This window comes from Littorina saxatilis, linkage group LG17 (assembly GCF_037325665.1).
Source record: "Littorina saxatilis isolate snail1 linkage group LG17, US_GU_Lsax_2.0, whole genome shotgun sequence".
Lineage (NCBI taxonomy): Eukaryota > Metazoa > Mollusca > Gastropoda > Littorinimorpha > Littorinidae > Littorina > Littorina saxatilis.
In genome coordinates, this window is record NC_090261.1 from 8,663,383 (window position 1) to 8,790,718 (window position 127,336).

The following is a 127,336-nucleotide window of genomic DNA, read 5'->3' on the forward strand; positions in this document are numbered from 1 at the left end:
TAAGTAGAGAAACCACATTCCCCAAAGGAATATTTTGACAAGACTTACCATAATCAGATTTACGTATTCAAAGTTATGTACGACAAACAAACCAGCCACGGGCTTGTAAAAGCATAAAGGGTGGGTTACAGACTTAAAGGATTGATTCTGCACGGACTCGACTTCGAGCTACGGCGTTTGTCTTGTGTTTGTCCACCATCATGTCCTGTTTTTCTTCCATCCGGGTCCCTGAAAGACAAGATGGCGGCCCATTGTGAGACCGTACGGGTGTGTATACGCCGATTTGTTTGTGAAAGCGATGTGCGACGGTCGTTCGCTGGTAGCTGTTTGTTGTCTGCCGTAGTGATGTTTTGACAAGGGAAGCTGCTCGCTGAATCAGTTGTTATGGGCTTTTTGATGCAGACAGGCCACATCAATTTTGGTTGTAACTATATAATATTTTCGTTTCATCGTCGTTCAGGTATAGTCATTTTGCTCAAGCAGGTGCTCTGTGCTGTTGGTTGTGTTGACAGTACACACACTCCTGTTTTTAATCAAGCATGTCAATGTTTGGTTTTGAACCCTTTCTGGTGTTAAAACAAGGTGACTTATAACAAGATGAGTTCTTATTTGGTAATTCTCTAATCTGATGTTCACGGGGGAAAAAGAAGAATGGTGGGAGAAAGACACGAAACAAAAGCCACGAAACAAGAAGAGAACAAATTCAAGATTTGGCCAGAATACCTCTTATGTCTATAGGCTTTGTATGGTCAGGTCCGTATATTGGCAAAATACAACAACAAAAACAGAAAAAAAATCAAACAAACATGTACATGTATTTACAAACCGAAAGCATGCAGTCTTTAACAGAAAGACGCCAGGACTTTCTTTATTCAACCCAGAAGTATATTAACAGACACTCGTCTGTATTTCTGTTTGTTTCTGGTTTGTTAATTTGTTTATTCCTTACGGTAAAGGAAAAGGGGAAAACGAAACTTGGCATAAAACATCACATCAGCCGCAGGCTCGATGTCGTGTAACTAAAGTTAGTTCAAAAGCGGCACATGTCCTATGAGGAAACTTAACACAAATCATGCGTGCGTCATCACAATGCAGTAGCCCTAGCGTTTGCCATCGGCGGCTGCAAAAAGCTGCAAGTGTTACAAAACACCTATTCTATCACTACCCCTGTCGCAGGATGTTGTAAAACACGAGATCACCTCCCAACAACACCCACCGTCGCTCATCAAGCAAAAGCCTTACACACAAAAAAATCACCCCTCTCAAGGGGGCAATTTGAACAGGTTCCCAGTTAACGTCCAGCCACAACCGTTTAGCTGCCCAACCGAACCGTTGACATCCGTGTCTAGGTTAGTGGTCACAGGGGACTGTAATTTGGCGATAGAGGCATCGGGACCCTCCCTGTCGCATCAAGGCAGAAATGAGGCAGCTACGCCCAGTCAAAGACCGGTCTGATGGGCCGACACTTTTACGACCGGTAATGTTGTAGTTTTGGAATACATTAGTAGCACTGTGGATACGCGTGGTGCCACTGCGTACGCATCCTATTAAACGAAAAGAGATTTGCTGTGTTTCGGGATGACGTGCCACTCGCGATGGTTCTGAACGGATAGAGTGGTGATGTTTGAGAATGGGACAGACAGGTGGTGATGTTCAAATTACACATTTTAAGAAAGCTTGGTTTGCTTTCTTTCCAAATGCTATTTTGTACGTTCTATTGTGTACGATCTATTGTGTACGATCTATTTTGTACGATCTATTTTGTACGATCTATTTTGTACGATCTATTGTGTACGATCTATTGTGTACGATCTATTGTGTACGATCTATTGTGTACGATCTATTTTGTACGTTCTATTGTGTACGATCTATTGTGTACGATCTATTTTGTACGATCTATTGAATTCAAGGTTTGATTTCGGAGATTTACCTGCGCGTCACCATCAGATGGCAAGGTTGTAAAACATAATGCAATGAATACAGTAATCCTGTACCATTTCTGGAAAGGGAAAAAGTCTGATTGCCCTGGGACGACCATCCAGATTGCCAGGACCCTATTGTAAGTTTACACAAGATAATTCAATCAATGGTCAATTAACAAACCAACCAAGAAACCAATCAATCAATCAATCAATCAATCAATCAATCTTTCAAAATGTTTGTTTTAAAACAATCAAAATTAAGTGTAGGGGCAAAGATGCAGGCAAACCCATTCGAAGAAGTACGTTAAACAAAAGGAGTTATTTGCAAGATTATAATCACTTTTAGTAACTGAAACTGCTCTCGCAGATATTTGCAACTTTTCGGTGTGTTTTTTCCTCTCAAAATGCTATCGCTTTGAAAACAAAACATCACACTTGCCAAGACAAGTGTGCTCTCCTGCTGTATCGAATTATACTCGGGCCGCATTGGAGGCTATTAGGCCGGTAATCCTAGCCCTCTCTCTCCCGACGCCCGCCTAACGACGCCCACCGACACACGCTAAAGCACTGTCAAACATTCCGAGCGGCACGTGCGATTTACGTCGTCACCGCCGTGCGGAAATAACGTCGCCGGCCACCCAGCAGCGGAGCGCCTACAACCAGTCTACCGCGCTTCGATCTCCTACGTCCGGATCGGGAGTCCGGTTAAAACGCAGTGGACACAGAGGCCGAACAATGCGTGTCAGGGCAGGAGAGTAAATCTCAGGTCGCCATTCCCTTTCACTGGTTCTCGCCGGGCTTCGTTAAGCGTGGAGCAGTAATCAATGAGTCTCATTACTCACCTTTTGTCCCCGGCTTTCAAAACCTGGAGTGGACCTTGTGGAAAGCCTCTTGTCTTGAACAAACAGATTGTGTTGGACGCGAGAGTAAATCAAAGCTTGAGTATCCTCATATCCACTTTCGCCACGCTATTTTCTATTCTTGTTCTCTCACCTTTATGACGACAGACAGTTTTCCTTGTTATGATATTAATTCGGTTCGAAATGTCATTGTCATAACTTAGATCCTCAATAAAATATGGACCGGCACGGTTGGCCTAGTGGTAAGGCGTCCGCCCCGTGATCGGGAGGTCGTGGGTTCGAACCCCGGCCGGGTCATACCTAAGACTTTAAAATTGGCAATCTAGTGGCTGCTCCGCCTGGCGTCTGGCATTATGGGGTTAGTGCTAGGACTGGTTGGTCCGGTGTCAGAATAATGTGACTGGGTGAGACATGAAGCCTGTGCTGCGACTTCTGTCTTGTGTGTGGAGCACGTTATATGTCAAAGCAGCACCGCCCTGATATGGCCCTTCGTGGTCGGCTGGGCGTTAAGCAAACAAACAAACAAACAATAAAATATGGATCGATGAGATGAAATTACAGAAAAATTAATCTTCAGTCACGAAATAGAGATCCAATTACAGATTTTCTTCTGCTACAAATAATAAATCGAAATACAGAATATGTTCTGCTATAAACTAGAGATCAAATTACAAAAAATCTTCCACTATAAACTCGACCATAAACGCCATAATGCCAGGCGCCAGGCGGAGCAGCCACTAGATTGCCAATTTTAAAGTCTTAGGTATGACCCGGCCGGGGTTCGAACCCACGACCTCCCGATCACGCGGCGGACGCCTTACCACTAGGCCAACGGTCTATGTGCGTATGAGTGTGTGTTTTGTGTGTATGAGATTTGTGAGAGTCAATGTGTGTGTGTGTGTGTGTGTGTGTGTGTGTGTGTGTGTGTGTGTGTGTGTTCGGGATAAATGCGTGCTTCCACTTGAACACACACTGACAACCAACAGTCTGGGTGCTACCTGTGTACAATGAAAATTATTTGCTGAATTAATTTCGCTGATTGACGTTGGTATTAGTCACGAAATTTTAGCAGCAACCAATTACCGCTCTTCGTGGAAAACTGCCAGGCCGTTGAATGTTGGTATACGTCCAAGCGGAAGGTTGCTCTCGTTCAAGGTAACACCTGCTGCAGACTTGCCCACTACACGATGGCCTCGGGAGCCAGATCTGGGCGGAGGCGACCACGGTGCAAGGGAAGCTCTATGGCAGTCTGGACGACCTACAGCGCACGGCAACATTTGCGCGGAGAACCGGCGTTTCCATCTGAGTGATCGACAAGAAGAAGAAGAAGAAGATCGTGATTTACAGGGGGGTCCACACGAGAAGGAAAACACCATAACTTATTGTCACCTGTGATATCTATTTTGGATTTAATCAGTTCAAAGACTCTCAGCTCCAATACGGACAAATGACTGACTATTTTCAAACCAGTGTTTATTTCTATATTTAAAAGTGTGTTTAGAGTTTGCGTGCAGGGAACATGCTTGTTGTTTTCACCTCGGGACATGTGTGAAAATATAACTGTATTAAACTGCTTACTTTCCTGATAATTTGTCATACTGCAACACTCCATGCAAGAATGTTTCATGCGGTGGGTGTTTTCAGATATGCTTTGCGACACACTTAAAAAAAAACTTTTTAGATATTCCTAATGATCCATGGTGTAAGATTCCATTCCAGCATGTCTCTTATTTTGCGGATTGCCTTTTAAACATTAATTGTATCGTTTAAACTCAATCATGTTTTTGTTTTAAGGATCTCCCTACGTTTAGAAAAAGAGCAAAGTAAACTCTAACAACAATAGATGACATAGATCTCGAGTCTCCATTTGTCTTGATCCTGACTGACTGACTGACTGACTGAGGGACGGACTGACGGACGGACTGACGGACGGGCTGACTGACTGAATATCCGAGTTAACGTCCCCTTAGAACCAATTGGCCTGTCTTCGCGGGACAACACACAGGGCAGACACACACGCAGACAATGAATACGTCCTTGATCATGCAGTGTGTACCATCCTATGAAACAGCACGAACACGGGCGGTCTGATTTGCAGACAAAACAGGAACAGAAAGCCCGAACAGAAAAACAGTTCTGGACGGGCAAGCAGAGAGGTCCACTTCCACGCCCCTTCAGTTCGGTTCCGGTGCTGGAGCGGGGAGTTGCGCTCTGAGATTGATGAAACAATTATCCGGCCCGCGCTTAATTACAACAAAGGGCATGTTGGGCTAAGAGAGCCCCCGGTCTGCTATGAGGCAAATATAGCCCGCTCGATAACCCACCTATACGTGACCTCGACTTTCAACCTTAGTACGTGTATTTTAGGACTGAGTTTTGCAGAACAGTTACTAAGTTAGAAAACAGGTTGAAGGCCGTAATATGCACATACCGTCAAAGGAACAAACTAATCGGAAACTGAGTCAGGAGATTTTTTCTGTACATTTTGCACAGTACATTAAACTGTACATTTTTGCGGGTCCAGTCTTTGCTTCAAGGAGGCAGGATGGCCACACCCAAAAATGCAAATGACCCGCCTTTAAGTGTGCATTACAAAAATGTTGTGTTGTTTTATCTTCCAATTGGCAAACGCTATACGCACTCCAAGTGATTCAGTGATTCACATAGTATAAAACCGTTTCTAGGTCGATACACACTCCAAGTTTGTTCCAAACTTCGACAATAAACTGCCATGAAGCATCAGTTTCGTGTCTGTGTTTGTTCCCAGCGTACTCTAATATCTTGAATCGAAAGTGAAGCGTACCATCACAAAATGGCGTCGAATGACGCTACGAGTGTTTATGCGGTTCAGTGTCAAAAAATGTATTCTACGTTACAGCAAAGGCCACCTTGGCAAATATTCTATATAGAAATTGTGGCATCCCAGTAGCTCCTACAGGCTGGTCCGTAAAGTCAACCTTCATCATGTTTGGTTGTTTTAGAGCAGACACACCACACTTTTCCATCCATTGTTTTTATTGTATGGACAATAAATTATCTTATGTCGTGAACTTTAAGCCCATCCATCACAAAAATTGAGCCGCTCGCGGTTTACGTTTTGGTGGAACCAGTCTGTGTTCTTGTCACAACCGGGCAGGACGCTACATTTGTTAGCATCTCCTCACCGGATCTTGAGGCCTGCGTTATCACTTTACACCGGAAGCGTAGAAATTGCTCCTGGAGCCATACCGTGCAGCCAGAGTTGACGGACGTGACGTCACAAAGCGCCAGGTATGCTGGGACACAGTCGGTCAGTGCATAATAGTTGTGTCGTTGTTATCTTGTTACCTCAGACTTAAACTAACATATGACACACGAACTAGTGAAAGTATTGTTATTTCTTTTCATAATTGGAGACATCAGAAAATATCTCTGATAGCTTTATGTCTCAGCAAGAATTGTGTAAATTTATTTCTTTGGCTCAAATCTAAATGTACTTCACATAGACGGAGACGGAGAGAAGACATGAAAAAGGAAGAAAGAGGGGAGCGGGAGAGGGAGAGAGACACGACAGGGAGGGGGTGGAGGGGAGGATGGTGCAGGAAGTGGGAGAAAGAAACTCAGAGTGATAAAGATTTGCGATCATTTGGAGTGAGTAAAGGGTAGACAAAATCGGCCCGACACAGGACCAAGGACAGCGTGTAGGCCTACCATTAATTGCCTCTGCCTACCCCCCCCCCCCCCCCCCCCCCATGCATACACAGTGCACCATATATTATAAGATGTTTGATGGGTTGTTGACAGACCAGCTTTTTTGTCGGTTCGGCCTTGGTCAATAAATATGAAACAAAAGACGATATGCCCCCCGAGGACCGACAAAAAAGCTGGTCTGTCAACATACAACCAAACATCGTTTTTGTCATAATTTTGGTAGTGAGAAAATAAGTGCACAATCAACCCAGGGAGCCATGCTTTGAAACACGGGTTCCGTGCTGATAACCACACGAGTCCCGGTGTAACAGGCCATTTTGACACATAGTCAGTTTTGACCGGGAGGTCATTCTGGGCTAGTAAATTTTGACCCCCCCCCCCCCCCCCCCAGTCAGTTTTGACCCCCCTTCAAACTTCAAAAATAAGTACGTTAGGACCTTTTAAAACGAAATATATGTATATGTGCACAAAATTTGTTGGAAAAATGATCTTAAAAAAAAACATTAAAATTTTTTTTTCTAAAAAAATGTTAAAATGCTTGACGCTTCTTTTGAAACTTCCAGAATAAGTACACTAGGACCCTTTAAAACGAAATGTACGCATAAATGAATGCATCTATGCATCTCCACAAGTTTGAGGGGGGGGGGTCATTCTGGCCTAGCCCAGAATGACCTCCCGGTCAAAATCAGCTAGCCCAGAATGACCCCCCCGGTCAAAACTGACTAGGCCAGTCAGTTTTGACCCCCCCTTCAAACTTCAAGAATGAGTACTTTAAGACCTTTTATAACGAATTAAATGTAAATGTGGACAATATTTGTTGGAAAATGATATTGAAAAAAAAATCAAACAAAAACTTCAACTTTATTTAAAAAAAAAAAAAAAAAGTTTTGACGTTTCCCTTCCAACTTCAAGAATAAATACATTAGGACTTCACATGACCAAATGTATGCATATTTGTATGCATCTATGTATCTCAACAGGTTTGGGGGGATGTGTCATTCTGGGCTAGCCCAGAATGACCTCCCGGTCAAAATCAGCTAGCCCAGAATGACCCCCCGGTCAAAACTGACTAGGCCAGTCAGTTTTGACCCCCCCCTTTAAACTTCAAGAATAAGTACTGTAAGACCTTTTAAAACGAATTAAATGTAAATGTGGACAATATTTGTTGCAAAATGATATTGAAAAAAAAATCGAAAAAGATACTAACTTTAGTTTCTAAAAAAAATTAAAATGTTTCGACGCTTTCCTTCAAACTTCAAGAATAAGTACATTAGGACTTCAGACGACGAAATGTATGCATATATGTATGCATCTATATGTATCTCAACAGGTTTGGGGGGGATGTGTCATTCTGGGCTAGTCAGTTTTGACCGGGGGTCATTCTGGGCTAGCTGATTTTGACACATCCCCCAAACCTTAGATATACGTAGTTATTTACATATATGCATAAATATTGTTTCTAAAGGTCTTAATGTACTCATTCTTAAAGTTTGAAGGGGGGTCAAAATTGACTAGGGGGGTCAAAACTGACTATCCCAGAATGACCTCCCGGTCAAAATAGGCTGTGTCAAAATAGGCTGCTACACCGGTTTGATAATCACTGGCAATCAAAGCTGGCGTGTGAAAGCAACTTTCTCTTTTTGAGTTCATTAAATGTTGGGATGAATATGTCAGGTTTGAGGATGCACAGTTCTGTAGGTACATCTCGGTATTTCACCCCCTCGGCTTATTGTTGTAAATATTAAGCTGAGTGATCGAATGTGCAAGCTACGTTTGGTCAAAGGTCACAGAAGATTCGCGTCGTGCAGCGAAGGAAAGAATCGCGATCTTGTTTCCGACTCAGTACCTCTTTGTTTTTCATTAGACCTGTCATTCTGCTTGCTCGGCTTTGTTAGATGTTTGCATATCTTGTTGCTATTTTCTTTGCTTTTATTATTGTTTTTTTATTTGTGCTTCGTTTATCGATACAACGTCTTGTGCACGGGTCAAAATGTGTGTGTCAGGGGTCGTTTTACTTGAACTTGACGTTCGTGTTTCTCCGAACGTCTGTGTATCGAAACACAGATACACGCACTCCATGACTCTGTAAGAAGACAAAACATATCGCTAGGTTTCATTTGTTTTTGATGAATGTATGACCTTTCATGAAGTAGTTTTGTTTTTTGTTTACTTTTGCCAGTTCGTTTTTGGAACTTTGCAAAGCAGTGTCGTGTCGTCTGTTTAGGTCTGGGGAAACACCAATGAAAAGAGCCGAAGAATCCCCAAGCGTTTCTATTGGGTTTGCTTTTGATTATCCATGTATAACCTGCTTCCTGCAACTATGGTAACCGGGGATTTATTGCCTGGGGAACGTGAGATTTATTTCCCAGGTGCTTTTGAATGAAAACTCGTGAAAATGATGACAAATCTCTCTCTCTGTCTCTCTCTCTCTCTCTCTCTCTCTCTCTCTCTCTCTCTCTCTCTCTCTCTCTCTCTCTCTGTCTCTCTCTCTCACTCTCTCTCTTTCTCTATCTCTCTCACTTTCCCCTCTCTCTCTGTCTCTCTCTCTCTGTCTCTCTCTCTCTCTGTCTCTCTCTCTGTCTCTCTCTCACTCTCTCTCTGTCTCTCTCTGTCTGTCTCTCTCTCTCTCTGTCTCTCTCTCTCTGTCTCTCTCTCTCTGTCTCTCTCTCTCTGTCTCTCTCTCTCTGTCTCTCTCTCTCACTCTCTGTCTCTCTCTCTGTCTCTCTCTCTCTGTCTCTCTCTATCTCTCTCTCTGTCTCTCTCTGTCTCTCTCTCTCTGTCTCTCTCTGTCTCTCTGTCTCTCTCTCTCGCCTCATTACATTTTATGATCAGCCTGACCTTTTTGTTTGCATATTATGACCCCGCTGGTCAAAGCGTGTCATCTTCCCGACACAGTCAATCATTTATATAGCATACACACAACCATAAACCTTTCAAGCAAATGTCTTTTTTTCGTCAAATAAATTCAATGAGCGTTGCTTCTTCAATACTTCTTGGCCGTTAACCATACCTTCCCCGGTAGTGCCTTCCCATATCGTAGACACTGCGTTTAACTGTTGTACTATTCTGTTGAAAAGGTCCGAGCGGTGCTAAAACTCGCTGTTGCTCGTTCATCACAGAATACTACGGGTATCCTTCCTAGAGAAAAGAAAAATATGAATACTGTGACTCTTGTCCAACCATACAAAAGGCATTAAGCGAACCGTTCCGACTAATATGCATATGATAACGTCAGTGGGAGAATGAACAGTGGAAACATGCCTTTTGTATGGCGCGCCCAGTCAGCCATAAACTTCCTCATGCTCTGACGCGATCTGTATGGCCGATTATTCGGGTCTACACGCTGGCAAATCAACCATATATTGCAGGAACGCCTACTTTTACAATGAAATCCTTTGCCAGAGACGGCAGCGAGGCCCTAATTTCCATCACTCAAAAGGGTAACGGTTGGCATTACTTTTTCTTCATTTAAAAAAAAAAACTTTAAAAAAACGTTGTATCTGTCTGTCTGCAAGATTATAGTGCAAGTCTGCCGTTTTGCCTGAACCAAACTGCATTACCAAACAAAATTAAAAAAAAGAAAGAGAAAGATGGCTGGATATATGTATGGTGGTGGTGGTGATTGGATGGGGTTGGGGGTTGGGTAGTTGTGATGGTTTGACAGACGGATTCATGCCGTGTGACAAGCTTATTTTTTTATGCCTTTTTTTCTTTCACGAGAACTATCACGCAGGTGCGCATCCCCCTCCTGCCCCCCCCCCTCCCCCACCATCACCTCCCACCCCCTCATGTGCGTGTTTTTTTTTTAAAGGTGAACAATTTACAGTATTTGCATAACGTCACGCTCAGCCGCGAGGACATCATTGCAAATGGAAGTCAGGCCCTGATTAGGCAAATGAATAACAATGCGCAGTTTACTCCTTCGCTCCAGCGAGAATGAACAGCCCTTGATTAATATTTATTATCTCCTAATCTAACACTCGCGCTTTAAAGCGTGAAGTATCTGGCGATTTCGATTGCGAAACATTGCGTGTAACACACTGTGAGAGGGAGGGAGGGAAGGAGAGAGAGAGAGATAGAGAGGGAGAGAGAGAGAGAGAGAGAGAGAAAGAGAGAGAGAGAGAGAGAAGAGAGAGAGAGGGGGGAGAGAGAGAGAGCGAGAGAGAGAAAAAGAGAGAGAGAGAAAAAAAAAGAGAGAGACATAAACAGAGAGAGAGAGAGAGAGAGACAGACAGACAGGCAAGACAGACAAGACAGAGTCAGAGTCAGAGAGACAAAGACAAAGACAGAGACAGACAGACAGCAGGCAGACAGACAGACAGACAGACAGACAGGCAGACAGGCAGACAGACAGACAGACAAGACACCGGCACAGAAAGACAGAGACAGACAGACACATATAGACACACAGGCAAACATAGAGACAAACAGTGAGAGATAGAGAGAGAAAGAGACAGATTCAGACAGAGCAATAAGAAACACTGACTCGGATCAGAAAGACTATCTATGGATCACCATGTGCGGGAGAGGACAAAAACCGTGCACAATAACACACAATAGATTGGCTTTTAAAACGCGATACTTCCACTGACAAATCCGGGGAGAAAACAGAAGAGTAGGGGCCATGCCCATGTTGACACGGGTGGTTTGTTTAATGCGTGCAGGCTTTTTGGAGCTAATGCGCTGCTAACTGTCAATGGCTCACTAATTGAAGGCTTTTTATTGCGCCCTTTGCGCGCTCGAACCATTCTCTGTCAATAGGCCTAAGACCCGCCACCGACTGCTGGTCTGCAGAGCCAGGGGAGAGACAGGCAGCGCTGTGGCGGAGATGGTGAGACTTTTGCTGCTGTCTTCATCAGTGTCATCTTGGTTCTTTATGCACGTGATTTTTGATAAAGAAAATTTCTGTTTGTATCTACGGTCAGACAATTGTGTTGTGTCATGTCGTGTCGTGTCGTGTCGTGTCGTGTCGTATCGTATCGTGTCGTGTCGTGTCGTGTCGTGTATCGTATCGTATCGTATCGTATCGTATCGTATCGTATCGTATTGTATTGAATCGCATCAGCGCAGCCAAACGTATCGCATCGCATCATACCGTGTCGTCTTGTATCGCATTGTATCGTATCGCATCGCATCGCATCGTATCGTATCGTATCGTATCGTATCGTATCGTATCGTATCGTATCGTATCGTATCGTATCGCACCGTAGCGAAGCGTACCACACCCTATCGTGTCGTCTTGTTATTGTATCGTGTCGTATTGTATTGATTTGTATTGTCTTGACTTGTATTGTATTGTATTGTGTTTCATCGTATCGTATCTTATTGTATCGTATCGTATCGTATCATATCGTGTCGTATCGTATCGTATCGTACCGTATCGTACCGTACCGTACCGTATCGTATCGTATCGTATCGTATCGTATCGTATCGTATCGTATCGTATCGTACCGTACCGTATCGTATCGTATCGTATCGTACCGTATTGTATTGTAATTGCCTCTTAAAATACATGACTTAATAACCAGAATCGCAGTCTTGATCATTTTGCTGTGTACCAGCCACTCCGTCACGCTCTCATCACCGTACAAAACTAATGACTCCACTACATCACCGTCATCATCAGCGAAGTGCATCGGCAAAGTCGGACAATTAGCTCGGAAAACATCAGCACGGACTAAACGAGATGAAGATAAATGAACACTGGCAGCGACCTCTGACCGCGCAGCGACGCTTTATGATGCTCGCCTCGTGCAACACAAAAGATACAGAGACAAGTGTATTGGGCGTGATTTGACAAGAGTGTTTTGCAACAGAAACGCTAGGAAGCGACGTGCTTTGGGCATGATTTCACCAAAGGACCAAAGTGTTTTGTGACACAAAACTACAAAGTGCAGTGTATTGAGTATGATTTGACCAAAGTATTTTACAACACAGAAGCTAGGAAGCGACGTGCATCGGGCATGATTTGACCAAAGTATTTTACAATACAAAAGCTAGGAAGGGACGAGCATTGGGCATGGTCTGACCAGAGTGTTTTACAACACAAAAGCTTTACACAGCGGCTTGCATTGAACATAATTTGATCAGGGAGTTGTTGGTCTGTGGACAATCAACGTACAGGAACTGGACAGAGTGCTATTAGTCGCTGAACAGAAACACACACACACACACACACACACACACACACACACACACTCACTCACACACACACACACACACACACACACACACACACACACTCACTCACACACTCACACACACACACACTCACACACACACACACAACACACACACACACACACTCACTCACTCACACACTCACACACACACAGTACACACACACACGCACGCACACACACACACACACACACACACACACACACACACACACACACACACACACACACACACACACACACACACAAATCCCGTGTTTTTTCAGATTTTTCACGTCTAGATTCCAAAATTTATTTGGTGAAAATTCATATATTTTCGCAACTTTTCAATACAAGAGGGTTTTTGTTGTGGCGGCGGTTTTTCTTGTTGTTGTTGGTGGTTTTTGTTGTTGTTGTGTGTGTGGTTAATTATTGTTGTTGTGTTTTTGTTGCGACTAGACCATTCAGTCTATTCTTCTTGACGTACAATACTTTTTGCATTAACATACTTCACATTTTTGACGCATCATCACTCATTTTTTGAATTGTCTTGGAAGAAAAATAGGAGTGAACTTTGGTCGACTCTTCTCGACTGTTTTCACAAGTTGTAGGAAAGAGAAGCATCGGGGCACTTCGATTGAACACAAAAAAAACCACAATTCAATGACACACCCAACTTTTTAATCAAACCCCACGAAATTAAAACAACAGCGAATAAGGAGGGCGGTGGCCCGGGTGCTCAGAGGGTGAGAAAAAAGAACAAGAGAAGCGGCTCGTCGTTTGTCAAGGTTAAAAAACACAAACCCGCAGCTTTTTGCCTCATTTCTCCACCAGGGGCCAGTTTATGAAAGCCACTCCAACGCCTAAGAGCTGCCGCATTGATGAATTTATTGGAATGGAGAGCACTGTATGCAAATGCTGGCTCGCCCAAATGGAATTCATTTCCTAGAGTTTCGGGTCAAAACGATTCACCAATTAGCGGGCGCGGCCAGATAACGAGCGGGAGCGCACGATTGTGGCGGTAAGCTGTCCGGAGATGCCCGAGCCACGACGGCGGATCGTCGGAAAACGCGAGACCAATGGTAATGCGCCAATTACTGCCTGCAGCCAATAACGCCGTGTGTTCATGGGATGTGCGGAGAAAGAAAGAGGGACGAGGAATACGAGGAGGCTTTTTATTACCATCGAAATTGTGTTTCTATCTGATGGTTTTTATCTTTTTTTTTTGCAGTGGTGCACTCGTGGTGGATCTGTGGCCTTTAGCGGTTTTTTGGGGTTGGATTTTCTGATTGAAATAAAATACTGCATCTCTGTTGATATTGTGCCCTTAAAGCTAAAATTAAAAAATAAAATACATGTATACATTCTCTGATCGTATGAACCAGTGAATCAAACTAAAAGTTTAAAGAGACGCACGAAAGGACACGCAGGGATGTATCTAGATAATGCTCATCGGCCTCGGAGTCAAAGCAGGAAATTCATCAACGACGTATTTTGTACCAAACTAAAAGAAATAGCTTGTGTCCATGGTGGGATGAACATAATAGGTGTGTGTGTATCTGTGTGTGTGCGTGTGTGTATGCAGGAGGGAGGGGGGGGGGGGTTAGTTGGGTGAGGGGATTGGATGTGAATCAAGGTAGGATAGTGGTACTAGCTATTTCGCCGATCATAATCTTCCCCTGAAATCAAGAACATGTTTGACATTCAGGGGACGACAAACAATTTATATTTTATTTCATTTCAATTTATATGTTATCACAATGTTACATTTCTTCTATGATTTTTTTTAATTTGTACCCTCATAAGCCCTGATTCATCTGCGAGGGTTCATCAAGACTATTCTAAACTTGAAGAGCAAGCATTATTAGATTTGACACAGTTGGAAGCAGTCCGAAGTACGACATTTCTTGCTCCTGTCATGGAACAGCAAATGATGAGCAAAAAGGTGGTGGACAAAATACGATGTGACAGAGTTTCGTATTCCATACTAAGTCCCATTAAAACGAAAGGCACACAAATATTAGTTATTGTGTCAGTTAAAAGAAGAGAAAAGAATAAGCATACGCGCTAAACACATTTCAAACGATAGAAATGGTCTGACTTTTCACACCTCACATACAAAAAGTGGCAAAGTGACCATCAATAGAACAAACAGAACTCATCGCAGAAGGAAACAACGAACTGCGAGTCAGCCATCGATTCCTAGTGCCGTCAGTTCCCTAAGTCATCAGCTACTAATGGAGCAGTTCAGATGGCGTATTTTCTTTCAGTTGACGCCTTTCACTCTCGCCTGAAAATCAAAAACCAAGCACATCTAATGTTATTTGCTTGTAAATTCAAAGCCGACGACTTGAATACGAGCCTGGGGATAAAAGACAGCAAATACTTTCAAGGCGAATCGAAATTTCTGCCAGCACAAAAGATCACTTCGGGAGATAATAATTGGATTTGGACCAAAGCCGCGCGCTGCGCGTTCCAAAGCCAGGAAATCTCTTTAGTGTAAAGTTGGCATGAAAGTCGGAATCAATTGCCGTGAATACGTCTGGCAAATAAAATGCCTATTGTTCTTCACTGACATATGATTTGATTAAGCTCGGAGAGAGCCAGGCGTGAAATTTCTGCTGCTTTGATTCCTGGAGGGAGGGCTTAAAGGGGAAGTCTTTTGTCCATAAGAAGGTAAATTGCTATCTCACGTCGGCGTGTCTTTTGAAGTGCACACTCCACCAGTTCATATCTTTAGAGAGCGGAGAAACAGCATGAAACTTGTCAGCTCAGGCGTCCACCCTTCTTCCGCGAATTGTTTCAAGCTGAGAGAAAGAAGGGATTTGCCAGAAGCAGTCAGTTCAAAGGAGAGAGTGGACATAAGGTAAGCGTATAATCCACTCTTTGGGAGTAAGTCAGTGACAGAGAATGGAACGCCAATTGATTTTTCAGAAGTATCAATCTCAAAGAGGAGAGGGAAGACATAAAATCTGCTCTTTGGTAGTAAGTGTAACAGATTAGAATGCCAATTGTGAAACAGTATTTACTAAACACAATGATAAAATCTATCAAATGTTTAGCCACTTAGTGGGAAAAGTTTGACTTCCTGTTTTCCAAGTTTCATTTTTAAATCTTCGGAGAAAACAAAACAAAAATATAAAAATGTCTCAAACCTTTGCAAACTGCTATCTTTGACGACCGACGGGACATCGAAAATATTTCATTATCTTTTTGTTACACTTTTCAAAACCAGAAACAAGAAAGTTGCAAAAAAATTGATAAGGGACTAGGAATCAAATCTCCTTTCCAATTCAGATAAGAAACAAGGCTCCAAAAGAGTAATAAGACGAAGATTATTTCCTCTTCGGGGAGATGACACAATTATACCATTACACTTTGACATAAATGGAATAGCCCTGCCTGCTAACCTCAGCTGTCGCAAATAACAAACCTAAAACTAGTGCTAAGATCATAAGAAAACCCTATTCAACTCTCCTATCATTTTCAAAAATTCGAATTATTGTTTATTTGTGTAGAACTAGTGTAGGATTTGCACCATATCCTTAATATCATTGTTAGTTTTAAACGGCGTGTAAAGATAGATTGTTGAGATGAAACTAAACTGAGGACAATCATTCCTCCCTTCTTTACCCCCCGCCCCCATCCCACCCCTCTCCTCCCTCCTCCCCATTCCATGATCTTCACAGACTGATGAGACTGAGACTATATTCCCTCCCCTGTCATCCTCACCCGCGCACATAACAGTGGACCCAGCCATCCCCGACCCACCCACGGGTTGTGCTTCCGTTGAAAGTGGCCTTGCAATCGCCTCAAGATTACACGTCCCATTTCACCACCACGGAATCACCCGCAAGGAGGAAGTGGCAGCATTACCCAGGGCTGGAAGAAGCAGCACATTACAGGAGGACGAGGAGACAGTGGCAAGAAAAAGTCGAAAGGAGATATGAGACGGGGAATGGGACAGGAAGAGGAGACAGGCAGAGCGACAGACACACACAGGCGGGCAGGCAGGCAGACAGACAGACAGACAGAGACGGAGATTAGCATACCATGATCTAAAGTGTGGGGATGCCGGGGGGGGGGGGGGGAATGCTGAAGGAAGATTGAACACTGGGGGGGGGGGGGGGGTGGCGGGGCACACTAACGAGAACGGTACCAAGAACTTCTGCACAAGCATGAAAGGCTTGTGTTTTTTTTTCAACCTTTATGTCAGATCTTGAAACGGGTAAAATTCTAGTGAGAAACTGAAAGAATTAGGGTAAGTAACGGACAGGACAACAGATCGATGGGCCCTGTTGTGAGCACACACGGTCAAACATATTCTGAACAGTATCTTGATACAAAATCTTCTCAAATTGAATCTGTTTTAGCACGAGTTTGGCCAGAGCATTAACGTCCTTTCTCCAACCCATTCTTCCATCCATCTCAGCCACAGCACACCACCAGCAAGGGGCATGCAGAACTGCCGTTCCAGCCAATCAAAAGACAGTCCTTAATCTCGCGAGACTGTGCCAGCGAGGCAAGAACGACCAGTTTATTAGACAATGGCTGAAACTTCTCGCTTCCGTTGCCTCACTAAACCAAGCCATTGCTCCTGGGCGGGGATGAAAGGACGGCAAAATTAATATGACATGGTGCGCTGGTTTGTCGTTCTTGGCTTCTGTCTCGTGTGTCCGGAAGTCGTTCAAACGCACTTGCCGAACCTGTTTCACAACGCCAGAGCCCATCAGTTCGCGCCTTATGTCCCCTAATCAATCTGATATTGCTCCTCCGGTTTGATCTTTTGTGCAAGGGGGAAAAGAACCAAGCGCGCAAGACGGAGTCGATGGCTTTTGTCCCTCGTCGTGTCTCGCTCCAGCGTTGCGTACGTGCTGGTCGTTTCACAGAGTGGTGAGTTCTGGCCTTAGCTCCAGGACTGGCTCGTTTAACGGTCCTCTTGAGCTTGCCGTTACGTCAACAACCGACAGGGATGCTGAGTGATCTGAAACAACACCGATCTGTGTCTCTGTCTTTATTTCTCTGTCTTCTTCATTTTTTGTGAGGTTTTGAGCCACTTCATTTACTCTATGTGATTTGTGGGGATTTAGCTCGCTTTTCGGTCTGCCTGGGAGTGTGTGTAATGGTATTGTGTATATGAATTTCAGTTAGTGTCTGTCTGTCCGTCAGTCTGTTTGTCTGGCTGGCTGGCTGTGATTGTCTCTCTCTCTCTCTCTCTCTCTCTCTCTCTCTCTCTCTCTCCCCTCTTTCTAGCCAATCAGGCAAACCCCCGCGAGAAAACCTTTAAAAAATGTCAAAAGAAAAACAGCTTTTGGACCCCCAACGGCAGCAGAAGTAGCAGCAGCAGAAAAAAAATAGCACACAATAAAAAGAAAGAAAAAGAAAAAGAGAGAAAGAAGAAATCAGCGAATTCATTTTTCACATTACGCGAGCCATCACTCGCGACGTCGCGCAAATGCGTTTTCGTTTAGAACCCCCGAGAGCTCCCCTCGGTGGGTGAGTGCCGTGAGCTTTGCGGGGCTCGTAAACTCTCCTCTCTGCTCTCAGCTCTAATCGGCCGCAAAGAGGGGATGGCTGGAGGTCGGGGAAGGCGGGGAAGGCAGGAGTCAGCAAGGCCTGAAGGGGGAAGTTGAGGGGGAATTTGAGGGGGAAGATTGTCCAAGAACCCAGCGAAACCTTCGCGGTCTGGCTTTGAGCGCGCGTGCGTGTTCGACCCGGCGACATATTGGCCCTGATGTTTCTGTAATGGAAACCTACTTTAGTGAACTCGAAGGACTCGAGTCGAGAAGAGGGGGCGAGGAGTGCTATAATAAAATAAGAACAGGAAAAGGGGAAGAAGAAGAAAAACTAGGAAGGAGAGAAAAGAGCGATTGGGTTACGTTCTAGCAAGCGAAAAGATCAATTTTTATTTGCTGCACACAGAGACAAAACTTTGGAAAAGACGAAAAGAAATCAAAACGGAGAGGGGGTCGGAAATGGCGACAGTGGGCTTCGGAAAATGACGAAATTGGGCTTCGGAAAGAAAACAATTCGGATGAGGTGGCTGCTGACATCAAAAATTAATGGTAGTCTTTCAGAAACTCGACCAGAAGAATTTGTATTTCCCTGGTTAAATTGAATCTATCTCCAGAAGCGAACACAACAACCGATGCCTGGATTCAAAGAGACCCGGATGAATAATTGTACACTTAGGCTGATGCAACCAAACAAAAAAGAGAAGAAAAAAAAGCTAGCATTAAAAAAAACAGCAGAACGGCAGAACGACATTCGATGACATTCCGAGGTTGTTGGGGAGTTTAGCAAAAAATCAATCGTCGACAACTGGAATTCAGGAGTCACTTAAAATTATTCTTGCTTAAAGTTTAACCCACATCCACCACATTCCACCTTCATGGTGGCCTAGCCTGCAAACTGCTACCCAATGCAGCTTAAAATCAGCACGAAACCATCACAACTGTCACCCAAAGACGACAATGACGACGACAAGACGGCGATGAAAAGAAGGGTCCTCTGGACACCAATGCCTTCGGTCACGGGTGAAATGCTCACAGGGCTACCCCTTGCCGGACACACCCGGGGTAGAAAGAAAAAGATCGTTCTGCCTAAAGAAGTGTGAAGACTTCTGAGAGGCACCCCTGCTGTGCAGAGCTTTCTAACTGTCGTGGTGGCTTAACCTTGAAGAGACGCTTCAATTGCACGGAGCAATTTTCTTCCAGAAAGCGGTGCCCACGTGCCAAAATAAAGAAGACAATAGCGAGGGAGGGGCCGGGGGAGGGAGAGAAGGATAAGGGGCAATAAAAACAGGGGGTAAATGAGAACTGTAGATCTTCGTGCCTTCTAAAACGGAAGGGAATTTTAAGTGAACCTTCGGTCGAAAATGCAAGCAGAAATTAAACCTGAACGAGCACAGCCTGAAATTTATGACAGACTCGAACAAAAGCTGATTTGTTCAGCATACCATGAGGAAAAATACCGTTGGGTATTACTTCGTAGTTTAAAGTGTTTATCATTCCACACAATAGTGAACATGTCATCGATCGGTAGAAAAGCCTTTGGCAATAGTACCATAAACGGGGTGCAGTCAAGTTTCTCGAATTGTATTACTGACGCAGGCAATTTCAAGTGAGAGTTTTCTTTCAAAGACGCCCCATAAGCACAATCGTTCGACTTCACTCACTTCAAGCGTAAGAGCTTCAAATTAGTCAAGAGAATCAACACAATAAAATCAAAGACGACATGTCTGGTCCAAGAACATTGTAACCGACAAAAGCATTCAAAAGAGCAACAGTTCAGCCCCAAACCTCTTTGGACGGAGCTTCAATATCAAGACTCCAGACAGACAAATCAATGAAGCGTTATTAAAAGGAATACGATCATTAAAGGGGATACCATTCAAAGGCATTCAATATCGTTTCAACTCTACGTGAACGAGAAGGGATAACAGGTGCACGAAGAGATTCGACACACAGGATCAATGAAGGAACTTTCCCTCAAAGAACAAACGCCAAAGTCCAAACTGAAAAGAAGCAAAGAGAGAAAAAAGACCACAAGAAGGAGAAGGAGAAGAACGTCAGCTCAAGACAGAACGAATTCACGGATCGCACGTGTTGTAGCCACAGTCGCTGTTCACCATGGAAAACGACAACCATTTCTCAGCCGCGCATCACCAAAACCGATTTTCCGCGCCCCCACCTCCCAAAAGACCTCAGCACTTATCAATAATACCCTTGGATAGATTAACGCCTTGCCTTCAATGCGTTTCACACAACCACCAGGGAGTTCTTGTCTGTGACTTCTCTTTCGCTTTCTCTAAAGCCCCTTTCACAAGTCACCAGCCGCGTTTTTGCTGCTAGGGTGGCGGAGGTTTTTCACGGCGATTTTCACGCCTGGATGCGCGGGGACACAGTTTGTGCGGAGCGTGAACGGTGTTATGGTGATGAATCTATACCTCCGCGACTGCCGGTTACAAACCTGCTCACAATTCCAGTTCCTTGCCGATTGATACAATTCTCGCTACAGATCTAGTGTCAGGATATCGAATGCAAAAACTTACAATGGATTTTTTTCTTTAGATCGAAACTTATTGAAAGTTTTCCATGTGTATGATTTTGTTCAGAAAAAATTGCGAATTTGGCAGGACACACACTTTTTTTATTACATGTTTTAAAGACACATTTATAAATCACATTTTATTCTAAAAATGATTACAGCTCTCTCTCTCTCTCTCTCTCTCTCTCTCTCTCTCTCTCTCTCTCTCTCTCTCTCTCTCTCTCTCTCTCTCTCTCTCTCTCTCCCTCCCCCCTCTTTCTCTCTCTCTTAACAAATCTATAATAATAAGCGGGTGAATTAACTGCATTCTGAGTTAATTCATAATTGAATTTGAAGCCATGTTCTTTCTTTCTGCGGATAAAACATCAGCGACGATGCATCCTACTTTGTAACAAGCCTGCTTTCTGGAAATCAATATGTTCAATGAAGAAGAAAAAAATACAACAGAAACAAAAAAGATATAAAGTGAGCTAACAGTAGTCTAAAATGTTATCGATTTTACGACGCCGCAGAGGTTAAAATAAAATCTGGGTTTTTTTCTCCACCAAAATCATCCTATACTTATTGTGTGAAAATTATGCAAGCAGTTTAGTGGACACAGAATGTTTCAGTCGTTCAGATTCTATTAAAGGAAAACTATCTGAGTGAACACGCAATTAAGGTATAAACTGAAAATAAAAATACTTTCAGCTTAAATGTCCTTCCGCATCAGTGTAAACTGCACAAATGACACGCAATAAGTAAACGATTTTAAATGACCGATCTGAGCTGTCATAAAACCCCTAACCCACAATTGCACGCGTCACCGTAGCATCTGCAAGCACCGCCTGCGCTCTTGCGGCTATAATAGGACGAGTTGACAGATGAAGCAATAGGAATCAAATCGCACGCGCCCACAATAATAATTAGGCCCTCGACACGTCAGAGCACGTTGTCCATCTTTACCCTCGTGCAGCGCTCGAGCTCCGTGGTGATGCGGCACAGTCAGATAATGGGAATTAGCCGATAAAAGGAGGATGGGACTTTATTCCACAGTTTATCCTCAGTCCCCGCCTTTGACCGAAACCCCTGGTCTTTCCCCATGGCATACAGACCGGACCGCATTGTCCTCAATCTGCTATTGATTCTTTTTTTTTTCCTAATCCGGGAAGAGGTTCTGTGTTTATGAGTGGTCTTTCTGTGGCCAGTGGTCGTTGAAGGTCCAAATAACGGTTGCAAACGACCATTGCCCGGCTCTTCCGACTTCCTGCCGTCGAGAGGTCTCTTTCAGAGGGTGGGATCATTTGGGAGGCCGCCCTTTTGACAGCTTGAAAACATACGACGTAAGAGAGGAGGTCGCGTTTGTATGAAACCTCAACAACCTCAAATGAGAAACGGGGCGGAGGCTGGGGGTTGAAGGTTTGGGGTGAATGGGGAGGAGTCAAGGGATGGGGGGTCTCTGAAAGGTGGACAAGCTGACCATAAACTGCGGTCAACAGATATTGTCCATAAACCAGGTGATTTACGTGATGGGTGTCTGAAACAAATTGTCGCATCGTTTTGCCTGGTTGCTCCTTTTGTTAAGTTTACCTTCTATGGGAGTTTTTGGTGGCTATATATCTTTTTCTGTTCTGAAGGCGAACACAAATGGATGTTTTGATTCGATAGTCAATTCCAGGAACATAATTAATTCGATGGCATCTTACAGTATTGAAACCAGAATCTGTGTCTCGTTTTTTAGTCAAAAGCCGGTACGTGATGGACATAGTTGTCTTCTTAATTAAATGTTTGAGTTACATATCTCAAAACCTCTCAGATGAAGTGTGGCGCGCTACACTGCTGTGTTAGGCCAAAAAAAAAATTGTCTGTTTCTGGTAACATGGCTAAAAAAATAGGGTCGGTAGGTCGGGATTTTTTTTTTTTTTTTTTTTTTTTTACCCCAAATGTAGACCAATAAAACTAACTTTAAAAATCGCGCAAAGAGACTGGATTCACTATACATAGAGACAAGACACTCAACACATTTACAAATCGTCAGCGGACTTTCGTTTTCACACGTTTTTGTTGTTCATTTTCTCACCCTGTCCTTTACCACCAAAAAAAACAAAAAACATTTTTGAGTTTGGAAAAAAAAAGTTTAGGGTCGGCGCCGAAATTTAGGGTCGGTCGGGTGACCAGAAACAGACAATTTTTTTTTGTTGGCCTTATGGAAAAACTATAGTAGATCGCTATCACACTTCGTGGAAAATAAAATAAAATAGTGTTTAGTTGAACCGTCTTCTAAAATTGTATTTCGGAGAAAATATATAGATTTTTGTTTAAGTACAAGAGATCGAAAGAATTAAAAGGTCGGAAATTGAGTGATTTTTGCCTGATATTTTAATTCAGTTTTCTTTTGGAAATGTCTAACTTTGTCTTTATGTCTAATGGTCTTTCTATCTCAAATAGTCCATTTTGACATCATGAACTTTATTCTGGATTTTTCCTGTTTTCTCTGTCTCTCTTTCTCTGTCTCTCTCTCTTTATCTCCATCTCTCTCTAATACGATATCTCTCTCTCTCTCTTTATCTCTATCTCTCTCTAATACGATTTCTCTTCTCTCTCTCTCTCTCCCTCTGTCTCTGTCTCTCTGTCTCTCTCTCTCTTTCTCTCTCTCTTTCCCTCACTCCTCTCTCTCTCTCCCCCCCCCCTGACTCTATTCCTGTCTGTGTCTGTAGCTTTTGAAGATCAATTACAACAGAGTTTCCCTTCGCGGCGCTGCGTGTTGAACCATACAATGTCACCCACTCGTTAATCTCCAAATAATGACGCAACATTTAAATACGGGTCTCCTGGTGTAACTTGACCTTTGACATGCCTCTCCTCCGTGTCGTAACCGCACGAGGAGACGGTCTTTATAAACAAGCTATTTTGATTAACATAATTTGGACAAGTTTTCCGGGGTGTGGAGCGTGTAAGAGAGATCAGTCAAACCGCAAAAAGCGCACTTGTATGCAACCAGTTCCATTCTTTTTACAAATGCTCCCATTTCAGTATTCCGTGTGTCTTGTATGATATTCAAAAGGATTTAAAGGGGAGGCAGTGTTGGACGAAGGAAGGGGGGTGGGGGTGGGGGTGGTGTTTGGAGGAGAAAAGCTAGACGGCCGATGTAGCGCGGTTCACTTAATTTTGTCTTCTCTTCACTTCTTTTCTCGAAATCGTCGACCTTCGATTTTCTGGCACGGTGGGCGCTTTTCGCCTGGTTTGCCAGGTGGCTGCAACTCAAAGACCTTGGGAACAACAATAGGAGGGGGATGACGAAGTTGCTGGAAAACCACAAAACATGGCCGCTGCAATGGCGTTTCTGGGTGTAAAATGCTAACGATAGGATTTTCCCTTCGTGGTCTGAAAAGAGTTGGGCAGTGTAGGTTCACGCTTCATTTGCTCCCTGGCTTCGTTGTGGGTTAGGATCTCAAGTGCCTCGGGGGGTATTTTTTCTGGGTTGCTTTTGCTTTTATTTGTTGCTGAACCTCGCATGAGCAATGAGTGAAACAGATTGTGTGCTGCTCACATTAATAAACACAACTCTCCCATTCTTATCCCCTCCTCTTCCCCCTTTCTCCATCCGTGGTGTGTTGAATGCCTGGCGCATTGGTACAGTGCCGATCAGTTCAGAGTCCATAGAATGGAAACATTGAATGCTTCTGGACTCAGACCTCAGACATTAGTTTTAAAGCAAAATTCGTTGAAGTCAAACTGAAAAATGATTGCACACTGTTCTGCAGATAAAACTCACACTTCATCTTTGAGATCCCAGTGTTAGCGAAACGAATATAGTGACATGTAAGCTTTCGATTTAGGAAAAGCGAGAAGGGGCGATGAAAAAAATGTACCTTCAAATGCATCATCTTAATTTTAGAAGGGAGGACAAGACACTTACATTGACATGTTGGGTAAGCCTACTTGCTGAAGTGGGGGAGGGGGGATGGGGTAGTTAAATGAGGGTGGTCTCAGCGGGATTTATTTTAATTCTTTTTATCTTGATCACTTCAATGTACAGCCTCTTCCTGGGAAAAAGTCATGGAGTGCTTTTGTTACGCCCCTTTTCTCCCCCTTCCACTGCCATTCGTCATTTTTCGCTCCATTCTTCAGGGTGGGAGACAGAGCCTGACAGACATTCTACCCCGCAATATGGATAATATATTATTGATGTTGAGGAATAATGTGAAATAATGTGCGACAATGTTTGCTATCGCCTCTGAAACCCCATGACAGATGGGCTTGAGACGGATTCTCGTCTTTTCGCTCGATTTTTCGTTTGTTGTATTATATTTTTTCCCTTTCATCTCGATTCTGATGATCGTGGGAATGTTGTCGGAAACTGGTAATACTGGAGATTAATTAGTAATTAGAATAGTAAGGTCAAATCACAAGCTAAACGGAATGTATTTGTACCAGACTGTGTCAACCAAGAAATTACAAAAACTGTCAAAACTGCACAAAATAAACAAAAAGAGCAAAAAAAGTTTGTTTTAAACAACCAACAAAAATCAGTTGAAGATTGTTTCTAATAAAAATGAAAATAATCGCTATATACACAATATTCTATTGGTGAAAGATACTGTCTGATTACACATAAATTTGTTTTCGTCTAGAGTTTAATTAAAAAGCCGCATTAGCAATTTTTGGGTGCTTAAAAAATCCACCCTCGGAATAGTCTGCCACAAAAAATGTGCAGCGACACAAAAAATGACGAAAATTCAGCGTTAGCTTACGCTCCGACAAATTCACGAGCACTTCAGCCTCGTTTTAACACTTTCTGCACGTGCACGACGCTAATTAACCCTTCCGAGACCACACTACAGCCCTCAGCCTCTGTAACATTTAAATCATCCAAAATTAATCACCGAGACTCGTCAATTGACGTCACGGAACGATCTGAAAGAGACTTCATTGTCGTCATACGCTTGAGGTCATGCGTGTGATGTCGGCTCCTCCTCCCCTCGCCAGGGAGCATACGAATAGTGCGATATTTTTTCATATCATACGGCTGGTCAGCAATTTTATGCATCGCGTCATTACCATAGGGGTCAGGGGGCAAATGTTTACTGTGAGAAGTGTTGTGGAGTTAAAAGGCACGGCGGGGTGGCAGGGGAGGCTGGTCTTACAAAAAGAACAGAAGACCAACATACCCTCTGAGCGGAACAAATTTTTAGTGCGATGTTTTTGCCAATGGGGTTAACAGAGCGAATGTGCGATTTGTGAACGACAGAACGTTAACAGGAATAGAAAATAGAAATATAATTCGAAACAGGTGACACAAACTTCAACGAACACGATCAGGTGGGCATAAGATGCTGACTTACAAGAGAGAATAGCGGTTGCTGTGTTTAGTTTGACTAGGGCCTATGTGCAGTATTTACTAGATTTAACAACGGATATCATATGTGCATACGGTGATAAACCGATCGAATCGTTGCGCTTTGTGAGTTACTTTTTCAAATCTAAACTCAATGCATATTTTTCCTTGATGTGCGTTTTTCTTTTATTACATTTATGAAGTCAAAGCGTTTGCAATTTTATTCAAAGTTCTTTAACAAAGGATTAAGTATCATTCATCCGAACTAAGCGATATGTAAACCATCAGCGAATGCCTACTGAACATTTTTCCTTTAAACTCTTTAACTAATCCTGCTTACTTATGGGTCAAATTTGACATAAGACTCTCTAAATATTCAAATGTGTAACTCAATTCTCCCTCGCGCGATAGCCATTTTGTTTGCTCTGACGACAAGGGAGAGAATCAAGATGGAGCCCCTGGCAGTTCCGGCATCGGTAGGACATAGTGTTGATGCGTTCTGTCAACATTGGACGAAGCAGGATACCGTGGATTAAGTGTGCGTTCAAACTTTTCACTGAAATTGTCCAAGACTAAAGTGAACTACGATTGGCTGTCGGAGTCTGCACGAACAATTTTGGTCAGCGAGTTTGAATAAGTTGTTGTAGTTGTTTTTGTTGTTGTAGAGACGTCATTCTGCCTATGTTGCTTCGAGTGAAATTTAAAGAAGCAGCAATACTTAACGTGCTTGCACACACAAAATATCTCTTTGTGATTATTCGTATTTTAGTATTTGATTAAACTTTTTTTTTTTAAGGCCAACAGTGGAACTGACGATTTATGAATGGTATTTACTTAAAGGCTTACTAACTCGCTCCCGTGTTTACGATGTGTAGTTTGCCCACAATCGATGTCAAATGCATCATAAGGCCATATAATGACGATATGTCGCAATGCGCGGACCATATACATGCATTACAGCTTGTTCTAGCCTCTGAAAAAGTGAGGATGTCAACAAAGACGCGGAGTTATTTCCCTTGCGTCAACGTTTCCTCTGTTGGCAAATCTATAAATAGGACGATCTAGATCAAAATAAAAATTCAAATATCTCAACATTTAAGGGGTCCTAGACCACAATATCTTGCAGGGAACTTAATTTAGCATGTCTCCAGCTGTTGGTAAAGCAATTAGCGTGTATAGTCATCGAGTACATATGGCTTTAATATTGTATTTTGTTGGTCTTTGCCTCCAATTCAACCTAAGAAGATGATTTTACGTACTTGTATGGGATAATACTTTTTTTAATAAGCAGCCGCTGGACGGAAGGGTTTGTCTGATAGTTACACATAGATCAAAGTGAATTTTGCATACTTACAGATTATGTAAATCAACACACACACACATATTTTTGTAAGCAGCCCTGAAATTTAAGTTGAAGAAGAAAACGTTCACTAACATTTAAAATGAAGTCAATCAGAGACAGACAACAAATACAGAAAAGTGTTGTTATTTTTAGATAAGACACCCCCCCACCCCCACCCCACCCCAGTTTCATACATTTGTGGACACTTTGGTCAGCCATACACAATAGATTTGACTGGTGTTTAAATGGAAGCCAGGGTAGCGGAACACGGTGCAGACAGAAGTGACAGTTCCAGGGCGCCAGAGAGCAGGGCTCATCCATTCAGCGATCCATCTTAATCAACGGTTTATCGGCCGTTGATCGGACCTCACGATCTTTTACACGCTTGTCGCTTAGCGTCACACGGCAGGGCGATGACTAAACTAGGACTGTGGGTTTAAAGGAGAGTAGGTACACAACGATCTGATTTGATCAGTATTTTGTTTGTCTTAGCTCAGATTACAGTACTGAATTTGGGCTTCATTTTTTCTTTTAAATCCCATTGAAAATGCAGCGCAATAGCCACACACAAAAAATGATTACAAAATGTTAGTTTGTCCAATTAGTTAACTTTTGATCAAGATTTAAAAAAAATAAAAAAAATTCTTTACAGTCAGTTGGGAAATATGTAGGAGGTTACACAGTCTGTTGCTTACTTTTACATGAAGTCCTCGCAGTCTGCTTCTTTCTCCCACATGATTTGTTTTCTTCTGCATGGCACAGATTCTTAAACAAATGTTAGCATATCTAATGACCGTCCTTGCATGTATATGTTTTAACAGTAGGTCTATATACTAACACAGTTAAAAGGGAAAATCGTATGCGGGTTTTCTCCCTCGCATCGAATTCACAAACACATTGCATTGCAACACGATAGCGCTTGAACGGCGAGCGTTAGATTTATGACCCTGTTTCACGAGATCGACACAAAATACTATAGGACGAGCGTTAAAACCGTTTCATTGATGTTTGCTCGCTGCAAAAGAGGAGCCATAAAATGGAGGGGTCATCATTGTTTTGTGGGCGTGCGGAGGTAAAGTGGGTTACATTTCCTGTGCTAATGACATCGATAGCGGATCCCTCGTGGTGAGGCGATGATAAATTCTCTACATTGAAGGGCAAAGACTGAAACCTTTGGAGATATTCTTTTCAAGGCTGGTCGATTTTAAAGGAAAAAATGCGACAAAATAAATAATCCTTTTTGGCCTTTGTCCTTGTGGTGACATCTACCCCATTGTTCTGAAGTGGATAAAACACACACACACACACACACACACACACACACACACACACACACACACACACACTCAAACACACACCGGTACACATGTACACACCGGTACACACACACGTACACACCGGTACACACACACACACACACACACACACACACACACACACACACACACACACACACACACACACACTCACGTTCACTTGAGTCAGGTGAGATTTTATAACAACAGCTTTAGTAGAAGAAAGAAACGTACTCATGTTTGGAGCTATACATGGATTGAAAGGGAAAATCTGTTAATTGGCAGGCTTTGAAATCAAAAAGAAGCCTTTTTTTGCATTTTCATGATCAAAACAGAAGGAAGCAACTGCGCATGAAACATTGCAACGAATATACATGTGTCAGCGATCGCGCTAGATGTCTTAAACCTAAAACAAATGAAGAATACACCCCAGAAAAACCACTTGGTCACAACTTGTTAGCCCTAAAGTGCAATGATTTGGCAGCAGCAATATTTCGACACGGTCATGATCTGGGCGCTTTTGTAAGACATATTTTCACAAAGCCTAAAAACAATGTCTAAGAAAGAAACACTTATCTCAGTGTTAACGCGTTTTTCGAATTGTTTCAAGACATTTTCAAAAATCCCATATCTTCGCACACCTCTGACATATTGCTCAGAAGCTTCAAGTACTAAGCACTTGTTGTGGATCTTCAGGATAAGAATTCAAACCCTCAATGTGAAGAGGACTCAGAATAGGCAACACTCATGTCAGTACTGTTGAGAACCATACACTTTTATCTGGCCATAGATAGAAGAACCGGAACGCTCGATCTCAAGGCAAACCCGCATAGTGTAGTACCGTGGTGTTACACATTTGAAGTGTAGTCCGCTTTTGTCGCACGAGGAGAGGAAGATCTAAAGAGGAATCTGTAAGGTAAAAAGCAGTGATTGTTAACTTTTGTCTCGCAATGAAAAGAGAAGTTGAACTCTTACTCTGTGGTTGACGCACTGGACTTTTCTTCTTTTCGTTATTATTTTAAGTATCGAGTAAAAGTCATATTCCTATGAAAGAACGCAGGATATAAAGCTAGGATTCCATTCTTACGGCTGCGGTGCGGCTCCGGCTCCGGCGACGGCAACGGCATCCGGCTCTGGCGAGAAAAACGCATCGTCGTGAACCGTATATAACGGCGACGTCGTCCGGATATGTTCTCTTCCCGCCAATGCCGCCATGGCTCCACATTGGTCTCGTCTCATGCAAACTGTCATTTATAATGAAGAACAATTTATGTTAATATTATTAGCGTACCGCCAAATGAAAAAACGCCAAAAGAGACGACATCGCTGGTGGGTGCATGCCATTTTGGAGAAAAGACGGCAGTATGGAACCCATCACCATCTTGTTCAAGAACTGCAACTCGATGGCGAAAGGTTTCAGCAGTATTTTCGTCTCTTTGTGCTCGGAAAGGCTCTGAGAAAAACGCGGGAAAAGAGACACGCCCACAAAATACCAGACGGCGTCCGGCGACGGCAGTCCAGAAAGCCACATGGAGCTTTCTTGAAAAAACGCACGCACGCCGGGCCGTCGCCGTCGCCGTACCGCACCCGTGTGAATGGGGTCATCCCTTCTTTCATCAATGTTTTTCAAATTGCCGTCGCCGCTGCCGTCGCCGGAGCCGCACCGCAGCCGTAAGAATGGAATCCTAGCTTAGGACCGTCGATCTCCTAAGAATCTCCACGGGTAATCTTAGCAGAGAAAGTTTTCAGAGCGAGAAACTTTTTTTTCGGCAACAGTCGGAATCCCCGACCTCAAAGAAACCCTATAAGATTTCTAGCGGAAGCGTCAATAGACCTGCTTTTGCAGGGCCGGACCAAATGAGTTGTAAGGGGGATGTTCCTAATTTTTTTGGGGGGGGCAAATCAGCGAAGTGGCGAAGCCACAAGCGCGCGCCTGCAAAGCAGGCGCGCGAACTAGGGGGGTCCGGGGGCATGCTCTCCCGGAAAATTTTTGAAAAACGGTTAAAATCTGTGCAATCTGGTGCATTCTGGGCCTTGTTTTGAGGGTTAAGAGCAGCATTGTGGGGGGGGGGGGTACCTTTTTCTCATCGGATTTCACATTGAATAAAATTTGTTAGAGACACAAAATTTATTTAAAAAAATAAAAAAAACTATAAAAAAAACACTCAAAGCAAGGTACATGCTTTTTCCAGGGGTAGGGTTCCGGAACCCCTGGAACCCCCCCCTGGGTCCGGCCCTGTTTTGTCTGGTCGCGAGAAGGTGAACTTTTCCGGTCAGTGCTTCTGACCCTTATATCTACGATTGTAGGAAGTGTGTGGACAATTGGGAACCCTCGATGTGAAGATGGTCCTGTAGTGGAAACCTAAGTGTTGATAAGTGTTACCAGCGGTTCCCTTTTGCTGTGTTTAGAGGGAAAAGGGATATAACACTCCACTTCAAGCATGGAGCCGGAGACTTTAAGGTCGTAGAAACTACTGGACGCATGGTACGCACAACTGAACCTCAATTAGTCTGGGGGAAGGGTCGAAACCCTCACCGACTCTCAAGGTGAAGGTGTATAGGTAAAACCTGTGCCCCGTAAAGTGTCAAGTGCACCTGCCTTTGTCTGGCTCTTAGCGGCGTGATGCCAAGTCTCTCCACCAAGGTCTGCGAGGTCTCTGGTAATTCTTTAATCGTCGTGTTATAAACTTGGTCCGCCGGCAACCTCTCCAATCTAAATGGCTCCAACAAGTTTGCTCCTACGTGTAGGTAAATATGGGGCCTGGCTTTAACGAGGCCCTTCCTTTCAGACAGAGTGATGTCCCTTTCGGAGTCGCTTCAATGGCGGCAAACAGGAAGCACAATGGCGGTCGGCTTGGGTAAACAAGATGGCGGCCCGCAGATTGCCCGAGCCCGGCGCTGATAGAATATTAATGTCGCGCGAGGTTAAATGACAACAACGCTCGTGTCAAGAACGAGAGATGCCCTGCTCCGCGCTCATGAAAAAGGGCTGTCCCAGCCACCAAAGAGCGATTTATCTGTAATGATCAAATGATTTCCCCTCCGTTCCCACCCCAACCAGTTCCGCGACCGACTGAGGACCCTAGTTCAGTTCCCCAAACTCCCCCTTTTTACACACTGGGCTAGATCGCTGAATGGAGACCGCGTCTGTGTCGCCGAAAGCTTTTGTGCAGGCAGATGGTAGAAAAACAAGCAGTCGACTTAGCTCCCTTTCCTCCCAAGAACTGAGCTGGTTGCTTCCCTTTCGTCCCCTTTTCCAGGACGATTCATGGACAAGGTCCGGCCTTTTCCGCGACAAGCTCTCGCCGCTAATACTTGCTCCTCGTGGCATATCAAATGGAATCTTTATGCAAATGAGCCCGAGATCGGATGCTCCCCGGTCGTCGTTAAACAATCGGCGAGCCTCGGCTTAATCTTGTTGGTCTTTGCGAGGTCCGGTCCTGGCAGACTTGATCTTCTGGGCAGGGAGAAGAATGGGCGAGCCGCCGGCCCAGGACTCTCAATAAATACTGCTTTATTGGGACTCAATTTGTCATTTATTTAGAGGTGGGTCGGTCTTGGGGAGGGAGAGATTGACGCTTGATATTTGTGCTGGAAGGAAGGAAGGCAAGGGAAGACACGCCACAATGCAGTCTGAGGACAAAAGACCACTGCCGAGACTCGGTGTCTTCAACACGGGGTAAAAGATGGTTCGGGTTGGCGGTGTTTGATTTTGACTTTTTAATTTTGCCAGGATCTCAGAAAAGTGGTCTAGGAGAGACGTCATCTTGTTGAAGGGATTTGTCGATTCTTAATCCATTCACTGCTTGACGGAATCAATAGCTATGACTTACAATTGATCTTGACATCTTGCCATCGGATTTGTAATGAAACACAAAATGTCCACAAACCCAAAAAATCCCACAAAAGCACGACAAAAAACTTGAGAAAAAAAACGTTTGAAGTTATTCTTATGACTCAAAAAGTATGAAAAAAAGCTACGTATGCACCAAAAACTTCTCCTTTTTTTGACAAAATGGGAAGAGAAAAGCATCTCATGTGGCTGGAGAACTAGCTAAATCAAGCGCAGCACGAACAAAAATGTCTGATTTGATTTTTATGATGTATTGAGGGTGAAGCGTGGAATTTCTCGGCACAAGAATTTCGCATCGGCTAATATCATTGCCAAGAAAACCCTTCTTCCAGGGGGGTAAATTTGTGGCGTAATTAATTGGTAAATTGTAATCTCTCTCTCTCTCTCTCTCTCTCTCTCTCTCTCTCTCTCTCTCTCTCTCTCTCTCTCTCTCTCTCTCTCTCTCTCTTGATTACAAATAATGTATGCTGGTGTAGTACACTTGTGTTGTTGTTGTACCTATTCAAATTGTTGATTTTTGGGCTGGAAATGTTTCTATGTTAGAAAGAGAGAGAGGGAGAGAGAGAGAGAGAGAGAGAGAGAGAGAGAGAGAGAGAGAGAGAGAGAGAGAGAGAGAGAGAGAGAGAGAGAGAGAGAGTTTGTGCCGTGGAACGGTAGAGCATGATTGAAAGCCAATAATGTATGTTAGCACTGTAAACTTGTTTGTCGTTGCATCTATCCATATTGTTAATTCATGCGCTGAATATGTCTTTAAGAGAAAGAGAGGGAGAGAGAGTGAGAGAGAGTGAGAGCGTGCGTGCGTTTGTGTGAGTATGTTGGAGAGAAAGAGATAAAACCGGTTGATTGTCCATAAATACAAACACACGGCATGTGAATGCTGTTTTTATATGTTATACTCTTACTTTCTGCCTATGTCTTAATCCCAAGCGCAAGACAAATTCTTCTATGTGGAAATTGAAGCCAATAAAATTTGAGTTGAGTTGAGTTGAGTTGTATTACTGACCCTCCCCCCGCGCCTCCCCACACCCCGTTGAAATGAACCTTGTGTGTTTAATCAATAAAATGTCTTACGTCTTACGTCTCTCTCTCTCTCTCTCTCTCTCTCTCTCTCTCTCTCTCTCTCTCTCTCTCTCTCTCTCTCTCTCTCTCTCTTTCTCTCTCTCTCTCTCATACACAGTCTGTTTCTGGACGGGGGTATTCGTGCGCGCATGCGTGTGTTTTTGCACGCTATTTCGCACAATAAAGGTTCTTTTCAATTGTTTGGCTTTTTTTCGCGAAGTTTTAGTTCTTCGCTGAATCGTGGACTTCAATGTAGAGCCCTTTTACTCTCAAAAGATAGGAGACAAACACAGATCACTTCTCACCAGCACATAAGAGCTGACATAGGCGTCGTTTTTCCAGCTACAACAACAGATCAAGCCTTCTCCTTCACGTCAACAGGGAGACACTCCTGGTCAAGCGGTGTGTGAAGATTTGGCGTCAAGATCAGACCAGACATTGTCAGGACAGCGCCAAGACTCGGGTCCTCAAAGCGTGTTTACACACCCTCACGCTGCTCCTCTGCGCTTGTTCTCTCTACTTCTATATCCTCCTGGTCTCAAGGGAGGTTTTTTTTTCTACTACCTGTGTGTCTGTGTCCCTCTTCTTTTCGATCCTCACACCAACCCCCACCCTTCGCTCTAATCTAAACACCCCCTCTCCCTTCCCCATCCCTCCAAAGCTTACTGCCTTCCCTTTTTTGCCCTTAGCTGACTTCAAAATAACAAAAAACTTTCTACTTGACAAATATTTATATGGTTATAACACGAAGCAACTTATACAGCAAGAAATTAGAGATGTACTGACAAAGCTAGCGGTTTATCTAATACTTTTAGGCAATTCACTAAGCCAGAAAAAGAATCGGAGTTTAGACAGAATGACAGACAAAACTCTTTTTTTCAAATTGAAACTAGATTTTTTTACAGGGTCAGAATTAAAAAACAAAGGATTACTGTACAAAGACTACACAAGACAAGGGTCAGAATTGTTTGGCTCTGTGTTCTTTTAAAAATGTTATGTACAGCTCTTTTGAGTGACAGAAACGCAATGTAAGTTTCTATAGGCATATACTACCATATAATATATTTATTTCCTATATGAGAAAAGACATACAGCCTTCGAAAACGACTTTCAAAAAACATTCGAAAAGAACTGTGCTTTCACAGGACCAAAGGACCAACATTTAGGGGTCTGTCTACTGAAAATGTATTGACAATTGTTTTAATTTGCTAAGAGGTCCATGTACGCCCACTCAGTCTCATCCAATGAAATCCCCCTATTCTGCACGTGCAGCTCGCGCCGTGTGCGGCACAGGAAACGCAAGGCAGCACATCTATCATCAGCTTTTCTGGTGGAATATGACCACTGTGGCGGGAAGAAGCCCAAAAGCTATAGTTTACCATCAGCTTTTCTTGTGGAATATGGGCACAGACAGTCTCCCAACGTGACACCCTCACCTCCACACAATCTAAACCACTGTCACGAGTTGTCTCCCGTGGCTTATGACTGGCCTCCCCTTGCTGGTTCTGGCCCCGCCCCCTGGCTCTTCGTTGAAGCTCGGCTTTGAACGTGCCATCGATTACTCCCGAGGGGGCCGCCTTAGTAACGAGTGGGTAAGGCGAAGCAACTCTAAAGTCTCCAAACGGCGAGGATTGTGCCCCCTGCCTGCGGTCTCGCTTCCGCCCCTTGTCAATATGGCCGTTTCTTTATCGTTGCTTGTTTTCGCCAGGCTTTTCTCCCCCTGTTTTTATCAATTATGAATGGTGTGAAAGTGTCCGATGTCTGGATTATATGTTGGGTGTGAGGAGGGCAAAACATCGCCCTTGCGACCTACCACTGACACGTCAAGATGAGTGTAATCAGAACACAAGGCCGAAGCGGCGTGAGGGGTAAGCGAGTCTTGTCCCTGCGTGAGGTCTTTGAAACTCTTTAAAACTCTCTGAAACTCTCCAGACTTGAAGAAGGTGAAAACTCTTCCTCGACACTAATGGACGACTCAGGCCTCTTCAGAATCACATTATTCTTGCCTTTCATCGAGCCATTTGGGAAAGGGTTTGGCGGATCTGCCACCAAAATGTCCCCTGCCGGTAAATATGAAACGTTTGAAAACCCGAATGATAGCGCAGTAATGCACGGGTCAGATTATCAGCATTAGGCTGATGAATCAAGGACTGTGACACGCACTTCAACTAATGTTGAACTTCAAGGCTTATTGTAAAGTTGCACATCAGGAGGCCATGAAGGAAATGTTTTATTCAACTTGAAACTCATGTGAAATGATTCATGACAACTATTTGAAGAAGTTTACACATCTGACGCCAACAAATCAGACTCCAGATCTGTTTTGACTAACAGCATGACGTAGACTGATTGATGATACTCATAATAACAACAGAGTTGTTTGCTACAAAAAAAATTAAAAACGCAGAAGGAAGAGTTTTTGACTGCGCAAATGTGTGTATCGACTCAGGAGAACCCCCTTTTGCTCTTGCAAAACAACAACAACAACAACAACAACAACAACTGAACAAATTAAATTAAAACAGAGCTCTTTTTATATAAAAGTTCGTGAAAGGTTGACGTCAAGGATTTTCAGTTTCCAAATATTTGTATCGTTTAAAAATTCTCCATTCAATTCGGTTAAGTTTAATGAAGTCAGAATTAACCGTATCCATATATTCACCGATGTTTTAATGCCTAATATATATGAACTTCAGTGGAAAAAACACCTATAAAACAAAACTTTGACAATTCGCGAGTGGATAGGTCCAGCAGTAGTACTGCGGGGGAAACTGAATCCCGTTACGACTGTGTCCAAATAATCCCCTGCGCCCAACCTCTCCGATTGAGGAACGGTTTCAGTGGAATCCCAAAACAATACAAATCCAGGAAATTACAAAAGCGGGGGACTAGATAACAAGTGTTGAATACTCGGCCTCAAGGCCCATCCTTGTCACAACTGAGAGGGTCAGAAAAACTCGAGAGATAAACGGTTCAAATTCCAGGTGCGAAGAGTCACACCTGAGCCGAACTATCAAACCTCTGATACAAGGGTGAGGCGGATATGGAGATTTGGCGGATCTGAAATCGACGATAAGTTAATGGCCATTGCGGTCATGAGGGTATTTGGGGTAGGTGAGAATTGACGACGGGGGGAAGACGGAAGAAGAAGAAGGTGGGAGTAGGGGGGGGGGGGGGTAGTTTGGACAGTATATGTGTGTCTGGAAGAAATTAAATGTTTGAGTTGGTGCACCTGCAAATTATCCGAGACAAAAATTCTGTCATATGTTTGAAGATTCTGTACTCTTAGCACCAACCTTTATTCCGAAAGTGAAAATTAAAACAGAAAGAAAATGACATTATATCGTTAACACTAACAGGTTTTTGCTGCTGTGTTTTTTATTCAATCAAAGTTCACATTTAATCAACGTGAAAATATTCTACAAAGAGGATCGATCGTCGGCATTGCAAACGATGATAATGTTTACAAATGGTCGCTAATCCTGCAATATGCAGAGAAGAAAGAAACGATACAGCTGGTTTATATCTCCAAACACGCAGCATGTTCTTCAAGGAGGTTACTCTTTCCCTCAAAGGGACCTACTGTGCCAATGACCAATAATTCTGTGACTAAGTGTCAAATACGTTATCGCAATGCAGGCATTACTGACAACTGTTCCTATCAATCTGATAAACCAGGTAAGAAACGACAGGTAAAATACGCCGTCTGGATATGTGTATCCGGACAGCCTTTGTCAACAAAAGGTATGTATGAGAAGCTGTGGAAAGTTTTAAACCTTCAAAGCCAACACTTTGATGCCTACATTCAAAATGTTACGCAGGAAGGTGCCTGGGTCTGGACTTTATTGTATCTACAACAACACAACCTGCAGGGCAGTTTGATTAACTAAAGTTCTGACAATCAAAGAGCTTCAAAATCTGTAAACGTCTGGAAAATTGAAGAGACACATGCTTGCGTGCAGATTCTTCTAGCATCATCCAATGGAATTCAAAATAGAAGAGAGGCGGAGAAACAATCAGCAGCTGCTTTTGCTGTGGTATTACCAGTGTTTTTACAATAACTTTTTTTTTAAATGAGACGGAATTGAATTAACCCAAACAGGTGCGGATTAATACTGCTACTCGAGCGATGTGTTTCTTTTTTTTTTATTTTTTTTTATATATATATTCTCACCGGCCATCACCTATTCTCAGTTCCATCCCTTTCAATCCCTAGTTGACGGTTAATGTCAGTTTTCCAGATGAGCTGCTAGCTGTTACTTATCGATAAACTCCCAGCAGTTTAACAGTTCTCTACCACTAACAGCTTTACACACGGCCAAGAACTCCGGTGGGCAAAAGCACAATTAGATGCTAGGTAAATAGTTGATCACATACACGTAAAAGGTAACTGCTTGTATAAATGTGAAAATCTTGGATGGCAAGTGCTTCAGTGTGTTCTTAAAGTGCTGGAACAATCCTTGACCATGTTCCCACAATAGCTAACACGCTTCTTGACCAACAAAACAAGTGGTCAAGCACGCACACTAGCATTGTCGAATAGCTAAGCCCGACTATGTCTTCCTGTCAAACATTAAAACGACAAACATCTTAACTGATTACTTTCTCTCTCGATTAGATGCCTGGGCAATTTTTTTGTTTTTTGGTTGTTTTGTTTTTTTTTGTATTTGCCAAGCACATCATCGTGGGGCTTTTAATCCATAACATGCATCCGTCTACAATGTATTTTCATTCATCCTTCAACATGTATAATAAATATGTAAATGGCAAGTATACAAGACATACAACATTAGGACCTAACCGACAGACGGACATGTAACATACCGACAATACTGATAAAAAGAGAGAGAGAGAGAAAGAGAGAGAGAGAGAGAGAGAGAGAGAGAGAGAGAGAGAGAGAGAGAGAGAGAGAGAGGGGGTAACAGGGTGACAGACAGGTAAGAGGATAAGTGAAGCAGACAGACATAAGACATACACACACACTCTTGCCTAAAATCTTATAAAAACCTACAATTTTAAACTGTACAAAAAGTTAAGCTGAAATGGACACTTCGCCTGGGCAATTTTGTTCGCAACCAAGAAAGCAGTCGGGTATGCAGAATGATGACCAAAGCAAAACCTTTTTTTTTCAAAGGCGGACGTCACAAATGAGTTATCTGCATGTTAGGTGCGCAATACAATACAACTTCAAGACAGTTAAATGGCAGAACATACATGAGATATCGCATGTTAAATGCACATCGCGAAGACAGTTAAATGGCTAGCCAGCCATATCTGCCAGATGAGCACAATACAATACAACGCAAAGATTGTTAGAGAGTTGAATGCTTGGCTACGTTTGAGGCATGTATCCTGCTTGTCAGATTCGCCAAGTACAATGCGAAAAGTGTTGAATGGTTGGCCACATTTGGGGTATCTGTCTGTCTCCCCCTGCCCTACCTGTGTCGCTAATCTACTGCCGTGTTGACCCTCAAGATAACACTGTGAGGACGACACACTGACAGAGATTGGGGCATTGGTGACAGCGCGAACGAAGCCCTTTTTTCCTCCTTACCACTTGTTCTACGGCTCAAGATGTCAAGTCAGAGAACGTGCAAATACAATAGGACAATTTATGCTGAAAAGAAAAACGCAACAAAAAAATAATCTCAGGGCGTTGCGTACGTACACATTATTGAAAATAAGTGCGTTATTTGAGATTACAGAGTATTATTCTGCCACATGACAAGACGGAGTTAGTGTAATACTTGAAAATTTTAAAAAACAAGAATGGTAGGTAATTGGAACGTTTATTACTGACAAAAAATACGTTACATTTACTAGAACGTCGACCCACAGGTCTTTGAAGTAGACAGACAAACACTTATGAAACAGATAATGAACTTATCTCAACATCGTGTGGCTCGCTTGCAAAATGCCGGCAAGCTATTACTTTAAAGGTCCTTGTCTACATTTTTATACCGAAATCGCGCCCATTTGACCATTAAAATGCAGAGTCTATTATCTACAATTATCAACAATACACCCCCTTTCGATCAGGAAAGACGAAGCCAGTGTAGCCGTTTGAAAATTCATTGTATTATTCCAGCGTAGTAGGATATCCTTATTTGGAAAATGCCAAGCGCAAAACTCCTCTCAAATCCCGTGCATTTCATGCGTTTAAAAAAAAGCGTGGACAGCGCTCCAGTGTCAAACTGCTGCTGCACTTGTTTGGGCGTGGCTATAAGCATAGTGACATGAATTTGATTGGTCAGTATTTTTAGGCAAAGCACATGTTCTCAGCAAACAAAATATTGGAAGCGTGAGTCATGCTACCCAAAAATAAAATCTTTTTTTTACATTTTTTTTTTCTATAACTTTTTTCCCCATTGTTCATTCATCATCTGACATAACTTTTTAGCGAAATCTAACCATAAGATTATTGGAAAAAAAGCAAAAATGTAGACGACCACCTTTAACTTATTTTGGTGGAATTTTATCTATTGTAAAATGTGAAATGAAACGTACGATTCCACCAAACAGATACTTTGTGAGTTATTCTTCACTCCATTAAAAAAAACCACCCTCTTTCTCCCATCTCAAGCTCCAGCCTCAACAATCAATCAAATCAAATCAAATCAGTCAATCAATCGATCAATCAATCAATCAATCAATCAATCAATCAATCAATTAATCAATTAATCAATCAATCAATCAATCAATCAATCAATCCTGGATCTGGAAAATGATCCCTTTGTCATAAACAGCGTCATACAATGTACCGTTCTTTTTTTTAGTATTCTTTAATAGCATAATAATATTTACTGTTGATCGGAATGCGAACAGCCAAACGTGACAAAAATGTTCTGCTGCTAAGCCACAGGAGAACAGAAGCGGAAGAATATAAATTGTACCTTGCTTTTTTTGTTTGTTCAAAGTTGTGAGTAGTTTCGACAAAATAATTGCACGACGGGAGGCTCATGTGAACAAAAGGTGGGATTCGGCATTGTTCAAATACCTTAAAATGGGTTGTCTGGTCTTGTAACGTTATTGAAGTTTAAACCTATCAGAAGATAGTAGAAAGAAAAAGAGAGAAGGGAAGGAAGTCAGGAAGGGAAAAGGGAAAATAGAGAAAGAAAGAAAAAAAGAAAGAAGAAAGAAAGCAAGGAAGAAAGAAAGAAAGAAAGGAAAGACTGGAAGGACGGAAAAAGGAGGGAATGTAGGAAGACGGAACAGAAGGACACATTTTGACACTTGCACCAGAGAAGTATCTTATGTATGCCTCCGAATGTGTGCATTTTTTTATGACTATTTCTAAGCAAAAACGATTATAACATCACATTCTGTTATGTTTACCAAGGTTGCCTGCAAGTAAAAGGACATATTTTTCCAACACTAATTTTATTGTTTTTAGCAAAACATGTTCCTCTCTGATGTATTAATCGTGCATTTACATGTTCTAACTTGTATCTCATGCCACAAACTTGAACCAATATATACCAGTAGCATTAATAGATACAAAAAGGACAACCACCCCCCCCCCCTCCTCATAAAAAAATAAGTGCAGGCCATTCAAAAAGAATTTAAGAGCAAGAAAGAACAATCGATAAAAAACGTACCAAAAGCTTAGTAAAGGCCGCTGCCACACCATAGATTCTAATCGTTTCCAACTCAACGGCACACTCAAATAACCTTTAAACCTTTTTACGACCATCGGGCGTGATATCAGCTGATCACCTGATGTAAAACTGTTTTCTAATGGCACTCATTGATAGCAAGGGTGCAAAGGGTGCTATCCAAAAGTCTTAGCACGGTCTTGCAAATGTTCAAATAAATAAATATCTTTTGCTAATCTGTACACCAACTTAAGCCTCCGAGCTTTTATTTCTTTATCTGTTTCCGTGTGAAAGCTTACGGTTGTTTTTCATTTTTGTCGTTAAGGTTCTGCATTCGTGTTTCGTCATGTGCGTGACTCTTTATTCGAGAAAAAGACAACAGCAGCCACAACCGTTTCCCTCCTCTTCTGAGCGTTTCCTATCTAGCCGTTACACAAAGAAAATGAACAAGGAAGAAGCAGCAATAGATCACAAGGTATCAGTCACAAATCCGCCACAGAGAGAGAGAGAGAGAGGAGAATCTACAGACAAAGAAAATAAACTCTCGATGGCATCCTGTTGTGGCATAGCTTCGCGACGTTGCGGTGTGACCAACCGCAGGTTTCAAGGAGCGAGGATTACCGAGGGCTGACCAGGATTTCGGTCCTTAGCTCGTAGTACAAAAGGTTTTAAAGTTTGATATCCAGACTGTATCAGCCTTTCACAGTTTGGCCGGTAGGACTCGGGCATGGTATCAGCCTTATACTATACTATACTATGGGGGGTCCTTTACGTCCTCACAGATACTAGTATCTATTAGGGACATGAATATAGGTAATGTGTTAGGGGGGAGGGGGAGAGGGAGGGAAGGAGGGAGGGAGGATGTCGGAGCGGCTAAGAGTGGTGATAAAAGTGTATTAAAAGATTTCGGTTCGTTTCTTCGTTTCTGTACATATTGTCTTCAAAAGCATTTTTAGGGTAGGGTTTGTTTTTTGTTTAAAAGAAAACGTTTATTTCGAAAAAGAATGGTTTTTAAAGAGATAAAAATTTCAGATCCACTTTATACCGAAGGTAAAAAAAGTTGATCCAGCTTTATACAGAGAGAAAATAAGAGCCAGTATATACAGTACGCACGTCTTGTTATATTTACATTTTAAAAGGCTATGTCACAGTGACACAACGAACATCCATACACACAAATATGTATTTACTGGCAAGCCCCGGCCGTCAGCATGGGTGCCTGTGCCAGGAATAACTTAAAAGCTCGGCGAGGCACCGAGTACATAGATCACGGACATCTAAAAGTACTTTTAGGGTAAAAGGGTTAGTTTTTGAAAGGTGTATTTATTATGGTATCAGCCTTATACTCTCACTCTCTACCCCCACCCACCCATCGCACCCCGATCCTCCTATTTATAATACATACAATGCTCTGGTCAAATGATACTGTCCTTTTCACAACTCTCAGGACCAAGATAGAGCCCTTACTTGCACACACACACACACACACACACACACACACGCAACAACACGTGCGCAGACAGACACACACACGCGCGCGCGTCCTATGACTAAAAGATCGTTGGTTGCGAAATTATTATGCGAAGAAAAGGGTACAGGACAGCCACTTATTTTAAGCGATCCCAAAAACACTGACAATAATGTCCTGCTTTGCCGCCCCCTCCCCCCGCCCCCTCCCTCCTCTTCTTTTTCTTTAACATCTTCTAGTCTTCTTCTTCTTCTCCTTCTTCAAAGTTTTGTTTGACGAGACTGACATTACACTAACTCAAGAAGGACGCATCAGTGTCTTCTGTCTCCAGTTCAATTAAACAACGTCAGCTTCTTTACGAGGCCATAGCTAAACTCGTTTGAACAGCGAGCAAAGTGTGTCTGGCATCCCCTCGACTTGACAGGGTGGATTTCACACCCACAATTTACATCCACCCGGATTACGCACACCCGATCTAAACCCCCTTTTCAACCGGGACTCCTCGTTTTCCTCCAACGCTGAAGAGCCGCGCGTTTTTGTCGTAAAGCAGTCTTTGTGCCGTCAGGAGATGTTCTTTTCAGCTTTTGCGACATGATCCTTCCTTTTGAGTTGTGGGCTTTGAGTTTGCAAATCCCGGAGAGAATGCGAGCGGTGTGGTTGGTCCTTAACTCAAACACCATTTGATCTTCCAGGAGTCGCGTACCACAAAGAAAAAACCCACGCGCCATACCGCTCCTATTGTCTCCATTTAATCGCAGCAATTTGGATCAGAAGGACGTGGCTAGATTGTTATGAAATGTCTAATATCTTTGACACTAACATGCAGTTTGTTTCCCCTCTTCTTTTTTAATGGATGCCTTGTTTGCGGTAGTGGTGATCTTAAATCTCAGATAGAGCCTTCACATGTCCAGAGATACACGTTTCTTCGCAGTTTGCCTGATAACAAAACCGAGGGAGACTGAGGGGGATTTCGCCTAACATGTTCTTTGGTTGTTGATTTTTTACGAGGCCTTGTCGAGGGGGTATTGGTTTGGATGAGTCATACTGATTGATGTGTATAGCATTCTTGTTTGATTAAAACGAGTAAAATGGGTGCGAACACAAAAGAAAAGAAAAGACGAGAGAGAGAGAGAGAGAGAGAGAGAGAGAGAGAGAGAGAGAGAGAGAGAGAGAGAGACAGACAGACAGAGAGAGAGAGAGAGAGACAGAGACAGAGAGACAGAGAGAGAGAGACACAAGAAACAAATAAAGAAAGTATTAATGAGTACACGACATGAGGGTTCTTATCATTTATGCTTAGGGATAATATCGATTTTATCTTGATGAGTACTTTGAGTGGTCAGCTTATTGACTGAAGGGCCTAGAGCCATAGGTTAGGCACTTAAAAATGTCCAGTTATTATTATTATTATTATTATTATTATTATTATTATTATTATTATTATTATTATTATTATTATAAGGAGAAGACTAATTAGGAATGAAACATGCACAAACACTGCATCACTGTGATATGGAATGACTATCACTGCACATCATTGCGATATGGAAAACTATCAGTTCCGTGAAACACAACGATTTATAATCTGCAGGTGAAAGTAAATTCGTTACTTGATACTATTTGGCAGGGCAATAGCACTGTGCGAAACTAAAAATAACAGTAAGTGAAAAATATGTTCCAAAACGAGAAAATCACGATCTCGTGTTAATAAAACTGATGAAAAATATATGAATGAACTCTCTCTCTCTCTCTCTCTCTCTCTCTCTCTCTCTCTCCTCTCTCTCTCTGTGTGTCTGTGTGTCTGTCTGTCTGTCTATCTGTCTGTCTGTCTGTCTGTCTCTCTCTCTCTCTCTCTCTCTCTCTCTCTCTCTCTCTCTCTCTCTCTCTTGTTTGTCGTTGCACCTATCCATATTGTTAATTCATGCGCTGGATATGTCTTTATGTTTAAGAGAAAGAGAGTGAGAGAGAGAGAGTGAGAGCGTGCGTGCGTTCGTGTGAGTATATATGTTAGAGAGAAAGAGATAAAACCGGGTGATTGTCCATAAATACAAACACACGGCATGTATTACTGACCCCCCCCCCCCCTCCCCGTTGAAATGAACCTTGTGTGTTTAATCAATAAAATGTCTTACGTCTTACGTCTCTCTCTCTCTCCCCCCTCTCTCTCAGCCTGCACACTCTTCCCCTTAAAAGACGATCTAAATCATTACCGAAAATCGTTTTGTCCCACCACTCGAAAGCTCGCGTGCTGCCTTATCTGTATAGGTTGCATTGTAAAGAGGTTTATCGGGAACAGAAAAGAGACGACAGTCTTCAAAAGGTGTTCTCGGCTCTTTGAAGTACTCGAACCCCACTCGAGGGGAGCCTAGAAGACCGGGTGAACGTCGTACACGAGGTAAGTTTGAAGCGCGCTTCTCCGGTGCTAATGTTCGTGTGAAATGTCTCTTCATGGGTGAAATTGCTCTCCCCTATCTCCCAGGCTGAGGGTTCGTCTGAGGTGGTCGTAGATTTTCGTTGAGTGATCTGATCCGGGATTTACTTTTGAAAGGTGCGCGTGTGTGGATTGGGGGGGGGGGGGGGGGGGGCTCTCACTTTTCTTGGAGATACTACCAGTCTTCATCGCTTGGTTTTGCTTTCTGCTTGTTTTTGCTGTCCTAAATTGTGCCTTGACCCGTGGTCAGTGCTCGTTCATACTCCGTGTCCCTGCCCAGCATGGCACATCTGCCCTCACAATAGCAGCTTATTAGGCTCAATACTGACGTTTGCCCTTTTCAAGATTACTTCATCAAGACATCTTTTGCAAACAATACATTGGAAGAGAGAGATCCTTGGCAAAACAACTGTTTGAGTTTGTTCTTCTGAATATGATTCACTAATTCTGTCGCAACATCAACTCTTATACCCAGAAAACTTAACAACGAAAATAGGACGTGTCAATGATTATCCGGTGTCACCAAACTGGCATGCCATCTCCTCGGCTTAGCCGTCTGACGCGGACTGACACAGGCGAGGAGAAAACACAATATCTGGAGGTAAATACAAGAGACACCCGTCCTCATCCCATATGCTAATCCGGAGTGCCAAGGGGCGATCAGTCACAAAGCTAAGAAGGGCAACTCGACAAGTCCTCGTTCATTTCTGCATTTCCGATGATCGTGTGGTATCGAAGGAATGGCACGATCGGGTCTTCAACAGGCTTGTTATCACCACGTTTTGCGACGCATGTGATTGGCTAAACGTGAAAAATGACGCAAGAAAAAAAAGAGAAAAAGGCTTCTTGTCGTCTGTTATTGCAGCCTGTCTAAAAGTAATTATGTTTTTTTAATGCAAGTTTTACTGTGTTAGTCTCTTCGTTTTAACATTTACAAAACTTTTCAAACTTCAGAAAATAAACTAGAAGTTAACGCGACACGTATTGACAGCCATTTCAACACAGAACGCTAGCAGTCCTAAACCGTGAAACACAAACCCGGAAAATGACAAAAGAATATATAAGCCTAAGTAATAAAGTCCTGGCTAAATTTTAAAAAATTCGTCTTCGTTTGAACAGGGACGGGGGCAGTAGACTGTGTGACGGCACCGCGACGATGGGCTGGGAGGTTAAAGCCGATTAAGCGAAATGCGCTACCCGCTATGAGCAAACACACCTTCAACAATGTGTTTGGATTTTGGATTAAGATCGAGACCGCCGATAAGAGGCTCCGGGGAGTTAAGCGCGCGCGGAATAATGAAGGGGAGGGGTTGGGTGGAGCTGTGGATGAGCCCTGCATTGTCAATTGCTGTTGGTCATGTTTTGTGATAAACATGCAAAAGTTGTCAAGCATTGTCCAAATTGTTGTTGGTCATTTACTTTTTAACAAAAAGGCAAACATTGCCACTTATTCGAGAGAAAAAAGCTCCTTGTCGCTTTTTTTTAAATTATGGAAATGGGCAAAAATGTGTGGCTGTTTCGTAACATGAATTAAAATGTTCCACCAAAAACGAGAACGGTTCGTACGCGCACCAGAAAGGAAGTATTTCTCAAACCAAAACACTGTTAAATTGACCACTTGTTGACTCCTCTAACCACTTACGATAAACCACCTTCAGTAGAGAAACTGTTTGATCACGCAAGTGCATATATATATAGCTTTGCTGAAAGCAAGTAATACTCGGCCCAGAGAGAGAGAGAGGGGGGAAGGGAGAGAGAGAGGGAGGAAGGGAGAGAGAGAGAGAGAGCGGGATAGAGAGGGAGTGTGTGTGTGTGTGTGTGTGTGTGTGTGTAAGAGAGAGAGAGAGAGAGAGAGAGAGAGAGACACACACAGAGAGAGAGAGAGACAGACAGACAGACAGGCAGGCAGGCAGGCAGGCAGACATCTAGACTAACAGCTTGGCAGACAGGCGGACAGAGGGGAAATAGATAGACAGGTATTTAGAAACCTTCCAAGTTCGGTAACACTCTATTTAGGGGAGGGGTGTGAGGGAGAGAGACGTTCGGACAGACAGACAGGCAGACAGACAGACAGACAGACAGAGGCAGAGCCGGAATGACGCAGAGTGAGAGACAGCGAGAAATAGAGAGAGAAAGAGAGGGGGGTGGGGGAGATAGAAAGAAGGGGGAGAATGGCAAACAGACCGCTGGACAGAAATCTTCAAAGTACAGTCTTGTGGTCCCAGTTTACCCCCCAAACCCTATTCTGAAACCTCCATTCTAGATTTTGAGAACAAAAGTGGTATAGTAGTCTCACATTTTATTTATTTTTTAAATGAAAAAGCGTAAGATATGCTTCGTCTGCAACGAAATTAAATTTGATCTCGTGCAGTCTGCAGAAACGGTTACTTTATGATAAATGACAATAATGTCACACCAATTAGTCGCGCAAAGACGTAATACTTTTCAAAATGGGATGTATTTGGCTGAAAGGGAAAGTATGAAAACAACAGCAGCAGCAACACCTTTAACAACAACCACAACAATAACAACATCACAACCAGCAGCAACAACATCAACAAACAAACGGTCAGTGTTGTTTTTGCCTTTCTACTCTGTGGAATGCAAAATGTGTATGAGAAACAAGATGGGATAGGACAAAGCACACATACACAAGGCGGGACAACTGAAGCCTTGAGATCAAAAACGCACATTGCACAAAATGTGTTCAGTACATTTAAAGCCCCAGAATGTCTCAAATGGTTTACAAAACGATTTAAATATTCTAAATGCAGGGCCGGACTAGGCGAAGAGGAGGGGGGGGGGTTGCCAGTGGTGGCCCAGGGGGATGTCCCCCCTGGCGGCAGGGGCGGATCAGTTCATTTTATGACTGTTTTTTTTCAAAAGTATATTGTGAAGATATGGGTGTGAAGGCGCGAAGCGCCGAGCCGACGGCGCGAAGCGCCTAGCTTGCTAGGGGGGTCCGGGGGCATGCCCCCCCGGAAAATTTTGAAAAAAAGAATGCAAAATGGTGCAATCTGGTGCATTCTGAGGATGATCATTACCAGTTTCAGGCAGCAGATTTTGTCACTGATTAATACCCCAAAAATTGAAACTCAATGTAAAATAAAGAAATGCATACCTCATTCAATATTTTTATTTTTTGGCTGGGGGGGGGGGGGGTCCGGAAACCCTAGAACCCACCCCCCCCCACCCCCCCTCGCTGATGGGTAGGTCATATTCTGAGATAGGAAAATGGTCGCTCCTTGCATGAAACGGCATAAAATAAGCAATAATAAAACAAGAAGAGCAAACGCTCGATCGAGTCACTTTCGCAGTTCTGAATATTATATGAGGCATCAGATGGACAGGAAGAAATTGCTATTCACAACACAATACAGATGTAAATAATTTGATGTAAAGAATAATCCTATAAAGTTTGAATCAAATCCGATGAATAGTTTCAGAGATATGATATTTCAATTTTTTTCCTTCAAGACATACCTGTGACCTTGAAAAAGGTCAAAGGTCACCAAAGCAGACGTCAAAGTGTAGAGGTCACTGGGAGTCACGTTCACATAAAATTTGAGCCCGGTCACTTTTATAGTTTCCGAGAAAAGCCCAACGTTAAGTTGTGTGTTGCCGAACAGAAAAGGCTAGTTATCTCCCTTGTTTTTCTGATAACGTTCGTAAAAGGCTACAGATGTAAATACTTTGATGTAAAGAATAATCCTACAAAGTTTCAATCACATCCGATGAACTTTGTCAAAGATATAAAATGTCTAATTTTTCCTTTGACGCTGACCTGTGACCTTGAAAAAGGTCAAAGGTCAACGAAACCATCGTTAAAGTGTAGAGGTCATTGGAGGTCACGACTAAACAAAATATGAGCCGGATCGCTTTGATAGTTTCCGAGAAAAGTCCAACGTTAAGGTGGTGTCTACGGCCGGCCGGCCGGCCGGACAGACTAACACTGACCGATTACATAGAGTCACTTTTTCTCAAGTGACTCAAAAATTAAAAAAAATAAGTAAGGTACATGTTTAGGCTAGGGGGGGGGGGGTTGCGCAACCCCCATAACCCCCCCGGTAGTCCGGCCCTGAAATGAAAAAAGCAGTTCTATCCTTATGGAACACACTTGCAATAGCATTTAATAGCATTAAATGAAACAGTTCGTTTGAATTTCTATTTAGCTCGCGTAAACCACACACCAGATTTTGTGGTTTATCTAACCCCTGAGCCATCGTGAACCCGTGTGATCCACTTTCCTTTTTTTCACAATTTAGTCGACAGTTTGTGATTTCAATGCCACTAGCTCACGAACTTGTCGGCTGCGGCTGGATTTAAAGAAAGCGAGCGCAATGCAGAAAAATCGTCTGCTTTGAGACACGACCTTTCGTGACCCTGCTTCCGGGCTATCTTTTTTGAAACTTTAATAACTTCGAATTGTACGGATCTTGTCTTGATGAAAAAAGACATCTTTTATGATTTAAGAATGTTTGTGTTACAAGCTGACAATTTATTATTTATATTTTAAAAGTTAGTTCTAGCGCCAAAACGAGGCGCCTGATTGTAGATCAGATGGTCCACGAAAATAAATTCTTTGAAAATTTCTCACTCTCGACGGAAAGCAGCCAGGATGTTCCCGTTCGGTGAGCGTTCAAATAGAAGGGTGTTTGTACTGTGTGTAAAAGCCTGACAGCATCTGTGATGGTTTACGAGAGGCTTACTGTGCCTTTAAACAACACTGTCTCCCAATAAACCAATTATAAAGAGATGAACATACCTGTTTGGACTGAGCTTATCCATCTCTGTACGAGGTGACGGCGAGACGAAACAGTCCATCATTGTGTAGTTTGAGAACGTGCTCCCTCCCTTCATCAATGTCGGAGACTGATTTCACCCGTCTTCATACATTTTTCTCATGTGTCAATAAAGTCTCCACGAGAAGATGAGAGGAAGTCCACATTTGCAGGAATTATACTACATTTATTTGTGTCCTATACACCTTGTTTAATACAATGCTTCATGTTTATCTGTCTTAGTGGGATGTCTTTTTGTGTCTGTAAGGCATGCCTACAGGCAAATTTTTGTTTTTATAGAGACAATTAAGTGTTTATTCTTGTTCTTGTATTGATGTCGGAATTCACCCCTGCACTCAGCGCAATAACACGCTTTCATTTAATAATTGTCATGACTCTAAGGGGTTCTCCTCTGAGTGAGGGGTTAACCTGCGCTCCACTGAGGCTGGACTGTGCAATGCAGATACACAAAACGTCTCACGGTGAAGGTCCTTGTGGAAGAAGAGCAGGTTCCATTCCCGTGCTTTGCGTTCGTGTTTTGTAGGTTTTCACAAGGCACAAAAGATGTCCCAATTAAAGAGAGCAGGTAACATCCTCTTACGCTCGTGCTGGTGCGTGCTTTGCACAGTCATATTGGAGGTCTTCTCGAAGCACGTAAGATATCTTAGTGAAGGTCATTGTCATAGACAAGCAGGTATCTTTGCCTTGCGGTTGTACTGTAAGTCCTCAGCAAGCTGCCAGAAAGCTCCGTAAAGACCGTGAGAAGGAGGGGAATCTGCAGTACAAAAAAGGGTAGTATTGTATTGCTATGACGAAACATTCACTATATAGGACCTCGGCCGATTGATCTCAAAAGTGGATGTCTAAGTTACTAAAATATTACTGAAAGAAAGAGAGCTATAAAAATCTGTACAAAAAGGTATTAATAATAATAATAATAATAATAAATGAGCATTTATATAGCGCAACATCATAACTTTACAATTATGCTCTTTGCGCTTGACACATTTAAAATTAAAACACAGTTATACAAGCATTTACATCTACATTCATAGTCAACAACGCTTAATTAAAAGCATACACCATCAAAGATACATTACAAAAGATTCTTCCACTAACTAAATAATAAAAACATGAATAAAATAGGTAGTGAAAAATCACTAAAACAACAAATAACACTAAAATTAAAACACAGTTATACAAGCATTTACATCTACATTCATAGTCAACAACGCTTAATTAAAAGCATACACCTTCAAACATACATTACAAAAGATTCTTCCACTAACTAAGTAATAAAAACATGAATAAAATAGGTGGTGAAAAATCACTAAAACAACAAATAACACTACATGTAGCCTACTAATGGACTGAGAAGTAATATGACAATCCATGTGCCTTGCCCCCCCCCCCCCCCCCCCCCCACTATCTTCAACCCCACCACCACAATCTCCATCACCACCGCAGACATACGGATTCAACACTAAAAAAAAAAGATTGAACGTTCCATAAACTCTCTTTTCTTTTGAGTTTTCTTTACTGTTGGGGTACTTTCATGACTTACATTAAATTGAATGGAATTTCCCCACATAGGAACTGCAATAAACAATAGTATAATGTTTATTACTATTTTCTTGTCGTTGAAAGTTCAGATATGTTTATAGCCCCTTTGTTTCAATGATGTAAGCCTACAGATGCTGTAGACACATCGAAACATTAACTAGAAATTCGATCGTTTGATCTTTAAACTAGACTAACAAGATACAGAAAGAGCAGGCAAATAATGATGGACATGTGTTCACTTGGCTCCATCAATCAATCAAGCAAGCAAGCAATGAATCAAGCAAGCAAGCAAGCAGTCAGTCCGTTAGTCAGTCAACAGACAAATAAATAAGAAATTAACCCAGCACAAAAATATTATACCAAAAGGCGACCGCACCGCCCTTGTCTATCCCTAAATGCAATGGAAAATCAAGCATCCTGTCAAAACGTTCCGGAGGGGGGAAATTTTACAACAACAACAACAACAACAACAACAACAACAACAACAACAACAACAACAAACATTGCGCTACTAGAGAGGTTCAGAAGAAAATGAACAGTCATGACAGCCACCCGTAAGGCTACCTTTCAATCTCACGCAAAAATCTCACAGTCCAACCTATTGTCAAAGTTTTCAATAATTTTCAAAGCAAAACATGTCAACTGTCTTACAAAAAGCATTTTTATATACTCATCTTGTCTTTTAATAGGAGTTTTCGATGAATTTCCAATCATTCGTTAAAATCTAGTCATCGTCTGCTTTCGGCGTCTGCTGCGGCACGTGACCTCAGGCGCATGCGGAGTTAGATAATACTCCAGACAATCAATCTCCAGTCGCTGTCTGGGAAAGTTTAATTAAGTGTTGGGGTCGAATACATGTCAATAACACAAAGAAGGAACAGCGCGCAAGAAATAGACGCGATAAGAAGCTGTGTAGATGAGAGGATTTTTTGTTGATTAATTTTCTTGACTTCTTTTTCTTTGTTTTATTGTTTTATTTCTTTCAATGTTGCTACTAATTTTGAAGAAATGAGGCAGAGCGCTATTTTAGGATCTTGGAAACAGAATTTGCTTTAATTTCCTCATGTTGTTTTTCTTTCTTTCTTCTTTTCCTTTTTTTTCTCTTTTCTTCTTTGTGTTTCTATTTTTTTTTTCTTTCTATCTTTTTCTTTTTTCTTTCCAAGTTCATAGCGAAAGTCTTGGGGATTGAAAAACACGAAAAGAAAGAAAAATGTGGGTAGTGCCGTACTGTATTATCGAGTGGCAGCTCGTTTCCCCAGGGAGAGAGCAATCCGAATTTCCATGAGGGTGATCTCACAGGACTATAAGATGATTATGACCTTATCTTTTGCTTTTGTTTACTAGTTTGTTTTTCTTCGCTCGTTGGTTTGTTTGTTTGACTGATAAGTTGTTTGTTTACATGTTTGCTGGTTTGTTGTTTTGTCGTGTGGAATATTCTATTGCTTAGTATGTTCGTTGGTTGAATTTAATTGTTTATTTGTCGGTCTGTTTGTCGGTCTGTTTGTTTGTTTGTTTGTTTGTTTGTTTGTGTGTTTGTTTGTTTGTTTGTTTGTTTGTTTATCGGATCCTGGATTCATAACACAGTTCGAATTTCAATGTGTCCTATGTTCAGTTTGTTGCTGACCTTCCTCAACCTGTAGACCCGATCCACCCGATATACGTTCTCCTGCATATGCCCCTGAAAACCCCAACCAGTCCACCCAACCGCCTCCATTCCCACCTGGATCACACAACACCACAGTGACAATGCTAATAAAGCGTCTCACAGCACGCGTTTTTTCCAAAAAAGACAGTACTATCTTTTTGGATCAAGCTGAGCATAACTCGGATCAACCGTGACTCAGTGGCCACCCTCCAACAAGCAACACATGTACTACAAACCATAATAAGGCATCAATGACAGTAGTGCGCTACGATACCTGAAGGAAACATATTTTGGATTTGGTTAAAAGCTGTATGAGCAACATCAATAACAACAACAGTAGCAACAGCACCAGCTACAACAACAGCAACGTCAGAAACACTGGGAATCAACAATAGCAGCAGCACTGAGCAGAGGAAGAAACCGAGATTAACAGTTTTAATAATAAAAGAATATTTTTGGAATATTTGTTAGTGGTTTTCACTGACTGCCTCATAGAGAGAAAAAAAACATGCTCTTGTTATTCTCCAGAATTAAATGATTAACAAGAACCTGTTGCATCAAGCTAAATACCATTACATAACGTTCAGCAACATGTGACGCTAAAATGTAACATGGATTTAAGAAAATCACTGATTTGGCAAACTCGTACCTTTCGATCGTTTCAACATTTCTCAGAGAACGCAATCTCAGATCAGTTTCCGATTCGTCAGCAGCAACTTGAAGTGATCTCAACTCTACACTCCAGTGCCACTCTCACGGTGCAAGGGGGCGAACTGCGTAAATTGCTACTAGATCTTCGTATTATCTCCCTTCCACCGTTGTACCCTCAAGTTGCCGAGTTGAACAATTCCATTTTCCATTTCCTTTCTCGATTGTTTGGCTGAACGTAGTTTGATTTGTTTATATGTACAAGTTTAACCGTACGCTTGTCCTTCTTTCGGTCTTATTTTCAGGTATGATAATTAGTTCATAACACTGAAATATTAAAACAGAAAGAACTGAACGGCGAACCCAAAAAACTCAGTGTAAAAGACAGTGTTTTATTTGATCATCATTATAATACAACAGCAAGAGGGTTGTGAGGCACAATAACACGCCGAAAGCTATGCAGGCTATGATAATAATAATAATAATAATAATATGAGAATTTATAACGCGCACATACCTCACCACAAGGTGACTCAAGGTGCACTCATACACATTCACTGAGTCTTTCGCATTAACAACTCATGCACACTCATATACACTTACGCATAAATTACATGAAGATGACAAGGTAACAACACAGAGACACGGCACTCAAAAGTAAGCATGAAAAAAAAAGAATTCCAAATAATAATTATGAACATGCATGGCTATGATAGGCTATAGAGTGGTCACACACTGAATAATCAGTATGAGCAGGCTGGTGAATTTTTTAGAGCCACATTTAATTTGTAATCATTACTCAATATGTCAAGATTTAGAACAACTAATGAGTGATTATACTGTTTGAGGTAAACATAATTTTTTGGCAATAGTATAATATGATGTTTCGTTTTTATGATGATATTGGAAGCTTTACGTCAATCACACTCTCAGCCGCATCTGCAGAACATAAGACGGAAATATGTCAGGGTTTATTCACTAGAGCATTAGGAAAGAGTAGCTATTCACAGTATTCGAGTTTAGTACAGAGTAATATAAGGCAAAGTAAAGATGCTGCGGTGGTGGGAAAGTCTAGGGTGCATCATGCACTCGTATTTTCACTGACTGACCGGGCCGGAAGTGGAACTTAAAAAGTTACCCAAAAAAGATAGATGAACGAACATTTTCTTTTCTTATAGTCAGTAATTTCTTCGTTTTGTATTTTCAGGTTTTATTCGTTTGTTTGTATGTTCACTCCATGAAAAGATAAGAAGAGTTCAACGTTAAAAACACACCCTTTCCTGCAATATGAAATACGAGCTCCTCCCTAATCTGTATTTTATTGTATTTTATTTTTTACACAAGGAAGTAAGGGAATTATCCATACATGTTGCGTATATAAATAGCATGAATTATTTTCATTTCTCCAAAATGCCTATCATCACACTGACTTTTAAGTGCAAAATACTACCAAATTTGGGGGAGTGTTCATTATCACAATTAGGTTTCATGACGTGTCGAGTGCGGGACTAAAACATGGCAGCCTACGGGACGATGCCAGCGCAGCGGGTCCTGCTGAAAATATATTTGTTGTTATTAGGTCTAATATATGTCACAGCGTCGACAATTTCAGATTTAAGAAAATGTGCAGACAAAACATGTTCAGGTGAGACACGTTTTTCGTCTGTAGCTTCTATCCTTTTTCGATTTGCATCACAGTTACTTTCGATTGAATTGCAATGCGGTTTGTGTTTGAGACGTGTCATCGAACAGATTTTAACCTTTTTCTGTCGAATTGGTACAGTTGGATAAACAAATCGTCTGCATTTTTGGAGCATCAGTGACAGAAAGTATGCTTGATATTTTACTACTGTCATAAAGTATATGCCCTCTTAGTTTTGATCTTTTGTTTCGACCTCTTGAACAAAGTTGCAGACAGCTTACTTTGGGAAGTTCAGCTGTCAGGTGCAGAAGTATTGTGCACTGAGGTCACCCCCTCCCCCCTTTCTTTCGCCTTCTTTTTATCATGCCATGTTGCAAATGTCATCAACGACACCACATGTATTTAGGGATTTATGTCTCACACTTTTCTCCTTTGTGTTTAATAACTCAAGCGTGATTGATGTTTGCTTACACGCTCTAGTTCTTGACATAAATGGTGTCAAATTTGCAACCATCCCTCCTTCAGTAAAGGCCACTGTAAATGTTTCTTCTCTCTGCAAATTGACAACACCCAACAGATGATGCAATATGGCATGCTAGAACTAGAAGACGTACTATTTTCAGATTTAATTGCAGCTTTAGCTTAGTAGCTGCTACTGTTGTTATTGTGTTAAATGGCTTGCTCATGAGGCCTACAAGTCTGAAATGATAGGACAGAGTTATGTACAGAGAAGACAGAGATAATGAAAAGGACTGAGAAAGAAAATGTTGGACAGAGTTTTTAAATTGCCTTAAAAAGTTAAACTTAACCCTTACACTGGTGCAATTCTGTAACACATGTTACATAGCCACTGGTGAATTAACAGAGAAAAATAAAGAAAAACGGTCATATAGGTTTTCGCATCCATGGGAGGTAATCGGAACCGACCAAACAGACTGAGCCAGTAGCGCGGCATATGTCGTGACAACCAGGTGGCAGTATACGTAAAGTAGCGCGACAGACAACCAGCCTAAGGGTTAAAGCATGGTACATTCTTTGGTATACTTATGTTGAAGGTCACCTAATCTATACTGGTTGTGACGGTTGTAGTTTAGGAACACTGAAAGCTTCACTGATACGTCTCAAAATTTAAAGGAATTGATGTTTAGTTATTTGACTAATTTGCGCACATAGAAACAGGATATGCCATGAAGAATACATGCAATGATGTATGTTTCAAAACGCACACACTGGGGAAAATTGTTTTACATGCATGTATAATTATGTATACATGTGCGAGCTGAAATGAGGATGAGATTTAATAAAACCCTGTTACTTGCATAAAATTAAGGAGGTCCATACAGGCATGGCTACCAGTTAGACTCGTCATGAGTCAACACCACATTCTTGTTTTCTCTGGTAATGAAACTGTGAGATGTAATTGCTGTTCTGACTTTGTTGTGTGAGGGAGTTTTCTTCCACACTCAATTAGTTAATGTCTGATTGACTGTGTTGTGAGACAAATCAACGAATCTTTCTCACAGGACAAAGTCTGAACAGCAATGAATACACTATTACCTGTGCTTTTTATTATTAACCTGTTTCAAGTGTTTGTTTGTTTGTTTGAGCTGGATTTTACTATTTTTAATATATATTTTTTTAAATCATCTGTATGGTGTGCAGATGCCAGTCTGTTTTTCAGTCAATTCTGATGTTTTGCAACCAGATGATAAACATACGTTCGAGTTTTCTGTTCAAGTTTTTCTTATTAAACCCTGGCTTTCTTCTTGTCTGCAGTAACTTTGTCACGAGCGACGGCCATGGCGCGTTACCCTGCCAGCTCACCGTTACATCTGTCTTTGAACAAAGGGGACATCATTGAAATCAAAAGCAAATCTGCTGGCAATAAACCAGATTTATGGGGCGGAGAGGTATTCACTTAATATATAATGTTCTCGTATAAGTTCAATCAGCTATTTTACGAAGTACGTTTGTTCAAGTTGTTGCCTTACACAGATGTGTACATGTGCAGTTTACATACTCATACACACACACACACACACACACACACACACACACACACACACATTTGCTGTGGAAAAAAAAGATTAAATGCGCTCACGGTAGAAAATTATCTGTAGAACTAGAAGTACTAGAAGTAGAACAATTGATTGCCGAGGATACTGATAGAGTTACAAAGTTCTGTGATTGTTTTTTTTTCCAGGTCAATGGTAGGAGAGGCTACTTCCCCAAAGCATTTGTCAGGGAGTTTGATGTTAAAATTGACAATCCCATGCTTGACATTCCAACTGAGGTAAGTGAGTGGGTTGTATTTTGAAAAGATAAATATTATGTAAAAACATGTGTGGAATGTTTGTAACTGACAAAACTGTTGCATAGACTGTATCTTTGAATATGATGTATTTCTTTATTGCTTTTGCCACTGTACTGCTTTGAGTATAGAAAAATAAAGACCTCCCTACCAAGCTCCTGAGACTGGGAGAAAAGAATGATTGATGATTTATGTTCGTGTTTTTTTCTCAAATGGTGGGTGTTTTTTTAAGGGGAGAGAGACGAATGTTGTTGGTCAGATTTTTTTTTAGATCAGGTTGCGCTAGGTTTGTGTGTGTGTTTTGAGATTCTATTTTATTGTGCCCTTCATTCTTGTCACATACTCTTTAAGTACTTGTGCAAAAAAGAGTTCGGTGTGTGCATGACTTTGCATACATCGTTCCATGTGTTGCTCCTACGTCCTAGTTATGTAGCTATTCAATTGTGGTAATTTAACAGGAAAATGTATGGGCCAAACAGCCACCACAGCAACAACAAAAACAGCCACCACCGGTGCAACAGCAATCACCACCACCTGTTGTACCTGAAGCTGTAAAGGATGAAACAGAAATTGATGAAAGTGAGTTGAACTTTTTGTGCTTGAGGGAATTAGCAAATTAAATTAAGATTAGTGTTGGGGTTTGGAAGTCAGCAAATAACCATCGGTGATTCCACTTCTTTGCTTTTATTTTGTTTAGTTTGCTCTGTGTTGTTTTGTTTTAGTTTGTTTGTACAGACCTGTTTACCCTTACGATTTTGGCGTAATTTATTACGATTTTCTGCAAAAAATACGCCATTCCGCTATCCGTGTCAAGACTAAGATTTTCATAAATAAAAAAAATGTAAAAAAAAAAAAAAAATTTATTTTTTATTTTTAATCAATTCACATGTTGGGCATTGTTTTTTCAATGGCAAAATGGGGTGAAAAAGCACAGGACTGACCAGAGATCATGTCTGTCTGATAAGACGCTGGAGAGCGGCGGCCTTATTCTAGTGGTGAAGTCTCGCCCTCACTCATTCGGCAAGCAGACCTGTTTACCCTTACGATTTTGGCGTAATTTATTACGATTTTCTGCAAAAAATACGCCATTCCGCTATCCGTGTCAAGACTACGATTTTCATAAATAAAAAAAATGTAAAAAAAAAAAAATTTTATTTTTTATTTTTAATCAATTCACATGTTGGGCATTGTTTTTTCAATGGCAAAATGGGGTGAAAAAGCACAGGACTGACCAGAGATCATGTCTGTCTGATAAGACGCTGGAGAGCCTTATTCTAGTGGTGAAGTCTCGCCCTCACTCATTCGGCAAGCAGTAGAGAAGCGCTTGACACACTGAAAAAGGCCTACTACGAGCAAAAGAAAAAGAATCAGTGATGCATGTGCTTTTGATGTGATCTTCGTTGAAATTATGATGACTACAAAAACTGACTGATGTGTTTTGTTTGTGAATGGTGGATATATGTGCATGATTGCGTTTCGCAGACACAGTTGTCATGTGCGTTGTAATTGGCGACGAATGCTGGATGATTACTATTTTTGTGCCAGGATTACTATTTTTGGGGCTGAGCATTACTCCAAAACACTTATGGGGGTAAACAGGTCTGTTTGTAGCAAAGCATTGCCAGGTTGAAAAATAGTTTGCTGTGAACTGCAATGCTCTTCCAATTTATTTGTGTATTCACTATTTGTTGCTGCTCTTTATGTTCCTTATTTTCACGGTAAAGGATGCAACAAAATTACTTCAAGATCTATCTAAGATTCCTTTCTTCAGGTTTGATGAGAATCAGTGTTTAATATATCAAATGGGCGCTGTGGCGGGGTGGTAAGACGTCGGCCTCTTAATCGGAAGGTCGAGGGTTCGAATCCCGGCCGCGGCCGCCTGGTGGGTTAAGTGTGGAGATTTAACCGATCTCCCAGGTCAACTTATGTGCAGACCTGCTAGTGGCTTATCCCCCTTCGTGTGTTCACGCAAGCACAAGACCAAGTGCGCACGGAAAAGATCCTGTAATCCATGTCAGAGTTCGGTGGGTTATAGAAACACGAAAATATCCAGCATGCTTCCTCCGAAAGCGGCGTATGGCTGCCTAAATGGCGGGGTAAAAACGGTCATACACGTAAAATTCCACTCGTGCAAAAACACGAGTGTACGTGGGAGTCTAGCCCATGAACGAAGAAGAAGAAGAAGAAGATATATCAAATTATCATGACATGCCAGAAAGAAGCATAAGTATGGTTCAAGTTTAATTGCTTCGTTTTGCCTTTGCATGCTAGCTTTCAATACTCAGCTCATTCTCTGCATCATTTGTAACTTACTTGTTTCCAGCTGATGTGACTGATTTGGATGGTGGCAATGCTGAGACAATACCAAAGGTAGGTGGGGGGCATGCGCTTCTTGTCAAAAAGGTGTGTGTGCATTGGGTTTGTGTATATGTTTGTGTTTGTGTGTAAAATCAAAGTTATGCAGTATACTCTCTGTGATATTAGACAATTTTTGGAAATAACTCTGTCGGGTTTGTATGGGTTGTGAAAGTGTGACTACCCTTGCTTTTGCTCAGACAAATATTGACATGTGCTTCCTGCACACATGTTTGAGACACGCCCTCTCGCTAGTGACTGGCCTGTAATGTCACTTGGGGAAACTTTCCTACGTGACATTACTGGTCAGTCACTAGTCTCAAACGCGTGTGCAGGAAGCACATGTCAATAGTTTGTCCGAGCTAAAGCAAGGGTACTCACTCTTTCACAACTCATACTAACCTGACGGTTATTTCCGGAATTTGCCTAATTAGCTGAGTGGTTCTATGACTAATAGTAAGACTAACAACACTTATAGTTTATTTATTGTTGTGATAGATTGGACTTCCAGTTGATTTTCTTACTGAAAAATTGTACCTTATCCTAATCTTTCTTTTTGACAATAGCAGGATGATCCATCACAGACTGAACCTAGTCCTACCCAAGAAGAAAAAGAGACATCTGAGGAAGCGACCAAGGAGGAAGAGGTTAAGGAAGAAGAAAAAGGTAGATATGTATGTGTGGTTGTGTGTGTGTGTGTGCACATGAGGGCTTGGTACAGAAACTGTCATCAACATTGTTGCACGGAGAATTGGGAAACTCAGAAACACATTTCTTTCCATCTTATCTTTAGCGATTTTATGTGATGTTGTAACAGTGGCACAGTCGGTGGTCACCACACCAGCTATGACAATGAGTTTGGATTATGGACATGAGCAGTGTCACCTAGTTTCTTGGTGTAAGGTGCATTCCTTATTTTCAAGCCACTTAAGCCATCACTTTAAGTTGACTTTAAGCAAGCACATAAACCTGTTTCTTTTGCACTGGTTCAGATTGTTTTGTGGCACTATATGTTGTTTTGTTTTCCTCATGAAATCACCTTTTATGTTTCTTTTTTTGTTGTTCAGCTGGTTGGTTTGGTGGTAAGTTACTTAAATTTGTACAACACCCAGTCTTTAAGGGTTTGTAGTTATTATTCTTTGTTTTTGTTGGTCAGTTGTTGTTTATTAGTTTAGTCATTGAGTATGCTTTACCAAACTAGTTTTTCAGTTTTGTCAAAGATGAAGAATTAAAAGCTAAGTAGTCAGCCAAGTAAAATGTTGGGCGTCTTTTGTGCTGGTTTGATAGAAAAACTGTAAATAATGTAAAAAGTTTCTTTTCTTTTCTGTTTCTCTTTTTATTTATGGCCTGCTGCACTTTTTCCACAGCTCAAATGAAAGATCCGCTTTTACACGATATTGAAGAACTGCAAAGGTCTCTCTCAATGATGGGCGAAGTCCGACAAGATGCACAAGGTTTTAAAGAAATTGTATACGTGTAGTTTGGAATCTTGACATTCTAACATAGTGTTTGTTTGCTTGAAGTTGCATTTTCCCTGAGTAGACTTGACTTTTAACATTTGTAATACCACTACCAGATTATTTAAGCTTGTATTTCTTTTAGAACTTCATAGTAGTGCTCTGTGCATTGACATAATAAAACTTATTTACATTAATTTTGAGCCAGTGTTTTTCTATGTATGTACATGTAGTATTAATACTCATCCTAAATGCTGCTTTAGGAGAAGATTCCATACAATTTTTCTTGTTTTTTATGTGTGCTTTTCTGTTTTGCCCTTGTTTGAATGTTAACTCAGTACATGTACCCTGTGTGTGTTTGCGAGTGTTATTCAGACTGCTTTCCTTGCGGAAACAACAGTTTTGTTTGAGCCAGCAGTGCTCTCTCATCATGTGTGTGTGTGTCTACCTGCTTGCCTTGGTTTGTGTTCCCTTTTCACATGGCCTTGTCGGCTGCTTTGAATGCTGCAGCCCTTGCCATACCTGAAACACTTGTTTCTTTTTGTTTGTGCTGTGATACCTACCCCTTGCTCCACATGATCAAGTGCCTTTACTGGTCATGGGACTTGAGTATTACATCATCTTAACTTCACTCTGGCAATGCTGTTTGGAAGTCAAAAATTGCTGGCATTGATATTTTTTGGAACTTGCTGTGGTTCTGATTTGTTTAGCAAGTGGAATTCTACGTGGATGTTTTCATTTCTCTGTTCTTTCTGGTTTTATTTGATAACAGCATGTAGAGATTTGTGCAAGTATCACTTTGAGACTCTTGGCATGTCTGTCTGTTTCATTCCTTACATTTTCATTAGCCATACCCCGAACCATGGCTTTGTACTTATTTTAGATTATTTTGATTGTAATCAGGCATACTTTTGTATGTGTTTACATGGGTTAAAAAAAAGAGAGTATTATTTAATTTACTTTCTTTCTTTCTTTCTTTCTTTATTTGGTGTTTAACGTCGTTTTCAACCATTCAAGGTTATATCGCGACGGGGGAAGGGGGGAAATGGGATAGGGGAAAGGGGGGAGATGGGATAGAGCCACTTGTTAATTGTTTCTTGTTCACAAAAGCACTAATCAAAAAATTGCTCCAGGGGCTTGCAACGTAGTACAATATATGACCTTACTGGGAGAATGCAAGTTTCCAGTACAAAGGACTTAACATTTCTTACATACTGCTTGACTAAAATCTTTACAAACATTGACTATATTCTATACAAGAAACACTTAACAAGGGTAAAAGGAGAAACAGAACCGTTAGTCGCCTCGTACGACATGCTGGGTAGCATCGGGTAAATTCTTTCTCGTCCCAACCAATATGGGACTCCCCCTAACCCGCGGGGGTTATTTAATTTACTAAGTGTGTGTGTGTGCGTGCGCTTGTGTTAATAATTTTTGGTACTGTTTTGTCTTGCTACAGTGTCTGGAATTCTAACGGTGTTGTTTTATTTATTGCACTGTGCAGTCATGTTCTTCTCTTTCAATCCTTCTTTGAGTTGGTGTGCATGTGTATTCCTTGTTAACAGAATAACACTGTTCCATACTGTGTACCTTTGTCTTTGTCTGGTATGCTTACTGGTAAAGACTCAAATAGAAGAGAGGACTAGAGCGTTATTTCTGGGACATAGAGGCACACACTCATGTGTAAACAACAGAGGACTTAACTCCAATGCTAATTGGCTTCTTTCAACATTTTGATTGCAAAATATAATACATTTTTAGTCTTTGTATTGAGATTGCTTTCAGGATAAAACTGTAGAAAGATGGAAACGCAATCTGCAAAGTTGTAAGGTTGTACTATTAAACAAGAACTGAGGAAAGTGAAACATGAAGAATAATTCAGTATATCAGACATGAATGCATTTATTTTTTTCTCTTCTAAGAACTTATAAAGTAAAGACTGAGTCTAACAAGCAAACAAACAAAAGGAGAATGTACAGCCGGTCAGACATTTAATCATTTTGTACATTTTTTTCCTGCAGCGCTGAACAATTTCATTGCTGATAAGTTTGCCTCTGCGCCCGCAAAGCCTGACACAGAGGGAGAACCCGCCCAGCCAACGGAGGACCCAGCTACTCACGTATCTGCGGAAACCGTTCCTGATGTAGGAAAAGATGTGGATGAAACGGACATCGACGGCGGTGGTTCTGTGCATGCTCCAGGCAGTGAAAACACTGTGCAGCCAAAGATAGAGGACAGCAAAGCTCAGCCGCCAAAAGAAGAAAAGAAAGAGGAGGAAAGCCTCTACATCCCTGGTGTTAGAGTGTTAGAGCAAGAGGAGGATCATGAAGAGGAGGAAGAAGAAGAAGTGAAGGATGTTCATAGGGAGGAAAAAGCAGCAGCGGAGGAGGCTGAAGACCAACCAACAGAAAGTACCCAGAAGATTGAAGACAAACCAGCAGAGACTGTCCAAAGCGGCAGTGGGGGTCCTCAGGAAACTAAAGCTCAACCCCCAACAGAAATAGTTGAAGAGGTGAAAGAAAAACCAACAGAACATGTTCAGCCAGTAGAGACTGTAGTTCAACCTCCAGCAGGTGATACTAGTGCTCAAGGTGAACACAAACAAGAGACACCCCCCTCAACCCAGGACAGCATAGTGGACCGCGACAGTCAACCCGCTCAGCAAGATGTGGTAAAGCAGACGATACCAGAGACAGTTTCACAAGAGGCTCCAGCAGTGGCAGCCGCTGATCAGATACCTGCAAGTGGTGACCAGGTACATGTTCCTGATGCTGGACATGTGGATGCAGCAGCAGGTGAGACTGCAGGTACTGGACCCGTAGTGGGTACCGGTAGCGTTCCTGTTCCAGATGCAGCATCTACAGGGTCTGGCACTGAGGGAGCTGCTGCCCCAAAGCAGGAGGTCGTTGAGGAGAAGCTTCTCTTTCAGCCGGAGCTGGGGAAGCCAAAACAGGCAGCGGAAGCTCCTGAGGTGAAGGAAACCAAAGACAGTCCTGTTGTCATGAACACAGAAACTCTTGAAGCTCTTTCCAAGTCGCAACTTCAGGATGCGGAAGCAGCGAAGGTAAAAGCCGCACAAGAGATAGACCCGCTTGGACTTGGAGCTGCTGCCGAGCTCGGCACTCCAATGGAGCAGCAGCCAGATATTCACCCCGACAAGACAGTGACACAACCCTCAGGGGCGTCTTCTGGTACAGGCCACCAGCCTGTGGACATTAACTTCAAGGCGGGACAGGTTCAGGATAGCGCCACTCAGCTGGAGGGCAGTGTGAGTGTGGCTGAACAACAGCTGCCCACCCAGACGCCGTCCCTGGAAGCCACACCCGCTTTGGAGCAGAGCATGACCGGCACAGCTGCTCCCGTTACCCCACAAGACACACAAGCAGGAGAGGCAGGGATGGGTGAGCAGAATCCTACAACTGTGATAGATGGAACGAGGTTTTACCTGGTTGATGGGGAAATTGCTGACATTGTACCAGAATCTGTGTCCGTCCAACAAGCAACAGCTAGCGTGCAAGTACCACCCACAAAAGAACCAGAGATGAGCGTCCCCCCACCTGAAGCGACTCAATCAGAGAGCGTCATTCAGCCTACACCCACCCCTGTTCTCCCTGAGATGTCAACACCACAGGCCTCTGCGCAAATTCCTGCTGCTCAGGGTGTCAACATCCCAGACCCAACCCCACAGACCCCACAACAAGTTCGCAATGCAACAGAAGCAGCAGCAGGCACTGACTCACCACCTGACCAGCCTCAACTTCCAAAAGTCAACGATGGCTTGGGTGTCGGCGGAGAACAGTACCAAACCAACGCTGATTTTCTTAGCCGCAAGATGCTTTCGGTAAACAGCCAAACCGCAGGCCAGCCTGTGCCACAGCAAGAAGGTTCGCAGGCTGCTCCAGCACAGAACGAAGGCATCAAGCAGACTTCAGAACAACTGAGCAACACCCCTGTAGTGGAACAGCCCCCTGCAGCACCAGAAGCTCCAAGCCAGCCAGAAATTCCAGCCTCAGATACTGTGGCCAAACCTGACACCCTGGCTTCAGAGATCCAGCCCTCTGCGTCCGTTGACACTGGTGGGAGTTCTGTCATCATAGAAGGAGAAGAACCAGCCTCTCGGGCAGGGGGTGACATCAATCAAAATACAGGTGACCAGCCTCAGCAAGGAAGTGCAGGTGATAGTAGCGCTGAAAGTGGTACCGCAACAACTGCTGAAAACAGTGCACCAGCGAGCGACGAACCTGTTGTGTCTCAAGTTGATGCGTCATCTCCCCTACTGTCCACAGAGGGAGAGAGCATAGCAGCAGAAGTGACACCGAAATCTCAGACTGTTCAGGCACAGGCGACAGAGTCTGTGACACAACCGCCAGATCCTCTAGCCTGGGATGGCGTTCCCCCGCCACCTGTTGATGAGGTCACTCCTCCCTCTACTGAACAGGTAAGTTCAGGGATCGCGCTAGGATTTTTCAAAATGCGTACGGCTTACGCAATGTCGGCCAAAAAACGCGTAAAGCAGAACCGATTTTGCGTCACACTATAACACAGTTAAATCATGACGATGTGCGAAAAAACGAGGACAACTTTTGCTGCATGCCGTTTTGAATGAATCAAAGACAGGCTTGAACTAAAAGCGTCTCTCGGCCTAGATTAGGCGCCACACGCCCAGTGCATTTTGGGTGTATGTTCTGTTTCAGAAAACCAACCGGCGTTGCTTTGCGTCGCTTGCGACACTCTTATGCCGAGAGCACGTCACCTCATTTTGTTTTATCCAAAACAGACTTTAGATTTGAACTCGCGCGCTTGTGCTATGTTTGATCCAGAACAGACTAGAGATTCTAAACTCGCGTGCATGTGCTATAGTCTGATTCAGTATTGGGATGTGCTGCTGAGCATGCCGTTTTGAATAGAAGTTGTTTTGCGTACGCGTTACGCATAAGCGCCGGGAAAATGCGTGGGCGGATTTTAAAACGCGTCAAATACGCAAAAAACATGCGTTAACGCGATCCCTGCAAGTTTGACAACTGTTCTTAACTCTGTGTTGTTAGATTCTGATGCTGCATTAGTAGCATTCTGAGCATGTTACCTTTGTCGCAGCAGTCGTTGCATGCTATTCTTGAGAAAAAATATATTAAATAACTAGTGTGTCAGCAGCACAGTTGTAAGTGTTCAAACTACATCTCCCCTGCTTGCAGGAGGCATCCCCTCTTCCCTGCAGTACATGTTGTTGTGCTGTGGGATGTAAAGGATGCAACACTGATCAGACTCTCCTCCAGCCCTGAGCAGTATGCATTGCTGCTACAGGTATAGGGACAGGCTACATGCACTTTTCTTTACGTGTAGCACACGAGGAAGAAGACCTGCGTGCAGGGAATGACTAGGGTGACTAGGTTCATGCAGATATAAAACATTTTTATTGACATGTTTTGGATTGAAACTTTAGAGACTGATAGGTCAAAGTTCTGGTGAATTTTGTCTATAATTAAACGTTTTATAAACTTACCTGTCTTATTTTGTTTCGTTAACTCATTGTCTCCCAGGTACGGATTTATCCATACCCACTCATATGGCTCTATCTAACTTGGATCGGATATATCCGTACTCACAGTCACTTCAGTCACTTCCTGTAACGTCGATCTAACGCCTGCATTCCATCGTGTAGATACACAGTTGCTAAACAGTTACTACAATTCTGAGTGACCTGCTGCTGCACAGATGGTCTTGGCTAAAAAAAACCTTGGTCAACATAGGCAGGGTAGAAAGTGTTAACTGAGCTTGTTATACATTTAATCAGGATAAACTAAACAGCAACGGTAACAACAAGACCAATGAAGAAACCACAGTACTTCTACACAATGATGAAGGCTTCTTGAAGGCAGCTGAAAGAAGCCTCTTTATGTTAATTAATTTCTTTTTGGTTTTATTAAACTTGCTCTTCCATGCACACAAACTAAAATAAACGTAATCTCCTTTCGTAATAGAAAAATTCAGAAAATAACGGACTTGTATGGGTTGTAATAGAGTGAATGCCCTTGCTTTTTACTCAGACAAATATTGGAGGGGCCTATCGGTGTGTCTGAAACTTGTGGACTCGTGTGAACTTATTTGTCAGAGGTAAAGCAAGGTTATTCACTCTTTCACAACCTTCTTCTGCGTTCGTGGGCTGAAACTCCCACGTACACGAGTGGAATTGTACGTGTATGACAGTTTTTACCCCGCCATTAAGGCAGCCATACGCCGCTTTCGGAGGAAGCATGCTGGGTATTTTCGTGTTTCTATAACCCACCGAACTCTGACATGGATTACAGGATGTTTTCTGTGCGCACTTGGTCTTGTGCTTGCGTGTACACACGAAGGGGGATACGCCACTAGCAGGTCTGCACATAAGTTGACCTGGGAGATCGGAAAAATCTCCACACTTAACCCACCAGGCGGCCGCGGCCGGGCCGGGATACTCTTTCACAACCAAAACAGAGTCAGGGATGGCCAAATCTCAAAATTTGTACTCGCCAGCCGGGCGAATAACTTCAAGAAAGTCACTAGCCTGGCAGAAATGTCACTGGCCCGGTACATACCACAGTTGATCTGCAATGTTTATTATTATATGGCTTAAAAACTCTATATTAGAACCAAAAGTGTTGCATTTGACCAGAATTTTCATTGGCCAGCCGGGCGAGTTGCCCGGCGGTTTCTATTAGCCCGGCGGATTTTTTACTTGCCCCTGGCGATCGGGCGGAGGATTTGGCCATCCCTGAGAGTTATTTCCAAAGATCATCTATTCAGCATCATGCCAGTCCATTTCTACATTGTGTGTGCCTTTTTCATCAGGTGAACGAGGAGCCCACTGTGGAGGGGGACCCTTACCAGATGGACGATTACAACAGTCGCAAGATCAACGACGGCAAGCTGGACAAAGCAGAGGAGGAGGCTGCAGTCTACTCATCAGGGAACGTTAGATCTCTGGAGGCACGGTCTAAGGCATTCATCGACACGGTGAGAAAGGAGAGGTTTTGTGTGTGTGACTGTGAGAGATTTTAGTTTTGTTTGGCGTATTTGAGTGCGAGTCAGTGTCTTATCTTTCTGTCTATTTATTTGTGTGAGCAAGTGTGTACATCTGTGAGACTGTGTTATCTGTGTGCGTGAGTTGACTGTATGGTTTGTTAGAACCAGAGTATTCATCGGCAAGGTGAGAGTGGAAGGGTTTTGTGTGTGTGAGAGATTTTAGTTTTGTTTGGCGTATTTGAGTGTGTGTCAGTGTCTTATCTTTGGTTTAAACCAAATTTTATTCAGAATTTCTTCGCATGAACAGTTCAAAACACACAGCTAGGACACGCACTCAAGCAAATGCTTATATCACGTGACCAGAACAATATTAAATTACACACATTTTCGTAATGGTGGACATAACAACAATAAACCAGAAGAACAAATTGAAAGAATGGGGATGGGGAACTAAATAGGAACAGAAGAATCTACAGAAGAGAAAAAAGAAAAGGGAGGGGGGAGAAAGTACTAACAACCACAAGGAGAGACTAGGACGAAAGCTAATAGGAAGAGAGCATCAAGTCTAAGACATGCAACATGTAAATTCAAGTAAATGTAAACATTTTATGATGGAAGGCAGTAATTCGTTAACATATAAAATACGAGACAAACGATAATAATCATTACTTATACGCTGCTTATGTAATCAAATACGATAACACAGAGAGAGGCAGTGTGGAGGTACACATACGCCTGCCCACACACATACACTATCAATGCGTGAACACATCCATCAAATCAGTCGGCCAGATTTGACAATAAACGATTGGACAGACTCAAATATCAATATATTATTTCGAACAGAATATTGCTCGCTACCTTTTAATAATATTTCCACGCGTCTGAAGTGAACAGGCAACGAATTGATTGTTGTCAGACGTGCATCTGCATACAAAGTGCAGTTTAATAAATAATGTTCGGCTGTTTCATTTGGATCACCGCAAACACACTGTGCGTTATCTTTTAGATGGCGTTTACACAAGTCTGAATTAAGGTTACTAATATTTAAACGCATTCTGCAGTGTTGAACTTCTGTCTGTCGTTTTCCAAAATAATAATAAGCTGGTACACTATGATCAGGACTTTGTAAATAATGCTTAAACTCGCTTATTGAATTTGTTGTTTTAATCACATCTTATCTTTCTGTCCATTTATTTGTGTGAGCAAGTGTGTGCATCTGTGAGACTGTGTTATGTGTGTGTGTGAGTAAACTGTATGGTTTGTTAGGAACCAGAGTATTCATCGACAAGGTGAGAGTGGAGGGGTTTTGTGTATGTAAACATCAGCTTTACACCAAGAAGAACATATTTACATATCTTTTTGTAAGCTTGTCTGTGCTTAACATGTTATACTGTTGTTGCAGTTACCGCCATCCATTCAGTCACTGCTGGAGCAAGAACCGCTGGGCTTGTCACCGGTGATGACAATTCTGGTAACCCTGACAACCTTTGTCGTCTTCATCTCCATGACCTGTTTCTCCTGTGTCTGCTCTTCGGTGAGAATCTGGGTTGTCATTGGTTGTTGTCTTCTTCGTAAGCTGGAAGGTTATGAGAGCGAAAAGAGGAGAATGGTGTGAGAATGAAAAGATGAGAATTGGTGTGTGTGTATGTGTGTGTTTTTGTGTGTGTGTGTGTGTGTGTGTATGTGTGTGTGTGCGTGTGCCTGCCTGCCTGCCAGTGTGTGTGTACGTGCAGCCAGTTGTATGTGCGTGAGTGTTCTTGTCCAGCATTGTACGATATTGATTTTTTTTTAAATTTTAGTTTGTGTCAAGAAATTGTTCTCACTCTGTTCCCCTGATTATTGGCACTTGTAAATGCATAAAACTAACCATAATAATTTATCTGTTTCCATTAGGGTGGAAAGAAGGCTGGAACAAAAGACCCTCTTGGTAAGTATTTCTGCAAGGAACAAACTCAAAAGCACACACTGTTGACATTCAATAAACATTTTTGTTTTTAGAAAATAATTTGTCAAAGAAGGTCAAATGAGGGGGAGGAGGGTAGCTTGTCTGGAAAGTGTGTCTCTGCTTGCCACAGCTGGGTTGGTTGCAGTTCTCTAGAGTGGTGGCAAGAGTGGTGGGAGAGGGGGGGTTGAGTGGGCAGTAAGGAACTGGGACTGATAGATTGTGATGTCTCCGGCCGAGGGGGTAGACCAGGTTTTTGATCTCGCCCAACAGGATTTCTATCTGACTGGGGCAGGCGGGCGGGTGTTAAGGTACATCCCTGGTCATTTATGTGCAGTCACCCGCCCAATGCTTTATACTGTTATGATACATATACAGACCTGGGAACCCATACGATTTCGAGGTATTTTGTACACATGATTGTCTAGAATACGAGCAGTACGATCAGTGGAAAAAAATGCGACGAGAAAACTTCCCAGACTACTTTTTTTCACAAGCGCATTCCGAAGCCGATCCAGTATTTTGACACATGATTACAGTTTTTGGTCAGTAAAAAGAAGCATTTGGGTTAAACATATTGGTAAACTTAATTCACGTTGCAAAAGGACGCTGGTGAAACATGTTTGAATCATGGATGTTCAAATGCTGTGTGGAGTACGCTCATTTTCTGAATATAAACCAAGTTTGCTTGAGAATAATCCAAGTGCAAAACAGGGGTTCCCAGGTCTGCATATAGTAAAGTGTGCCATGACATTGTGCGTACAGTTGTGGTTCAGACCTGTTTACCAGTACGATTTGGGCGTATTTTGTGCGCCAAATTATTATCGGTACGCAAATACGCGACACACGCACAAAATACGCCTAAGAAAAAGTCTAGAAAGAATACGTTTTCCGGTGTTGGTGTGCTGATTACGGAATGGTACAACTGATACCGGTTTCGGTCGAAGGAAGATAAGCATGACAGCGAGTCTTCAGCTGTGGAAACCTTGTTCAGTTGTTGGCATGTGCTATCGTCTGGACAATCGTGGCAAAATGAAGCAGAAAAATGTGCCAGTTTTGGATGACTATACCAAGTCTAAACAGCAGAAGCAGCAGATTTTCTTGGAGAAATATAAGAAAGAGCCAGGAATTGTGGAGTCTACTTTGGGGAAAAGTCATGCACACTGCAAGTATTGTAAATCAGATTTCTCCGTTGCCCTTGCTGGGAAATATGACATCGAACGACACTGCAGTTCCAAAATTCACCTGGACAAGGTTGCTGCAAAGAAATCCGCTGAAAGCTGCCAAGGAATTATGAAGTTCATTCCCCGCAAAGCAAATCCTGCCAGAAGAAAAGGCTGTAGTCCGCGCTGAAGCAATGTTTTCTGAGATGATTGTAAAAATGAACTTGCCACTGTCAACCGCAGATGTTATTTCACGAACTTCATCTTTTCATTATCAATCTGTTTGGAAGACACTGGTTATAATGCTATAAACTGACAGGTAAATAAAATTGTTTTATTCCTGTTGTATTGGAAGGAGTTAAATTCTGAAGGTGTTCACAAGACATGCTATTCTTACACAAACACGTTTGCACCCACGCGTACATTTTCCCTAGCCCATATGGCTTTGCTTGCAAAGTACACCAACTTTTTGAAAAATACACTCAACTTTTTGGGAAAGTACTCTTGCCTCGGGTTTAGGGTAAACAGGTCTGCATAAGTCTCATTAATGTGCAGACAGCCACCCATTATTTCATACATGTAGTAAAGTGTGCCATGACATTGTGCCCACAGTGGTGGTGCGAGAGTTGGAGGAGAAGTTGCTGATGGCATATCATAAGTCTCATTAATGTGCAAACAACCATCCATTATTTCATACATGTAGTAAAGTGTGCCATGACATTGTGCCCACAGTGGTGGTGCGAGAGTTGGAGGAGAAGTTGCTGATGGCATATCATAAGTCTCATTAATGTGCAAACAACCATCCATTATTTCATACATGTAGTAAAGTGTGCCATGACATTGTGCCCACAGTGGTGGTGCGAGAGTTGGAGGAGAAGTTGCTGATGGCATATCATGTCTCATTAATGTGCAAACAACCATCCATTATTTCATACATGTAGCAAAGTGTGCCATGACATTGTGCCCACAGTGGTGGTGCGAGAGTTGGAGGAGAAGTTGCTGATGGCATATCATAAGTCTCATTAATGTGCAAACAACCATCCATTATTTCATACATGTAGTAAAGTGTGCCATGACATTGTGCCCACAGTGGTGGTGCGAGAGTTGGAGGAGAAGCTGCTGCTGGCATATCATAAGTCTCATTAATGTGCAAACAACCATCCATTATTTCATACATGTAGTAAAGTGTGCCATGACATTGTGCCCACAGTGGTGGTGCGAGAGTTGGAGGAGAAGTTGCTGATGGCATATCATAAGTCTCATTAATGTGCAAACAACCATCCATTATTTCATACATGTAGTAAAGTGTGCCATGACATTGTGCCCACAGTGGTGGTGCGAGAGTTGGAGGAGAAGTTGCTGATGGCATATCATAAGTCTCATTAATGTGCAAACAACCATCCATTATTTCATACATGTAGTAAAGTGTGCCATGACATTGTGCCCACAGTGGTGGTGCGAGAGTTGGAGGAGAAGTTGCTGATGGCATATCATAAGTCTCATTAATGTGCAAACAACCATCCATTATTTCATACATGTAGTAAAGTGTGCCATGACATTGTGCCCACAGTGGTGGTGCGAGAGTTGGAGGAGAAGTTGCTGATGGCATATCACAAGTCTCATTAATGTGCAAACAACCATCCATTATTTCATACATGTAGTAAAGTGTGCCATGACATTGTGCCCACAGTGGTGGTGCGAGAGTTGGAGGAGAAGTTGCTGATGGCATATCATAAGTCTCATTAATGTGCAAACAACCATCCATTATTTCATACATGTAGTAAAGTGTGCCATGACATTGTGCCCACAGTGGTGGTGCGAGAGTTGGAGGAGAAGCTGCTGCTAGCTGTGAAGGAGAAGGAGAACATGGAGGACATGCTGCAGGAGAGGCAGTCAGAGGTCAGTCACAGTCACTTTATCCTCTTCTTCCTTATACTGTAAAACTCCCCTATTAACCATCTCAATAACATTTCAATCATATTTGAAGATAAGTGGCATAGAATCATTACTTTTGTTTATTGCTTTCATTGTTTTTTCCACTTTGAAAACCAATAGGTTGAAGTTCTTGTGAATGTTGGGTTTTGTCCTGAAATAAACATTGCGATAACTTAACCTGTCTTTGTGATTTTCCTGTTAAGACAGCCATCAGTCTGAGAAATCAGTCCTTTATTAAAAAGGAGGGAGTTTTTCCTTTAAAGTGGAGATGTAGTTGCAGTTGTTTTGTGCAGAAAATCTGACAAATGCATGGTCATAATGGGGAAGAGTATGGGGTCATTTAGAAATGTCTTGAAGTTGATGTACGTAATGAGTTTACTTATTTTCATTATAGGCACAAGCCTTAGTTTGCACTCTCGTTTTTACCACCTTCTGTTCTGTACAGAATTATTCTTGGTAATTTGTGTGAAGTTAAAAGCAGTATGAAAGTACAGAGAAAGATATTAGGAGTGCTACACTGCTAGAACTAAGAACTTTTGTTTGTGTGCTTGTCCATGTCAACCAGTCATTCCCTTTTCATATCTATGCATTTTTTGTTTGTGTGCTTGTCCATGTCAACCAGTCATTCCCTTTTCATATCTATGCATTCTTTGTTTGTGTGCTTGTCCATGTCAACCAGTTATTCCCTTTTCATATCCATGCATTCTTTGTTTGTGTGCTTGTCCATGTCAACCAGTTATTCCCTTTTCATATCTATGCATTCTTTGTTTGTGTGCTTGTCCATGTCAACCAGTCATTCCCTTTTCATATCTATGCATTCTTTGTTTGTGTGCTTGTCCATGTCAACCAGTCATTCCCTTTTCATATCTATGCATTCTTTGTTTGTGTGCTTGTCCATGTCAACCAGTCATTCCCTTTTCATATCTATGCATTTTTTGTTTGTGTGCTTGTCCATGTCAACCAGTCATTCCCTTTTCATATCTATGCATTTTTTGTTTGCATGTTAGACCCATCAGAGAATGTCTGATATCATTTGCGAATGTTTTCTTCTTCTCGTTCGCTCCTATTTGTCAGTGTTTTCGAACTTCATGATGTTTGCACAGACAGATGTGCATGATGAAGCCGAGTTTTATTCCACATTTTGTCTTCAGGGATACACGTCTAGTGACATGGTGAGAGCCTGGAGGTGCATGCTTGCAACACTATTATTATTATTTATTGGGCTCACTCATAACATGCTCATTTCATCAAATATTGTAGGCTTGCAGTGCCGGTGTAGTACTAAAAAGAACCTCTGCTCTATTATCGTAAACAAGTACAGAAAAGATGGTTGATTTTGTTCTTTCTAATTGAGGGTTTTCAAGCTTTAGTCCATTGCTTATCCAAAACAATCTGTCATTTTGCATCTCCCTTATTCTGTCTTTGGTTGATGTTTTCTTCTCATTTATCAATTTTTTCACATTGATGAATTATTGATTCTGACAAAAGTGAATTTGATTGCTTGTGTCAATCTGTCATACCTGACTTATTTCTTGACCATTGGAGGGTCGGTCAGGTTACACCCATGAAACTTGAGTTGTTTTTTTTATCTTTCTTGCTCTACCTGTTGATGATAAAATAATAATTCACTGAATCTATCATAATCATTCATGCGCAGAGACTTGTATACTCCTTGGAGAAAATTAGTGATAGGTGGTGGATAGGTGTAATAGATGAATTATTAATGTAATTGTAGTTTATCTTAAATATATCCATATTCCTTTTAAGACTAGTTTGTATACTGCCAATACATAGTAGGTTTTCTGGGAGACACCTTCTTTTCTGTGTAAATGACATCTGATGTAGACCATCTGTTCAGGCTTTTAGAAGCGATAATACTAGTTCTTCCACTTTGACACAGACCAAAATTCCACAGCCTGGCTGCTTCCTGTGCAGGGTACAGTGGAACCCCCCTTTTAAGACCTCCAAAAATCTTACAAAATCGGGTCTTAAAAAGGAGGGAGTCTTAAATTGTTTTTATTTTTATTTTTTACAGAGCATAAGAACAAAAAGTCTGAGAAAATAAGGTCTTAAAAAGGAGGGAGTCTTAAAAGGGGGATTCCACTGTACACACTTTTTGCTGAAATAATTTTGCATATTGACATTGGTGTCAGTTACAACATTAGTTGAGCAAAGTATTCGTTCTGTGCACAGAAAGCAGTCGGGCTGTAGACTGTTGGTATGTGTCCAGGTGGAGGGCTGTTCTTGGTGCGTGTCTAAGTCTGGAGTAATCAGTAATCAGTAAACCGGCACGGTTGGCCTAGTGGTACGGCGTTTGCCCGGTGATCGGGAGGTCGTGGGTTCGAACCACGGCTGGGTCATACCTAAGACTTTAAAATTGGCAATCTAGTGGCTGCTCCGCCTGGCGTCTGGCATTATGGGGTTAGTGCTAGGACTGGTTGGTCCGGTGTCAGAATAATGTGACTGGGTGAGACATGAAGCCTGTGCTGCGACTTCTGTCTTGTGTGTGGCGCACGTTAAATGTCAAAGCAGCACCGCCCTGATATGGCCCTTCGTGGTCGGCTGGGCGTTAAACAAACAAACAAACAAAAAAGTGATGGCTTGCATAATGGTTTACATGGGGAAAAAAGATAGCTCTAATAACAACGCCGCTTTTCTTCTCTGAGGATTTACTGATGTAGTGATAATCTTTTTGAAATAACCATGCAGGATCATTATAATCTGTCATAGATTTTTTGTCACAGATGTCTCGTATTTGTGTATTCATTGAGAGCACAGAAGCTATCAAATGTTTTGTGATATATTCTTCATTTTCTTCCACAAAGCTTGATCTCTTTGATATTATTCTTGTTGATTGCTGCTTCGTTCTTATCTTATGAGAGAAAATACAAAACAAAACACGAATTCAACAAGTTTCGCTGTTTGATTAACTCTAAATTCATAGTCTTTGCATTGAATGGATCGGGTTTTGCTTGCTATTTACAGTAAGCGATTGGTCATGCAATCCCTGTTTCTATGCATATAGAATGATCAACAATCTGGCAAGTGAAAAGTAAAGAACTTGACGTGTTGGATGTTCAGAGAGAGTTTGTTATGTGGTCTTTCGAACATATACAGTTCAACTTGATAAGGAGCTCTTTTTTTACATTTAGTCAAGTTTTGACTAAATGTTTTAACATAGAGGGGGAATCGAAACGAGGGTCGTGGTGTATGTGTGTATGTGTGTGTGTGTAGAGCGATTCAGAGTAAACTACTGGACCGATCTTTATGAAATTTTCCATGAGAGTTCCTGGGCATGATATCCCCAGACGTTTTTTTCATTTTTTTGATAAATGTCTTTGATGACGTCATATCCTGCTTTTTGTAAAAGTTGAGGCGGCACTGTCACACCCTCATTTTTTAATAAAATTGATTGAAATTTTGGCCAAGCAATCTTCGACGAAGGCCGGACTTTGGTATTGCATTTCAGCTTAGAGGCTTAAAAATTAATTAATGACTTTGGTCATTAACCACTTGCCTGCCTTAGGACGGGTATACTCGTCCTGCGCTTGTGCAGCCGCAGCGCCTTAAGACGGGTTTACCCGTCTTCACAGTTCCGGGATTTTCCAGAAGTGCGATGTCACTGCTGACACAAAAATAGCAGCCAATGGCTTGGTAGGATACCAAGATACCTCATTCTCATGAATAACCATAAATGGTGACGCGGTTTTGCGTCTGAAGGCTATTTTCGGCCTTGGCGACAGGGTAGGGGAGAGAAATCTCGACTCGTCAAAATGGCTAACGGTGACAGTCGACCGGGCTCTAGTAGGGAAAAACAAAGCCGGACTGACGCTACAGGGGGTGCAAATGACTATGGATACTGACAGGGGAAGGGGGAGATCTTCTTTCGGACGATTCGTTGGAAACAGGTAGATGATAGTGATTATAATCCTTTCTTGGAGCGAGCAAAACAGCCACCTGTGTTTGATCCACAGGCACCGGAAGATGCGCCGGACTGATTTTTCAAAAGTTCATATTTAAACATCATTATAAGCCAAACTAATTATTATTTCCATGATTAGACACTAAAAACAGATTCTTGGTTCAATTTCCCTTAAAAATAACATAGGTTTTACTTACCTACCTACTGCCAGTTTGGAACTAGAATTTTTTTGTGAATTATTACACCCCGAACTCCAATATTCCCTGGCAGTCAGGAATGCACATACGCAAGTTTTGATTGGCAGCGAAAGGGTTAAAAATCTGAAAATTGTAATTAAAATTTTTTTTTTATAAAATGATCCAAAATTACGTTCATCTTATTCTTCATCATTTTCTGATTCCAAAAACATATAAATATGTTATATTTGGATTAAAAACAATCTCTGAAAATTAAATATATAAAAATTATGATTAAAATTAAATTTCCGAAATCGATTTAAAAACAATTTCATCTTATTCCTTGTCGGTTCCTGATTCCAAAAACATATAGATATGATATGTTTGGATTAAAAACACGCTCAGAAAGTTAAAACAAAGAGAGGCACAGAAAAGCGTGCTGTGCAGCACAGCGAAACCACTACCGCGCTAAACAGGCTCGTCAGTTTCACTCCGTTTTGCACAAGCGGCGGACTACGGTTATTGTGAAAAAATGCAGTGCATTCAGTTTCATTCTGTGAGTTCCACAGCTTGACTAAATGTAGTAATTTTGCCTTACGCAACTTGTTTTTTTATAATGTTGCTGAACATTTCAGAATGAATTGAACTTTTAATTGTTCTTTAAATCTGCATGCAATAACATGGTTTTATTCAACTCTGATTGAGATTTTGGACAAGTGTGTGTATGATTTTGCTTTAGTCAGTCTGTTGGTACATTGTATATGTCAGTACATGTGCCAATGCACAACTGCACTGGCAGAATTTTCTGCTGTCAAGTTGTTGTGGTTGATGAATGTAAAACTTCATTACTTTACATGTTATTAATGAATGTTTATTATGTATGTGTGTAAGTTTAAAGTGTAGAATTTAACTAGTTTCTTTGTGTTCCAGACCAAGCGCCAAAAAGCAGAGTTATCAGAACTCAAGACCAAATCTGGAACAGTTAAATCGGATCATCAGAACGTCACGGTGAGTTTTGCACTGAGGTTGACCTTTCTTTGGATAGATTATGTTTGGAAATAACGCCTCATGATTTTTAAGAGTTAGCAATGTTCGCTTAACCGGTCAGCCGCGTGCGGGGATATAGCTCAGTTGGTAGCGCGCTGGATTTGTATTCAATTGGCCGCTGTCAGCGTGAGTTCAAACCCACGTTCGGCGGAAATTTATTTTTCAGAGTCAACTTTGTGTGCAGACTCTCTTCGGTGTCCGAACACCCCCCGTGTACACTACATTGGGGTGTGCACGTTAAAGATCCCACGATTGACAAAAGGGAATATGCGCGATATAAGCCTCCTATTGATTGATTGAGTGGCTTTCTTCAGTGTCTGAGGCATAACTCTGCCACAGCGCTTGACAATTCTCACAAAGCGTTTTCCTGATAACGTCTAGTACTAAGTCATTGAGTCAAACAAAAAGGTACTAATACAAGTAGAACACACAAAACCTTTTGTTCATCCCAGGGGACACATAATTATACGAAACAGATTTTAGATATCAACTTTTACTTGTTATCTTAAAAGGAAACTATTCTCATAGTAATACATGTAGTTATGAACTAAGAACATTTAAATGTACCACAGGACTATTTTCAGATAGTTTGCAGAAAAAGAGAGAGAGAATACAGGGTGTACAAAATCTGACTTCATTATGAGCAGATCAACAGGTGATCCAGCATCTGCAAAGATGAAACATATTAATGTAGTATGAATCACTGCTTGTGTTGATTTTGTTTTCTTGTGTTCTTGTGTTTCAGTTACACAACGAAGTGCTGAAAACTCAGGTAACATCACTGCAGACAGAGGTTGCTGAGCTGAAAGAACAACTCGCCAAGAAAACTGATGACGTCAAGGTCAAGGATAAAAAGGTAAGTGTTTGGTTCAGCTCATGGAAGGGAGAAGGGTGGCCATTGAAGGAAGAGGATAATGTTTTTGTTGAGAACTTTCCTTATGAGGTAGCTGTGAAGCCAGCAGAGGGATTGTCATCTGTTTTATTCATAGTTAATATGTAAAGCGCGGAGAGCACGATTCTTCATGGTTCGAGCTATTATTATTGTTATCACATGTACATGTATAACATGTACTATTTTAGATATGCTTTAAAAAAAACAATACTGCATGTTTAGAGTTACTTTTCTCTTAAAACGTTTGGCAAGAGTGCTGTGATGTATTCTATTTGCTGAACAAAATGAGGAGGTACAACAACCAGTATTGCTGGTTTTGTGAAGTTGCCTCTGTTCTTTTGCATGTGTGTGCTTGTGCCTGCGTTTGTGCCTGCATGCATATGTGAAAATACAGTTAGCTAAGCAAAATGAGAGCATCTCTGCTGTTAAAGGCTATGTCATACCATTATTTTTGAGTCACTTGAGAAAAAGTGACTCTATGTAATCGGTCAGTGTTAGTCTGTCCGGCCGGCCGGCCGTCCGGCCGGCCGTCCGGCCGTCCGTAGACACCACCTTAACGTTGGACTTTTCTCGCAAACTATCAAAGCGATCGGGCTCATATTTTGTTTAGTCGTGACCTCCAATGACCTCTACACTTTAACGATGGTTTCGTTGACCTTTGACCTTTTTCAAGGTCACAGGTCAGCGTCAAAGTAAAAATTAGACATTTTATATCTTTGACAAAGTTCATCGGATGTGATTGAAACTTTGTAGGATTATTCTTTACATCAAAGTATTTACATCTGTAGCCTTTTACGAACGTTATCAGAAAAACAAGGGAGATAACTAGCCTTTTCTGTTCGGCAACACACAACTTAACGTTGGGCTTTTCTCGGAAACTATAAAAGTGACCGGGCTCAAATTTTATGTGAACGTGACTCATTGTGTTGTGAATAGCAATTTCTTCCTGTCCATCTGATGCCTCATATAATATTCAGAACTGCGAAAGTGACTCGATCGAGCGTTTGCTCTTCTTGTTAATATTTGATTGTGTCAACTTTCCAAGAGCATGTTTTGAAGGAATTTGTTATTCGTTTTAATTATTGCATTCTTTCCTTTACAGAGCAAAGATGGAGAAAAGGAGACCAAAAAACTGCAGGAAGCCAAGCACAAGTTGGAACAGAATCTTTACAAGGTAAGCTGCTTGTACTTGTGTGTATTGATCATGATCCATTTATTGTGCTTTTCACAGCTCTGTCTATCTGTGTACCTACACCATCAAGAGCCAAATTTAAAACAACTACATGTATTTCACTTAATGTTTGGGGGAAGGGGGCATGTGTGTGTGTGGAGGGTGGGGGGGTGGGGCAGCGTGTGCTCTGGGGGCACAAACAATCTTGATATCTACAATTTTATCTATCAAGTATATTGGAACATTTATTGTGATAAGAAAATCAATTGTAGATAATCAGGTGTGTTGTGGTTACAATTGTCCATTATGTGTTTGAAAAGAATCACGATTATCATTGTGTAATACTTTCATGCCTTGTGACTGTTTGCAGAAAGAAAACGAGCTACAGAGGCAGGGCGATGAGAATGAGAACCTGAAGACAACCATCCAGAGTCTCACCGACCAGGTGCAACTTCTGGACACCAGCAAACAACAGGTGTGATATTTAAACCACAAGCTAGAAAGGACAGGTTACTTGGCTTGATTTGAGTGTTTTGAATTTTTGTAACTGGCAAAGAAAATCCAACAACATCACAATATCTAAACATTTTACCTGGCAAGGTTTTGAGGCCCTAGCCCCTAGCTTCGTCAAGGTTGATAGATCAGTCTTATTTTCCTTCAGTTGGGTTTATGCCACAGACGAAATGGGACTATGACCCTTACTGTATTGCTCAAATTGTCAAATAGTATGTCAAATTGTACTTGGTAAGAACTTTCTAATGTCTATGAAGTGCATTCATAGCAATCAAAAGAGTAATCCTATTTATTTATTTAGCCCAAAAATTATGTGTTTTCAGACACAGGTAACACTCTTGTCTCATCTCCGCCAACATCTGCGTGTCAGTATTTAACAGGAAGTCATTATTACAAACATGTTATGTTGTGTTGTTATTTTACTGGGTTGAACTGTTGTTATTTTTGCGGTTAAATGTATACATTGTTACTAGTTCTGGAATTGTTTTTTCTTTCCTGGTTCTGGTGTTTATTGCCTGTCGTTAATGTTTATTCTGTAGTCTCAAGTTGGCGTACAGGAGTGAGACTGTAAGGCAGTAAAATAGTCTTGTTGCTAGATTTGGCTTACATTACATTAACATGGGTGGGATTCTGCCGGTATATACCGGAAATCCGGATTCAATTATGACCTGTTTTATTTTTCCTCTTTTTACATTTAGTCAAGTTTTGACTAAATGTTTTAACATAGAGGGGGAATCGAGACGAGGGTCATGGTGTGTCTGTGTCTGTGTCTGTGTCTGTGCGTGTGTGTGTGTGTGTGTGTGTGTGTGTGTGTGTGCGTGTGTGTGTGTGTGTATAACGCGATTCTGAGAAACTACTGGACCGATCTTCATGAAACTTAACATGAGAGTTCCTGAGTATTATATCTCCAGACGGTTTTTTTCTCAGTTTTTGGATAAATATCTTTGATGACGTCATATCCGGCTTTTTGTGAAAGTTGAGGCGGCACTGTCACGCTCTCATTTTTCAACCAATTTGGTTTAAATTTTGGTCAAGTAATCTTCGACGAAGCCCGGACTCTGGTATTGCATTTCAGCTTGGAGGCTTAAAAGTTAATGAATGAGTTTGCTCATTAAAGTTGTCATTAAAATCGATTTTTCGCAAACAGATTTAAAATTGATTGCATCGTATTCTTCATCAAATTTGGAATCTAAAAATATATACATGTCATGTTTACTCTTAAAATGTGATCACAATTAACGAAAATAGGTTAATTAGTACTTCGATTATTAGTTAAGAAATCGATCCAAAAACATATAAACATAATATGTTGTATTCGAAACAAGCTCAGAAAGTTAAAAAGAATGCAGAAAAGCGCGCTTTCCTGCTTACCGCAGTACGCTATTTCGCTATTCTTGCATGTCAGTTTCACTTCGTATTGCACGGGGAAATTGAGCGACTTCCTTGCCGTGTGGAGTGACGAATCTGTTTTGTCTTGGTGAAAAAAACCGCAGTGCGTTCAGTTTCATTCTGTGAGTTCCACAGCTTGACTAAATGTAGTAATTTCGCCTTACGCGACTTGTTTGTTGTTGTTGTTGTTGTTGTTGTTGTTGTTGTTGTTGTTGTTGTTGTTGTTGTTGTTGTTGTTGTTGTTGTTGTTGTTGTTGTTGTTGTTGTTGTTGTTGTTGTTGTTGTTGTTGTTGTTGTTGTTGTTGGTTCGGTTCAGGATTCATGACATTTTTCAGTCCCACCCATGCATTAAATTAATGTAACCTCAACCTAGTCTAGCAAGTATGTTACTGCTTTACATTGATTAATGTTGATATTTGTTGTCTTTACAGTTGCTGGCAGAGGCTGATGACTGGAAAGAAAAGTGAGTGACTTTTGATTGTGCACACAATCAGATCTATCCAGGCTTTCACATGGAATAAGAGAACTTTTCACTCGGACACATACCCAAAATCAACTGCCTGGCTGCTTCGTTAGAAGTGTGGAATTGTTTTTGCTGAATTAATTTTGTGAGTGACACCTACGTTAATCTGTGAAATGAATTCATCCCAAAATTCAAACTGTCTGCACGGGAAGAAGGAGGTTTGTTGATTTTTGGCATGCGTCTTTGTTGAAGGATGTTCCTTCCTATCCCACGTAAAACATTAAACAGATCTGTGGTGAGGATCATCATTGCTTTTCCAGGAAGGTATATTGCACCTTTAACAATTGCATTTAGGAACCATTTGACAATTGCATTTAGGATAAAACCTTAAATGGTTTCATATGAGATATCCCCTCAAAAAGAATTGGTGTGTTAATTACATCTTGCCTGTCTTCTCATTATTTGTTTAGGCCAAAAAAAAAAAATAGGTGTGGTTACGGTAACATAGCCAAACAAAATAGGATAGGATAAGGTAGGCAATCACTTCTTTTTTTTTTTTACTTTTTTTTCTAATGTGTACAAATTAAACCTACTTGACAGGGAAATAAGTGTGCGACTCGGGCGATTTCGCTTTCATTGCGTTTTCTGCACTCGTTTTGTTTTTTGTTTTTGATAAATGTAATAGAAAGTTATAGAGTCGGCCCCTAAAAATAGGGTAGGTCGGGTTACCGTAACCACACCTATTTTTTTTTTAGGCCTTAGTATAAAAATGCAAATTTTTCTGTTTGTAAACTTTATGCATGGATAAGCGGTATGGACTAGCAGAAGAGCTTTACATATGCTTCCACAAGCCAGATAATGTGGACATTTTAAAAGAGCAATGTGCTCTTGTTAAGAATAGATTTCAGCCTTCATGTTTCATATTTCAGATATGGGACTGGTCCGATTTTTATCGGAATTCCGATATTTTCCTTAGCTCACAGACCATTCTTGAGATCGATGCAAATTCGTTGAGAAAAAAGGGGGGAGGGGGGTGGTGGTATGAACCGTTCAGCTGAAGCTGTCTGCGTCTGAAGTCAGTGCATTCGCACCCCAGCACTTGCGTGAACCCATAGGTGGTGGTATGAACCGTTCAGCTGAAGCTGTCTGCGTCTGAACTTGAAGTCAGTGCATTCGCACCCCAGCACTCGCGTGAACCCATAGTAGTATCATGGGTCGCGTTTGATTGGCTGTCGATCTCCGACGATTATCGCCGGGGCTTAATTATTCATAGATGGCAGTTTGTGGGTTGTTTTGATTGGCTGCCGATCTCCAAACACCGAAGGTGAAAAAGGTAGCATCGACATGGCGTCTGGATTCCGTATTGTTTTGTCGGCTGTGGAAGCTCTTACGATCGACCACCAAAGTGTGAAAAACAAGTGGAAAGCCAACTGGCTGTCAGAAGAAGTGACTGTCACTATCAACAAGAAAGAAAGGCGCCAGCTCATTGGCGACAGTATCGCCAAGATATCCATTCCCGGTCAGGCCGTGTGCACGTGGTGCGACAACGGCCACTGCTTGGTGAAATACGGACTTGGTGTAGCATCTATGCATGGGGCAAGCTAGGAAAAGTTAACTCTCGCTGCAAACCACGCCCACTCAAGAATCCGGTCGGCGATTTGGCTCCGGACCCCAGGGTCAGGTTACGGCAAAGTACGTCGATTTGAGTGGTTGGTTGTGGACGATACTGACCGGTACCACTAGCAGATACATAGGGCTAGAGGTGCATCGACATTTTTTTCGCCAGGTCGCGAGAATTCTATAAAATAAATGCAAACGAACTTTTGTCATTTTTTTCTTTTTGCGATAGGGCGAGTGCACCACTGAAATTAGTTGATGAGAACGTAGTCGGGTGTTTCATCTTTCATTAGCAACTGAAAAAATAAGGGGAAAGTTTTGTGTGTGTGTGTGATTGTTATAAATCACACTTTTGTTTAAAATGCTAAAACATATTATTCTTGTGGGTTTTATAGCTTTTTAAAAAGGCATGATCTCATTTTTTGCTATCAGGAGAGGCCCCAAAATGGCCTTATAATTCTATCATTCATTTTCCGAAGCCCCCCTGAACCCCCTACCGGGGTGTTGCCCCTGGACCCCGGCTCACTTTCCTACTTTTTGAACATTTGCTGGTCTCATGTTTCATATTTGCTTTTTGTGTCACAGAGTGGATGAGCTGAAGGAACGTTTGGATCAAGTCGAGCAGGAGAATCGTCAATCTCAGGAAACCATTTCTTTCAAAGACAACGAATTAGAGGTAACATTATCTTTGGCCTTTCCATTTAATCATTGTACAGGCATGAAAATTCTCCGTATTTTCCGTATTTTTGAAAAAAATAAACCGTTTTTTTCTTCCTAGTCATAGTTATAGTAAAATAGTTTTGGGGCCATGTTTGAATCCAATTTTAAGGCTCAGATAGCACCAAATTGCACCCTTGAAAAACAAAATTTCCGGGGGGGCATGCCCCCGGACCCCCCTAGAGTCGCCTGCGAAACTTGGCGCTACGGGCCTTCGAATTTTGTTTTCAGTATTTTTTTTTTTTTAAAGTTTTCATGCTTGATTGTAGCATCTTGTTCATGCTAAAAACAAGTATCCATTGCCCCAGGAAAATATTTCTCCTTAGGTAGAAGGCATTCTGTCTTTATCTGTATCTTTTGACGTTCCTTGAAACTGACTGACTGTAGACAAACTTAATAACTGTCTTTTTTCGGATCAAAATATTATTAGTGTGCAAAATCCAGCAAAACTTTTGAATACTGTTTATCTTGTTGATGCTTATTAATGATACAGTACACACAGAATTGCCTTTGATCTGGACAAGATGCATCTGTCATTATCTTGCAAGATGTCTGAGTGAAAGCTCTTTATTTTGTTGTTATTGATTGGATTTCTTGAGCTCTTGATTTTAAGTTCAAAGTACATGTATACCTGTCGTTTTTGTTCAGTACATTTCTTACTGTGGTTTCCAGGTGATGAAAGATTGCTACCTGCAGTTGAAATCACTTCTGAAAGGTGGCGGGGATGGAGAGGATGAGGAGGCCATTGATGCAGGTAAGTTACTTTGTCTTTCCCTGTATGCTTGTCCGTCTCTTTGTTTCTGTTTGTTTAGCTTTCTTTTGTTCTTTTTCTGTGTGCTTGTCTGTTTGTTTATTCCATTCTGTTTGCTCATCTTTCTAATGGTCCTTTTTCTGTATGCATGTTTGTTTATTAGATCTTTCGCTTCATTGATCAAGCTTTCTTTTATTCACTTTTTTTCTTCTGTTCTGTATGTGAACATCCCTAAATTCTGAAGTTAGCAAACAGACTGCAGAGTAGTTCTTTTGAGAGTTTGTAAAGAGCAGAAAGTGCTGGTTTGGTCAAAGCTCAACATGCAGTCTTCCTGTTGCTATGGAGATTGAAACTTGATGTTACTTGTGTCTGTTAGGCCAAAAAAAATAATAGGTGTGGTTACGGTAACATAGCCAAAAAAAATAGGGTAGGAAGGTAGGCAATCACTTTTTTTTTTTTTAACTTTTTTTTTCTAATGTGTACAAATTAAACCTACTTGACAGGGAAATAAGTGTACGACTCGGGCGCTTTCGCTTTCATTGCGTTTTCTGCACTCGTTTACTTGTTTTTTGTGTGTATTTTTTTGACAAATGTAATGAAAAGTTATAGGGTCGGCCCAAAAAAATAGTGTAGGTCGGGTTACCGTAACCACACCTATTTTTTTTTTTGGCCTTATGGTAAAAGTTCAGGCATGAGCATGCATCTTCAGGCTGAAAACCTTCAATAAAATAACATCACACAGCATAAAAGCACGGCTTTCCTTTTCAGTCTGTCGCCTCTGTGGGCACTTAAAGGGCAGAGAAAGTTGTGAATTGTATCGATTTTTATTGGTGCTATGTCCACAGACTTTTATCTTCGCTTATTGTTTATTTTCAGCCAGCGATGAAGAGTTGCAGGAGAAGATCAAAGCCATGATGGACGTGAGCAAGGTGAGTGAACCGTTTTGAAGTGAACAATTTGAGAGAAAAATAACCAGAATAAGCCACACAAAAAAGCATGCAAAATTACAGACAGAAAGATATACATACACTTGAACAACCAAGTGACAAAAACAAAAACAGACAACCAAGATCACAAGCACCAACACAACTCTGACCTGATTGGACTAATGTTTATTGATCGCTTTGAAAGAGTGTCGGAAACACATTTGTAGACTGGATGGAATACTCTTTGATGGAATAAAGAGCAAATGTGCTATTTGGGACAATTAGTAAAAGGAGTTGGGGGGAGTGTGGGGGTGATTGAAGAAGTAATATTCAAGGTATCTTCATTCTATCATAGACCAAATAGCCTGGATTGCCAACTCGTCACGTGACCCTTCGAGGTTACGACGCTCGACTTTCAGGGGCGCTTAGCGTCCGGTTTGAAAGGCCAGCGATTCGAAGACAGTGAAAAGAAAGCACGCTCCAGTTATTTGTGACAATGGGAGGTGACAATGAACTGGATTTTCCAAAACTCCAAACTAAACTTAACAAAACTCATCGAAAAACATGTTCCATATGCACTTTAGCTGAGTTTATTTTAGCATTTTCAGAACTTACCTCGGCAACTTCGTCCATGTTTACAATCGACACCGGATATGACATCCCCCTGATTTCTGAAAGGCCATGTAAGCGTAGGTTCCTAAATGCGAGAGGCCGCTACCTCGTAATAGAGAGAAAGAGCGGAGAGAGAGCTAGTTGGCTGTCCAGGATAAATGGTCTATGATTCTATGAGGGAAAGAGGGAGGGAGTGCTATTGGTCAAGATCAGGGACAGTGTTCTGTGTTTCTGTCTTTCATTTCTTGTGAGCGCTTCATGTTTCAGAAGTGCGCTACAAGAAATTGCATCTGTTTGAACAAAATTGTTCTTGTTTCTGTGCCCCAGGTGAATGCTACGTTACGCGCTGTACAAGAAGAGAAAGACAACTTGGGCAACAAACTGAAAATCGAAAACGATGCTCGCCGAGAATTAGAAGGTGAGCATTTATCGCAGAAAAGCAGCAGGGTTGATTTACAGTAGCTCTTTAAAAAATGTTAAACTGTCTCTTTCCAGTGAGTAGCTTTGAGCTGTGACCTCACAAACAGTCAGGGCTGCCGGAGGGCGGAGTCGAGTCAAATCAGGATATCAGAATGTTAGCTGTATCGGCATCAGGTTGCCAGGCATACTATCACTCTGTGTGTACTCTGGCTTCTTCCTCTTGTTCCAGCATTTAACTGGTCAAGGCCACACTGCATCAAAATCAAATTTGCAATTCCACCATCAGAGTTGAATAACTTGAGCTGTAATTTACACCTGGTTGCGTTTTGATTGCTCTCTCAGCGACCATGCCTAACTCGGGTCAGGCTGTCTCAGTGTGCTGTGAAATGTTGAGTGAGTAAATTGAGTACAGAGGAACCCCCTTTTAAGACCTCCAAAAATCTGAACAAATCAGGTCTTTAAAAGGAGGGAGTCTTAAAATGGGGGTAAATTTACAGAGGTTATGAACAGAGTGTCTCAGAAAACGGTCTTAACCCCTTCACTGCCCACCCCGTATGTAATACGTGGTCATTTTCAGTTTGTCGTACGCCCATAATCATACGTGGGATTTGTGTCAACAACATTTCAGGACATTTCTGAAAACTAAATGGGAGGTAACCACTGTCCAACAACTTGTAGGGGTTCTAAACACAGTTCTTTCCCATAGACCGTTCGGATAAGTTGCTAAAGTTGCTACCACGTGTTGAAAATGCAGTTATACTGTGGCAGTGAAGGGGTTAAAAGGGAGGAAGTCTTAAATTTGGGGTTCCGCTGTTTTACATTGAACCAAATTCTTTGCTGTTTTCTTGCTTTGCTTTGCTGATGTTAAATCTTCTTGTTTCTTCTCCCGTACATTTGTTTTGATTAAAATGAACAGGTGTCTCAGCAGATGTCAGTGCAAAAAGTGAGCATGAGTATGATGGTATTTCTCACAAAATTTTTGGGAATTTTCACATGGATTATTTTTTACCCAGAGGAATGCTAGCTGCAATAGTATGGTGGCTTTTTCTGCATGTTAAAATTCAAGTTTTCCTTTTAATGGGCTACTGCAGAAAGTTATACATTTCAATTCTACGTAATCATTATGCATGTTGTGTGCACAGAGGGGGAACATTGTGCACTTTTCTATGGGAATGAAAAATATTCTATCGATCCAATAAACCAGTAGATTGTTGTTCTTTGAATGCAACGGAATTGACTAACTCTGTTACTGCACCATCAGTATTACCTTTCTAAGTGCAGCTGTTCGACCAAATTGGGTATGCACCGTTTTCATGAGTTGACTCTCTTGTTGGCTGTACTCAGTACAATTGTGTCTGTCAATGCAGCTACCCATCACCCCTGACACATGACACATGACACATGACACACAGTCATCAACATATGAAATTCATATGAGAAATTTGTGTATTCATTGTAAATTAAATTACATATTCTTACTCCGAGTCACATATTTAGCATTGACGCAGTCGAGATGCTAGGTTGACTGAAAAACGCTATCCCGTCTATAGTATAAGGGAAGCAACCCAAGCAAAAAAGTAGCAAGCTTGCTACCCTGGGTTGCCTCCCGTAGCGTGCATCACGCCACAGATCTCGTACCCGATACGAGACACCCTCATTCGACATCTTTCAGCCAGAGAGACAGGTCGTGCTTGATTTCGCTCCTAGGCCGGTTTTGCTGTCTGCTTGACACCTACCGGCCTCGGCTCCCCGTCTGCTCATAGCTGTTTCTAGCGGTGAGATTGTTCCTTTTTGTTGTTGTTTGCATTGTCATTCTGCTGAGAATTTTTCCGTCCGCGGACTTACGAATTTTGCTCAGTAGTTTGTTGCTGTGGCCGCCATTTTGGTCGCCATTTTTCGCTTACACGTGGTGTTTTTTGCTGGTTAGTTTGGGTCCGTGCTACGGACTTTGAGCGTTTACCAGTAGCATTGGTAGCTGCTTGTAGCTGGTACGTTAGTGCTAGTTTATTCTGCTGAAGTTTTACGTCCTAGAGACTTGTGTATTTTCAGTAGTTTGTTTTTCTCGTGTGACAGCATGTCTGATAGTGAGAAAAGCGAGCGGCTAAGGCCGAGGTTAGGGGCAAAGGCCCTGTTAAACCTAAGTCCTCGGCTTCCACCTCTTCTGCTAGGAACCCCACGGTTCACGTTTCTGACCCGAAGACTAACTTCGTTTTTCCTGTGCCTATTTAGACTCCGGAGGAAACTTCGTCTGGCTCGCGGGCGGCGGGTGTGGCCGCTACCACGGCCGTTTCTACCCCTGTACCTGCGCCGGAGGCTGGCGCTCTTGTTGCTAGCCTTTTGTCTTCTTTGATTCCAGAAATTCGGACGCTCGTTCGTACAGAAATGTCGCGGACGGACCCTGTTTCCAGCTCTGCCTCCCTCCCGGGGGTGTGCGACCCTCGGTCGTTGGCTTCCTTTGTTCCTGATCACCTGTCCAGCCTGCTGGCTTCTGTGATGGCTCTGGAGTCCGTGCACAGGGAGGCGTTTCTCTTCTCGGCCGGCGCTCGGTGGCTTCCGCTTGCGGGAGTGCACCTGAGCAGGTCCCTTTGGGGATACGGTCGACACAAGGTATGTGCTCGCAGCAGCCGTCCGCGGCAGCTGCACTTCCGGTTCCCGGAAGTAGTGGTTCACTGGTTGCGGACAGACCATGGTCCCCTCCGGTTCGAGCTGCGCTTTACGTAAGCAGTCGTTCGCGGCAGCTTCCTTCCGGCTCCGGCCGGAAGTGGTGGTTCACTGGTTGCGGACAGACCATGGTCCCCTCCGGTTCGAGCTGCTCTTTACGTAAGCAGTCGTTCGCGGCAGCTTCCTTCCGGCTCCGGCCGGAAGTGGTGGTTCACTGGTTGCGGACAGACCATGGTCCCATCCGGTTCGAGCTGCGCTTTACGTAAGCAGCCGTTCGCGGCAGCTTCGCTTCCGGCTCCGGCCGGAAGTGTTGGTTCACTGGTTTGCGGACAGCCCATGGTCCCTTCCGGTTCGAGCCTTGCCCTGCTACAGCAGCCGGTTCCGGCAGCTGCTCTTCCTGCCTGGGCAGGAAATGTAGGTCAAACGGGTCGTGCACAGTCATCTGTCACTTCCGGTTCCGGCCTAGGGCTTCCGGGTTGTGGCTTGCAGACTCCTCAGCACCAGCTATGGCATAGTTCTGCTGTTGCGTCTGCACTCCCTGCTCCTCCCGGCTTTTCCGGTTCGGTTCCCGCTGCTTCCGTTGTGTCGCCGGCGAATTTCGAATACGGTGGTTCTCCTGGGCATACAGGCTTTTTGCCTCTGTTGGGACAGCAGCAGCCACCCACTTCGGTGGTGGTTGCTAGCTCCTCTCTTCAGCTGCCTTCGGTTGTTGGTGACTCTCATCTTCCTCTTAGTCAGGGGTGCGAGTTTCATCGATGGCTAACAGGATGGGCGTTCGGCTTACGGCCTTCCCTCGCAGCGTCATTTGTCGGGTTCTTTTGGCTATGAGCCGTCCCCTTCAGGTGGCGTTTCGGACTTCGGGTCCGTGTGCGAGGAGCAGCTGCCTTCGGCGGCTCTGGCCAGCTTCCGAATTTACGTCAGCAGTCGTTCGCGGCAGCCGCTTCCAGCTTCGGCCGGAAGTAGAGGTTCACTTGCTAGTGCACAGACTACTGTCACGTCTGGTTCGAGCCTCGTCCTATGACAGCGGTCGCCCGCGACAGCTGTTCTTCCGGTTCCGACCGGAAGTGTAGGTTCACTGGTTAGTGCACAGGCTACTGTCACGTCCGGTTCGAGCCTTGCCTTACGTCGGCAGTCGTACGCGACAGCGGCACTTCCGGTTCACGGAAGTAGTGCCTCGTTGGAAGGTGGACAAATAATGATCCCATCCTGCTTGAGCGGCGCTATACGTAAGCAGTCGTTCGCGACAGCTTCTCTTCCGGCTCCGGCTGGAAATGTTAGTTCATCGGCATGTGGGCAGCCCATGGCCCTTTCCGGTTTGAGCTTTGCCCTTTGCACGGCAGCCATTTCCGGCAGCTTCGCTTCCGGCCTTGGCAGGAGGGTAGGTCAAGCGGGTAGTGCACAGGTTACTGTCACTTCCGGTTCTGGCCTACGGCCTACCTTTGGGTTCCGAGCTTCAGCTCGTAGGTGGCTCAGCACCAGCTTTGGCATAGCACTGCTGTTGCTGCCGCACTTCCGGCTCCTCCCGGATTTTCCGGTTCAGTTCCCGCTGCTTCCGTTTGGTCGCCGGTGAATTTCGAACAAGGCTTGCCCTATGGGCATACAGGCTTCTTGCCTCTGTTGGGACAGCAGCATCCACACACTCCGGTGGTGGCCGCTAGCTCCTCTCTCCCACTTTCCTTGGTTTTTGATTCCTCTCATCCTCCCCTCAGTTAGGGAATGAGCACAATCGATTGCCAACAGGAAGGACTTCGGTTGGCAAAGAGGAAGCAGCTTGTCACGTTTCAATATATCACTCAAGGTGATTATGAACCGGTTAATTACTACTAATTAACTAACCACACCACGATCCACTCTCGCAGGCATACAATTAAATAGAGTCAACAAAAGTATAAGTTTCAGACGCCTGTTTATGTATAAACTCTCCACCTCCCTCGAGCCTTCACTCAAAATATGTTCCTTTTACGTTCTCAACACGTAAAAAACCAGTGTTCACTGACAAAATGCCAGTACTATGTAGAAAATTATAGTAACACGCTGAACCCGTGTAAATACAGTCGAAATGAGAATGTTCTGTTCGAAAAGCTCTAGTTCGTGCAGGTGTCTCACACCCCACGTTGTCACTACTCCAATGAAATCATAGATACGAAAAGACAACGGTGGTCAACGGGGTGCGTACGACATGGTGCACTTAGCTTTATCTCTGCTGCTGCTGCTTAGCCGGTATGCTGGTTAGTCGGTTCGCTGGTTAGCCGGTCCGCTGGTTAGCCGGTTCGCTGGTTAGCCGGTCCGCTGGTTAGCCGGTCTCCTGGTTAGCCGGTCTCCTGGTTAGCGTAGCCTCAACAGTTCCCGCCAGAGTCAGCCGTGCCGATGTTACGGGAACGTAACGAACGAACGAAACGAACGAACGAAGGAAGGCTGCAAACAGAAAGCATCGGTGCACTAAACATGTCAGCTACCCCTCACCCACCACCTTAAAACATGTCATCTTTAAATATCTCATCGAGCACGTGGGCCTGCACAAAACTGACTTTTTACAACAACAAAACAGCCATTTTCCGTCCTTCTCTCCCTATCTGCAAAAACCATATACAGATTAGTATTTTAGCGTCACAGAGAGTAAATTATGCGCTAACCTGGAAAGAACAACAGAGAGTATTTCATTCCACAACACAGACTCATCAACAGCGTTAAATAATGATTTATTACCTCAAAAGCCTATGATTGTACTCTCAATGGAAGCAAAGTCCGCCTCCTCCCTGGAACAGTCTCTGTTCGTCAACAGTGACCCAAAACGTCCAGAACCCCTTGTCGAATCCTTATGCGAAAGCCATCGCCGACGAAGGAAATGTGACGACTTGTCCTCAGCAAAATACGTGGCAGAGGAAAGGAATAACTTGTGGAAGTTCCCCTAGAGTGCCGAATATGATACTCGGTGAAAAACCATCATACTCTAGTAACTGTGTGTTAGGTCCTTCCCCTTCTGCCGCTGGGTGTCAAGTGTGTCGTCCTTGAGTCTCTGACAGACCACCTAGCCAAATACACGTGACTGCCCTTGTCACCAAACCAGTCCAGCTATACACAGTTTTGCCTCCCAAGCAGAAAAAAAAAGACACGAGAAACTCAATCCGTGAAAATCCCGTGTGCGCTGTCAGCTAAAAACCGACAGCCCTATGACAGCAGAAACCTGCACTGTGAAGCTCGTGCGTTTCAAAACATCCGTGCTCGGGAGCACTGTCAGCAAAAACTCTGCTGTGTCCAATATCACGCACAGGCGCTTTCTATCATACATTGACCCAGAACAGGCACTCCACTGAGTGACGCTTTCTTGGTCTCTGTCACCCGATCGTGACACACCTCCCCTCTTCAAGACGAAACCTCGGTTTCGCTCACAGTCATGTTCTCCTCTACAGCCCGAGAGAGAAAGTCAGCTCCAACATTGTTGGCGCCCGGAATGACGCGTACCGTGAATTGGTACGGTTGGAGAATCAACGCCCAGCGCATAAGTCTGGCGTTTGCCAACCTTGCAACCTGAAGATATTGCAGAGGTTGATGGTCCGTCTCCAGACAGAAAGGTCGTCCGTACAGGTACGCTTCGAACTTCTGGATGCCCCAGACAATGGCGAGACACTCGCGTTCAACCGTTGCATACGCTGCCTCGGCCGAGGTCAGCTTACGGCTGGCAAAACAAACAGGGTGCAAAAACCCCTCTGTCTCCTGAAGCAACACTGCCCCAAGTCCTTTCCCTGAAGCGTCTGTCCTCAGCACGAAGTCCTTGTTCAGGTCTGGTAGTCGGAGAATAGGCTGACTGGTGAGTCGCCTCTTCAGGGTGTTGAATGCGGAGCTACATTCCTCAGTCCACACTACAACGGTCGGTTGTAGTTTCTTGGTAAGGTTGGTCAGTGGTAGAGCGATTTCGGCAAAGTGCGGGATGAAGCGTCTATAGAAGCTGGCTAGGCCCAGGAAAGACCTGACTTCTTTCTTCGTGCGCGGTGGCTCCGCCTCCCGAATCTTCTGGATCTTGTCGTCCTCTGGAACGAGCAATCCCTCGCCGACAACATGACCCAGGAAAGACAATTCCCGAAATCCCAAGTAGCACTTGGACGGTTTAGCTCCCAGATTTCCGTCCTTCAACCTTCCGAACACGTCGCGCAGGGCGTCGAGATGTTCAGTCCATGTCTCTGTCGCGATCAGCACATCGTCGATGAAACTGCTGATGTCCTCGCGCTTCAATGGTTCCAAAAGTTTCCTCATCATGCGAGTGAAGACGGCACCTGCATTCTGTAGACCAAAAGGCATGACTGTCCACTGGAACTGGCCGAATGGAGTGGTAAATGCAGTCTTTGGGCGGTCTTCCTCGGCAACTGGGATTTGCCAGTATCCCTTGGTGAGGTCCAGTTTGGAAAAGTACTTGGCCTTGGCCAAGTGACTGAAGAGGTAGTCCACATCAGGCATGGGTTCCGCGTCAAACGCCGTAATCTTGTTCAGCTTCCGGTAGTCAACACAGAACCTGACGCGTCCATCCTTCTTCTTTACAAGCACAATTGGTGAACTGTAGGGAGAGTTCGCTGGCTCGATGACGCCCAACTTCGTCATGTCGGCGATTTCCTTCCTGACCACCTCCTTCTGGGCATGAGGCATGGGATACTGCTTCGTCCTCACTGGCTGTTTCTCCAGCAAGTCGAAGGTAAACTCCTCTAGATGCGTCTGAAGTGGTATGTCTGTAAGGACCCGTGCTGCATCCTTCAGGATCTCTTGCAGGTCCGCCTGCTGGTCGTCCCCAAGATCAGGTGAGATGTGCACGTCCGTGTGATCTTCACTAGCCTCCAGCGGACAAACTGGTACACGTCCTCCTCCCTGTTCTTCCGTTGTCTCGTCCATCACGACAGCAACTGCTTCTGTCACTTTGTCCTTTTCCCCGTAGGCAGTCCTTTCTATGTAGGCGCGCAGCAGGTTGGCGTGGTACAGGCGTGCTTTCCCGTTCATGACGATCCTGTAGTCGTTCTGGCCCACTTTCGCTGTCACCTCAAAAGGTCCTTGCCACTGCAGTTGTAGCTTGTTGTGTTTGACAGGTAGAAGTAGCAACACCCGTTCTCCAATCTTGAAGCTGCGCGGCCGTGCCTTGCGGTCGAATCCTCGCGCGTAACGCTGTGCTGCTCTTCCCAGGTTCTCTTGAGCCAGTTTGCAGGTCTCTTCAATCCTGTTCCTGAGTTCTACGATGTAGGTCGCTGTCGTCTGCACCTCCTCGTCGGCTTCTTCGTCCGTCCAAGCCTGACGCAGGATAGCCATGGGACCGCGTACCTGTCTGCCGTACAACAACTCAAATGGGGAAAAGCCCAAGCTCTCCTGAGGAACCTCGCGGTATGCAAAAAGCAATGCTGGGATGTACCTGTCCCACGTGCGTGGCTTCTCCTGAGCTAGTTTCCTCAGCATGGTCTTCAAGGTGCCATTGAACCTTTCCACCAGTCCGTTGCACTGAGCATGGTAAGGAGTGGTGAAGTGCTGCTCCAGTGATAGCAGTCGTGCTGCCTCCGCCATCACTCCTCCCGTGAACTGCGTGCCTCTGTCGGTGAGTACCTCTGATGGAATTCCCAGCCGGGACCACATAGTAACCAGAGCCTCAGCTACTCGCGTGGCTTCAATCGATTTCAGAGGGATCGCCTCTGGGTATCGAGTAGCGTAGTCCACCATGGTCAAAATGTATCTGTTTCCGTCCTCAGACGCAGGCAAGATGGGCCCGATGATGTCCACTGCCACCCGACGAAAGGGTTCGTCGATGAGCGGCATCTTCTCTAAGGGGACCTTCCTCACCCTTCCTTTGGCAACCACCTTCTGGCACTTATCGCAGGACGCACAGAAACGTCGGACATCCGTGCAGATGCCTGGCCAGTAAAAGTGGCGCCAGACACGATCCGTGGTCTTCTTGGTACCAAGATGACCTCCCAGAATCGAGTCGTGTGCCGTTGCCATGACACCCTCGCGAAACTCGCGAGGCACGACAACCTGTTTGAATGTACCTTCTTGGTTGCTGAACTCACGGTAGAGCAACTTCTTGTCCCTGAGGAACTTTGACCTCCCATGCTTCCCGCTCAGCTTCACCTTCCCCGACTTCGCGTGCTCCCGAGGAGTAGCTAAGGTCGGGTCAGAATCCTGAGCCTTCGCGAGAAGCGCGGGGGTCACGTTCCCCAGGGCAGCTCGTGCAGCAGGTAGGGGTTTGAGAGGTTTGTCCTCTCGCTCCGCCTGTGCCCGCGTGAGCACTGAAATGACGTCGGGAGACCGATAAACGGGAACCTCCCTGGTGACGCCGTCCACAAACTGAACCCGGTTTCCAATGAGCAGGTCGCATGGAGGATCGTCCATGACGACGGCCACAATGGTCCCCGTGAACAACGGGGCTACGACCTTGATCACTGCCGTGTTCAAGTCGTAAGCGTGAGATGCCTCGGCCATTCTCACCCTGATGCTGTCTCCTGTGTAGGCCATAGCTGGAACTAGACTCGCCCGAACCACTATCATGTCTGCCCCTGTGTCCCGCAGACCTTCGCCCTTCACTCCGTTAACGTAGACGTTGCAGTGGGGCTGGAAATGTTTCCTGGAGCACGGAACGCAGAGTTGTGGGATGGTGCATGAGCTCGTGACGTCCCTGAACTCCTCACTGCCAACGAAGTGAACGCCCTTCTGGTCAGCCTGTCTCTTGTGGCAGTCCTTCTTCACGTGGCCCCGCTTGTTGCAGTAGTAACACTGGATGTCAGTTCTGGAACTCGATCCCTTGTGTCCCTGATCGTCCTTCCCGTCCTTGGGTCCTGAAGAACCCGAATTTCCCGTTTTTCCTGGCCGTGAGCCTGAAGATTTGCCGGAGATCGCCTGGGCGTCCTCGTGCACTCTGATCCAGTCGGCTGCCTCCTGAGTAGTCTTGGGCTGGTGCTCCTGCACGAAGGTCACCACCTCAGGTCGCAGGCTGGACATCAGTTGCTCCATGACAATGAGGTCGGCAAGGTCGTTGACGGTCCAGTCCTTTTCGGCCATCTCCACCCAGCGCCGCAGGTAGAGATTTAGGCGTGCCACAAACTGATGACTCAGCTCGCCGCTCAGTCTCTTGCTGTTTCGCAGACGTCGTCGGTAGGCTTCAGCAGTCAGGTTGAAGCGCTGGAGTAACGCCTTCTTAAGTGCCTGATAGTCTCTCGCCTCGTCGTCATCCAAAGCGTTGTAGAGCTGCAATGCGCGTCCTTTCAAGCAGGTGCTAAGGCGGCTAGCCCACGTGGCCTCTTCCCACTTCTGGTCAGATGCAATGCGCTCAAACCGGCGTAAAAAGTCGTCGAGCTCGTCCTTGTCATCGTCGAACGTCGGCAGTCTCGTACGGTCGGCAACAAACGTCGGCGCGCTAGCCTGAGTAAGCGTACCCTTCTCGGCCTGTAGCCTAGCTAGCTCTAGCTGGAGATCGCGATCCGCCTGTTCCTTCTCTTTCCGTTCTTGTCTGTCACGTTCTCTTTCTTGTCTGTCAAGTTCGTCTTTCCTTTCCTGTCTGTCTCGTTCTGCCTGTCGTTCCCTTTCTTGTCTGTCAAGTTCGTCTTTCTTTTCCTGTCTGTCACGTTCTTCTTTCCTTTCCTGTCTGTCTCGTTCAGCCTGTCGTTCTGCCTGTCGTTCCCTTTCTTGTCTGTCAAGTTCGTCCTTCTTGTCCTGTCGGTCACGTTCTTCTTTTCTTGTCAGTCGCTCAAATTCTTCCTTCCGTTCTACTTCTAAGCGTTTTAGAACGCTTCGGGCTCTAACGCGTGCGTCTCGCTCAGTCGGTTGCTCGCTCCCAGGAGTCTCGAAAGTTATTCTCCTCGTCGGAGATCCCCCTGTAGCCATGGTTAGTTTTAGCAAAGCTTTATTACCAAAATAAGTCTAACGCAGCTATAGCTAGAACACGCGGTGATGAAAGCGGTGGATACAAAAATCCAGCAACCAGAAAATGCAGAAGAAAAATCCAAACGGTGTAGAACAAATCGCGTAGCCTACTTTATGGCTGCTTTTTGCGGTGAAACAAAGTGTTTCCCACAGCCGTGGCCTACTTTATCGGCTGCTTTTTGCGGTGAAACAGAGTGTTTCCCACAGCCTTGGTTAGGACAGAAGTCCTCGGACCCTTCCCCCCCAAAATTCCAACAAAGTCAAAATATGGAGAAAAATCCAAGTAAAACAAGACGGTAGAAAATGTAACCTGTTACGGAATGCGAAACAACAATGTAGAGAAAACTGAGTAAAACGAATAACAAATCCGCTAACCCCGCTCAGCTCTCTGCAACGGAAAACTCTGAACGTACAACAACAAAGATTCACAAACAAAGGAAAGGGAGATAATCACAGTTAGCGCATACAATAACTCACAAATTACAATTTACATTTCCTGCAAGATGTGAATCGCTTAAGGTGTGGTATATGATCAAAACTATACAAAAAAGGGTAGCACCAAGCAGAAAATAAGTCGAGCACTGACGAGATTATCTGCTCTTAGTTATCCTTAATTGGTGGGTCTTTATCAGTTGGAAATTAACTGAGTAGATCCCGGCTTGGCCCCCACGTGTCACGTTTCAATATATCACTCAAGGTGATTATGAACCGGTTAATTACTACTAATTAACTAACCACACCACGATCCACTCTCGCAGGCATACAATTAAATAGAGTCAACAAAAGTATAAGTTTCAGACGCCTGTTTATGTATAAACTCTCCACCTCCCTCGAGCCTTCACTCAAAATATGTTCCTTTTACGTTCTCAACACGTAAAAAACCAGTGTTCACTGACAAAATGCCAGTACTATGTAGAAAATTATAGTAACACGCTGAACCCGTGTAAATACAGTCGAAATGAGAATGTTCTGTTCGAAAAGCTCTAGTTCGTGCAGGTGTCTCACACCCCACGTTGTCACTACTCCAATGAAATCATAGATACGAAAAGACAACGGTGGTCAACGGGGTGCGTACGACATGGTGCACTTAGCTTTATCTCTGCTGCTGCTGCTTAGCCGGTATGCTGGTTAGTCGGTTCGCTGGTTAGCCGGTCCGCTGGTTAGCCGGTTCGCTGGTTAGCCGGTCCGCTGGTTAGCCGGTCTCCTGGTTAGCCGGTCTCCTGGTTAGCGTAGCCTCAACAGTTCCCGCCAGAGTCAGCCGTGCCGATGTTACGGGAACGTAACGAACGAACGAAACGAACGAACGAAGGAAGGCTGCAAACAGAAAGCATCGGTGCACTAAACATGTCAGCTACCCCTCACCCACCACCTTAAAACATGTCATCTTTAAATATCTCATCGAGCACGTGGGCCTGCACAAAACTGACTTTTTACAACAACAAAACAGCCATTTTCCGTCCTTCTCTCCCTATCTGCAAAAACCATATACAGATTAGTATTTTAGCGTCACAGAGAGTAAATTATGCGCTAACCTGGAAAGAACAACAGAGAGTATTTCATTCCACAACACAGACTCATCAACAGCGTTAAATAATGATTTATTACCTCAAAAGCCTATGATTGTACTCTCAATGGAAGCAAAGTCCGCCTCCTCCCTGGAACAGTCTCTGTTCGTCAACAGTGACCCAAAACGTCCAGAACCCCTTGTCGAATCCTTATGCGAAAGCCATCGCCGACGAAGGAAATGTGACGACTTGTCCTCAGCAAAATACGTGGCAGAGGAAAGGAATAACTTGTGGAAGTTCCCCTAGAGTGCCGAATATGATACTCGGTGAAAAACCATCATACTCTAGTAACTGTGTGTTAGGTCCTTCCCCTTCTGCCGCTGGGTGTCAAGTGTGTCGTCCTTGAGTCTCTGACAGACCACCTAGCCAAATACACGTGACTGACCTTGTCACCAAACCAGTCCAGCTATACACAATTCTGCCTCCCAAGCAGAAAAAAAAGACACGAGAAACTCAATCCGTGAAAATCCCGTGTGCGCTGTCAGCTAAAAACCGACAGCCCTATGACAGCAGAAACCTGCACTGTGAAGCTCGTGCGTTTCAAAACATCCGTGCTCGGGAGCACTGTCAGCAAAAACTCTGCTGTGTCCAATATCACGCACAGGCGCTTTCTATCATACATTGACCCAGAACAGGCACTCCACTGAGTGACGCTTTCTTGGTCTCTGTCACCCGATCGTGACACAGCTACTTCTGGTTTGAAGAATCGCCCTTTGTAGCTTTTCGCCTTTTTGCCTTTTCGCCGAGCCCCCCTCTTCGACAGGGGGTGGCCTCCGGCGTCGGTTTCGTTGCTGGTTCCTCAGGGTTCAGCTTCGGAGCCGGCATCGGAATGCCTTGCCGCTCCTGCGCAGGCTTCCTCCTTTGTGCCCTTAGCGGACCAGAGGAAGTTGCCTTGGCCAGGGTCGTCTCGTAGCCGCCTGTTGGCCTTTCCCCGTCCGCGTGCACCGTTTCCGGTCACGCCGGATCTTCTTTCGCTTCTTACGAAGCTGTTGAGGAAGGATTCGGTTCTGCCGCTCTATGGGCAGAATCTCCTATTCTCTGAGGAAGGGGGCTGACAACTTTTGGAACTCAGTTCCATTTCCGAGACTCTCCTGCGGGCGCTTTCTCGCGCTCTGGCAGATTCCTTGGCGCCCTTTCCCCTTAGTAAAGGGCAGGACGCGGAGGAAGTGTCTCACTCCTCTCCACACTTACTAGGGTGAACGAGGCACAGATGAGGCTGTCCTCTCTGCACTATTTCCATGCGGTCTCGTGCGGAAGGGACTTGTTTCTTGCCCACTCCCGGTTTTCTGAGGAGTCGACAAGGAACATTCTCAGTTCGTCATCCTTGGTGGACGGTCTCTCTCCGGCAGCCTGGCCTCTCATGCCAGAAGCAGGGGATTGAGACCAACAGAGAACAGCGGTTCCCTTCTTTTGAGCTTCTATTTGAAAGCAGCAAAAGCAGGCCGCTCCTAAGCAGGCTATACCTAAGCGGACTCAGCCTAAGCGGCCTACGTCCTCAGCTCAGGTGAGATTGTTTCTTTCACAGCCGTCATAGGTACGCTGGGTTTTTGAAACAACAGCCGGCCTTAGGGCTTCGGGGTTTTAGCCTCGGCGGGAGCAACAGCCATTTCATCCGTTGGAGGTGGTGGTTGTTGCTTTCCTTGTGCTTGTGGCTTCGGGCTTCGACATTCTTTCTCTTTCCCAGCGTATGGGTGCTGAGAGGTCGATTTCCGTTTAAAAGGGGGTTCTGCCTTTGGGCTTCCCCGTTTTCTCTTGCCACGAGCTTCTGGACTCGGTCCAGGTTTGTCTTTCGCCGAGTCTGACTTTGTCTTTCTCTAGCGATCAGACGCGTTCTGGTGTTTCGTCCAAACTTAAGGTTCACTTGAGTTGGCCTCGGAAGTAACATTCAGATTTTCCTGAGGGTGCATTGTCTGGGCATTGCATGTTTGAGAAGTCATTCTTGGCTTGTCACTTTTTCTCAGGTTTTTTGGCTACTCCTCCCCTTTTTGGGCAGAGGTCTAGCTAATGTTCCAGTTTTCTCGGTGCTGGCCTCTAGGCCAGCATCTTTTTCGGCGGCCGAAACTTTGGTTTCTTACTGTGCCTGTGTACTTTGAGTACTTTGGTGCAATGGCCGGCCTACGGGCAGCAAGGCTCTCGGCCTTAGCCTGTGTTATAGTCTCCTGCCTGTCGTGTTGCGACTTTGGCAATTGGTTCTTGTGACTGCGGATTTCGTCTCTTCCTCTTCTCCATCATGCTTGCATGATGTGAGTTGGGACGATTTCTGCTGGGTTGGGCTTCCGGCCTGGTCACCCCCTTTTTCACTTGCAACTATGACTATTACTGAGTTTTGCTCATTGAGTTGGACCCGGGTACTTGATACTCAGGCGTCTCTCTCTTTCCGGTTTGGAGTTTGGTCACTCTTCCGGAGCTGACTGTTCTCTCAACGGCCTTTTGGGCCTCACTCCATCCCAAAGTTTTCTTACTTTGGAATGGTTGCCTTATGGTCTCCGTGAGGGTCGGTCCTTTCAGGGCTTAGCCGGCAACCTTACGCACGGATCTTTTCCAGGCCATTAGCATTTCCTTCCATTTAAGGGGGGGGGGGGGGGGGCAGCTTGTCCTTCCCTCTACTTGGTCGGGTTTATCCAAGACTGGGGTCCTTTTCCGGACTGTTTTACGGTTCAGAAGATTGGAAGAAGTGCTGGGCACAGCTTACTGGCTCTCTGAGGTCGTCTTTCGCATTTCTTGCCTGAGAGACATCTCGGCTGTCAATCAGGGTGGTTCTCGGTCCGTTTCTGTCCTTTGGCAGTGGGCCAGTTCCTGGCAAGGGTTTAGAGTGAGTCAGTGGTTGCTTTCTCACGGGATCCTTTCCTGACTTTTGGCAGTGGGCCAGTTTCTTGGCAAGGGATTTTCTTGCCCTCCGCCTTGTCATAGCTTATGCTATCTTTCCCTCGGCTCGGCCCGAGCTCATTTCCAGGGCCTGGGCCTCCTCCTTGGCCTTTTTGGCCTATGGGGTTTGGATGATGTCCTGCGCACAGCTTCTGGCGCTAGGATTTTGTCTTATCAGGTTCTGCAGACATTGCTGCCCTCTGTCAGGATGGGTCTCGGCCTATTCCTTCCTTGGCGGCAGCTGGCTTTTGTCTCTCCAGAACTTTAGAGTGAGTTTGAACTTTTTGATCTTACCCACCACCTTGTTGGAGTTATCTGCTAAATATGTGACTCGGAGTAAGAATATGTAATTTAATCGAAAATTTTTAATTAAATTTTCATTTGATTAATATACTTACCCGAGTCACATAGGTAATTCCCTCCCACCTTCCCCGCTTTTAGTTTCTTTGTATTCTAGAAGTCGAATGAGGGTGTCTCGTATCGGGTACGAGATCTGTGGCGTGATGCACGCTACGGGAGGCAACCCAGGGTAGCAAGCTTGCTACTTTTTTGCTTGGGTTGCTTCCCTTATACTATAGACGGGATAGCGTTTTTCAGTCAACCTAGCATCTCGACTGCGTCAATGCTAAATATGTGACTCGGGTAAGTATATTAATCAAATGAAAATTTAATTAAAAATTTTCGATTTACTTTCATAAGTCAGGGATGCTTAAACTAAAGGCAAAAGGAAAACGTGTTTCCTTATTAGGGTCCTGTTATCAGGCCGCCCTTAAAGTACAGGTATCGCTGTTTCACAGCCAACCTTGAGTAGTGATGTCAGTTGATCAGCATTGGCGCTGCATTTTTTTTGCACAGAACAACTGGAGTGTGCGCGAAGAGAGATGGAGAGCAGCATGGCCGACAAGATGAAGGCAGAGCGACAGGCTCAGGAGGCGCAGACCAAACTCAACGTGCTCTCATCCTACTTCAAGGATAAGGAGTTGCAGCTTCAGAGGTACAGTCGCTTACTTTTCTAACATTATTGGGGTTTGAAGAATGAGGGAAAGGGGAAGAGGGGAGACAGGATGGGGTATAAGAGAGAAGATTTGTGTGTGTGTGTGTGTGTGTGTGTGTGTGTGTGTGTGTGTGTGTGTGTGTGTGTGTGTGTGTGAGTGCATTTAGCATATGTGTGTGTGTCTGTAAGGTGTATGTGAGCGTCTTTGTCTGTTAATGTGTGCATGAGTGTATATGTGTTTGTTCTCTGTCTGTCTTTCTGTTTGCCTGTCTGTCTGTCTGTGAGCGTTTTTTTAATGTTTGTGTGTATGCTTCTGTTGGCTGGCTGTCTGTCTGTCTGTCTGTGAGTATGTGAATGTGTTTGTATGTCCAAAACTTGAACAGTACATCTCCATGAGTACTGTTGGTATTGAGAGATCGTGCTCGAGTTTACTCTCATTTTTACTGTTTGTTTGCAGGGAGCTTGGAGAGCATGAAGCACTGAAGAAACAGAACCTGTCCAAACTGGACAACGCTGACGAGTACACTCGCTCTATGCAGAAGGAACTGGAGCTTAGCAAGTGAGTTCACCTCTTGACTTCTAAAGCAAGTTTTTGTTTTGTTTTGCAAAAGCCATTCTTGGTTGAGATGCTTCATAATTACAAGAGTGAAAATTATGAAGTTTCTCACAGTCACGTTACATGTGCTGACTTGTAAACCATAATATTGAATTATGTCTTATCCATGATGATTTCTGACCCATGTTTCTTGGTCCTCAGCAGTTTGAATAATGAAGTATTCTTCTGTTTTTTTAATTTTTTGTTATCTTAACTTTTTCAGGCAACAAACGGAAAGTTTAAAACGGGAGCTAACAGCATCAGAGCGAGACTTTAGGTCACAGGTGAGTTTCTGATATCTGCTGAGACTGCTTGAAAGTTCTATGTGGGTTTGTGCATGGGCTGCAAAATGTTTGTTTTGGGCTGTGATAAAAGATTCTGATTTACCATTATGGTGTATCACTCAGTGATATGTTTATGTACTACAGTTTTAACTGGTGTCAGTTTTTAATTGTGCATGTTATTTTATTTGTAGGCAGTATTATGCATATTTGTTTTAGACTCCCCTTTTAAATGGGGGTGCAAAGGTTTCACCCTGTCTATTTGTCTTTCTGTCTGTCTGTCTGTCTGTCTGTCTGTCTGTCTGTCCTTCTTTCAGCACTTAGATCTCTGGTGTTTATTTCTATTTGTTTTTGTTTTAGATTGCTGCAAATGAGAAGAAAGCTCATGAAAACTGGGTAAGTACTTAACATTTGTTTCTGCTGTGAAACGTTTCAATCCATCTGTATGGTAGCTTCAGTACATATGATTAAAACCACAGCAACATGTTCAGTACTGATCTTCATGGTGTGCTCTCAGTTTGATCTGTCTCATGTCCTTGTCACTAAATCAGTGTTGTTCTTAGACATACAAGACAATATATGGACCTGGATTCAAAATATATATGGGTCAAAATGTCCTGGCCACAAAATATTGTTGTGTCAAAATACATCCCCTGTGTCAGAACTATCAGACATTCGACCGACCTGGGGTTAGAACAACGCGTTTTATCAAAAAAGGTATGCATAAACGACCAAAGACCTATAGGCCTTGGAATAACACTGCTGAATTTATTAAATATCATTTTATTTTTCAACATTTGTGTGAAATGTTTCAGTTGAACGCACGGGCGGCTGAGAGGGAATTGAAGGAGTGCAAGCATGAAGCTGCTGTTTTGAGGCAAAAGTAAGTAAATCTTGTATTTGTTAAGTATTCATTGATGAAGAAGTGACCTGGGCTGAATTTGGGGGGTTGATAATCGTATGAAAATAATGGGGATAATTGTTTCAATGAACAGAGAGCTCCTTTGATACAGCCGAGTCCCCTTTCAAGATCTACAAAATATGAGAAAATCAGGTCTGAAAAAGGAAGGAGTCTTTAAGTGGAGGTTAATTTACACTTTATCAATCAAAATTCTGAAAAAGTATGGTCTTCTTCTTCTTCTTCTTCTGCGTTCGTGGGCTGAAACTCCCATGTACACCCGTGTTTTTTGCACGAGTTGAATTTTACGTGTATGACCGTTTTTTACCCCGCCATTTAGGCAGCCATACGCCGCTTTCGGAGGAAGCATGCTGGGTATTTTCGTGTTTCTATAACCCACCGAACTCTGACATGGATTACAGGATCTTTTTCGTGCGCACTTGGTCTTGTGTTTGCGTGTACACACGGGGGTGTTCGGACACCGAGGAGAGTCTGCACACAAAGTTGACTCTGAGAAATAAATCTCTCGCCGAACGTGGGGACGAACTCACGCTGACAGCGGCCAACTGGATACAAATCCAGCGCGCTACCGACTGAGCTACATCCCCGCCCTCAAAAAGTAAGGTCTTAAAAGAGTTGGTCTTGAATTTGTTTTTTTTTTAAAGGGACGGGTTCCACTGTTTATTCCTCCACACACAGAAATCGTCATATACCTACTGTCTCACAGCCATGCAGACCAGATGAATAGTAGAATTATTTAAATTGGAAGTGAAATACATCGTGTGAATGATGCACAACTTGTTGCTTCCCATGGAGAGAACACTCGCTTGATCAATGACCGACGGGCGCAGTGGCGTGGTGGTAAGACGTCGGCCTCCTAATCGGGAGGTCGTGAGTTCGAATCCCGGTCGTTGCCGCATGGTGGGTTAAGAGTGGAGATTTTTCGGATCTCCCAGGTCAACTTATGTTCAGACCTGCTAGGTACTTAACCCCCTTCGTGTGTACATGCAAGCACAAGACCAAGTGCGCACGGAAAAGATCCTGTAATCCATGTCAGAGTTTGGTGGGTTATGGAAACACGAAAATACCCAGCATGCCTACTCAACGAAAGCAGAGGGAAGCCGACTATGCTCTCAGAGTATAGTGTGGGGAACCCAAATGGGCAAACGAGCTCACACGTGACCAGACAATTCTGGAACGCTGAAGCAGAAGAAGAAGAAGATCAATGACCAAGATCTATGGAAACTCATTTTGTATTGTTGAGCTATGTGCAGTAGTCAGAAAGTTTGCAAAGTGCTGAATGGGGCCGAGTACTTTTACATCTGTAAAGACTGAAATACATTTTTGTGGTTTTGTTTGTAACAGACTGACAGACGTAGAGAGAAGACACATGGAGCCCGGTTTGATACGACCGCTTCCTACACGAGGCATGCCTCCGCCAGGTACGGTCCTCTTTGTTTGAACGGAGAAACTAACGTGAAGAATGAGCGGTGTTGTTTGACACTTTGTGGGATGTTCAATATTCTGTGAGAAAAGCGTGGTTTGTTTTTTGTGCAAGTCTGTGTGTGCATATGTATGTGTGTGTGTGTGTTTTTATATGCACATATGTGTGGGTGTGTGTGTGTGTTTTTATATGCACACATGTGGGTGCGTGGGTGGGTGTGTCATATATATATATATATATATATATCCTTTCCTGCTTTCAAATAAAGGTGCTGTTTTGTTCAAGAATCAGATATTATTTATTCTTATTTGTGACTGTATATATTTGTGCATGTACGTGTACAGGAATGATGAACGGACCACCCCCACCAGAAATGGAACGATCCCCATCCAGAGGGTCAATACCACCTGGTGCCATACTACCTGGCGGTCCCCCTCCTCCACCATTCAGGTATGGGTCTCGTTTTTGTGTTAGTGCTTTTATTGTCTTGGGTTACGCTTTGTTAACTGACCGTGAACTAAGATATGCAATTGGGGAGCAAAGGAGCAGTTAGATAAGAAACAAGAGAAGCAACTTGGTAACATTACCATGGGTGGGATTCTTCCGGTATATGGCGGAAATCCGGATTCCATTATGGCCTTTTTTTATCTCTCTTTTTTGTTGTTGTTGGTTCGATTGAGGTTGGTTCGTCTGAGAACACGTTGTGTTCAGGATTCATGACATTTTTTAGTCCCACCCATGCATTACATCAGGAGCAACGGAATAGTGAAACGAAAGACAACTGGATAATGAAACAAGAGTGACATGCTAATGAAACAAGGGAAGCAACTTTGTAGTTGAATATCTAGATTTATTAATTTTCTTCGTCCAAATCAGGACTAAGCAAAGGAAAATTCTTTAAAAGCTTAATGGTACTTATGACACCAGAAATGTTCTGAAAGGTGACACAGACATCACGGGCTGCATGCTTGCTCCACTGAAAGACCAGTTTTATGTGCATGTTAATTTTTTTCCAAACTATCTGTTGTGTTTCCAGACAAGGAGAGTTTCCCCTGACGCCAAGAGAGAGGGAACGACTGCCCCCCTCTCACCCGGCCCGTCACATGCCACCACCTCCCCACGCTCGATCACCTCCCCCGCACATGATGCCTCACGACCCTCGTGGTTCACCTCCCAGGATGCTCCCCCCAGATGCTCGATCACCTCCCCCTTATGACAGGCGGGGACCCCCTGGCCCCCCACTGCCGCTCGGCACCCGCAGCCCCCCGATGAGGTTACCGCATCCTGATATGGTGCAGATGAGAGGGCCTTTTCCCCCGCACATGGGTCACCCCCCTCCCATGGGATCCCCTGGACCCAGAATGGACTCTCCCAGGGGTAAGCCACTCCTTGATTAATGTTGTCCGATTATCAGTGTTAATATTTAGCACATACATTGTGTGTCAATATGTTTCATTGCAAAGCAGTGGGGACTAAAATTTGCATTACATCTGGTTCAGCATACTTTCAAATTGTTACAAGAGTAGTTAAACAAGTCGCGTAAGGCGAAATTACTACATTTAGTCAAGCTGTGGAACTCACAGAATAAAATTGAACGTAGTCCGCCGCTAGTGCAAAAGGCAGTGAAAGTGACGAGCCTGTTTGGCGCGGTAGTGGTTGCGCTGTGCTTCATAGCACGCTTTACTGTACCTCTCTTCGTTTTAACTTTCTGAGCGTGTTTTTAATCCAAACATATCATATCTATATGTTTTTGGAATCAGGAACCGACAAGGAATAAGATGAAAGTGTTTTTAATTGATTTCGAAAATTTAATTTTGATCATAATTTAATTTTTTTTAATTTTCAGAGCTTTTTTTTAATCCAAATATAACATATTTATATGTTTTTGGAATCAGAAAATGATGAAGAATAAGATGAACGTAAATTTGGATCTTTTTATAAAAAATTTTTTTTTTTTACAATTTTCAGATTTTTAATGACCAAAGTCATCAATTAATTTTTAAGCCACCAAGCTGAAATGCAATACCGAAGTCCGGCCTTCGTCGAAGATTGCTTGGCCAAAATTTCAATCAATTTGACTGAAAAATGAGGGTGTGACAGTGCCGCCTCAACTTTTACAAGAAGCCGGATATGACGTCATCAAAGACATTTATCAAAAAAATGAAAAAAATGTCCGGGGATATCATACCCAGGAACTCTCATGTCAAATTTCATAAAGATCGGTCCAGTAGTTTACTCTGAATCGCTCTACACACACACACGCACACACACACACACACACACATGCACACAGACACACATACACCACGACCCTCGTCTCGATTCCCCCTCTATGTTAAAACATTTAGTCAAAACTTGACTAAATGTAAAAACCACCTCCAATTGATATAATTTTGTTTCATTGTGTCTTGAAATTGATAGTTGTAAATCACCTCTGTTTCAATGATCTGTCCCTATGTTTACATTATCTGTAAATCGTTTCTGTTCCAACAGTCTGTAAATCGTCACTGTTTTAAAGATGTGTAAATCATCTCTTTTTAAACAATCCCTTCTTTTCCATTATCTGCAAAGCATTTCTTTTTCATTTGTCTGTAAGTCTTTGTTTCAACAGTCTGTAAATCATCTCTGTTTTAAAGATCTGTTAATCGTCTGTTTCAAAAGTCTGTTAATCGTCTCTGTTTTAAAGATATGTAAATGGTCTGTGTTTCAGACCCGAGGTCCCCATACGGACGACAACCTCCCCCTGGTGCTGACGGAAGGAGACATCAAAGTCAAGTCTGATACAGACGCTGACCACAAACATTCGCTGTTCGATTTTGTTCTTGCTGTAAATTAGACAGTGTGTCATCTGGACAAGACGCCATGGATTTCAGAGTGTTCAGACGATTCAGAGATTATTCCCTCGTTCATTCTTCAAGTTCTGAGTCTCATCCACTTAAATGGCCACTATCACCAAGGCGATGGCATTCTAAAAATTAATGGCCACTTAGTCAGGGGGACATTTTCCACTTTGCTGATCATTAAAGTGTACATATAAGTATTCCTCGTGTTAAAAGGTGTGTGTTAGAGTTAAGAAAGAATGGTGGAGAGAGGCACTGAATGGGTGATGGTTTTCTGGAATTTGTCTGTATGTTTGTGTAGAAAAGCTGTAAATCATCTTTAAATCTGTATGAAAGTGAAATTAGTTGCGAACTTTTCTGGGTGGAAGGTTATTTACTACCGTTAGTTATTGCTGTTGTGTTAGCGACTTCCTGGTGAAAAACATGTTTCTGCACAAGTAAACATTTGAAGTTGTGGTCGACGTATAAGTTGTTACTTTATTGTTAAAAATGCTGCTTTCAAGAGTACGAGTACAGTCGGCTGCTTTCTTTGAGTGATTCAAAGTTTGTGTCACAGTGAGAAGAAAGGACTGAAGTAAGACGGGTTGCTTGTAAAGTTTGGATGCTTTGTTGACTGAAATTCGTTTCGTGTAACCAGATTGCCAAACTTCATATTGCCTCTCACCACAAGTACATTTTCATGAGGGTTGTGGCCAAGGTGAATGTTCAAAGAAGAATGACATTGGTCACCTGTAGTTTTCATAAGAGTTATAAACTTCTTTTTTCAACTTTTGCTAACCGGCACGGTTGGCCTAGTGATCGGGAGGTCGTGGGTTCGAACCCCGGCCGGGTCATACCTAAGACTTTAATATGGGCAATCTAGTGGCTGCTCCGCCTGGCGTCTGGCATTATGGGGTTAGTGCTAGGACTGGTTGGTCCGGTGTCAGAATAATGTGACTGGGTGAGACATGAAGCCTGTGCTGCGACTTCTGTCTTGTGTGTGGCGCACGTTAAATGTCAAAGCAGCACTGCCCTGATATGGCTCTTGGTGGTCGGCTGGGCGTTAGGCAAACAGACAAACAACAACAAAAATTTCAACTTTTGCTAGTTTGGAACCTTGGCTGTCTACCTCTTGGACAGCTGTCAATTTCAGGCAAAATGTTGAGGTACATGCGTAAATATGTACTACAATTTCATAGAAAGATGATTGTAAATGCGGACATGAAATATGAATTCTCAACATTAGTAGAACATTATCATTGGGGTTCTGTAGTGCTTCAGGTGGTTGGCTTTAACATCTTATCTTCATCATGAATTGTGCAATGGAATCAATGCTTATCAGGATTTGTAATTTATATGGTCTTTTCTTACTTCCGGGTGTCTGTTCTTTTTTGTTTGTTGTTGTTGTGATGTACGGTACATATTTTTACATTCATTTGTGTGATGGCAAAAGACAACATGTACTTAGTTTTTCTACAGAATAATGTAGAATTGTTTTCATGCTCAGATGATTGCACTGCAAGTAGTAGAGACAATGACAAAAGGTGACGTTTTCATGTCAGTATGTCCCAAATGACATCACCAGTACATTTTTCATTCTATCTAATCTGTTTTCGTTCTGTTTTTTCTAATAACATGCGTTAACAATTGATTGCCAACTGGAATGGAAGAGCACAAAAAGTGTAACTTGATATGTAGTTTCTCTAGAGGGAAAAACATCTTCCACTTTCATGTCAGTGTGTCCCATGCAACATACATTTGCCAAACAGCTATGTGTACGTAGATTATTTGTTAGTGGTATAGAAAATACAGATCAACAATCAAAGTCAGTTTTCACATTCATTTTCTACCTATTTCTTATTTGTTTATTCTTTTGGCAATGGTGAAATGTCAGCAATCGTGTGTCATTCGGGACAGTAGACATGACACCTGACCTTTTGTCACTGTCTCAGTATCAGAGACTTGCAAATTTCATTCCCATTGTAGCTGTGAACGAGTTAAACCACAGCATAAGTGTCATGTATCTGAAAATGTTCACCTCAACCCTTTACATGTAACTCCCTTAGTACATGCTTCTCAACTGGTCTTTTCTGGTGGAGACAATGTTCATGATGTTGCGTGTGTGTGCCATGTCTATCTCTATTGTATAGTCCCCGGATTGTTTGCATTTGCCTTTACAGATTACAAACCGGTGGCAGTAAAGTTACAAACAATATGTGTGCAGCAGTTGATTATAATTATGTGGTGCATTGACAGACATTTATGATGGTAAGAGATACAGGGTATTGCAACAGTTTCTGATCTATTTGATAAGATTGTAATATTGTACTTTGTTGTTAAATATTGACTTTTTATATATTGAGCCAAAGTGATACAAATTGTTTATTGTAAAGTGTAGTTTTAGGTTAATCCATGTAAAGGGTAGTTATACTTCCTATTAAACAATGTGAAAGAAGCTTATTAACGTTCACAGGATCACGCTTTGTACTACACAGCCTGGATGATGTGGGTCGTGTACGATCCATACTTTCCAAAGAAGGATTCAACTAAACAGTACGGGTCGTACACGACCACGACCCACGCCATCCGAATAGGAATAAACATGTTGCCGCCTCTTTGCAGAGAATGGGTCGTACACGACCCACACCATCCGAATAAGGATAAACAGCGTAAAATTCCTTATGTAAATCCATATGGGTCGTCCACGACCCACATCATCCAAACTGTGTAGTTTGAATTATGTCATCGTTTATTTGTTTATTTACAAAGATAATCTTTCAAAAGTTGGGCAATAGAAAGGTTGTATGGTGATTGGATATTAAATGAAGTCTCAATTAAAAACTCTAAATAGTTTCAGAGATAAAGATGATTTTGTGAGGCTCTGGGTCGAAGCACGGTGAAGGTTAAAGATCATTCAAATATTGGATTCACAAATGTTAAAAAAAAATGTGTGTGCAATGTTAAAACTGTAGGTGCTGTAATTTTGTTCATCCTCTGTAAATTATTATCTGTGTGAATCTTTGCCAATCAAAAATGTCTCTCTCACTTGTGACACACACTTTACCGTTGCATTTTGAGTTCTAAACTGGTTTATTCATGAGACAATGTTTCTACTCTTGTGTGACCAGTAAGTATTTTTTGGTGTAGTACTCATCAGTTATTCTGCAAGTACACCAAAATATAGATCTCAGTTTTGTTAATGCTGGTCTCTGCACACAGTATTACTTAAGTTTGCCTGGCAGTCAGCCTTCTTCTTCTTGTCGTTCGCCTTTACACTTGGAGTCCAGCTCTGGAAATGAAGTCGGTGGTCTTATGTAGAGCCTCCACTGGTCCATGCAGCTTCTCGTGGAGTGTCGTCAGCCTGGTCCAGATCTCTCTCCTCAGGGGCTGGAGATTCCTGCAGTCCTGCAGGATGTGGGCTGCATCTTGCTCTGCGTCTCCACAGGGACACATGGGGGAGGGCACGGCTCGCAATTTTTTGTGCAGGTGTTGTTGCAGTCGTCGGCCTTCTTTAAATATATATTTCCCAAAAAACAAGTATGGTGGAGTTGGGTATTCGACACTTTTTTAAAATTTTTTTATATATAGCAGGAGGCCAGTTTTGTGACAAATAACTTTTTAACCTTTTCCCACTCACATGCAACAAACCATGGTTGAACCCCCATTTAATGATCTAACAAATCGGAAACAATCGGGTCTTAAAAATAGGAGGGAGTCTTAAAAATGGAGGCAAATTTACTGAGGTTAGGAACAGAAAATCTGAAAAAGCACGGCCTTGAGAGATGGGAAGTCTTATGGGGGGGGGGGGGGGGTTACTTGAAGCGGGGATTCTATTGTATTGAGATCTGCGACATACGTTTTTGGGGGCTTTTTTCGGTTAGTATGACTGAAACGATTTATGATTTATGGAATGTGAGAGTATTGTCAAGGTTTTATTGTTGCCTATGTTGAGCATGTTCAGTACATATATTCTGGTATGTGTACTTCAGTGTTCAATGTCTTTTAACCCCCCGCGGGTTAGGGGAAAGAATTTACCCGATGCTCCCCAGCATGTCGTAAGAGGCGACTAACGGATTCTGTTTCTCCTTTTACCCTTGTTAAGTGTTTCTTGTATAGAATATAGTCAATTTTTGTAAAGATTTTAGTCAAGCAGTATGTAAGAAATGTTAAGTCCTTTGTACTGGAAACTTGCATTCTCCCAGTAAGGTTATATATTGTACTACGTTGCAAGCCCCTGGAGCAAATTTTTGATTAGTGCTTTTGTGAACAAGAAACAATTGACAAGTGGCTCTATCCCATCTCCGCCCTTTCCCCGTCGCGATATAACCTTCGTGGTTGAAAACGACGTTAAACACCAAATAAATAAAGAAAGAAAGTGGCTCTATCCCATCTCCCCCCTTTCCCCGTCGCGATATAACCTTCGTGGTTGAAAACGACGTTAAACACCAAATAAAGAAAGAAAGAAATGTCTTTTAAATTATTTGATAATCATGTCTGAAATGTTGCCGTCAGTCGATTGTTTGTGGTTTGTGAAAGTGTAGTGAAAGCAATGTGCCCACTGCAGTGAGCTTGTGAAACAAGCGAAATAAATTTGTGTTGACATTACTTGTGTGTTAGTGTGTATGGATTGTGTGTGTGTGTGTGAATGCATGGAGTGTGTGTGTGTGTGTGTGTGCATGCATGGTGTGTGTGTGTCTGAGTGTGTGTGTGTGTGTGTGTGTGTGTTCCTTGCATAAGCCTTCACTTGTTCGTACACAGTGCAGTTAATGATAGATGAAATGTATATGTGTACTTTCGTTCAGTTAAAAATAGTTTTATCTGGGAAAAAAACCCAAGTGCGCACATACACAAAAACGTCATTTTTGAGATTAGTTGTGCTTACCTCAACACTGTTTGCTTTGGAAGAAAATGAACATTGTCAGACTAAAGTAAAGGATATTCTTCAAACTTCACCACAAACACAGAAATACACTGCCTGTACCTCACAGACAGCATAATGACCTGAAATGGAATCTTGACAAAGTTTGGACGCTGGGGACAGACAGGAGAACAGATATAGTTTAGTGGCTAGAAGTTCTACTAGTAGAAGCGCTGACCAACAAGTGTTCAGATATTTTTCTAATTGTCGTTTCTAGATAGTAAAATATGTGCTGAAAACGGTCAGCTATCGCACCATCAAGAAATCGGTTCCCTAGTACCCCTTTAAGGCTCTGGAACCACCCCGGGTGGCAATATCGGGTCGCAACAAAGAGTGTTCCCCATAGCCGGAAAGAGCCTCAACCGTGAAAAATAGAAACAAAGGTATTGAACAAAAAAGACGCACAACACCAATGTGAACCATTTGTGTTATCATACTTATATTAAAATATTGATGACCATGGAATAAATGGGTTATTTTTAGATTTCTGACAAAAAATCGTGAAAAACATGACAAATTGGTTTTTTTTATAGCCTAAACTATGAAAGATTTAAAGACAAGTATTGAACACAAAAGATAGCAATGGATAATGGCAACAACATTTGCTCTCATTGTTGTACAAAATTGTTGATTGTTTCTTAATACTTTTCCGTTTTTTGTGGATTTCACAAAGCATACCAATTAAACGGCAGTCCAGGTAACTCGTCCGAATTTTTGCGGCTAAGAGCCTCAACATTTGAAGATAGAAAGACTATCATTGAACAAAAACTATAGTAAACACTAATGTTAATAACTTTTGATCTCACACTGATATTGAAATATTGATGACCATGCAATTAATGGGCTATTTTCAGATTTGTGGGTACAAAATCGCCCAAAACATGACAAATTGTCTTTTTTCTAGCCTAAACTATGAAAGATTTAAAGACAAGTATTGAATATAAAAGATTGAACGGGATAATAGGAACAACATGTGCACTCATTGTTGTACAAAATTGTTGATTGTTCTTGAATATTTTCCGTTTTTGTGGATTTCACAAAGCGTACCGATTAATCGGCAACCCGTGTCAATCATCCGAATTATTTCATGCTGCGCCAAAACGATTGAAAATGGATGGAATATTAGTGTTTGAAGACAAAAGGCACACATTGTCATGTTAAGCATATCTTGTTACACCGTATACACATCAAAATCGTGATAGCTCTTGGTTTGAATGTTACAATGTTTGATTTTGTGCAAGTTACACACATTGATACTGACAAAATGTAATGATATTCCAGGACAATATATCCAGCGCGCTCTTTGGGTCCCCAAAACACTGTACATGGTGAGTCCCATTGTGGTGCCAAAGTAGAAAATAATTATATTCACTTTAGCGATAGTCCGCAGTAGACGACATCAAATGACACAGACTGTAATGATAACTCAAAACTCGTCATCGCTTTCAGCAAACGCGTCAAAGTCAACCTCCTCATCTTCTTCCTCGTCTTCCTCGTCATCCTCTTCTTCACAACCACCATCTGCCAGAAGATCGATCAGCGACACAGGTAGGATGGGCTTGAGGCACCACACGGGTTCCAGAACACCGTCTGCATTTTTCGTCCATCCCTGCCCCTGCATGGTCGTAGGGTTTGGGCCTCTCCAGAATGCCTTCATGAGCACGCTTGTACAGGGCAACGCGGTGGTTTACTCGCTGAATGTGCGGCATCAGACCAGATTGGCAGGGAGGCATGCGGGCTAGATCGACCTTACACTTGGACGTGAGTTTCTCGTTGTCTCCCACCATCTTGCGGAGTAGCTTTCCACGAACGACATCAACTGATTTCTCACGACTGTAATTGTACATCAGGCACGTAAACTCTTCCAACTGCTTCACCACCCGAAGTTTGACATCCCAGTCTATGAAAAGACCTTGGAGATGGTGAACCTCCTCGACGATCCAGACTGTCCAAAGGTGGGGAGACATCGCGAACTGGAGAAGACCGAAATCAAGAAAAGCGAGGAGGCTGTTCAGAGAGTCATCACTGCTGTCAAGAACTTCACGAACCCGTTTTCCATCTCAGACAAAGACAGGCTCTACTCCTTGGCGTCTGGTGCCCCTGTCCGCATGGACGTCGAACAGGACTTGCTTCAGGCGGAAGCTAAAGGCATGGTCGCCAAAACTGACTTCATCACCCGCCTTCAATGTGGAGAGCCAGGAAGCTTCTTTGACACTATAAAGAGGCAGAAACTTAAGACAATGGAGGCTTGCAGCAAGAAGGTCACGCTCACATCCCCACAAGGAAAGGCCCTCCGGTACCAGGTGCAAAGCGACATCGCGTTTCTACTTCTCGTCAAGTCACAGCAACTAGACGAACCATTGGACTTGGACAAAGTCATGATGGGTGGTGCTGTACCTCCATCATGCCGCAGCGCTGGGATACAAGAACGCTGTGGTCAGAACCCCGGACACGGACATCTTTGTCATTCTTCTCTACCACGCTGAAGCCATCAAGTTGACTGTATACCTGGATACGGGATCAGGAAAACATCGGCAACTGATCAACCTCTCTCTGAGCTTGCAGAGTCCCTGGGGCATGACTACTGTGCCACTCTTCTTGGGTTCTATGTGTACAGCGGAGAGGACTGCACCAGTGCATTCAAAGGAAAGGTGAAGGTGGAGAAAAATCCCAAGTTTCACACGGCATTCAGGCAGCTTGGTGACGACTGGGATGTCAAACTTCGGGTGGTGAAGCAGTTGGAAGAGTTTACGTGCCTGATGTACAATTACAGTCGTGAGAAATCAGTTGATGTCGTTCGTGGAAAGCTACTCCGCAAGATGGTGGGAGACAACGAGAAACTCACGTCCAAGTGTAAGGTCGATCTAGCCCGCATGCCTCCCTGCCAATCTGCTCTGATGCCGCACATTCAGCGAGTAAACCACCGCGTTGCCCTGTACAAGCGTGCTCATGAAGCCATTCTGGAGAGGCCCAAACCCTACGACCAGGGGCAGGGATGGACGAAAAATGCAGACGGTGTCCTGGAACCCGTGTGGTGCCTCAAGCCCATCCTACCTGTGTCGCTGATCGATCTTCTGGCAGATGGTGGTTGTGAAGAAGAGGATGACGAGGAAGACGAGGAAGAAGATGAGGAGGTTGACTTTGACGCGTTTGCTGAAAGCGATGACGAGTTTTGAGTTATCATTACAGTCTGTGTCATTTGATGTCGTTTACTGCGGACTATCGCTAAAGTGAATATAATTATTTTCTACTTTGGCACCACAATGGGACTCACCATGTACAGTGTTTTGGGGACCCAAAGAGCGCGCTGGATATATTGTCCTGGAATATCATTACATTTTGTCAGTATCAATGTGTGTAACTTGCACAAAATCAAACATTGTAACATTCAAACCAAGAGCTATCACGATTTTGATGTGTATACGGTGTAACAAGATATGCTTAACATGACAATGTGCGCCTTTTGTCTTCAAACACTAATATTCCATCCATTTTCAATCGTTTTGGCGCAGCATGAAATAATTCGGATGATTGACACGGGTTGCCGATTAATCGGTACGCTTTGTGAAATCCACAAAAACGGAAAATATTCAAGAACAATCAACAATTTTGTACAACAACAAGTGCAAATGTTGTTGCTATTATCTCGTGCAATTTTTTTATATTCAATACTTGTCTTTAAATCTTTCATAGTTTAGGCTAGAAAAAAGACAATTTGTCATGATTTGGGCGATTTTGTACCCACAAATCTGAAAATAGCCCATTAATTGCATGGTCATCAATATTTCAATATCAGTGTGAGATCAAAAGTTATTAACATTAGTGTTTACCATAGTTTTTGTTCAATGATAGTCTTTCTATCTTCAAATGTTGAGGCTCTTAGCCGCAAAAATTCGGACGAGTTACCTGGACTGCCGTTTAATTGGTATGCTTTGTGAAATCCACAAAAACGAAAAAGTATCAAAAAACAATCAACAATTTTGTACCACAATGAGAGCAAATGTTGTTGCCATTATCCATTGCTATCTTTTGTGTTCAATACTTGTCTTTAAATCTTTCATAGTTTAGGCTATAAAAAAGACAATTTGTCATGTTTTTCGCGATTTTTTGTCAGAAATCTAAAAATAACCCATTTATTCCATGGTCATCAATATTTCAATATAAGTATGATAACACAAATGGTTCACATTGGTGTTGTGCGTCTTTTTTGTTCAATACCTTTGTTTCTATCTTTCACGGTTGAGGCTCTTTCCGGCTATGGGGAACACTCTCTGTTGCGACCCGATATTGCCACCCGGGGTGGTTCCAGAGCCTTAAAGGGGTACTAGGGAACCGATTTCTTGATGGTGCGATAGCTGACCGTTTTCAGCACATATTTTACTATCTAGAAACGACAATTAGAAAAATATCTGAACACTTGTTGGTCAGCGCTTCTAGCAACCGTACTAATAGTGATAGGGTACAGTTTTTGTACAATTAATAGATAAATAAGTTAGTTAATTACTTGCTTATTTACTTCGTTATATACTTAGTATCATTCTAGCTATTCCGGCGTTTGTTTACACATTTTATTTCACGTTAATTTAACCGCTGGAGCCAACCGTTCGAGGATACGAAGAAGGTTTTAGCGGATGTTGAATAATTTCAACGCATGTATTCTGGGGGGGGGGGCGCTCTATGTGTCACAGGGCCGTTGTGTCACAGGGTCTCTGTGTCACAGGGCCGTTGTGTCACAGGGTCTCTGTGTCACAGGGCCGTTGTGTCACAGGGCCGTTGTGTCACAGGGTCTCTGTGTCATAGGGTCGTTGTGTCACAGGGCAGTTGTGTTACAAGCACTGTTCAGACAGGCTCAAGATTAGGTGAGTTGTCATGTTAGCAGGTCCCAGAACTTAACCATCTATACTTTTTCTTAACGAGAGGGGAAAAAACGTTATTTATGTGTTTGTGGATGTAAGCTCATTGTTTGCTGTATAAGGTACAAACTACTTCATTTTTCATTTTTTTCATTTTCATTTTCATTACTTTATTGTCCCATCGCTGGGAAATTCGGGTCGCTTCCTCCCAGTGGAAAGCTAGCAGTAACGGAGTCGCGCTACCCAGGTGTCTGCGTGTTTAGGTGTATTCAGCCACCTGCACTTATGGCAGAATGACCAAGGTCTTTTACGTGCCATTGTGATGACACGGGGGTGGGACATGGCTTCCGTCTCTGGGTCTGCACATAAAGTTGACCCGTGTCCGTCCCGGCCCGAATTCGAACCTGCGACCTTCCGATCACAAGTCCAGTGCTCTACCATCTGAGCTACCAGGCCCCTCTGTCTAAGTCCCAACACGATCAGTGCATATCGGACAATGACAAGAGAGCTGGATACTGTAAGGGGATAAAAATGAGACGCAAAATAGTAGGCCTAAGTTCTTCTGTCAACATAAGGCACAAGTCCTGCAGAAATATACAGGAACCAAAGGAACCACCAAATAGAGCTTATTGCTGGCATAGTATAAGATTACGACAAGCAGGGAATACATCACTGAGCGAAGTGGATGCAAATCATGATTCATCTTGTCATGATATTTAGATTTCTAGAACATAAGCGTTCACACACACACACACACACACACACATACCTAAAGTGTGGATGGTTACCTAAGAGGCGGCACTGGGTGTAGTGCCTTTCTAGTGCACTTGCCCTACAACAGCACTGGGTGCAGTACTCGCTCCGGCATCGAAGAATTTTGCACTAAAAAATGCACAAAATTTGACCTATTTCGTCGCCTATAGAGGACGGAAAGAATGTCATTTTGAACATTGTTATGACATTCTTTCCGTCAAAAAAGTCAATTTAACGGTGTTAAATGAAGCGACCATCCACACAATTAGGTTGCCATCCAGAGTTTAGGTTGCCATCCACGTGTGGATGGTTGCCTTATGGTGATTTAGGCAACCAAACCTGTGGAAACGGGGGTACACACACACACACACACACACACACACACACACACACACACACACAAAAAACAACAATGTTTTTATTTATACAGGGTGGTCCAAAAAAATGTAGAGAGTTTTGCGTGCCTGTCATTTCTGCTACAGGGCTCCCCTCTATTCTTGTTCACCTGGAATGTCTCACACAAGCATGAAAGTTTAGTAAGGCACAGTTTTTTCTTCTTTGCAACATCATTTCTGGACGTAGTTCAATAGTTCACCACATTCTCAATCCAAGCACCTCGTCCCCAGATCTTTCTCCTCCAGATTTCTTCCTCTGGGGGTACTTGAAGGAAAGGGTTTACCACAACAATCCACAGACAATACAAGCGCTAAAGGCCCGTCCAGACACTCCCGGCCGACCCTGTCCACATTTGACTTATGCTCAAAACGGCGCACCGCAGCGTGCAATGATCGCGAAGCGTTATTTGCAGAAGAATAGCGCGTGTTCTAATTTCTATGACACAGACATAGAACGACGGAAATTTGACCAATCAGAGCAAACCAGAGCGATGACGTCAGCTGCTCGCGGCGCGGCAGTCGAATGCAACTGAACGGTGACCCGCTCACTGATACCGCGTTGTGAAAAAAATCGTCGATGTGTGGCCACTCGGCAAATCCCGCGCGACGCACAAAACGGCCTGCGGCGCATAGAGCGTAAAACGGCGGCCAAGTCTGGACAGGGCTTAAAGGAGAACATTCTTCGTGAAATCAGGAGGATTCCACTCGAGACCTTGGACAGAGTTATCAACAACTTCAATGTCCGTGTCGCAGCCGTAATCCAGAGACGAGGTGCTTGGATTGAGAATGTGATGAACTATTGAACTACGCCCAGAAATGATGTTGCAAAGAAGAAAAAACTTGTGCCTTACGAAACTTTCATGCTTGTGTGAAACATTCCAGATGAAAAAGAATAGGTGGGAGCCCTGTAGCAGAAATGACAGGCACGCAAAACTCTCTACATTTTTTTGGACCACCCTGTATAATTTTTTTTTGGGGGGGTGGGATTGGTTTCAACCAAAAAACTGTAAGGCTTCTTTTTAAGCCTACTGTCTATATGATACTTACCGAGACAGTACTATTCTTGCACATTATCTATTATAGGCCGAAAAAATTGGACAAAACGCTGAGTGGGTACAATTATCTCCCATAACCATGCGCCACCGTGGATCCCAAGCACTGTCCGAGTGCTTCCCCCTTACAGGATGTAGGTGGCGCGTCCTCTTTCTTTATGAGCTGCAGACCCTCAAAAAGCCCATAACATATCAAGAGGGGAGGCGGGAGGGAAACTCTAATAGTACTGTCTCGGTAAGTATCATATAGACAGTAGGCTTAAAAAGAAGCCTTACAGTCAATATAACACTTACCTCGACAGTACTATTCTTGCACAGAATACCAGAGTGGTGTGAGGGTGATATGTAGAGTATTAAACTCCTTAATCAAAATCACTTAAATCCAAGGATTAAGATACCCAGGCAATTTTCGAACAGTACTACCGTACAAGAAAATATACCCAAGAAACATACCTTAGACTGACGTGACCATGCTGGCAACCACTGCTGTGTGGTGAACTCAATGTCAAAGTCCAGGCCACTCAAAGCTTGAATACCACTGAGTCTACGGCAAGTGGCTAAAGCGATGAGGAACAATTAGTCTTAAAAATCAGCAACTTGATACTGATGCCTGCCAGGGGTTCAAACTCATTGCTACGCAGGAGTTTGAGGACCAGAAAGACATCCCCCTTGGGAAATGAAACCCGAGGTTTAGACACCGCTGCATTGCTAATACCCGAAAGGACATTAGCGATGAGGGAGGACCTGATCAAGTGTTCAGGTCTGCGACCAGTAGCGGCCGCAATCGTGGAAGCGATGGCAGGTCTGTATCCAAGAAGAGTCTTAGAAGAAAGACTCTTCTTTTGATACACTTCCACCAGGAAGTTGGCCAAGTCCTGTGTTGAGGGATAAAGCGGCTTTATCCCCTTGGACAAGGCGAAGGTGGCCCAAGCTCTCCAGCGTAAGTCATAGAGCTGATTAGTTGATCGCCTCTTAGCGTTCAAGAAAAACTCTACTGAACTCTTGTGCAATCCTAGTGCAAGCAGTTTGGAGCGCACAAGAGCCATGCGGTCAAGCACAGACTCTCTGGACGTGGATGAGGGAGGCATGATCGAGGCTGGAGCAGACCTCCCCCGTCCAGATCCAGAGGTAGAGGGTCTACGTGGGTGAGACCGCGAAGATCTGGAAACCACAGAGCTGTTGGCCAGTAAGGCGCGACCAAAATCAGTCTTGGTCGTTCCTGCAGATATTTTGCCAGCACCCTCGGAATCAGAGAGGTCGGGGGATAGGTGTAAGCATCGAGGAGCCTCCACAAGAGAGTGAATGCGTCCAAGTGGAACGCATTCATGTCTCGAAAGGGGCTGACGTACCTGGGAAGCCGAGCGCTGAATCGAGTTGCGAACCGATCGATCAGAGGACGGTCCCACCTTGCCCACAGACGCTGTAGAACGTTGTGAGCGATGGTCCATTCTGTGGAGAGAACCTGATCGCCCCGACTGAGAATGTCGACCAGGGCGTTCAGTTTCCCCGGAACGAACTGGACTGACATCCGGACCTGATTGGTCTGGCACCAGAGCAGAATCTCCTCCGCCAACAGGGAGAGGGACCGAGAATTGGTGCCCCCCTGGTGGCGAAGGTAAGCTAAGCATGTGGTGTTGTTGTCCCCGTTGAAAATCAGAGGGGCCAAGGACAGGCCGAATGGGAGGGCCCGAAACTCGAACACTGTGCCCTCCCAAACGAACCGGAGCAGATGTCGGTACCCCGGGGCCACCAGGATGTGGAAGTAAGCATCCTGGAGGTCCCAGACATGGCCCAATCGTTTGGCCGGATGGCCAACCGGACCGACGAAGGGGTTTCCATCTTGAACTTGCACCTGTGAAGGTACAAGTTCAAGGTGGAGAGGTCCAACACCGGCCTGAACCGGCCGTCCTTTTTGGGGACGGTGAACAGGCGGGAGCAGAACCCTGGAGAAGGCTGAGAAAGGGGGTAGACCGCCTTCTTCTCGACCAACGAGTTCACCTCGTCCTGAAGAGCCTGCCATCTGGCAGGGTCTCGAGGAGGGGGGAACGTCCAGGGTAGAGCGGACAATGGAGGTTGTGACGACAGCGGTAGAGAAAACCCCGACCACACCACCCTCAAGAAAAACTGGTTGGAGACCAGTCTGCCCCACATGCCGCGGGCCCGAAAAAGGGAACCGACGGACGAAAGAGGGGCAACTTGAGGGGGCGTCAACGTAGGGCCGGGACTCACTGAAAATTCTGCTGGCGGGCAGGCGCAGGCTTGCGACCACCCCCCCTGGTGGTGCTGCTTCCCCTTACCTGTCTGAGCACCCTTCGTCTTGCTTGGGAACGCAACAGGCGCCTAAGAGGAGGAAGAAGGAGGCAGTGAAACTGGCTTCTTCTTCTTCTTCTTCTTCTGAGGCTGGGAGCTGGAGGTGACTGTAGCACTTCTCTTACTCCCCGCCGCCGTCGCCGAAGCAGCGAGGCCAACCATCAGAGAATCAGTGTTCCTCTGGCGTGTGGACTCCACCACAGAACGAACAGTGTCCGGATGAAAGAGGGAAGAAGGCTGAGGAAACGTGTTCCTCAGACTCTTCCTCATATCCGGAGGCACTATAGAAGTAGGCAGAAAATGATCACGGAACAGGGCCAATAAAGTGGACCCGTGTTCCAATGGCCAATTCTGCCGCAGACGTCACGCACGATCGCACGGCATGCAAAGCCCGATCCACTCGAACCGTGTCAAGGACCCGAGTGGAATCGGACTCTGCCCGATCGGGAGGGTCCAACAGTGTGGACAGCGTGCTCATCCATGTCAAGGCCTGTGATTGGGCCTCGACTGTGGAAGAAACGGTGGCCTCAAGATTGTGGAACGAAGCAGAGCTCAGTTCCACCTTCTTGACCGAAGGCACCTCCCCAACGAACACATCACCGTCAGCCCCACCCTAAACACTCGAAGTCTGGAAAGTGAGAGTTCGAGAGTCAAAGGGAAAAGGGAGGGACGAAACAGATTGGACACGAGGAAACAGTGGAGGTGCGCCTCCCGAAGGAAAGCATGGCACTGAACCCGCGTCCTCCCGAGGAACATAGGTCGCGTTTGCACGTGAATCTGTACTCCTCAGGCGATGTGCTGCCGCTTCCACCGTGGCACTAAGACTAGGGTGGAACGCGAATTGCCGGCGGACGGATCGTTCATAAAACGAGCCGCCGGCAGACGCGGCGTGAGCCTCCCGCGCCCGGGCCGAAGCGGACTCAAAGGACGAGAGGGCGTCTCAGGGAAGGACGTCCTGAAACTGTTCAAACGTCCTTCTAGCTGTGCGAGGACGAGCCTCCTGCCTCTCGTCCTCAGACCCCGGGTCCAGGTCCTGTGTGTCAACACTAGACGACAGACGCTTAAGAGAGGCATCCGTGACGTCAAGACGCCGCGTGATGTCTGTCATGTACTGTTGCAAAGTACGAAGCATAGCTTCGGAAGTTCCATCAGAAACCGGCAAGGGTAGAGGATCAGTGTTAACCTCAGGGCGACCCTGATCCTCCTCCCTATCGTCCTCCGACTCACTCTCCTCTTCACTTCCCGACAACTCCTCAAAAGCAGGAGTGTAGGGAGCTTGAGGGGGAAGAGCCGAAAGCGATGAAGCAGGCTGTGAAGAAACGCCCACAGAAGCAAGAGGCCGCGAAGACCCCTGCCCCAAAGACGAAACGTCTCCAGCAGCCGAAGGGGGAGAAAAACAACAACCCTGCGACTGTTGGGTCAGCCCAGCCAACGAACCCCCGCCATTTATAGACTGAACAGGAACCCATCGGGTCTGATCAGAAAAGAAATGGTCCGGTCCGGTCGGGGGTGCCGATCCGGTCCGGTAGGGTGGTCCGGTGTTCCGGTCCGGTGCCGGACCATCCGGAGGTCCCGTTCGGCACCGAACCATCGTACCCACAGAAGTGTTCGGGTGGTTAGGTCCGGACGTGGACATACCGTACCATCCGGACCCGTGGTCCGGTATGGTCCGGTTCGGTGCCAGACCATCCAGACCAACAGAGGTGGTCGGGTGGTCCGACACCGGGCCATCCGGACCCGTAGGTCCGGACCCGTAGGTCCGGTACCATCCGGAGGTCCTGTTCGGCACCGAACCATCCGTACGCACAGAAGTGTTCGGGTGGCTCGGTCCGGGCGTGGACGTACCGTACCATCCGGACCCGTAGGTCCGGTTCGGTGCCAGACCATCCGGACCAACAGAGGTGGTCCGGACCGGTCCGGTAGGGTGGTCCGGTGTTCCGGTCCGGTCCCGTACCATCCGGAGGTCCCGTTCGGCACCGAACCATCCGTACCCACAGAAGTGTTCGGGTGGTTCGGTCCGGACGTGGACACACCGTACCATCCGGACCCGTAAGTCCGGTGGTCCGGTGCCAGACCATCCGGACCAACAGAGGTGGTCGGGTGGTCCGGTCCGGACCGGACCACCGGTCCAGTACCGGACCATCCGGACCCGTAGGTCCGGTCCGGTCCCGCACCATCCGGAGGTCCCGTTCGGCACCGAACCACCCGTACCCACAGAAGTGTTCGGGTGGCTCGGTCCGGACGTGGACATACCGTACCATCCGGAACCGTAGGTCCGGTTCGGTGCCAGACCATCCGGACCAACAGAGGTGGTCGGGTGGTCCGGACCGATCCGATAGGGTGGTCCGGTGTTCCGGTCCTGTGGTCCGGTCCCGTACCATCCGGAGGTCCCGTACGGCACCGAACCATCCGTACCCACAGAAGTGTTCGGGTGGTTCGGTCCGGACGTGGACCTACCGTACCATCCGGACCCGTAGGTCCGGTATGGTCCGGTTCGGTGACAGACCATCCGGACCAACAGAGGAACCGGACCACTGGTCCGGTACCGGACCATCCGAACCCGTAGGTTCGGTCCGGTCCCGTAGCATCCGGAGGTCCCGTTCGGTACCGAACCATCCGTACCCACAGAAGTGTTCGGGTGGCTCGGTCGGACGTGGACATACCGTACCATCCGGACCCGTAGGTCCGGCATGGTCCGGTTCGGTGCCAGACCACCCGGACCAACAGAGGTGGTCGAGTGGTCCGGCCCCGACCGGACCACTGGTCCGGTACCGTACCATCCGGACCCGTAGGTCCGGTGGTCCGGTGTGTTCCGGTTCGGTGCCAGACCACCCAGACCAACAGAGGTGGTCGGGTGGTCCGGTCCCGACCGAACCACTGGTCCCGTACCGTACCATCCGGACCCGTAGGTCCGGGGGTCCGGCAAGGGCCAGAGGTACTGTCCCGCACC

At 43.6% G+C, this 127,336-nt stretch overlaps 1 protein-coding gene across 2 annotated transcripts; it reads left to right on the plus strand.

Annotated features, from left to right (window-relative positions):
• The first annotated feature begins 55,190 nt into the window (after positions 1 to 55,190).
• LOC138952427 (transport and Golgi organization protein 1 homolog) lies at positions 55,191 to 114,710 on the plus strand. 2 transcript variants are annotated; one of them, XM_070324095.1, is made up of 32 exons: positions 55,191 to 55,321; positions 57,095 to 57,228; positions 57,522 to 57,611; positions 58,088 to 58,208; positions 59,953 to 59,999; positions 60,551 to 60,650; positions 61,052 to 61,066; positions 63,463 to 65,879; positions 68,267 to 68,431; positions 69,846 to 69,977; positions 70,337 to 70,370; positions 73,359 to 73,447; positions 74,635 to 74,655; positions 78,512 to 78,589; positions 79,374 to 79,484; positions 80,623 to 80,694; positions 81,062 to 81,166; positions 83,025 to 83,056; positions 85,259 to 85,349; positions 86,063 to 86,144; positions 87,018 to 87,070; positions 88,007 to 88,097; positions 88,442 to 88,492; positions 103,930 to 104,068; positions 104,526 to 104,627; positions 104,887 to 104,947; positions 105,305 to 105,340; positions 105,760 to 105,827; positions 107,208 to 107,284; positions 107,631 to 107,736; positions 108,323 to 108,663; positions 109,997 to 114,710. In XM_070324095.1, exons 1-32 carry the CDS (start codon positions 55,192 to 55,194, stop codon positions 110,065 to 110,067), a joined length of 5,262 nt encoding a protein of 1,753 aa, XP_070180196.1. In that variant the 5' UTR covers position 55,191; the 3' UTR covers positions 110,068 to 114,710. The 2 variants fall into 2 exon arrangements, with proteins under 2 accessions (XP_070180196.1, XP_070180195.1); XM_070324094.1 differs by lacking the exons at positions 61,052 to 61,066; positions 88,442 to 88,492 and adding an exon at positions 61,352 to 61,438.
• The last annotated feature ends 12,626 nt before the right edge of the window (positions 114,711 to 127,336 follow it).

What these genes read in the sequence shown, in the direction of transcription:
- LOC138952427 (XM_070324094.1), top strand. Translation starts at nt 55,192, where the DNA reads ATGGCAGCCTACGGGACGATGCCAGCGCAGCGGGTCCTGCTGAAAATA. An exon ending in TGCAGACAAAACATGTTCAG is followed by an intron (nt 55,322 to 57,094) that starts GTGAGACACGTT and finishes TCTTGTCTGCAG; the next exon opens with TAACTTTGTCACGAGCGACG. An exon ending in AGCGAGACTTTAGGTCACAG is followed by an intron (nt 104,948 to 105,304) that starts GTGAGTTTCTGA and finishes TTTTTGTTTTAG; the next exon opens with ATTGCTGCAAATGAGAAGAA.